This window comes from Calonectris borealis, chromosome 15 (assembly GCF_964195595.1).
Source record: "Calonectris borealis chromosome 15, bCalBor7.hap1.2, whole genome shotgun sequence".
Taxonomy (NCBI): domain Eukaryota; kingdom Metazoa; phylum Chordata; class Aves; order Procellariiformes; family Procellariidae; genus Calonectris; species Calonectris borealis.
This window is the reverse complement of record NC_134326.1, coordinates 10,742,171-10,885,641: the sequence shown is the minus strand read 5'-3', so window position 1 is coordinate 10,885,641 and position 143,471 is coordinate 10,742,171. Positions and strand designations below refer to the sequence as shown.

Below are 143,471 nucleotides of genomic sequence, written 5' to 3'. Positions count from 1 at the left end.
GTTACACGTATCAGCAGTGGCTGTTGTGTGTGTTTCTTAGGGCACAGCATGGAGCCCACATAGTTACAAAGAGGGAATGGAGGATCCTGGCTTCATGCAGACCCAGAGGTACCAGTGATGGAGGGAATCCAGTTGGACCCTGGAGCTGCAGCTGAAGCTGAGTGCTAGCAGTTGGAAAAATATCACTTCATTTCCAAAAGCAGGTCTGGTCAGAAATCCTCCCTGCAGCAGTCAGTTTTGAGCCTCATGTTTACTCGAGATGTTTACAGGCATTTTCCAAAGGAGAAACTGCACAAAGGCACTGTCACTCGAAACCCCCAAAACACAAAATGTAGATCCAGATGTGGAAGGTGAGCAAACCTGAAGGTGGAACTGCTCAGATCCTGCTTTTATGCTCAGTCTGATATTGCCATAGGTATTTTAAAAATTCAGATGATGAGCTCCTTGTGGCGTCCACCTCTGCCAAGACTGAGGTTTGAAAGGGTCACAGGGCCAGATTTTCAGCTGCCGAAGCTCTAATAATGTCAGAGGAACTGGGCTGACACTGCAAGTGAAAAATGCACTCCCAACATTTCACTGGGCTCCACTTCCCTTCTGCTATTTTCGCACACAAATAAACAAACAAACAAATCCCTGAAGTTGGCTTTAAAAGCCGAGGGAGAGAGAAGCATCAGAAAGTCTTTGCCAGGATCAAGGGAGACTTGCCCTGCCCAAAGCGCTCAGATGAAAACTTGGGGGATTCGTGCCAGAGAGCGGCCCGGGAGGTGCCCGAGGGACGCGGCTGCCGGGGGGCGGGCAAAGCCACCCTCACCTGCCGAGGGCAGGGCAGGCGCGCAGCCCTCCGGCCCGGCCCGGCCGCATCGCGGCGGGACGGACCCAACTTTTCTCGGAGCGCCGGCAGGAGCGGGGCGCGGGGCCGGGCAGCCCCTCTGCTCCCGGGGCGGGGCGGGGCGGAGGCGGGCGCTCCCCGCGGCCGCGGAGCGGCGGGGCGGGGGCAGCGCGCCCTGCGCTGCCGCCGCGCCTCGGCAGGCAGCGCCGCAGCCCCGCGGGCGGCGGGCGGAGAGCGCGGCCCCCCCGCACAGCACCGCGCCGCGCCGCACCGCGCCGGAGACCGGCCCGGGCGGCCCCGTCCTGCCCCGCCGCCGCGATGAGGAGGCGCGCCGGGAGAGCCGCGCCGTGCGCCGCGGGGCTCTGCCAGGGCGATGGTAAGGCAGCGGCGCCCGCGGGGCGGCCCGGGAGGGGCGGCGGGGGGAGGCGGAGTGCACCTTGCCCCGGCCGGGCGGTCCGGCAGAGCGGCGGCTCCGGCGGGGGCGTGCGGCGGGGGCCGGGCTGCGCTCCCGGCCGCGCCCGCAGCCCCTGCGCCTCGGCGGGCATCGCGCCCGGCCGCGCTGGGAGCCGCGGGGCCGCGCTGCGCCCTCAACCCCGAGGGGCTGACCCGAGTTGACTTCGTTTTGCTGTTTTGTTACTGTCTTCGCTCATTTTGTGCCCGTCTGTAGCGGTGCGGGGCTGCGCCTGCGGGAGACGCACGTGCCCGGGTCGGTTGTGAATGGCTGCTGTAGTAACCGGGCATCCCGGTGGAGGGGAACCTCGCTCCGCGGTTGCGTGTGGAATGCTGCGGGCATCTGAAAGTGCCTACAGCTCTGGCACAGGCTCCTGCGGTTGCTTGTGTAGCTGGAGGGGGGGTTGGTGCGTGTGTAACTGCACAGGCAGCCGGCTAGGTAGAAGGGTTTTGTACCGGTGTTCGTTACCAGCATGTGCGCCTGCCAGCTTCGATGCCACTGCGTCTGTTCACTCGTGGTATTCAGCAAACTGCTGGAATTGTCAGTAGTGATCCGCAGGAAGGCAAGAAACATTACTGCGGCTGGGACAGAGCAGGAGCCCGGTGTGCAGAGAAAGTTACCTGGCAGAGAGGCTCGTCAGGCTCTGCAGGAGTGGGAAACTTTGCTTAAGTGAAGGTGCTGAAGGAAGGTGTTTTCCAGGAATGGAGCTATGGGGATTCAGAAAGCTCCGTGCTCTGACAGTCATGTCCCAGGGTCTATAGTGCAAAGCTTTCCCCGTCACATCCGAGCTATCCAAGCTCTGTATCCGTTCCAAGCTCGTGTTGCTGAGGTTAAGCATTTTGTCGCTGCTGAACTTACTCCGAAGCCGAGGAAAGTTAGTGGGAGTCCTGCTCACGTCTAAGTGCGTTGATTCAGGTACTGGGAGTGGAGCCAGTCTGTGGATCTGACGCCAGGAGAGACAGAGCTGTGTCTGTGAGTGAAAAACTAGTGTCATTTCCTCATACTCCCGAGGCATCTTTCCTAGCTCCAAAACAAACTTCCCCCCTGGAAACTTCATAGAAGGGTGAGTAATTAAAACATTACACAGCTGCAAGTTTCTGCTGCTTCAGGGCAGCGAGGAAGGAGCTAGGTCCTGCTTTGCCAGCTTTAAGCTCCCAGACAGCAGTGGCAGTTGGCCTGGACTGTGCTTTGAAGTGTGTGATGTCATTATGACTTCATTTCTTTTTAAAAATAAAATACTTTTCATTTAATGGGAATATTGCCCTGTGTTTCTTGAAGGAGAGTAATTTTCTCTCTCCCGTGTTACAGCAGTTGACTATTTTTGCTTGGGATAGCAAAGGCAAGGTAGAGTTTTTTAGGAGATTACTTGGATTTTGTCATTGTAGCAGGAATGATGGATAGCCCGGCTGAGGTCAGTCTCCAGGGAAGGCAGCTCGGGATGTTGCAGCAGTCTGTGCAGTACCACTCTTTGGGGGAAGACCAGCGGTGTGGGAGCCGCAGGTGCGCCCACCCCTGCTCCCAGGCAGGGGGGACCCGGCTCCCCATGGCGTTCCCACCAGGAGGGGGAACTCCTGTGGTGTGCAAGGAGCAGCAGCAGCTTTCCTCTCCTATAAAAAGATCTTCACTGCTTCCTTTCTCCTCTCCCAGCCTGACCTCGGCACTGTCAGTACTGTCCAGTAATGCCGTTGAAAAACAAACATATGAGTGAACCTGTGTGTTTGCTTAAATAACAAGTACTTACACCCTAAGGTATGTTTATCTTATGTCCTTAAACAGTCCCCTACTGGGGATAGACATAAATAGTTTTATTTCCCCAGGACTTTGTAAACACTGACTTAAAAGTAAGAGGAGCAAGTGCACTGACTGCGCTTGTTGGCTCATTAAAGCCCTCTAGGAAGTCTCCAAACCATACATGCAGCTCCTCTGCGCCAACTGTGTTCCTGTGAGTGCCATCAGTGGTTCTCCCCTACCTTCTCCTCCCCCTCCTCTGGAGCCAGCTGGCATGCCTGGTTTTCCATGTGTTCCACGTTTGCTCTCCTTTTCCAAGTAATCCCTACCTCCAAGAAATCTGAGGCAGGACAAAAAGCAAGGTACTCCTCCAGGTAAGGGTGCCTGCCAGCATGGGTCTAAGTCCTTTGGGTGAAAATTCTCTCTTTGGACCTGGTGGAAGGGGTTGCCAGATGAATGCAAGGGAGATACAGCTTGACAAGGGACAGAGAACTGCAGGCAGCGTGTGGTGAGAGGAACGCAGCAGAGGAGATGGGAATTCCCCACCTCTCCTTTGAGGACACCTCAGGTCTCTCCTGCTTTCCACACTCCTCTGCTCCTGGGTTGGAGACAGCAGGAGGCAGTGCCCAGGGGGATGTGGAGGACAAGGGAGAATCCAGATCCTGGTGCCATGGTGCACTGGGATGGAGGAAGGAGCTGAGCACCTTGTGGTGAGGACCACGGTGTCTTCTGTGGGAACTGACCACGCTTCCTACTGTCTCCCACGCTGTAGGAGCAGCAAGCGAAGGTATGGAGTGTATGCCAAGGAGGTGCGAGGAGGCAACATATTGCCTCGCGCATCCAACTGTCACTCTACACAATATGGAAATATTCATTGTGGGATTGTGTTTGAAACCAAAGCTGTCATTTGAGTGAAAAGCAGGAGAGTGCCCTCCTTCCAACGCTTGCTGGTGTACAGGGGCGGAGAAGCGGGGTAGGATTGCCCCATGCTGGGTTGGTTCACAGATGCAGATGCCCAGCTTGTATAAATGGAAGTAATCTCAGTAATTTCATTGAGGAGCCACACTGATTTAAGCTGCCTGGGGATCTAGCACAAGGACTGCAGTGCACGTTGGTATAAATACTGGGAATTCTGTGGCTAAACATCTGGGGTGACAGTGTGCCACGTCGTTAGAACCTCCTGTGTCAGGGCATGACGATCACTAAGCTCCCGAGGGTTAAAGAAAATCTTCCCTCATGGGAAGACTACTAATTAATTATCCACTTACGGCTTCCTTAGCCCATTTGCTGAAAAAGACAGTGACGAGTGCCAAGTTAGAGACCGTCCTCTGTTCTGATGTTGTCATTCCTGTGCTTCATTCCTCGGGTAGTCTCAAAAAAATTTCCAAGTCTAAGAAGACCAGTACACCAAATTAAATGGTACAGACCTTTCTTTGGAAACCTGGTGGATTGCTCTAGGAAGCAGTTTTTCACTCTGAACACTGACTATAAGGATGCTGAAGAGCAGGGGGACCCTTTCTGCTTGCCCTGCACTGACCCCTAAAATTTTCGCCCTACTGGGCTCAGCTGGTGATGGCAACTTCTGCCTTCAGGCCTGCACTTGTGGCCTACGCTTGCCCTCAGCTGTCTTACCATCTCACTCCTCCTCTGCGCTGATGTAGGAAGAAGAACGTGTGGCATCATTTCTCGCCGTGCATGAATGACGTCTAGGGTGGGAAAGCAGGGCCGTTCCTTCAGGTCTCAGAGGACTGAACACCAGCGTATTTTCTGCTCCTGCCTCCTGCGTGTGCGTAGGAGTAAAGCCATAGGAAAGGTGAAATGCGCATTTAGCTTAGGGCCAGCTGCAGCTCTGAGGTTGCTGCTGTGTGGGCACATGCGACCGCTGGTATGCGCTGGGCAGGCTGCGTTTAGTTGCGAAGAACCTCGTTGTGGTGCAATTTATGGGGAAGAGGGGGAAAGCGCCTCGTGGCTTTCACGTTTAATCTCCTTGCACTTCTGTTTCCTGGGGTTCCCTCTTCTCCTTGGTGCGTTTTGTTGCGAGGCTGCCTTTTTACTGAAAAAGCTGGCGGTTGTCAGCATGATCTAACCTTTGCCTCAGCTGGTGCAGAGCGTGGATTACCTCCCACAGGAGCCTTAATGTGTGGGGCAGGAGATGGGAGAGGGATGAGCCGTATGCTTGTTCGCTCGGCTAACGTGAAACCGAAACCAGTATTTTCAAAGCAGCTGACTTTAATCTGGTCTTGTTGTGTAATTCCATTAGACTTATTTTTATTAGAACAAATAATCTAATTCGGGCCCCTCCTCAACCCTAATGCGTTCGAGTGGCTGCAGACACATGGGTTACAGTGAGAGACAGCCAGCAACGCATGGCGGAAAGCAAATTACTCTGTAAGAAGATAAATTGAACTTCGACAATTTTATGTGATTAGGGGAACAATTAGAGAAAGTAGCTAGAGGTGCACTCGCCCAGAGGTTCGTGCGCTGTGGAGATGGGTGGTGGGGTGGCAGCTGCTCTCCAGGGCGAGAGTCATCCCCGAGCACAGGGCACGTGTGCCAGGGTGCAGCGACAGCCCACCCAGGTCCTGTCTCCAGGCTGGGATGGGAAGATAATGGTGAAAAGCCGCTTGCTGACCTTCTGCGCTGGTGATGCTGGGGTGTTTTTCCCATGTCCTGATGCAGACAGGAGGGTTTGCTTATTCACAGATGATCTGGGTTTTACAGAGCCATGACTTGGTTTTGTCTGGTGCGGCAGGGATTGGATCTGGACCTGTTGCACAAAGTCGAGCAGGGAGAGCATTTTCTTCTGGGTTCTCCCCTTTGCTCCTGAGATCCCTGGATCTGTATTTCACAGAGCCGAGACAGGAGTTCAGTGCCCTGCCTTCAGTATATCTCATCCCCACCTACGCCACCCTGCCCTCATCTCCTCCGTCTGTAAAGGTACGCACACCCACAGTATTGTTTAAAGTCAGTGAGCTCTGCGTAGGCTCAACACCTCCGAAAATCAGGCCTGCGTGGTCCCACTCACGCACCCATTCCTGGCTGCATCCCCACGCTCCCTCTGCCTCCCTCCTAACTCGGTGTCTTCTGATCTCTGGCTGGGCGAGAGTCGCTGCAAAGCTGAAGTCGCGGTCGGTGGCTACTGTTCAGCGTTTGCGTTGCAGCGGCACAGCTTACCGCCGCAAGCACCAGAGCTGCCGTTGGCTGCGGCAGAGCCGCTGGGTAAGGACTTCATCCCGGCTTAGACCAGGCGAAGCAAAGGGCCGGTGTGGGGTGGCAGCGGGGCACTTGCTCAGCCGTCGGCTGGGGCTCCGTTTGCTCAGAATCACATTGCTGTGAGGCTCGTTGTTTTCTTTGACTTTTTTTCCCCCCCTTTAAGTTTGAGATGGCACAGACAAGTTCTGCCCGTATTATAGTTCCCATGGAGACAGATTTGATGCCGTACATTAAAGGGGGGTGAGGCACAGCCAGCCCTCGCCTGGGCCAGCAGTTCCCCCCGTTCATTTGCACAGCACCTCTCCCAGCGGGAACCCAGGCTCAGGGTCCTTGTCAGGCTCTCTGTCTTCAGAAACAAAACCCTAAACCATGTCCTCCTCTCTCATTCTTTGTGCGTGGGGCACAGCGGGAGTGTCTGACCGCCATTGGGCTCTGGCACCCCTGGGGACACCTACACTGTGGCTAGTCCTGCCTGAAGGTTTCCACCTTTATGCTTGAAAGTCCTTGGAATGAGTAAACTTTATTATCCCTTTCAGCATCTGAGCAGCCTCTCTCATAGCATCCATGAAAAGCTCACAATACTGTCTTCAAATGCAGTGGGGTTAATTGGGACTGATGGATGGCAACAAATGAATCCATCTATTTTATGGAGTACCATGGCTGCTTTAACATTAGGAAGGTCGCAGATGCCACCATTAAAGCCTTTCTCAGAGGTCTCCCTGAGAGGATCTGAAGGATGCAGCTGAACATTGGGATCCAACAAATGAACTCTTCCATGCATGAGTCCTTACTCATCAGGCAAGGAGGTGTCCTGAGGTGTCCTGCCTCTAGTGGGGCACCTCAGCTGAGCAAGAGTGTGTACGACTGGGCCCTTGTAGTGAAGTGATTGGCAAGGTGAGATCCAGGCTGGTTTCATATGGACCAGAAAAGTTGGAGGAGAATGTTTGTGGCAATCTGCTGAAGTGCTGGCCTCTTTTATGGTGCGCCATGGCTGCTTTAACATTAGTGAAGTCAAAGCTGCCACCATTAAAGCCCTTCTCAGAGGTCTGCCTGAGAGGCCTTGAAGGATGCAGCTGATTTTAGGTAAGTCAAAGCAATGGAACATGCTTCCTTTCTACGGGCCCTCCACGGGCATGTTACAAAAACATGTTTTCCCTAACAGAAAAACTACCAAGCAAAATTTTTATCATTCAGCAGAGAAGGGAAAAAGGAAATAAAATAAAAACCCAACACCAGTGAACATTGTACCCAGAAAAATAAGGGAAGGTAATAGCAATGAATATAAATTAGAAATTAGAACATGTAGGTGTCTGATAAGGGAGGCTAAAGGAATCAGTGAAATAGTAATGAGCAGGAGGGTTAAAGATGAAGAGAAGGCACCTTCCAAGAACATTAGGCATCACAGAACGCTACGTACAGCGTAACTCCTTCTCTGGGTTCAAATGGTAGAGTCATAACAGGAAAAGAGAGCGTTAGGTTAAACTCCAGCATATGGGTTATTCTCCAGATCACCCTTCTGCCTGGCAAGAAATACAATCCGCTGTTGCTATCACCAGACTTCCAGGTGAGAAAAAGTATTGGCCAGGTAGTCAAGGAGCATAAATTGTCATTATAATACCTTGGTCTTAACCTAGTGCATTTTTTGCTCTGTACACTTTACTGAAGACAGCAATGCCGTTATTTCATTCTTTTAGAAAGGATGCTGAGCGAAAAGGGGACTTCTCTAAATCAGTGTTGGTGATTAGCAGCAGGACCAGGTGTAAACCCCTGTTCCGCAGAGCCCCAGCCGCTTGCCTGGGGTCCAGCCGTGTCCGTGGCACAGTGATACCCTCTGTGTTACTGTGCCACTGCACTGATTTATGCCCCTTATGAAAGGGGGCTCGTCCTCGGAAAAACAGATTCCAAAGTTGAAAATCTTGCCCACCCTGAAGCTGACAGTAATATTATCACTAATTTAATCTGTGGATTTTTAAAGCCAGAAAAAGACTTATCTGATCATCTTGTCCGCTCTCCTCCCTACAAAAGAGAGACACAAACAAAAGAAAAACCGTAGCTAAGGAAATGTCTTAATGATTAATTCCAAAATATCAGATGGGGAATAATAAAAAAGAAATAAACCAGTTGTTTTCTTTAATAATAATAGAAGACAAAAAAAATGCCAAACCCTGTTTGAATCCTCACTTGGCTGTGAGGATTTCCTAACAGCCCATATAACAGTGTCTGGAAGGACAGAATGAAAGGAAATGATTTCAGGCCGTGGTTTGACCCCTTCTGTGCCTTCTTGGGGCAAGCTCCAGGCTGTTCCTGGGAGTTTTGTTCTGTGAGAAGACACATGGTCTTCTTCTGGTTGGTGCAGCGCCATGTGGAGCGTGTACGGGGAGAGAAGAGAGTCAGGGCTCGCTGCTGGAGACCAGACCTGGCGTGCTGCGTTGTGCCGCGCTTTATGAGCACGGCTGTCGGAGTGGACCGGGCACCTGGGGAAGTGAGGTCCTGTTCACTGGGCAGAGGATGAACAGGGACCCGCAGGAAGAAGAACAGGGGACGCTGGCACCGCGGCATCCCCGGGGGTGGGCAGGGCGCTGGGAGAAGCTGCGTTTCTGGCGTGGGTGAGCTCCCAGAGAGGAGCCAGCCTCCAGAGCCGCCCTCCGGGGTGGTGATGCCCTCCTCCCCGCCAGCTGGGCAGCTCCTTTCCTTCGCTGCCTTCCCCGTCCCTGGTGCACTTTGTGCCATTGTTCATGTGGGGCTGAGCTGACTTTTAAACCAAATTTAGTACAAATGTGCATATGCTAAGCGTTAGAAACCAAAAGGTCCTGACGGACAATTAAAGAAAAACGTGTCTGTATTGAATGGATTCCAGGACTTACTCTGAAGCCAGTGTTTTCTGCGATGAAACCAGGAGAGTTAACTCATTGCCATGGGGATGCTGTCCGCTGGAGACACGACCTGCTTGATGTCTTAGGAGGGTATTGCAGGTCTGTCCTGCTTAACCTAGGCAGCCTAGGCAAATAACTGCTATCCTGCTACTGCCAGCGAGAAGAAATAGAACTTTGATTCTTCAGCTTCTTGCTTGAAATGTGGCAGGAAGAGCACAGCAGCTCCCCAAGCGTGGTGGGTGCTGCTGGTCCTGCAGGACAGCACTCTGCACGCCCACCCTGACAGCCGGCAAAGGTGGAGCAGCCAGGTTCATCTCACAGTGCTGTGTTATGCCATAAAGTCCCAGAGCACGCATGGGAAACAGAAAGTTTTCTTGGCTTCCACAGGCTGCATAAATCAGTAAATACTCTGATGTGCACAGCCTTCGTGCCTGGAGGGGCAGAAGAGGGAGGAAGTCGGAGGCTGGACGGGGCAGGTAGCAGGTGACTGAATATTTGGGGCTTGTAGAGCCCTCCTTAATTTTAGGAGACTTCTAGAAAAAGAAATGTTTTCTGGAAAAAGAAGAGGGTTTTTTTGAGAAGGGAAAATACAGTTGACACACTGTGGGACACTTGTAAGGTACAAGAGACTCTTTTGGGCTGGATTTGTTTGTGATATATCTCACCCACCCCTCTGCCCTCACTCCGGGGAGGGTGGGTGAGCATTTGGTAAAATTGAAACAGGACCACGGAGACGCACTGTGCAAGCACGTAAGAGCCAGTTGCCTGAAGCCAGTTGCTGCTGGTGGAAGAGGGAAGGGAAGTTCCCTTTCCCTCCTGCTCTTTGCCTTCATCCTCTTTCCATTCTGGAGTTATCCATGTTCTTGGATCTGACTTTGAGGTCACGTTGCACATGGACCTGCTCTCAGAGGCACAGGCAATTTGGCATCTGCAGCTTCGAAAGTCTTTCAATAGGAGCCAGGCTAAATAATCCACCCTGTCTTTTACCATAGGGGCATGTCAGAAAAGTGCAAAGTAAGCATCTCGTTGCTGGTATGAGTTTAAGAGCCTTACTGGTCAGGGGAAAATCACAGGAACTGATTAAAAACTAATTGCAAAGATGCCTTTTATGAGTGCATGATTTTCTGTGCACTCTGCCTGGCTACATTATCTCATTGTTTGGATCCCTTCTATTATAACTCATGAAAGAAAACAACCAGCCCTATCTGCACTTCTGTTTGCATTTAATAAAATAAAGCAAGCGTTATTTGCACAATGATGATTAACAAATAACCAGGAAAGTAGGAAATCAGAGGAAGAAGAGAATTTCCTTTCTTCTGCCCATTCAGTTCAGGATTTCCCTGATCCACTGAGCAACCATTACCACTGAAGGAAGTAACTGCTAAAAGAGAGGAGAAAGATGGGCTCTTCATGAGGCGCCATGGTGTGCGAGACCTGTGGGACACAGTCTGTCGTGAAGTCAGGGCAAAGTGAGTGCAAATATCTGTGAAGACCTGTGTGCAAGGTAAATTATTAGCTCACAGAAGAAGAGCCTGTCAGGCAGCCAGCACTGAGCTTTGGCTCTCTCCTTTCTTGTCCCCATCCCTCTCCTTTCTTGTACCCACCAGCATCACAGAGCCTTGACTAAACTCCCCTTAATAGGGGTGCGTGTTGTGCTGTGGAGGAAACCAAGTGAAGCAATTTGCCCAGGGCAGCCAAGAATACCTAGGGCAGAGCACAGACTCCAGTTCTGTCTTTCCATACCTAAAGCTAGTCACCGACCCCTGAGACCCTCCTGTGTCCATGGCTGTGATTGTCCTCAGTCTTCCAGGGCCCTTCCCTGGGCAGCTGCTGGAACGCCCTTCCTAAATGCCGTGCGTGCACTAGGCCAGTTTCTCTTTGCATCCTCCTTGTGTATATTAAAGTGCTCCAACGGGGAATATCTCCTTCCTCCACGGCTCCCCAGAGCATCAACTCTTGTCCAGCTCTCTCTTAAACTGTATCGGCCTACGATGGGTATGAGGTTGTCAGTTCAGTTTTAGGTCAGGCACTACGGGGGCTGCAGAAGGAGGAACGTGGGCGCTGGTCACGGGGGATTTTGCAATTCAATGCAACAGGCGTCTTGCATGTGGTGTTTTTGGGGTCATAACCTTGTGCTTTCCTGAGGTGTCTAGTTTTGATTTATACGGGCACATTAGAAACACTGACATTGGCATTTGAGTTGTTTTTGCTTGGAATTGTTCATAGCTTCTTCAACAGTGACTTTAAAGTTTTTATTCTGAAATTATCACAGTAGGGGGCCCACAGTGATGTTTCACAATCCCATGACAATGGGATGCCAATAAACTGCCGTTAAATTCCCCGTAGTATCATTGTTTGGTGTATAAAAGCTGGTTGGTAAATACACATTACATGAAAAAAGTCTCCTACTCAGCAAATTGTGCTTCCAGTGAATTACATGGGCCGGAGCAGGGGGACCGAGGCGATGGGGTCTCCACTGCTCAAGTGGTGGGAGCAAAGCTTGTGTCCTTTCTTGTGAGTCCAGAGAGGTGTTTGAGCGCGTGAATCTGCTCAGGGAGGATTTCGGGATGGACCCTGTGCCACTGCTCCTGCCATCCCGTGTACACGGGGCGGTGGCAGCTGCTTCTCAGCAGCACGAGTTCCCTCCTACCCCCTCTTGCGGGGTGCCCCCATGTGCATGGTGACCCCCATGTCCAGGGTTGGGACCCCAGGGTTTACTGTGCTCAGCCAGGACATTGTCCTGGTTTTGCTTTAAAGCTGACAAGGTTGCAAGGACCAAAAAGGCACTTGAGCTGCCTTTAAGAGAGGAAAGGATCTTGGACTAATGGAGATAAGGCAGGGATAAGCGGATACCGGAGATGAGCGTGCTCCCTGGTATCATTCGTACTTCGCCAGAGTGCTGGACATCACAATAACTAGGAGAGGTGATAAATGAAATAACTCTGATAGCAAATACTGACAGGGAAATGCCAGTGGAAGAGCAACTGCTGCACCTCGGTGCCAGGAGATGGAGACTCTATTAATACTGGAAAAGATTAGATAGAAACAAGGGTGTTGCATGTGGATTTTGTTTTGGGCTATTATCCTTCAAGATAGTAAATGAAGGAAAATAACGTTTGGCAAATAAATTGGATTTCAGCTCTTACACCAGCCCTCAGGCAGTGCCTTGAGATTTTCCCAGAAGACCCATCGCAGGAAGTTTTCAGCCTGGTTTATAAACCGCAGAGGTGACGGACAAATCTCAAGTGTCTTCAGGTCTGGTCAGGGATGGCTTCTTATTGCAGTCTAAGCAGGAGGCTGGGTAAATAGGGAAAGAGTTCAACTTAACCATGATGTAACAGAAATGTATTCTGCGTTGAAAAAGGTTTGGTTACTTCTGCCCAGGGAAACCCAACGCCTTCCGTTTTCAGGTATTGCTCGGGAATCACATTTTCCTGTCTTTAAAACCTAATCTTTGGTGAACACTGCAGAAACTAATAGACGGACCACCTTACAAAGTGGTCCATCCCAATCCCAGCTTTCCAATGCTTTGTCATTTTATCGTTCAGTTTTGCCATGTGCAACAGTCTACCTCAGGCCTTTGTTGAACACCAGCTATTTACAGCCGTCGCCACAGATTTTTGCCTTGCTGCGACGGTGCTGTTGCCCAGGACTGACTGCTTGATCTCCTCTCCCCCTACCCTTCTGTTCACACCAGCCTCGCTCTTCAGTGTCTCACATCTGTTATTGGGGAGGAAGCCGCCGGCAATAGCAGTACGCGGCTATGACTATGATAACAGCGGGTGTCCCAGAGGCACAGTCAGTCCCGCGCAAAGGCGGATTTACGGCAGTGCAGACGTGGGTCTGGACTGCTCTGGGTCTCCCTTTGCGAGTTCTTCCTGGGCTGAAGTGCTGAAGGCAGAAGGTAAAGGAGCGCTGGTTTGCTGGGGTTTTCTGGAACAAGTGCAGGCATTGCTGAGTAGTTGTAGGAAAGGGCAAAAATTAAAAGGTGGGGAGGAGGTTGCGCAGAGCGTGGGCTGCGTATGGATGTGCAGAAAGCTCTGAAACTCCTGGAGGGAGGGACATAGCAGAGGAGATCTTCAGCATGGTCTGCGAAGGGGAAGCTGTTCTTCTTGAACACAGCAGCTTTCTTAGCATCTCTCGCACTTCCTAAATTATCTCAGGGAAAATGTCCTCGTCAAAAGAGGGTTCTGAACACGTTTTTTGCCTAGCAGTGCTGAAAGCATTGTGAGGTGGAGGATGAGAGGTGGCCAGGGTACTGGCCTGAACCAGTATGGCCTGAACCAGATAGTGCCGAGTTTAGCTTCTCTGCTCAGTCTCGGGGGTTTGGACAAGGTTGCCAGCTTTGTCTTCAAGGAAGAGTCTTCAACTTCACTTTAACCCCATTTGGGGGAAGAGCTTTTAATTCTAGGACAGGCTGTAGGGTTGTCTTCTCCAAAGGAGAGCACTGGGGACCCAGCTGGCATCTCGTGGGTTTCCAGGTTTAGGACGAGAGGAAATGGCCTGACGTTGCGCCAAGGGAGGTTTAGGCTGGACATTAGGAGAAATTTCTTTACTGAAAGAGTGGTCAGGCCTTGGAACAGGCTGCCCAGGGAAGTGGTTGAGTCCCCATCCCTGGAAGTATTTAAAAGACGTGTAGATGAGGCGCTTAGGGACATGGTTTAGTGGGCATGGTGGTGTTGGGTTGAGGGTTGCACTCGATGATCTTAACCGCTCCATGGTCTTTTCCAACCTTAATGATTCTATGATTCCTCCCACTTGCAGCGCAGGTTGGGTGTCAGGGCGTGTTCAGTAATCACTGAACATCACCTGCCTGCAAGCAGGGACGGTGAAATTTCTTGGTGAGGAGCGAAACAGGCCCTGAAGGCTAATTTATATTTCAGGTTACTTTGTAGTTCTTGGGTAAATTGGATAATTGCACGTTTTACATTTGATGTAACGTAGTCCCAGACTTTCCCTGTCTTCCACCTACACTCAGTGGCCCCCCGGGGAGGACTGTGGAGCCCTTGCCTTGGTGGGGGGTTGCTGTGGAGGGTGAGGGGGCACAGCCCACCTACTCCTGTCTTGCTTTGCTAATCCCTGTGCGCACTGCCGGAGCCAGCACCGCCCCCGGGTTCACTTGGCCAGGCAGAAGGGCAAGGGAAGGGCTTGGGGCAGGTGAAGGGCTACCAGTAGCCACGCATTCCTGCTGCATGACACTTTGCAGATGAGAAGGACTGTGGTCTGCGAGCACGCTCCATTGTTTGTTATTAGCAAGAATGATAACGGTGGCAGCAGATTGATTGCCTCTCTTTGGCTCATCCGTGTTTATCCGCATCCCGAGAACTCCCTGCCTTCCCCTCTCGGCATCGCTGCCTGACAGATGAGCTGTGAGGTATTCTGGGATGTTTGGCTCTGCAGTGTTTCCCAGTCAATTCCTCTCTCTTCCACAGCCACATCCCTGTTCTGTAGCAAACATCTGATCCTTCACTACTCTTCAGGTCCCTGGACATTTATTATTACAGCTTTTGTTTATTTAAAAACAAACACACAAAAAAATTAGCAACGAGAGCCCAGATCAAGGATCCAAAAATAGGGAACCCAAGAGAGACTGAAAGCTCTAATCTTGGCACATGGAAACATTTTTAGGTGATGAGACTTTAAAAAGCCCGTCTAAAAGCAGCAGAAAAGCACCCCAAAGACGTCTGCAAAGAAAAATGGCAAACACAGCGCACACTGATTATCATCCTTCACTGAAGCTCAAACCCCAGGCAAAAATAGCGTCAGGCACGGGACGCCGCGCAGCGTAGCGAGCACTGCATCGAGCAGCCAGCGCAGCGAGACGGCGCGGGGCAGACCTGCCCGGCTCCCCCCCGACTGCGCCGGGGAAAGCGTCCCTGGGGGGGCTGTACAGTGACCCCGAGACGGCAGCCGGGGCCGGACGCGAGGCACTCCCGGGACTGACGGCAGTCGCTGCAGCGTGGCCGAGCGAGGATGCTGAGAGGGAAGATGGGAAGATGCGTTTCATCTCCTCGGAGAGCTGCGGCAGAGGGAGAGGCACGCAGGAGGCTTTCTGCAGCTCTCCCTCCCCTTGTCGCAGCCTGCACATGCAGAGGTCTGCCCTGGCTGCTGGCCTGCCAGCCACAGGAGGTGGTTTTCCTCCGGGAGTTCGTGTCCAGCCCATTTTAGGTGGACCTTCGTGCCCCCATGAAGCACCCGCCGACCTCCGTGTCCCGGGGAGACCTCCCAGCTCGGCAAAGGGAGGAGGGTGTGCACCGCGCGGTGGTGGAGCTCATGGAGGAAGCTGCTTTTAAAGGAGATTTTCTTCTTCCCTTTAAATAGAGAAATAAGAGGTTGGTGGGCAATACCAAAAAGGATTTATAATTTAAACCCGACAGAATTTGTAGGGATTGCTGTGGAGCACGGAGCAACACTAGTTCCCTCCTTTTATGGCAGCAAAATGGATTATCCACGTCACTTGTGGAGACTTTGTGGGGAAAGGTCTTCATCCCTTCAGCTTTCCTCTGGCCGTCCCTCTACAAGAACATTACTTAGATGGTAAAAACCGAGCTGGAGTTTAAATTCCTTTGCCCCCCTGCACTTTTTAAACAACGAGTGAATTAGGATTTCTCTGCTACTTGGCTAAGGGAAGGCAGGGGCTCCTCATCAGCTGCGCTGCGCTGTTGTTAATAGGGGAGGCACTGCCAGACTATCTGGAGCCTCTTCTCTTGTAAACTTCTCTCCTCGTCCATCTGGCCTTTGCGAGCCATGCTAAGCCATAACAGAAGCCGTTAGCGGTGCTCAGAGCGGTTGAGGGAAGAGCGTGGTCTGGGGAACACTGTCTTCCAAATTCGACAGTAAGCAGCTGTATGTGAAGTTACGTCTTAACGTAGTTGTGTGTGGTAAAGCTGTGCTCCCACGTGAGGACAAATTCAGGCTGACGACAGCGAGTGCCCCGTCAGAAACACAAAGTACCAAGTTGTTGCATGCCCTCTCTCAGTCATCTAAGTTTGTCAAAACACTCTTAAATGGAGGAGATTTTGTCCCGGCAGGCTATGTGCTGGATCAGGTATTGTGTGTTCTCCAGCCAGCGCAGCGCTGGGGATGGAGTACAAGGCTGGCGTAAACGTGGTGTCATGTGCTTGGCCACGTAAGGAGGATGAGATCATGGGCTCCTGTCTCAACGCTGAGATGCCATTTTCACTGTCGGGAGTGCACACATCTCGTATGAATGAACATGAAGCCACAGTCATATGTCCAGGCTTAATTATAAATACAGACAGTTTTCCTAAACAGATTTTAAGATCGCACTGCGTCAGGGTTTCTGCTGAGCTTTCCCTAGCATGTGGCAGGCTTCCCTCTGGGGAATCAACCGTGTCTGCAGAAATCTGCCACTTCCACTGGCACGTTGGACGTGAGATGCCTCTGCAGTGTAGCCCACTCCACTTGATTTCAGTCATGAACCAAGAAAATTTGCAGGAAGTCACTATGAGCACGTAGCTCTTGGTGACACATTTTCATACCCCAGGTGGCAGAGGTGCACGTGTCTCATGTCAGGAACTGGGTGCAGAGAGTCTGCTTCCTATCAGCCACTGGTGGAGCTCAACCTTATCCCAGCCGAGTGCCCGCATCTCCTGACCGAGAGCTTATGAAGATGGATCGAGTGCCAAACTCCGCAATCGCTCTCCTGAGACTTTCTCTAGGACTTATGCTGTATTCATCACAGAGTAACTGCTGGGGAAGGATCTTCACATGAAGATTGATGGACCTGATGACGATGAGCTGTGCTTAGGCAGGAATCGCTGGCTGCACAAGAAGTGGATGGAGAATGATCGCTTAGGAAGGTATTACGTGGGAAAGGATATGAAGGTCATACACAGAAATCAGGGAATCAACAAATCCCACCAACTAATGCTGAAGAAGAGCAAAGACAGAGGCAGCACTCCTACAGAGGAATGTGATGTGTAAGGCAGGGGCCCTTCCTCTCCCCACTCTTTTCAGGTTTGGAAATCGCACTTCAGGAAAGGTACGGGAGAGATCAGGGAGAGCTCTCAGAGCTCAGCAGGAGAGAAGAGCCGAGCTGGGCAGGCTGGGCTCTGTGCCGGTGTCAGCGCGGCCGGGGCGGATCCGTGGTACTGCTCTTCAGATGCCGGAGTGTCTGCAGAAAGGAGAGGAATAAACAGATCTCAGTGTCTGTTGGGGATAGGAAAAGAAGTCACAGCAATAAAATGCAGCAAGAAAGATTTAGGATAGACCCTAGAATAATCCCTACGTGTACTCCCCCTGGGAGACTGCATGGAATCTCCATCCCCAAATGTCATCTACAGCAGGTTAAAATATAGTTGGGTCTGATTAAACAGCTCCTCAGGGTCTCTCCCAGCCCTTTTTCTCCATCTGATTTTTCTCTCCATGGCCTAAGAATCTGTTTCACAGTCTGTCTGAAGAGAAATATGGAGCTGAAACAACTAAATGACAGACCTAGCAGATTTTCTTGGTGGTGTTTTTTTTTTTTAAGTGACAAATGGAAACTTCCTGTGGAAAAGTCTGGTTTCAGTGTAATCTGTTTTTTTGTGAAAAAGCCAAGATCACAAAGAAAACTCAATCTGCTGCCACTGTTTACTTACTGGATCTGCTGACTTGATGGTGGTCAGAGGTTTTATTGGATCTGCTAAGTTGGTGCTGACGAAGGATTTTGATGCTGTTTTCCCTTAGGATGTTCTTCCTTTGGATCAAAAGCATGGTTAAATATAATAAACCAAAGATACAGATAACAGGGGAGGAGATTGTCTCAGTTCAGTGTTTCCTGCTTCCCTGTACACAGGCGCTTTATGCTTGTTGCCATGGGTGTTTTTAAAGGGTGCATTGTAACCACAGGTACTCCTGCCCTCTTCCTGAGTGCATCCAGGACGCGTATCCAAATACCTCCTGGTGCTTATTCAGCATACGTTTCCTAGCAGCCTCCTCCTCCCTCTGAACCCGCACCTACCCGGGAGGTAGAGAAACAAAGACAGACTTAGTGCATGACAAGGGTTAATCTTATTTGTGCCTCTTCTTTTCACGGTGGGCTTTGGCAAAGCCGTTCTTCATTCTGCCCTCCGCCGGCTCCTGTCCCAAGGCAGGTGGAACCCTGGCTCCCGCGGCGAGCCGGCGGCTGGGGAGAGCTGGGGCTGCAGGAGCTGCATTGCACATGAGGCTGGTGCAGGGAAAAGCTGGGGAGCAGAGCCTGGGCACTATGTGTTCCGCCAAGATAAATGCCATGATAAATGACTTTCCACGTCTCTCTCTCCCTGTAAGATGGATTTTTTTTTTTTTAATGTTCACCATCATTCAATAAATAGGGGGCTTTTATAAGAACACGTCTCTAATTTCTATCATTAGCCACATATGCGCAGGTGCAAGGTTTTGGTAGTCACCAATCACACCACTTACTGCTTATTGTAATGTCCCAACACTTTCCTTCCTCCCTCACCGTCCCAAAGCAATTAGCAGGAAATTCAGCTGCTGCCTGAATGGACGCATTTTCAGCAATCTTCCTTAATTCTTTATTTACTGTAAAATAAGCAGGAAAAAAATGCAAAATCAGTTCCTCTCCCGAGGATAGATTAGTTCTCTCATCACATCTCAGACTCTCTCTCCCCTGCCCCTTCCCCAACTGTATCCCAATTTCTGATAAGCTGTGATGAAAAACAGGCAGGAAAACACCTGATTGCTGCCCAGGAATTCCTCGAGTGAACACGTTTCAGAGGTAACTAGCGCGACAAAAGCTGAGCTGCTCTCAGTCAGCACTTGGAGCTGATAGCATCCCTTCCTGCATTAGACAGTGACTTGTACTGAGTGAGCTGAAACTTCACTTCTGGATCATTCATAGCAGGACCTGATGTGATTTCCTGCCATGGAAAGAGAAAATTAAATGCCCGACCTATTGCTTTTAATAAGGAAGGTTTTTAGCAATGGGGATGGGATACGGTGAAGCAGTAGAGGGACTGGCTGAGGCAGGGGGAAGCAGCAGACTGATGGAGAGGGCGAAGCGAGCTGGTGTCTGCTCTATCGACTGGTATTTCCCTCTTTAAACAGAGCCTTGAACATCACTGCTTCAGGAATAAAGTAGTCTCCGCTGTAAGCACAGACATCAAAACCTGGCCTCACAGAACGGGGATCTCGGGGATCTCACTGACAATTCCTCTTGGGGCTCCGCACAGTCGAACAAACAGTTCACAGGTCTGTGCCGTCGCGGCGTTACGCCTGAGGGAGCACCTTCCCCTGCTTTCAGAAAACAAAGAGGGGATGGGGAGGAAGAGGTCTCTGTTCCTGAAAAGCTTTAAGCCAGCTCTGGACAACTGAAAGGCTCGGAGGGCTCTCCCCTTCCCGGCTTTCAGCCTGCCCTCCTTCACTCCTCAGCCGGAGCCCAGGCTGGAGCAGGAGCAGGAGCAGGAGGAGGAGGAGGAGGAGCAGGAGCAGGAGCAGGAGCAGGAGCAGGGCTGCAGCAGAGCAGGGCTGCAGGCCGGCACCACGGGCTTCCCAGGGGCTCTGGGGGAAAACTGGGACCATGCTTGTAATTCAGAAAGGCACCTCTGGCTGTCTCTGCTGAACAGAGGAGAGCATCAGCTCAAAATGTCTTCTCTCTGTTGGACTCTGAGGTATATAGAAATTCAATAAAAAAGCTATGAAAGCATGATGCACTGCCTGGGGTACAGCCCACCGGTGCTTCAGCCCATAACTGGAGTCTTCCTCACCTCCTTCCCCCTTTCCTTGCTCATTTTAGATTTTCCTTTGGACATGAAGAAGGCCAGGTCCTTATTCCCAAGGCAGGGAGCAGGGGAAGAGTTGTTTTTCTGAACGAAATATGCAATTTGGAGTTGAGCGGCTCTGGTTTATCCTCCTAACTCTGTCCCAGCCTCCATCTCTGAAACACGTACACTCCTGCCCACCCTTCTCCTGGCTGTTTGGCCAGCCCGGCAGAATTTGGTAACAAAATGAACTGTCCACTGACAGTTAGGGGTTGCTGTTATCACTTACAGCTGACTAAAACCCTGCCAAGAGAATACTACCTTTGTTATAGAAATGCAAATAGGTAGGCATTTTGATTAGCTGTTCTCTTATCACTGGTTGCTGTTTAACAGGGTTGTCTTGGCTACAGCTTGGTCTTTTTTCTGACCTGTGTAACAGGTCCAGGCGGGACCTCCTGAAGAGGGTGTTATTCCCCAGGCGTGTTCCTAACCTTCCACCACATCAACAGTTTGTGTTCTCGTAATTGGAGTAGATGAGAGAATTGTATGAAAAAAGATGTAAATGGGTTAAAAAAAAGACATTCCAGAATGCCGAAGCTCAGACCATTTGTGCCTTTGAAAACCTTTGTTCTGCAGCTGTAAAATAGCCATATCGCATTATTGCTGGACAACTTATCAGTGTATGAATGTTTTATGGGTCTTATGTCCTATGTCTCGTGGTCCCCATGTAAAGACTGGGGGACTAATTACCTAAAGCTTGTTACCTGTACGGCTTTTGCCTGTGACCAAGAGCCACACGTACATCCGAAGAGAGTGCAGAAATGAAATTGGTTTGGGGAAGTTAGTTCAAATGGTGCCGACACATTTGGCATCTCCAAGGTCAAGGGTAGGAAGCATGCGGGCTAAGGTCCAAAATCCCAATGAGACACGTGCACAGATCGTGATATTCATAAATCTGTGATCCATGTGGCTCCTAGTCACATGCAAAAGCCCTACCCTTAACAAGCTGCACTGCAAGCGATGTAGTAACCTTGATAATCCATTGTAATAAGTTTTAACAAATCCTACAAAAATGCTTTTGTGCATCAGTCGGGATGTTAGAAAAGATCTCAGGGAGGTCAGGTGCGCAGAAAGGTTTATTACAGAAGATCTGATCAGTTATAAATCCACATTTAACTTTAACAGCAAACTGCAGACAGTGTGACCTTCCCTGTCCCTTCCCAGCCTCTGCTGTAGACCATACGCTCTTCCGTCTTTTTGGTTATTATTTGTCTTTTATCACAGTGGTTTTAAATCGTACTGTGTCTGTAGGAGCTTCCTGAGCTAGACGAGAGCAGTGTGACTGTTTAAAGGCAGCTCCGCCGTGCAGCGAAGCGTCGGGAGCTGCGGTCTGCTGTGGGGTGGGCAGGAGATAGGTGGTGGGGAGGGCAGGCAGCTTCCTCTGAGAGGGCAAAGGGCTAACGGCTGCGCTGGAGAGGTGTCCCTAATGCAGCTGAGAACAACATTCCTGTCTTTTCCTTGTCCTGAAAGTCAGTAAAGAACAATTTTGGTAATACAATAAACTGAAGCAGCTGATTCAGTTCTCTGTAACTTAAGGGGGATGTTATTCATGAGCATCTTCCAAAAATCTGGAAGTGTCATGCATTAGTATGAACGGATTATGCATCTGAAAAAATAATTTGGGAAAGAAAGTATTTATTCATTCTGTCTAGTTTACCTGCATACCTTTACTGTTTTACTATTTATTTATTTTCTGGAAATCAAAAAAAAAAAGTTTGAGGCAACCAGCTTAGTTACTGTTAAACTGTTTTAAACTCCTGAGCACTAGTGGCTTGTTAGGATTCGTGGATTCTTTTGTCTTTACTCCTTCGATGCTGCTGAGCACAGGGAACAGACACAACCTGACCTGGGAAACTGATGAATGAGCAGTGATGAATATCAATGGTAAAGTGAATATATGGTGCTTTGTATTCACATAAACCTTTTGTGATGAATACATAATATTAACAGCCACAATTATGATAAAAATCAATAAATTCATACCAGCACTCAAAGATGTGTGAGCTACAATTAGTTTCTAAGGGATTTACAGAGAGGTTATGGCCATAGTACTGTTAGCTGGATCTCTTGTGCTGGGAGAAATCATATTTAATTCTAATGAAGGAAATACTAGAATTAATTGATGTAGCGGGAGAATCAACTCTATAGTTAAGATTTTAATCTTTTTTCCCTAGAGGAATAATTTCTTGAAAAGGCAAGTTAGGATCCATTGAAAAAGTGCAGTATTGCTGGAGCCAAGAGATTTTAGGGTAAAATAAACACAAAGCAGAAAAGTAGGTGACGATAAATATATGTGTATGGAAGGATCTTAAAGGATTGCTGAAAGCCAACAGCTCGTGCGCTGCTCAGGGACAGAGGTGGTGGGAGAAGATTCCAGAGAAGCATAAATCAGACTTTCCTTGGATCCATCTGGAGAAAATTACAAGTCTCATCCTGAAGACTTTTCCCAGAAATGACAAATAGGAAGGAAAAAAAGACCAAAATGGCAAATTATTAGTTTTGAGTGACCGTGCAGGCTTGCTTGGCTTGGAAGTCATTTTTACAGATGGTCATTTTGTCTGTGTTTCCCATTGAGAGACCAAAAACTTGTGTCATGGACATACAACAAGCCTTACATGACCTTCTCCTCCGTTTTTGACTTTGTATTGTAGGGAAGAGGTGGCAGTTTTTGAACTGGTCTCTAATAGTAAGATGTGAGATAAGCGAGAGCTCGGTCGTTGGAGGACTGCCATCTCCCGCTGCACTTGGCAAATCCTCTGTAGAGGACATCTATTTCTTGACCCTCATTCAACCCTTCTGCAAGGTCTGGTGTTTCATATTCTCTAGCAGGGACCAAGCCAACTTGTGGAAGCTGATGGCAGTGTTTCCACCAGCTTGGCTGGGGAGGGAGTGTGGCTGTTCTTGCTGACTTTGCAATGAAAGGTAGAACCCAAGGAGAAACTATCTTTTGAACTTAGGCTCTGGGAAACAGCTAGTGAGCCCCAAGAAGGGTCTGGTCACATGCTGCAAACAAGCAGTCCAAGGGTGAAACTTAGCATCAGGATTTACCAGCTTTTCAGGTGTAGCTGTACCAGAACACAAAACCAGAACAGCAGGAGAGATTCAGCAAGCTTTTTAGCTATGAAATATAAAACTAAACCATATTTGATAATCTATCCTTGAAGGAATTGTTCATGAAGGCAATCTCCTTGAGGCTTGTTATCTAATCTCATCTCTTCCAAATGCAGTGTGATTCCTTCCACCGCGGCACAGCATTACCACTGAGAGCTCATTAGCCCGCATCTGTGATGGAACTACTGGAAGTATGGTGGACTTCCAGAAGATGATGTAACAAAGAAGGGAAGGATTAAACTTTTGTTTACAGAAGGGAAGGATTAAACTTTTTCCCTTTACACATGCTGGTGGGAGGAAACACCTTTCTTCCACATTTTTTGGTTTCTCCATCCATGAGTTTTGGCAGGTCTTTAGGGCACAGGAAGCTGAGGACACTGCCAAGTGCTTATGAACTTAATTCATCATGCTGCCACTCACACTCGTGTCCACCAGGCTCCAGGTGTGTAGGAATGCGTGTGTAGAAGCACACTCATGGTACCTCTGAACTGAGACCACCAAATACAGTTAGCGTAGACTGCTGAGGCGTTCTCCTGACAGGAATGGTACTTCTAGCTCCATGGTCTGCTGCCCTCTTTGGACTGATGGTGAGAGACTTGGTCTTACCTGAAGCTCACCTGAAGCTCAGGTGAAGTTCTAAGCTGCCATAGCTTTTAAGTTCAAGTGTTTTCTTCTTTTCTTCGTGTTTTTGTTTCCCATAAGATTTCCCAAGGAACACAAGAAAAGTTGGAAGAGGTTTATACTTTTCTCCCCTCCTGGTTTTGGACAAATACAACTCCATTGCTTAGTGTAGTGATTTACTTTTGCTTAAACAGGAAATAAATCTTAGTTACAAGCCTGCTAGGCAGCTGTTTTAGAGCAATTCTCCTCCAAAAAAAAATGTTGCTGTCCAGAAGATAGAAGTTAAATTATATTTAATAACAGAAGTTTACAAAGTCTTATAAAAGCTTCTCAGAGTTAGACAAGTGTTAGTAGCCATAACCGTTCCAAAGCGCAAGTCCATTTGCTCACAGACCGAATAAACATTTTAACAGTTATAACCATCAAGAGCTGTGCTGGTATTTAGTTTGTTTATAGTCGTTCGATCAGATGGTATTGAATTTGGAAAGACCTTGCTTGGTGCAGCAGGGTAAGTTATGGCCACCACGTGGCTGGAGGGCGTGAGCTGGATGGCAATCAGACAGCAAACCAAGAGCTATAAATTGCAGCTGGACAGCGCGCAAGGGCTCTGGTAGTTTATTCTGGCATCCCATGCTCTAACACCGGGTGGCAATTTAACACAGAGATTCACTGCTGCACCTCTGCATTGCAGGAGAGAAAGGTTCTGATCTTTTTTATTTTGGGTCAGTGACAGACCCATGTGCAACCTTCCAAGTTTAAAATTTTGGGGGACAAAAACTACCTTCAAGCTTCAAGTATCTGTCAGTTGGGTCAATGGAGGTGAAGCTCTGGGCAGCTCACCGGATGGAGGACAGCGAGACCAGAGAGCCCCGGAGAGGGAGGCTGTGGCTCCCACGGCAGCGCTGCCGAGGCCAGGCAGAGCCAGCCGCAGGCTGCGGTAGCCGCCAGGCTCCTGCCGGCACGGCTCTGCTGCCGCTCGCGTGGCACAGCCCTGACACGGGAACCGCATCTGAACTGCCCAAGAGCCAAATGTGAAACTCAGCTGACCTGGAGGGTGCTAATGAAACTATTCTGCAGCCGTGGCATCCCATTTTCCATGGCTGATTATCTTCATCAGAAGAGAGTAAGGCCCAGCAGGTGACTTAAAGGCACTCCAAAATCTGGAGGCCTGTTTCATACTCATGAAAGGAGAGGACATTACCTGTTGGTAATGCAGATGTTGTGCAGGCTCAGAGTAGGGAAAAGCTGATTTCTAACCCCAGCTCTACTATTAGTTTGGTTTTGTAGTCCTGGTCATGGCCTTTAACCTCCCTGTGTCTGGGTCTCCCACAGTCCACATGAATGCAGTACTGTTAACTTCCTTCACTTGCTAATTGTGCGGAGAAGTTCCTGTCTGTAATCCTGAAATTTGTTTAAAATCGTCTTTATGATTGTCGTTACGCTTTGTGTGGTGCTGGAGATGGGAGAGGGTGTAATCCCTTCTTCCCACTTAGACTAGAAAAACTTAGTTATGAGACAGGCAGGATGGGGAGGACAGGCTGGAGAGGAGCTGTACCTGGTTTGCCTCTGCAGCTCTTCAGGAGAGCATTGCTTTTGTTTATACTTTTGAAGCTATTCTTACTTTTCATCATTTCTGTAAACACTGCAGTTTCTTCTCAGATAATTTATCCAGACACATGAAAAAAAGCATGGTGTTGGCTGGCTCAGGTGCCCCACAGCCTCCTCCACGTAGACCCCCTTGGTAGCTCTCCCCGTAACAGAAACCCAGAGGCCAAAATCAGAGCCTTCAATTCTGCTCCACGCAAGCAGCAAAACGTGATTAAGGAGCAGTAGCTATATGGGAACTCTAAGATTAAGGTCCCTGCCTGGGCCACTTTCATGGAGGACTTGCAGGTTGCCCTAAGAGCCCTTCTCAGGCCTGATGGATTCACTGTCTGGCCTGTTTGGTTTCTGGTGCTCCAAGGATGCCAAGGCTGCATTAAACACTGTCCCATCCCTAACAGGTTTTGATTCAAATGGATAAAAAAGCTGGAAGGGGAAATAGGCACCGATGCATAAATTACTTTCCTAAGGGTGCAGGAGACCCACGAGATAGATATATTGTGATAAACCTGTCCTTGTAATAGCAGGCGATGGAGGGAGGAGGAGGACTTCTGAAGGAATTGTCCATCTGGTGACCTAACCACCTTTTGCCAGCAGCAGTTCTTGGCTGTGCATAAGGAGGGTGCACATGCAAACCCCCCATTTTCATTCTTTCCCTGTGGCTCTTCCTCTGGTGTCCCAGCTCTGCTTGCACCCATGTCCTAAAGAAGTCCTGGCAGGGACTCTAGATTTCCCATCAACATCATGTGAATCAAGCCCTCACTGACTTTCCCTTCCAGCCCTGGGAAACACGTCCAGGGAGTGTGGATAGAAATGCCTCTCACGCAATTATCTGGGTTTTTTTCCACAACAGTGAAGTTTCTTTCCTAGTATCCAGGCTGTGTTGTGGACCCTTAAATACTGCAGCTTTGGATGGAAGGAGTCTGGCAGACACATCTGGAACTTGTTTTCCCACAAGAACATTTATTTTTGGCTAATTTAGTACTTCGCAACTTCTTAGGACAAGTAGGTTTTTTTATTTACTTTATGATGGGCTGTGTAAGTATGAGTAAAAGTTGGTTGTTTCACTAGCAGTGAAGAAAATATAAAAAAGATCCTTTGGCAAACACCCACACAGAAGTTTTTAAAAGCAGTCTCAAAATACTAAACTGCATCTGTAGGCTGCAGCTACTCCTCCACCACCGTGTATCCCTGTACTCCATAAAGGGAGTACAAAATGACAGGAAATCACAATAGCAGCTTTTAAAGCCACTTTTTGTGTTTTTATAAATAGCTACCCGATTTGCAGAGCAGTGCTCTATTGTCCCCATGCATTGCTATACTTGCTGCACTGCCATGTATGAGCCTGGAAACAAGAAGGAGGAAATTATACAGGCTGGAGCACCCTACAGATGTGCTGGGCGAGGTGTGAATTGCCCTCAGCATCTTCTTAAGGGAAGCTTGCCAACTTTTGCTTTCCTGTTCCTATGGCACAATTCAGAGCCTCTGCAGTTGTTCAGAGCTGGTCACACTTAGACCCCAGCTGATGCATATTCAATACAATAAAGGTTTGGCGTAAGTTCTGAGACCATGAAAGAACGAAGCTTAAACAGTTGGGTGAAAGTAAGGGAATATTAGTGAAAAATGACAAAAGGTAGCTTGTAAATTAAGAGGATTTACAACCTCCATGGCCAGCTGAAGCTCTTTCCCTGCATCAGACTTCTGCCTCAAAATGAATCCACGAAGGACGTGTTGTATATCATATTTTTCAGAGACAAAAGCTGAGAAATTTGAGGTCTTTCTTAAGCTGGTTTATCTGGTTGTGACCAAACGTTTTTCTTGTTTAAAACTACAGAATTTCAAAATAAAGACCTTCATCGATGCTGCTTGTGCCCTGATGCCAAACTCCCTTTCAGTATCACAGACCATCCTGGCATATATCCCTGCAGTCTGAGCATGTTGCAGCCTCCAAGCTAATTTAGCACAGGAGGAACACGCCATGAGTCCCGGTGAGCTCAAGAATAAGGAATATCTCATTCCCAATAACTGTGGAGGGTGTATGATTGAATACCTATGTTTATCCTGGATGATTTTAGATGTAGATTAATTTTAGATTAAGAAGTATGAATGGTAAACTTTGCTGACAACATGCAGATTCTTTCCTATATTTTCCATTTGTGGACCATTCATTGCAATTTTTTGGTTGCTGATATTGCAGCTATTTTTGTTAAGTTTCATGGGACATACGAGTCGCATACTGTTAATTCCTTTGCCCAGTTGGGTTATCTGAGTGACTAAACCAGGTTTTCATTGCTAGTCCTTGCCATTGCAGATTCAGAACTTAATAATAAGTAGTGCACAATATTCAGTTAAAAATCTGCTGTTCCCATGAGCTTTCTTACCAGTTCATTTATTTGCTAGAATATTTACAGTGGTGGCTATAACTGCCAGAAAGTCAGAGATTCTTTGTACTTGGGAATAAAAAGTGGGAATTTCAAATCTTCTCATGAGCAACATGAGAATTGCAAAATGCTTTCAAAATGATTTTTAGAAGTTTCTTTTTGAAAATTTCAGAATGAAATGCAGTGTGGCAGTCATCCCTGCTTGGGCAGTGAAGGGGTGGGAGATTGGGCATCAAGAAGCAGTGGCCAAGTGGAGCCAGGATTTTAAGGACTCCTGGCAGCGGTAGGTTCAGAGGGGCTGAATATGAGCTGGACCTTCCAGCCTCCGCAGGAGACGGTCTGGAAAGGCTGCGATCCTTCAATCTGAGCAGGTCACCAGGGAAGGCAGCTGGAAAGCCAGGCTGGACCTGCCAGCTGGATTTGATCAACCGTCTTCCCAAAACGCGAATGGTGGGATGAAACATCTGGTGTTCAATGATATTGCTGCATTGCCTCGAAAACATCGTGTTCAGAAACACCCAGCCTGCTCCCAGACCTCTGGGGCGCCTGGGATCCCCAGAACCTCCTTGTCAGTCCATACTTCCAGCTCTGAGGACCTCAGCTTTGGTTTGTTGGCCAAGGCGGTGGCTGTCACATTTGCTCAGCACTCCTGTCCATCACTCGCTATTAACGTGTTGGGCAGGGCTCCCCACCCGCGGGGTCTGACTGGGGCAGCTGGTGTCACCGGGGACTGTTTACAGCTTTGAGTCGAGGCTGAATGGGAAATCAGCTCTGTAAACACTGCCAGAGGAGAGTGGATGTTATTTATTTAGTGCGATAATGCAACAGCAGCGGGTTAGTCAAACAGTGATTAGCAACGGGTCATGCTATAATTAGGGGGTCTGTTGCAGTTGGCTACCACTTACTGAATGCCACCAGTAAGTCATCAAGTATCTGGGGTAAGTAGGGGATTCGTTTGGGAAGCAAGTGCTTTCAGGCACAGTTAGGACTGTTTGGGAACATGCAGATCTTTTTCTTTGCCTCCCTTTATCCTAGCAATTAACGTACACAAGGCTCTGAAGTGGCACTTGCTTCTCTCTTAGTTGCGTGAAATCTTGAACAAAAGCTCCAAACAGCTCTCTTGAGTGATTAAATCTCATCTGAAAGAGCTTGAAATCTCAGGGGGTACAAAGGAGTAATTCTTTTCTCTCCTCTTACAGAAGGGGGGAAAGGAAAGTTCTGCTCCTCAAGCACAGGTTTATATTTTACATATGTCTTTTTTTTTTCCCTTCTTGCTGTTTTAAGAATCAAGTTTCCACAATTCTATTGTCTGAACATCAGAAGTTTCTCTTGCTTAGACAGGCAGTGAGATTCTGGCGCCTCATATGTGAAAGGAAAGAAAATACCTCAATCAGTTAACTGCGTTCACGAGTTTTTGCTGAATCTTCCTTCCACTGAATGATTTGCTGTGTTTAAAGAATGAAGGACTGAAATCAGTGACTAGAGACGGCAAATAACTACTAGGTAAATGCCACGCACATCAGTCTGGATACATTTCTCCATCTTCACACCCTTGGATGCTCCTGCAATGCCTTCACATTGCAATTTCATCTTTTCAGTCATAGCTTTCCCCTCCATTAGCCCGGCTGTCCCAAGCAGCTCCCGTTTCTGCTCTCCGTTCGTCAGATCGGCTCACAGATTTTGCCTTGCCATTATCTGCAGAGATTTGCCTCCCGGTAGGAGTGTGTTTGGCGTGCTGCGCAGCTTGACTGCGGCAGTCGTAATCAGTACAAGTCAAATATATGCATCTTCTTGCTTGTCTGAATTTGCCTGGTTTCAACTTCCAGCCCCCAGAATGTCTTCTGCCGCCGAGATTGTCCTCTCACCAGTGTCCTGTTTCTTGAGTACGTACTTGCAGGACATACTCAAGTCCTTCTTCAGCCTCCCCTGGGATAAACTAAATAGATTACTCTCCAGAAGCATCCTATGGTAAAAACATCTCTTCCTGTCCTTTCATAAGGCTCGTGGCTTTTCTCCCATGTATGTCCAGCTTTCCAACATCTTTCTTATATGTCAACATCAGCATGGAGTAAGGTACCATAGCAGCCTCATACCTGCTTTCTCATTTCAAGATCCTCCTGAGAATTTGCCTCTAACAACAAATGGCAGTAGGCACTTGCATTGAGCTGATGATGAGCAGGGACCTCATTTCCTTTTCAGACTCATCTCTTTCCAAGGCCAAATTGTCCTTGTCCTGTAAATACTGCCTTTATTTTGGCTTCCAAATATGTTGCCTCACCTTGGCTATACTCAGATGCATGTTGTTTTCTTACAAAATGTATCCAGGCAATCTAGATTGCTCTGTATCAGTATGCTGCCTGTTAAATTTATCAATCCCCCTGATTTTGGTCACCAGCAAACTCTTAAGTGATGATTTCAAGGGGTTCTTTCTTGACATGGGTAAAAAACTGAGTAGCAGAAAACTTATAACAGATTCCCAGGGGACCATGCTAAAACCAGAATTGTTAGGCAGCTTTTGCATGTACATTTGGGACCTCTCACTATCCTGGGTTTAACTCTGCTCAAGAGTCCTGTACAGAGTTGGTATTGTCCTTGCTTCTTTATCAAAACTTCATGTAATACCAAATCAAATGCTTTTCTGAAATCAGAGAATACAGCAACTTATTATTGTTGTTGATTATCACTGAAAATATCAAGATGGTAAATTTCTTCTCCTCTAATCCACACTGATTTGCCAAATTCTCTTCCCCATCTTTAATTCTCGATGAATTGTATTCTTTATGAGCCATTTTATTATTGTGCTGGAGAACAATCTTGGATTGATAGGCTTATAATTACCTAGATTATCCACTTTATTCTTTAAAAATATTGGTACATTTTTTTGTTAACTCTGATTGTCCAAGTTTGCTGGAAATCAAGATCAACCATGTGTAAAGTTCCTTACCTAGCTCTCTAAAAAGTCTTTTTAAAGAAAAAGATGCCATTATCTGGACTTGCTAATTCTGAAGTGTCTAGCATTAGTAACTGCTGTTTAACATTTTGTTTAATATCTGCGGGGATAGAAAAGTTTATCACCACATAATACAGCTCCCAAAAATAGAACAGAAATATTTATTGGCAGTCTCTGCTTTTCCTGAATCTTGGTCAACAACTCTACCATTTTGCAGCTGATCAGCCTAACTTTTTAATATTTCTTTTCTTCCCAATATGCTCAAAATCAACCTCTTCTGCAGCCTACAGATTTGTCTACAGCTGTAGCTGCTTTCTGACCATTCCCAAGCTTTTACTATATATCCACAGCTACCAGCTTCCCCTTTCTTCTCATTACAGTGTTTTTTGAAAACACTACACAGCTGTGACATCCGACCCGAGCCTCCCTGCGGGGTTGTTGGCGTGGAGGCTTCTCTGGGCTGCAGGTCTGTGACCTGCTGGTTATCGCTCCTTCTGTTTACACCCTTCCTTCTGCTTTAGCTCACTGTTTTCAGCTGTGTTAAAAATATTGGATATTGTCTAAACTCTTCAGTGCACACGTCTGTCTCTTCATATATTCCTGCGTTGGCTTTTTTTCTGTTTGCTTCTCAGAAACATAAAGAGCTGCCACAATCACCATTTCTTAGTCCGGTAAACATCTCCTCTTAGTAGCACCATGATGTCCCATGTAGAAGCGTTGGCCAAATGCACTCACGTTCATCCTTTCTTCTACATGACACATCAGGGTGAAGGAATAACCCACAGAGCCGGCTCTGTAGAGCCGATGCCTGGTCCAGGGTAACTGTCTGCTGCTTCAGCACATCTCATCCTCAGTGGGGTGCACATCCAAGGGTCCCTCCAGTATCACCAGAAATGAGGGATGAAGCCTTCTGCATTCAAGTCCTGCCAAATTTTCAGTTCTTTCTTTCCTTTGGGGATCTGCTGATTCCCTGCAGAGCTGAAGTAAGCAGGGGCATTAGGAAGCCTGCACTTCACTAGCAGCGCAAAGCGGGACGCCGTTACCACGCTTCCCCCGGGAGGGAAGCAGTGGCATGGGGTACATCGCAGAGAGCCTGACAGAAACCAGCCTGAGGACATTTTTCAGGGAGTAGCAGCCTGAAATGAGCAGAATTTGAAAAATGCACTTGTTCAAAGTATGTGCGCTGGTAGAAATAACTGTTCTCTGTGAGACCATTGAAAATGAGCCACAGGACATCTCATAGCTGCCAGGTGTCTGGTGCCAGACACAATTAGTGTCTGGACAGCTTGTTTTACCTGGAGAGTCTGGCTGATGAGAACTCACAGCCCACCTAAAGCACGTCCTGTCATTCTTTCTTTGGAAATAACCATTTGAAAGCAGCTTGCCCTATGAGCTCATTTATCCTTTTCTCCCTTCCCATCAGGAGTGCCATAAGGCTCGCAGCTTTAGCCCACCAAAAAATGACCTTCAGGGTCAACCCTCAAGGTCTCATAGCTCCAGGTTTATTTTGGTTTCTTTACTTTTAATGACCTGAGAAGGATTCAGTAATTTGGTAATTTCTTTTAAAAGAAGTTGCAAACGTTAACAGCATCTTGGAAGGTGTTCAGTTCAGCATAGCTTGGCAGGGAGAGACACCTCCTCCACATCCATACTTCCTAAAGAGGGGAGCACCAGACCCAACTTCTGCACAAGCCCTGCCAACACAGCTTTTGACCCCACACTGCCCTTCATAGCCCGGCAGGCCTGGGCCTGACTTACAAATATCTGCTCTGTGATGGGATCACCTATTGCTTCCACCTGGGATGATGAGCTGGTAAAGCCTGCAGCTGGGACACAGGCTCTTGTTTGAGTCCCCCTCCCCGGACTGCTGCTAGCAGTGCAAGGGTATGGCACGACTGCCAGCACAGCCTGGTTAGATATTGAGCCCACAGTGATTGTTTTAACTGCTTTCTCTCAAGAAGAACTGCGTACTCCAGTTGTTCCCCTCTGACCACCACCAGAGAAGGTCACTGCTTTATTGCTGCAGTGTGTAAGTACCTACAATCATCTCAAAGTAGTTCTGTTACTGCTATGAAACGTTTGGAGCAAACTCTTCTGTAGGTAACATCAGAGCCTGTGTGCTGAGAATGTATTATAGCACATTCCCTTTTGCATCATCTCCATCTTTTAAAAAAGTAATTAATTAATTAACCTTTTGACTTTCCCTGATGGCATCAGCTTCTTAACCACAAAAGATGATGGCTGTGCACTTCATATGTTTTGTACAGATCTGGAGAATCACATGGTCTCTTGGGGACTGTGATTATTTTAGCTTGCTAACTAACTAATTTTTTGAAGTGAGCCAGAGGCAGATCAGGTTTAAGATGAACATATTCAGCAAGTTTTCTCTCCAGAAGCTGTCATCCATTAATGGAGTGTAAAGAAATGGCAGCAGAGGCATGAGTCAGTTGGGTTGGTTACATATATCTGCAGCTCAGAGCTCTGGAGATTTTGTCTCCTTCATTTTCTAAAATGTCCTGTGGAGTCATGGCATTTCCACTCCAGCACAGGGGCAGCAGAAACCTCCTGGCTCTGGTCTGCCTGTGGCAATCAAGAAAGTTGATGAGAAAGTGTAAATGTGATGCAATGAGTTAAACCATGTGGGATCAGTGTCCTCGCTCCGAGAGATGTGTCCGTTGGCAACAGCTTCACACTTGCATTAAGTTTGTCTTAACCCCCCATGTGTAAAGAGTTTTGGGGGGTTTTGTTTGCGTTTTTTAGCAAGGCCAGTGCTCAAGTCAGAGCAGGTCTGTTGGCACCCTTGGGCAGGAGGGGTGGGTCTCTGCCTCTAGGCTTTCATGCTGTGGGTTATAAATTTCCAGCTAAGCCGCTGTGAGATGTCCTCTGCTGCAAAGGTATTCAGACAGATGCACCCCAAAACTTCCCATCAATAGTCAGTTTGCTCAGACAGAAGTAACAGGGAATCTTTAACGCTTGAGATTTAAAGCTTCACTTAAACCCTTTGCACAGCTGAAATCACAGAAGATGTAATTCAGCACAACCCTACTGATTTCTTAGTCATAGTTTCACAGGAGTAATTACAACAAACAAAGATACCTAGGCCAGGAAATACTCTTGTTTCTGCTGAAGTCCAGGGGTTGCAGAACCATAAACACATCGACTGGTGTGTCTCGGCACTGGGCTTCAAAGCAGGAGGTTATTTCCTGCTTGCATTTCACAGGCTACAAAACCATCTCATGGCAGCAATAAAAATAAAGCAGAGGAATTTTATTCCAATGCAATAAAGTTATAGCCATATATGACCTCCAGATGTGGAGCGGAACATGTCCACCACGCAATGACCCATGCAGGAAATCGGGCAGGATTGAAGATATTGCAAAAGCCGAGTTACACTCGAGTCCCTCTCGTTGTGCTACGCGTGAATCACGGTGCCCGCAGTGCAGTGGCAGCCTCGGAGGGCTCCTCTCTGCAGAGCACGATGAGGAATCTTCCCTGGCTTGCTCATCCGCTTTGACTCACGGTTCCCCTTCTTGGCCTGGGTGACGCAGTGCTACCCAAGTGGGTTTGCAGGCAGGACGGGAACAAAAACGAGGAACAAAACCAGGTGAAAAATGCTTCCCTGCACAGCTGGCAAAGCAAAGAATAGTATCATGTATTGAAACGCAGTAGCGGGGAGTGACTCCAGGCTCCCCCGGTGACATTTCAGCGCTCGGTGGCAGGGGGGAGATGGCTCCTTTCACTGCTCTTTCCCTCGGCTCTCTCAAGGTGGCAACTGCCGGCGTGTACTCATTAGCAGAGCTCAGAGCAGCGCAGCAGTGTATCTCTGCGATAAGATGAATGCCCATGGTACTGTGCGTTTTCCACGGATCATTTTTGGTTTGCTTTGGAGCAGGTAGCTTTTTAAACAAGAGGCTGGAGCCTTTGGCTGCGGTAAACCAGAGGATTGCCATTGAGTGACACGGTCACTGCCCATCGCTGCCTGCGATGTTCTCGTTGGCGTATGAGCTAACCCCTGCCACGAGACCACTTGTCTCTAAAGTTCATTTGCAGTAGGAGAGCACTATACTGGCTAGTAATTTATTAAAGAAGTGGTAAAAGCAAGGATCTCAGGTAAAGCGTAGAGCTGCTTTCAACTGCGGCGAGCACCAGGTCACCGTGGGAGTGCAGCGTCTGGGGGCAGAGCTGGGTTAGTGACGGTGCTGGGCGTCCTGTAGCTCAGCCAGCGAGCTGCGAGTTACCTTCAGTACCATCACACCACGTCAAAGCTGAAGGATTTCCGTAATTCCTAGCATTTATAGTCTACGTTTCTCTGCTGTGTAAACAAAGTACGTTTATTTGACTGCAGGCACAGAAAGCACAACTGGTGCCTTTCTGGGGCAGCGGTTTCCATACCTGGGTCTGTGCTGGTGTGAGAACAAGAGTAGCTGGGAAGTGTGTTTTCTAGGGAGGGAAAATTTACGGTGAATTATGGGGAGTTTGCGCAGGAAGGAAACATGGGAGCCCTGTACAGTTCCCCATTGAACACACGAATGATTTCTAGTCCTTTGCGGTGACGAGGAGCACTAGCATTGTGGCTTGTCCTTATAAACACAAACCCATTTGTGACAGTGTCATGGAAATCAGCCCATCTGTGCTTCCACCCACACTTCTGATGCGCTCGCTGAAATCAGCCACCCTTCTTGCCTTCATTCGTTGATTGATATCTCTTACTGTATCTTCGTCTTTTTGAGAGACCCACGGTCTCACGCAGGATGTTTCTCTTCGCTTCCTATATTGAGGGTTTGATACTGCAGTCAAAGACTTGGAGTGTGCTGATTTCCAACTGATAGTAATGGCTAAAGGTGAGAGCAGCGAGCTGTGAAATTTCATACTCCTACTGTCATAGTAAATAACCCGTCCGGTTTTATAGCTGCTTTCTCTCCTCAGACCTCTTATACAAATGTAGCACGGTATAGACAAGGATCTCGTACAGATGCCTCTGCACTGGAACAAAGTCACCCTTGAACAGCCCATAGGAACTTCACTGCTGTAAATATTTGGTCCAAGAGAACAGGCAGGCAGAATTGCTTCCACGTGCCCTTTCCAAGGGAACAGCCTTTATATTCTGCTCTCTGTTAGTATCTTTTGGTACTCAAACGCGGAATTTAAACTTTCATTTTTCAAGGTGCAGAATACCTTGGTGTGAGGTGGAAAAGGCAGAGCGGTTACAGCTGAGAGGCCGTGAAGGCCAGATGGACATGAAGAAAAGCCCGCCTGTCTGCAAAGAGGCGAGCACAAGGTGCTGCTTCCGCCGTGACCCGCGGATGCGACTCCCGCATCCCTCGGGAGCACGAGCCCATTAAACTCAGCGCCTGTGCTTTGGGTTGTCAACCAGAGGCTCTCTCCGTGAGTTTAGAGCTGTTTTCAAAAATAACCCTTCAGTGAAAAGACATTTCTTGGTCTTTTTCTATCTAAAGCTGGACTCCATTTTCTTTTTCAGGTGACGTGTTGTGTTTATCTTTTTATTTTTCTCCGTTTAAGCAAGTCCTGCATTTTAACCTGCTGGAATGACATTCGATTAAAATCAGTCTAGCAATCTGTCTCTGCTGACAACTGCGGGACTTCTTATCAGCTTTGTGCTTCGTGGGGAGAAAAGAGACAGCAGTGACAGAGAAGGCAAGAAGTGCTGTGGGAGGGGGCAGTGCCTTTATCAGAAATGGGTGGTGGAAATGGAGCTATTTTATCTGCGAGTGAACAAGTTGGATCACTCTGGTATTTCCTACTCCTCAAGTGTTGTCATGGGCAGGATATTGGGTTTTGGATTGCTCTGCAGTGATGAGCAAGAAATTATCTTTGGGTTGAGGTGATTGTCACTCCACAGCATCAGTTTAATGTGGTCTGGGGAGATCTTGTCCAGTTAGCCTCTGCTAACAACTTCTCTTTCTCTGATAATGATGAAGATGGAGCTACGCTAAAAATCACAACCCCAAATGTGAAATGTGGTGGGAATCGAGCAACAGCTTTTTTATTCAATCACAGCTTTAATTTGGCAGATGTTCAGTACAGAAAGTGAGGAGCCCCTTGAAATCACAGATTCAGACAGTAGTAGTAGTCTTTATTTATGTTAGAGTGATTCCTCGGGCCTCCGTCAGGAATCACAAGTGCTGGATGAAAGCTAAATGACTCCCTGTACTTCCAAGAACTTATACTCTGAGGTGTGGAGGACAGCAATTTCTAGGGGAAGGCTAAACAGGCTTTCCAAACATCTGCGACATCTTTTTTTACCAGTCCCCTGCTCTGTGTTGCCCAATAACAACGGGTGTCTGCAGGACATCTGCACTGAAGTCAGAGGCTGCATCAAGTCATCGTCGCTGCACACCACGCTCCGCTCTAAAAAGACAGAGCTGGCAAAGGATGGGGGAAAAGGGCATTTTTTTTACCTTACATTTATAAAGAGAAGAGTGAAGGCGATGAACTGCAGTGATAAGTCCAATTCTACACAGAGAGCATGAGACACTCAGAAACTGAATTTAGGGGTTTTCTATATCCCCCTCCCTCCTCTGTGGTGCAGTAGAGCAGAAGGAACAGTGCGATATTCATCTGCAGGTAAAATGAAATGGGCTTTTCAGACTGCTCAGTCCACCCTAGATGCGGCTTCATTTAAGGTGTCACAAATGGTGAAGCAGCACAACCCAGCACTGCAGGAAATGGGGGTGTCAGTTTTTCAGAATGACTCAACTCTTCTGTTGTCATCGGCTCAGCAGTGACAGCAAGTGGAACTAGATGGGGCTTGAGTGGGATGGAAATAAATTGGGTGAGGAATGTGACAGTGTCTCAGCTAACCAGTGCCTTGCAAGGAAAATGTCTTGCAAGACTGGCATGGCTATTACTGGCGTCTGATGGGACATTCTCGTCTCTACCGGGCAGACCAAGGCCACCACATAGGGCAGGCGAGTGTGTGGTCACTTAAGAGACAGGATTAGCTGTTGACCACCAGCTAAATCTTTATGGTCTCTGAGAAATGAATTCTTTTTTAATACCTTAAAGCCACTGAGTAAAGTTTCCCCAAGAGTCCCTACAGCTTGTTGGGAAGAGACGTCGGTTTATCCATCTCCTCGTTTGGTTTTCCCTTTCCTACCCCCCACCACTGTGGAGTGAGGAGGAGAAGGGGCAGAGGGAGGGGAGCATCTGCTAAGGTGACTTGGTGGTTGTCAGGTGAAGGAGTGGGGCGTAAGCATGCAGCTGATCTCATCTTGACAGATGGATGGTTTCTGATTTCCCTGAATGCCATCAGTGCAGCCTTGCCGAGGCTTATTACTGGATTGCCTTTCCCAAGTCAGAGCCAGTCTCCTGTGCAGTGATGACTAGGACTAGTCATACACATATGGTGTATCTGTCTTGCTCTTGGTGGCAGTGATTAGTGGAGAATAAAATAAGACGAGGAGTTCTTGCCTCACAAGGGAAGTCTATGGAGCTGTCATGTCAAGCCTGCTGGAGATGCTGTGCCTGTATTTTTTTCCATTTAAAAAATGTTGTGCTTTGCTGAAGTGAAAATACTGCCAAGAGTACTGACTTCAGCTAAGTTTCTCTGGGCGAACAGTTCTTTGCAAAGGCCTTTTTTTTTTGATTTGGTTGCTGGGGTTTTTTTGTTTGTGTTTTTTTTTTTTTTTTAAGAGTTCCATGTTTGATTTTTTTTTTTATTTTATTCTAATATAGAAAGTTTCAGTTATTGTAGAGGTCTCCGTGACAGCATGATGGTACAGATGTTGTGTAACTTCAGTGCACATTAAAATTATGAAATTTTGCAGAAAAATAAAGCAAACAAGGTGATCCCAAACTGGAATTTTGACATACAAAATCACTGAAGAGTTTTTCTTCCATTTTGCAGGAGTTATCAAAATTAATTTTGTGCTGACACCTGAAAGAGTGAAACCATTTCACTTCTCTTCACTGCCTGAATTTAGCACCTCATGGTAACCAAAGTCCTTAGGTAGATTACTGTGGTGAGCTTTTCATCGCAGTCCCTGGTACCAAATCTGAAGAGAACACATACGAGAAGACTCACTTTGAGACGTATCGGGAGTGCGGAGGCTCAGCCTGACTCTGCCGTCTGGCCAGCAGAGCGGACCCGTGTCTGGGCAGGAGCCTGTGCTAGAAGCTGGGAACCAGATTTTTACGAGAAACCAGACCCGGAGCCCCACTCGGGTTCCCTGGCAGGTTGTGAGTGGGGCTGCTCTCAGCAAGCCCAGGATGGAAAGGCTCTGGAGCCCAGGAGAGGAAGACCGTGGGTCTGCAGGACCGCTGCCCTCCGCCCATGCTGTAGAGCAGGGGCTGCTCATGAGCTGTTGGAAGCTGGACGTTCACGTGCAGGAAAACACGACCTGGCTGCGGTGATGTGCATGGCTGTCATCACCGCACGGTGTAACGTGTGCCTGTAATCACCGTCACGCACAATGGCAGAGAAGCTCTTTTCTGGTGAAGGAAATATATATATATATATGATGGGCTGGATGGTATAAGGGGTGAGTTCGGAGGTCAGTGTTATCTTTCTGAGGCAGAGAACAGCTTCCTAACCGAGTATGAGTAATCACTTTAATAACAAAGAATAGCACCAGGCCGTCTGTGTGAGCCAGATATATTTACAGAATAACTCGTGGAGATTTTTTTATTACCTGGTATTGACGTAATTTTTTTTCTTTGTTGGGATTCCAATGACTATAAGTCTAACCACTGCGGTGTCGTGGGGAGAGGCAAAAGGGAAAGAAGATCCAATTTTAAAATCCATTACGGAAAGGATGACAAAAGCTAAACAATGGCATTGGTTTAGTGTCCTTTCATTATATGTTCATTATATGCTTCATCATGTGGGGAAAGACGAAAGTCCTAAGAGCCCTTAAAACACCGCAGGTCTCCCGTACCGTGGTGGGAGGTTTCTGCTCCTGGAGGGCTGTGGAGTGTGACGCTTTAAATGCATTGCCCGTTCAGACCCAAATGTTGCTTGTTTCTATATTTGTGGGGAAAAAGATAACATGTTTGTGAGGAAAAAAAAATGTTCTCAGGGCTGCAGAGCTTGGGAATATGTAAAGAATTATAAGAAAAAATAAATTGTATGTGAGGTGCAATATAAGACTGTCACACAGTGTTTTGCTTGTTTTAAAAAGTTCCCCAAGGTACCTCATAAACCCTGATACTGGAGGGAGCATGGGGGACTGGGATACTGCAGATAGGTGACATTTTTTCTGTCTTCTCTTATTCCTACCCTCCGCTCTTGCTGGCTCCCACACACGCACGTTTCCCGTGTAATTCAGAACTGTAACAGGCATGAAGTGCAGCGAAGCAGTTTCATAACTTCCCACTGAAGCAGTAAGTGCTAAAGCCGCTCTTCTGCGTAGCAAGGAACAATTTCCCCTGAATCAGTGTCAACAAAATTTGACCAGATTTTCCTTGTGGCGTTATCTGTGCTACCTCAACGCTAAGATCAGTTCAGTGTCTGTATCTTGTGTCCAGGGGCTGCTGGTGCCCTGCCCCGAATCCTCGTGGTGTGAGGTTCGCTCGGCCGCTTCGTGCCTCCATGGTAAACTGAGATGACAGCTTGGTTTTGAAGGACGCTGTGGGGCAGAATTAACCAGTGCTCACAGACTGTGCTGGCAGGCAGAGGAGTGGGTCAAGATCTCTTGTGTTTTGACTGCAGTTTAGTCTTCTCTTTGGTTCACATTTATCCTTTTTGAAATGGGAGGACAAGGAAGAATGGGTTCCTGTCTCCATTGAAACAAAGCACCGTATCAGACCTATTCTGATGTATTTGCGACTGAATTAATTGAAATTAATTTAACCTATATGCCAAACACATGAATGATTTGAAGCGGTTACTTAAACCTCTTTGGAGATGAAAGAATTAGGTTTCTTTTTGTCTGTTTGAGCTCAGAGACTATTGGTTGTATTTTTACATCCCCAAGACCATCTTCCAGGATATTCTTCCTGCATCTTTGACAGGCAGCTGTCCCAGCAGCTTGCGAGACATTTAGTTCTATGGAAGAACTCCAGAGCAGGAACACAGGAGAACCCTTTTTCCCCCCAAATTAAAGTTGGAGGTCAGGTCTTACGGACGCAGAGGTGACTTGATCGGAAACTCTAGACCTCTCACCCTTATATTTGCAAAATACGGCAGTAGTCTTTAAGTCACCAGATTCCGGAGTGCCCTTAGAAACACCAGTTACAGGCTTAAGCTGTAAATAGCGGCCAAATTCTGAAGGTTTCCACCCTCAGATAAAAACACCCTTTTGACTCGAGTAAGTTTTGCTTGCAAAACTATGTATAGTCTATACCTACTGAAGTACTAATTCTAGTAAACACTGAACCAGGCCTGGATAGTGGGTGTTCGATTGCAGTGCAAACCTGGCATCGTATCTAGGAAGTCTGAGTCAGTATTATTACAATCTTTTCTTTGAAGCCAGGTAACCACAATGGCATTACTTGCATTTGAGTTATTATTAATAGCGCCGTGGTGTGGCATTATCCTTGGCTCTCTAGAGACGTACCACAAAGGGCAATCAACAGTCTGAAGTGCTCAGAAACTTACCCTATTTTTTCCACTGGATTAAGAGCAGCAAATACACAAACTCTTTATTAAGATGGTGCATTCATTTCTTTGGAGTCATGATGGAATTTTGATAGAATCAAAAATCCCATTAATATTTATATCACTTAGTGTTACTGGGAGTAAGTACATTTATTTTAACTTGAGCTGCAAATCTTTTAGTTCTTTGTAATTACAGTACTGCTATTAAGTATTCATAAGGCTGTACAATATAGTGTCACAGGAAACCTATTTTAATTTAGTGGTAAGTCAATGTTTTAATTTTGTGTAAAAACAGAAACTAATTTACCAAGCATTCTCGCTTGTGTTTTCCCAGCCAGGTTTTGCAAGCCTTCTTCAGTTGATTGTATTTAGACTACTTTTTTGTAACTTTGGAAGTTACCGTGAAAATTCTTAGGTCCAGTGCAGCTTACATGTGTGCATGCTGTCGCATGTAACTTTGAACGTGAGCGTAGGCTGGCAGAGGTCAGTTGTATCACGGTGCTCAGCTCCTCGGTGTCACCAGAATTGCAACGCAACATATTTGCATAAACTTCATAAAAAGTTGGTCTTGGAGAAGAAGTCTCAAGAATGGTACCTGTATTAGTAATTTATGTTGCTTGCATTTATTTCTAGAAATAAGACTATTTCAGTTGTGAGAGTCTTTGACAAAATATACAGGCGGATTTCTTTGAGGTCGTTGGGGGTTTCGCTTGCAGAAGGACAGGGCAGATTGACCCGTGGTATTTTTGTGCGTGTCCCTTCCCACACCAGCACCCAGAGCTCACTGGGTACAGCATGGTATGCTGTGTGTACTGGTATAATGCTTTGGGTTCGTGTCTTTTGAAATTATTTCCCTACTAACTCATTTGTGGTAATTAGAGGGAAGGAGCTGTTACCGTCTGAGGAGGCACTACACAGAATGGGGTTTTTCAACAAGTGAGGCACGGTGTCTGCAGAGGGCTGTGGCAGATGGAGTCTTAGGTGTGATCTGTATCCTATGCATTGTTTCTTACGACTTCTGCCTGTGCAGCTTCTCCTCACCCCTATGGAAACTGAATATTTGGCCAGAAGAGCCTTTTCTCTGTGCCAGTGTAGCAGCCCTTGCAGTATTTTACTACCTTGCTGCAGTTGAAACATCCTCTGGGAATCTAAATCCGAGAAGTCCCCGGGAGAAGTGATGATCATGGAGTGGATTAAAGGTTGATCTTAGCTTCCAGGTGAAGACCTGACTTCGCTCATAAAAGGGGGGATTTTTTTTGTTATTTTCAGTAGAGCCAGTGTTCCCCTGGGCCCTTGAAGCGCCCTGTTAGCCCTAGGTTATGCCTGAATGGGTGGTGTATACACAGCCACAAAGGGTTATCACTTCAGCTTGATTTCGTGCCTCCAGGCATGCACCTTAGTGTTGTGAGATACAAATACGTCGGGTAGATTACAGAAAATTGTGTTATGTCAGCTCTACGCAATGGTGTGACTTCATTTTGACACATCTACATAACTTCTGTTTTCAAAAGAAGCCAGGCCAGGGGGGCAAAATGCAGCGTTATGGGTGTCTTCACTGGGGTAAATGTGCATCTGTGAGAGATCCTGTAACTTATAACTGTCCTTTCTAACTCTCTCCACTGCAGGACGAGGTCTCTTCTATGGACATTGAACTCCCAGCTACCTATGCTTATTGCCTGTGATGGAAGAACTCGATGTTAATGTGAGGTAGGATAACCTACGTGGCTCCCCTGTACCGCGCCTCGTCCAGCTGGTGAGCTGCGGGGGGCAGTGGCCGGACGGTGTGTTTGGAAAGCTGCAGGACGGTATTTTCTGTTTGCCTGTAGATGAAGGTCTCTGCTCATGCAGCAATGTCTGGTTTGGGGTTTCCTGGAGTTCTGTGAGGATGTAGTGTCACCCTGTTATTTGTGTAAATGGCAGATGTGGCGTAGCCAAGTCAAGGACTTCCTTGCAGTAGGATGGATGGGGCCCCATCAAAGACCGGGCACAAGCCCATCTGTGCCTGCTGAAAGTCTGATCCTAGGGGGTTTTTTTGGTGCAATGGTCTAAAAACTTACAACCTCACCTCTGCTGCCTTATACTGGGGCAAGCAAAAAAATGACATCTCTGAAGTCATTTCAAACCCCTGGGCACACTACTGGTATTAGTGAAAGACAAATTTCGGTATGGATCATTTTGATCCTGGAAGTGTGATGCCAACAGAAATTGTTCAAAAAGGCTGGAGATCCTGTTTGCAGCTGTCCCCGGGACACAGGGCTGGCATCGGCTCTGCCATTCTCCCTCTGGTGTGATCTGCAGGATCTTTCTGTAGGACTAGGATTTGTCCCTTTTGTTTCTTGGCCTTTTGACTGCCCAGGCTGCTGCTGATGCTGAACTGTGTAGGGAGCTGAACTGAGACCCACCAAACCCACTTCACACAAGGACATCAAACTTCTGACCAAACCCATGTTGCTGGCCCAGACACAGGAGGAAGCAATATTCCAGTTGCAATGACAGATGTATGTTTCCACAAAGAGTTTACTTAAAATCCACTCAGGGATTATCTTTTTGATGTCTCAAGTTTTTATTTTGGGGAGTAATCCTTCACCCTTCCCCTGCCTGGACACTCAAGTGGCAAATACGTGGGGAAATGTCTTGGAGAAAATTGCTCTGATAGAGACAGATCGAATGTATGTACTCCGGTCTTCCAGGAAACCTTTCCCTAAGGAGTTACGGAACAGAGATCAGGAGGAAACGCAGTACAGAAGGGAGGGGAACGGGGTCTTACACCTCAAAGGGGATCCTGCCGTGCCACCCTGTCCTCGCAGCTTTCTAGCTCTTGGGCTTTCAGGTTGGGATGTGCCTCTGTGCAAGCCACAACCCACTCTCTCTAGTTGCATGCACAGAACAAGATAACACATTTTCAAAGACAATTTCTGTTCTTAATGAGCCTCCTCAAAGTGCTGTACTATCAGAGAGAACATCTCTGGTCTTCTTTCACCTACTCAAGTGTTGGGAAAATCACCAGCTGCTCCACGTTGCTGCTTTAATGCACACTTAGCAGCTCGCATTTATAACCCGGTAATCAATGCTGAGGGGTAATGTGTTTTGCTTAATGAAATTTGTCTTGCCTTTTTAATACCAGAAGTGTAGTTAAATGCGTAGGCTGCTGCTGTTTCTCTGAAAAGGGGATTAAGGTGCTGACACCAGGCAATTTTCCCTACAATCTTTTCCTTCCTCTAAAGACGCTAGGAAAAAATCCTCTGTTTCTCACGATGGTGAAAAAAATTCCCCATTGTACATTTGATCATTCATAGAAGGAAAGTCTGTCAGTTCATAAACACCAGGGGGCACAGAGAAACTGGCTCAGCAAGTGCCTGGACCACAAGTGCCTGGCACAGGGAGGCTATACCAGGAGGGAAGTATGACGTTATATTTACCTTACCCATATATTTTTTTCAGTAATGTGCTATTTGCCACTGGTGGAGACAGACACTGAGTAAGTCTGACCAAACATGGATGTTTTGAAGTGATCTACTGGAGTTTTGTAATTCAGTATTTGTAGGAACCAACAGACTGTTATCTGTTTCTTTCTATTTTTGAATTTTACTATAATTCCAATCACTCCTAATCCTGGTCCAAAAGAAACCCAGTCAAAACCCCACCCTTCCCCCAACCCCCAAAACCCAAACCCAAATAAAATTGATTCCTATCAGAATTAGGCTTTCTCTTCCTACTTGTGATACTTCCCGATATGTGATGTAGCCTGAACGCAATGAGAAGTGCTTGGGAGGAGGGGGTTTGGGCAGAGCTGGGGGGTCTCCTTCGGTCGGCTTGCTGCGGAAAATGCCCTGGGGAAAGGTTTTTTGGAAAGAGTCCCTCAAGAGACCGCTTTCTCCTGGAGACTGGTTAGTGCGGCCGGCTGGTGTGGTCTGACCCTGGCAGGGCAGTGGAAGGATCTCTGAGGGGGAAATTCTCGTTGGGTGAATTATTTCATCCGACTGCCCATTTAGATGTTAAAAGAGGCAACACAAGGTATTCCTGGGGATCTGATGAATGAAAATCCATGGGAATTTGAAAGCTCTCCTGAATCAATATTGATTCACCGTTCCCCAGCTGTTTTGATCAAACACTGTGGTCAGATCTCACTTCGCCATACTTCAGGAATGATTTTATTCTTTTGTTCCTAGGGGCTCTTTCTGAGCTGGACTAAGGCAGTCCTGTGTGTGATTGGTTGCATAAACAGACTTTGTGGTAGGCACATAGTTTTATTTTGACTCCACACTTGTCCAAACCATGAATTTTTTGTTTTGAGAGCTTTGCTTTTGTCAGCTACCAGTAAGTAGCTAATGTTCCTCCTTTATCTGCCCTGATTTCAGTTTTTTTGCTGAGATGTGAAATACTGAATGTTTTCTGTCGAAGCTGGGGGCTTCCACGTGTTGTTTTCCAGAGCTGCACGTGGTGAGCCTGAGAGGTGGGAGCACTTGGGTCCCCCCTCCCCATCCCTGCGGGGCTCAGGGATGCTCCAGTGGGAAGCACGAGAAGAGGAGCCAAGCTTGGGGAAATGAGAGATGCTTTGACAACGTGGGGACAACAGCAGGATGGGAGGAGAGAGGGTCAGGTTGACTTTGTTTAGAGCTGAGCCCTGTGGAAACAGCATGTCGCTCTTCGGCTCAGAGCCACAAGTGCCGCAGTTGTCCTGCTCCAGCCAGCTGGGATGGCTGTGGGCGCAGGGCTCCTGCCCTCGACAGGTTTTGGTGGGGTGCCCCAGAGGGTGCCAAGTGATGAGCGGCTTTACATCTCTGTAGCTACCTGAAGCACTGCAGGCAGATTCAACTGTACAACTGTTTTATTTCTGTGGAAAAATTTGGTTATGAATTTTACAAATGCTGCAGTGCGAGGTTAGAGAGACATTCCTGGAAATTTTAGACAGTCTGCTTTGGGACTAGTATTAATCACGGCCGAGGGGGGTGGCAGACCTCATTTTCTCTAATTCTAGAGTAGAAAAATAAATGACCTCGCAAGTATTTCCGATTTATATTTTATAGAATTTTTTAATTTCATGTGACTTGGTGATTATTATTGAACCCATTTATTATAGGCAGTAGGTTAATGAGATACTGTCAAGGGTTTTGGAATGAAAACTCAAACCCTTGAATTGGTTAGAGTATGGGAAAAAAAAAAGCCGTTCCCTTTATTCTCTTCATTTCCAACAACTTTATAAAAATATTAGTTGGGCACACCACACACAAGAGTACAGCGGTCCGTCCCGCTGACCCGCCCTAGCACCGCGGGCACGTGTGACCCGTAGCCTGTTTGCTGCTGGTGCCCCCAGCCAAAGGGCCGGAGCTCCTGCAGGTGCCTTCACTGCTGCCCCCAGGGGCACAAACCTCTTCCTCCACCTGAAGGTTGTGACGAACCACTTTGAATCTTCTGTCTGGAGCCAGAGCTGGCGCAAGGGTTTTGGCAAGCAGGCTGCTGCCCTGCCCGCTCATGCCCATGGTTCTTGTAAATTTGTGCAAACCTTCAAAACACGTTTGCACTTCAGTTTTTCTGGTTTTTGGTGCATTAGACAATTTCACTTTCATACAAACACAATGATTTTGACAGCCTCGGAGAAAATGGAAAAAGGCTGAACCTCTTTGGGCACAAAAAGAAAATAAGCACAGAGGTGGCTTTGCTGCAGTTTGTTTTACTGTGCCTACGCTTGCATTTCGGTGCCGAGCAGCAGTAAGGTGAATTCCCTGGTCATCCCCACACGTGGTGTATCAGTTCAGATCACACAGCACTTAGCAAGGGGACTTGTGAACTACATTCCTCTTGGAAGACATTAAACCAGCAGCTCTGCACCACGCGCTCTGCAGTCCGCAATGAGGACTAAAGGTTTTGAAGCATGGGCTCAAACCATGCAGCTTCCACATTCAGGCATGGTGGGGACGTGCAGGCAGGGAGACTAGGCTAAATCTAATCCAAAATATCCCCCCACGTCCTGCATAGAGTGGAGATGCAGGGGCCACAGTACCAACTGCTTTGATCTGCTCCTGTTGTGCCAAATTACCAGCTAAAATAGACATAGTTTGTCTGTACAGAAGTCACCTGGGAGTCCATGGACTCTTGTTTTTCTGTGTACAAACCAGGCAATTGGCTCTTACAGGGTGCGGGTAGGTACATAATAACTCTGCCCATGAAAACTGAGAGAGGAGGTTCCATGTACCAAGAACGGCACCTGCAGACCTCGCTGAGCAATCCAGAGGGGCCCCAACAGGGAGGACTCTGCTTCTCTTGGGCACTTGCCAGTGTAGGCTGCAAACGTGCCGTGCACAGAGAGTGAGCAATGGCCTTATTAAAGACTATTAAAGCCTTCCTAGACCTTTGGTAAGACTTTCATTATCTCACTACAGGGCATTCCCCGTAGCCAGGAATGAAGTAAAGCTTCCCGTCGGCATGCCAGTCCCTCTCTCGTAGCAGCTAAATCTGACTCCTTTACATTGCTGGGAGCACAGGTGACTCAAATCTACGCCAGTTCTGAATGGCGTGGTTGGCCATTCTTGTGCATTTTCCCTTCTTTGAAGTCCGGCGCTCATCGTTCATTCATTCATCCCATTGCTATGGGTGCTGCCTGGCCAGCCCAGCATTTCTAGCTCCTGGGCTGCCTCAATTTTAGCTTACCAGGCACCACAGAGGACTCTTCGTGATGCAGCTCTGCAAATCTCCCACCACCCTCGAGCTGCAGGGTGCTCAAATGCTTTACTCAGTTAACTGCTCGGAGCTGCTCTGCTGGCACAGTTTGAAAACCATTGGCTCAAGCTTTCTGAAAGAGCTTTTGGCACAGGCAGGCTCTGGGCTGGTTTACAACAGTGCAACAGGTTGGGAAGTTGCAGTTACTAACGAGAGGCAATCTGAACATTTCTCAAAAGCTGCAAACTGATTTTCATGTGCTGGCTGATGTAGGGCAAGCACCCTACTATTGCATGCTAAATATTGACCGCACAATTGTGTTTCAGGCAGCTTTTTAAATATTTCTGTTAGCATTTTAACCCCAAAGGCTGTGCTGTGGGCTTTGAGAACTAGGTTGTTTTCCAGTTCTCACAGCAAACTCTTCGTAGGTCCTTGGGCAAATCTTCAAGACTGATTGATTCTCCCCACTGTGACAACTGGAGTCCCATAGAAGCTCCAGCACTAGCAGCCCGTGTTGCTCTTCAGGTCCGTAGCTGGGAGGGGAGAAGTGGAGGAGCAGCTGCCTGGCATTTACAGCCAGGACCAAGCGAGCAGAGCCGTGGTTCTGCTGGCCGGAGCTCTTCTCACCTCTTGGGCAACAAGGAGAAACCTCTGCTATTTGAATGGGTGCCTCTGAGTGTGGTCAGAGCTGCTCTGTGTACTTCACACTGTACAAAGGTTTCTTGCTTCCTCAGGTGTTGGGGAGAGGCCATTATGCTCTTGAGAAATACGCTTTTAAAAAAAAATCACGAGAACGTTTAGTGCAAGTAAATAGCTTTTATATAAGCCTTTTTCTTGTAGCAGTTGGTGAAGGCAGACTCCCTTTGCTAAATCAACTATGGAGAAACAATGTATTATTTTAGTTTGTCACAACAGTAATTGCTTTTTATTTTTAAGCTAAGCCCCCAAAACAGCTGAATTTTAGATTGATGTTAATTGCTTCCAAACTTGGCTTTATCAGCTTTAGTTTTCTCAGTTTGTTGCTGAAGATATTTTTGTTGCTTGAAGTATTCTGAAAAACGCAGAGCCCTCCAGCAGTACTGTGTGGGGTTCATTAATCTTCTCTTGGCTTTGAGAAATGAGAAGCAAGGTGAGGGAACAAGGAATCAAATTGGTTGAATTAGTTGTGTTTGTTTGGAAGCAAAGAAAATATTCCATTTTTTAACACAGCTGCTGTTCCCAAAGTCCTCATACAGAGGCATAGTGAACATTATTTCTGACAACAGACCTTCTTGTTGATATGCCCTCTTGAGTCAAGTTGTATGTTTGAGTGAGTCCCAAATCTGCAGCCTTGCTGTGATGGCCCAAGAGGCTCCTTTCATCATGGACCCCAAGAAGCGATGCCATTGATGGCTGGCTCTAAGACGGGTTCGTTACCTAAAGCTGGTACGCTGGCAGGATGGCTGAATGCGGAAAGAGGCAGAGAAGGTCTTAGGTCTCCTCTCCCCATCCAAACCCGGGGAGAAGCAGGAGCAATAGTCAGTGGTGGGAGAGAGAGGGACCCAAAGAGCTCCATCCCTGAAGCCCCAGAAGTAGCGAAGGGATGTCCCAGGAGAGGAGTGGGTGCGTGCCCTCGGTCCCTGTGCTCCCCTCGCTCAGGACACTGGCAGCCAGCAGCGAGGACTGAGCAGTGGGGCAGGACAGGCAGAAAACTGGCTGAAAGCAGAGGTGGCCGTTTGGGCAAGGGGGAGGCTGTGCTGAGTGGTTGGAACAAAATAAGCATCTGATTTAATGACCCAAAGCGTAGAAAACGGAAGAGGTTTAGGAAGGAGCTTGTGTGCTCCGAGTGCCCTCCCAGTGGGGATTCACAGAAAGCAAAGCGCTTAAGATTCCTCCAGCAGGTTGCAATATAAGTGTTTATTCTTAGATATACACAAGCTTTTTTTCAAAACCTCTCCAGCTTCTACACTTTGAGTCATTAAATCATTGTTTATCTCAACTTCTTTGGTCACATTTCTGTTCAGGTGAGAAATACCAGGCTAAAATGTCATTTAACAGGCCAGAATCAGCCTAGAGCACGCTTCTTCTCCTAGTCCCCTTTCTAAGGGAAGATCAACTCTAATCCTCCTGTAATACCTGCAGCATCCATCCAAGAAAGGTACTTGCTCGTGCTTTTCTGTGGAGACAGACATACTGATTGAGAAGATTTTCTGCAGAGCCCTGTCTTCTCCGCCTGCGTCCCCCAGGCAGGAACGGTGCAGCGATCAGAGGAGCACGTAGACGGGAGCTGAGTGTTTTCATCCCTTGGTACACAAGTGATATAACGTCCTGTTCTGCTTGCTGAGCTGATGTGGATGAGTGCATTTTCTCCTGAGGATAATGGCAGGCAGAACACATGGTGCCAGAAAAGAGCGAAGTAAAACCCTACAGATCCCTTATGAGGCAAAACTTAACAGTATTGATTTACATCAGCTGTAGATACGACTATATATAAGCTGTGCTGTTGAACAAAATGAACCATTTTATAAGTAGCCGTTTGAAAGATGGCCGGTTGCTGGCTTTGGAGGGGTTAGCCTCTGTGTGCCTGGGGGTGCTGGGGTGGTCGGGCACAGCAGGGGCCCCTGGGAAGGAGCCCACAAGCCGGGAGCACTAAACTGCATGGGGCACTACTGAATCTGCAGCCATAGCCTTCGCAGAGCATTTCCCATCTGCCGACACCGGGTGCAAGAAGAGGGGCGAAGCAGGAGGGCACAGGGAAGCAAGGCATGGTGTACAGGTTCACCTTCATATTTTTGTGCTACCAACCAAAAACCCTCGGTAGCCAAAAAAGCCCTGCAAAAGAAGTTCTCTCTGCAGAATGCTCCCTGCAGCCCAGGCACCGCTCAGCAGGAGCAATGGCTGTTATCAGCCTGGGTACTTTTCATATTGTTCAACTTTTTTCTCAGTTTCTAGGGAAACACTTTATAGCACTATATTTATCAGAACGTCTTTCCAAACACCTCCGCCAACACTTAATTAATGGAATTTTTAAGCCTGGCTCCAGCTTCTGCAAATTAATAGTGTGCTCCCTGACGGCAGCTGTGGAGCAAGTGAGACATATATACTCTCTGAAATAAGTTAGAGGGTGCAGAGGCAGAGGGGCAGCACCACCATTTGTCTGCGTGCGCTGAGCCCCCCAGGAAGGTAAGGCTGTCATGCACTTCTGCGATGTTTCACTCTGCTTTTATTAGTGTGCCCTGAGGAATCTGTGCAGACGAAAATGCCCTTGACAAAGAGCTGGGCCATAAAAATTAACTTTTTGATGTCTTTCGGCACACCCTTTCTTTAGCTTCAGTGCCTCTGCACAGAGTGGCAGCTAGTGAAGATTTGGAAGAGGCTGTGGAAGGCTGTTAAAATAGTCCCAAAGCCTGGGATATCCTGGGGCAGACCTGGCTCTAGGGCTTGGCAAAAATGGGCAGCTGCCCTAGAAAGCAGCAGATTGCCCAGAGCAGGAGAATGGGCTGGACCTTGTGGCCAGCTTTTGCCCACGCCGGCTGCCTGGAAGGGCAAGGCTGGCAGCTGCGGAGCCAGGGGCTTCCCAGGACACCCTCCTTGACTTTTCAAGGCTGACCCTCAGCATTAGGCTGGCAAAATTCAATTCAATTGTCAGATTGACAGAGCTGTGTTCCCTTATAGAGCAGACATGATGATGTGTCTCAAAACCAAAGGGTATTGGCTGTAGGTGGAAATCTAATGGCTTTTGCTCTCCTCTCAGTGAGTTAAAATTGCTTTTGGAGAAGTGCAGAAAGACAGTCCCGAGGTCTTGGGTAGACACCTCTTCTGGGAATGCTGTCTTGGGAATAGGGCTGCGATGCTGACAGCTGCCGTGAGCTGTTACCTACTCCAGATCCTGCCGCAATAGTGTGCGCGGCTGCAGAACGAGCCATTCACTGCTTGGGAAAGAGCATTTCTACTACCTCAGATATGAAGGATGCTGCAGCAAAACATTTTGTGCTAGTTGCTTGGCCACGTGTCTAGGACCTGCTATCAGGTAGTATAAATGACTGTTGATAGACTATTACCCTGGAGCAGAGTGCATCTACGATGCAGATAAGAAATGTGCTCCTCTTCTTACCTAGTTCAGTCTTCCACTATTTATTTTACCCTTTCTGTACTGGCAATGAATTATCAATGATGTGACTCCCTGGTCTGGCAAACAGTCAGAGGTCTGAACCTCAGTCGCTGGCTGAACTTACTGTCTGGCCCCATCTGTTCACCGAGGACTTGCCACCACGTGTCCTCTGAGCAGCAGCCTCTGCCTCCCAAAGTCAGAACGTGAAGTAAAAGCCGTTGTCTGAACGTAAGCTTTGCCATCTGACGGACAGGAACCCTGTGGAGATGAAGCTTTCAGGGAGTTCTTGGCTGTTTGGGGGTGAACCCATTGTAGGGCAAGTTATTAAAAAAAAAAGGGGGGGGGGGGCAGAAAGAAAAACCCCAGCTTGAGGCATACTGAAAAATGTAGCAGACCATGGGAGTGCCATTAGTGCTGTGAACTGCTGGCTCACGTTTGCAAAAGGACTTGCAAAGAGGCAGTTTCAGCTCTTGTGCGTGTATCCCTCAATACCAACCAAGTCACTGGAAGCCAAACTACTCTACTTTTAAGCACGTGCATAGGAGGTGGAGAGGTGAAGAGTCTGCCTGTTGCAGGTGACTTTTTGTAGTTGATGCAGTTTCTGCCTGCTATTGAATTGCTGAAAGTTTAGTATAGCCTTATGCAACTCAAATCCTTCCCAAGATATGATGCCTGGACTGCAGGGAGAATTCAATCTCACGCTTGCCAGATGCCCTTCTATTTCTCACATTTCAGGAACAGTAAATCTGGAAACTTTAAAAAAAAAAAAAAAAAAAGCAAACGCACGCATCCTTGCAGAAAAAAGCATTAGAAACAGAATATCAATATTGGAGAGGACTGCTGGGGGCAGAAGCTGGGTTTCTGGCTCTGTGCTGGTATACCTGTGATAAATGGACCAGCAGCTGACCTTTCAACTGCACGTTGGCATTGCCGTAAGCTCAGAGAGGAGTGAAGGAGAAAGAAAAGGGCTCTGCTTGCTGCTAGTGAGGGGTGGGATGAGCAGGGTGCTGTTAAATATTTGGCCATCCATCTGTTGATGGGTCCGAGTGAAGGAGAGGGAGAGAATCGAGCAGGGCCTTTCCCTTCCCAGGGCACATGAGCTCATGTCTACATGAAAGCAGAAGAAACATGTCATGGCTGTTTTGGGGTCGTATCTGTCTTCTGTCACCCCTCCCTGGGTTGGGGCCTTATCTCATAGCTCATCTCTAACTGTGGCTCTGCGAACAGGCACAGAGTATTTCTACCTAGCAGTAGGCACAGACATGCTCCTTGCTTTTCCAATGCCCTCAAAGCTTTAATGCACCCAGTATCTGCTTGTTCATTCCCTATGTGACTTCCCCAGCCCAAGCGCTGTCCCTGTGGGAATATCGGGTCACTGCTCCAGCAGGGTACCAGGCAGAGGTAAAAGCAGACTCCAGTGGTTATAGTGCTGGGCAAGAGCATGTCCTGATGACTCTGAGTTCTTTTAAAAGAAGTCAGTTCCAGATGTCAAATGTGCGTGATATCAGTTTACTTCACTTAGTCCCCAGTTCCTTAGCCTAATCTGGAAAATCACCCAAGCTCCCAGTTGGCTCCTAGAGCTCAGATGATTTTTTTTTTTCCCATCTCTGTATCTCCAGAGTTATATCTGTTGGCATTTAAGTTCTGTTCGACTTTGCCTTAAAGGCCAGGACCTGAAACTACAAAGTCTACTTGTTTCCAAAGCCTCCTTTCCACATAGACCACAGGGCTGTGGTGATGGGCCAGCTCATTGCTCACTGTCAGTAGGCTAGTCTGGAGACCTGTCCAGGGCTTCCTCATCTCACGAACTTCCTGAGAGCTCTGAGGACTTATCTGAGAACAGGCTATTGTCTACTCACCAGGGAGTGTAATAGGAGAATAAATAAATCCAACAAAAGAAGGACCTGGTTCATGTTAATTTAGTCAAGAAGCTCTCAGGACTGAGAGCGGAGTGGTGAGGGAGCTGCCCCTGAGCTGTGACATGTTCCTGAGCAGGCTCAGCCGGGGGCTCGGCTGCTTGGAGGACTAGGGCAAGTAGAGGATGTCACGGGAGTCCAGACAGATTTTGAGTTTACTCTGTGGAAAGGAGATGGTGGGAGACACGGGCTGTTCCCTTTGCAGCCTCTGCCAGAGAAGCTTCTGTGGGGCCTGGGCATCAAGATACGAACCTCCTCTTCGCTGGTAGACATCCCTGGAAAATTAATAGACTGCCTTACTTCTTTGGGAATTAAACTGCTAATGCTAGAGTGGAAGAATGCATGGGTTTTTTTCTCCATTCCCAAGCAGCTGGAATAGATTTGGTCCCATTACTGCCATTATTCGCAATTTCCATTTTTATGGGCCATAATGGGGATGTGATTCTGAGGCAGAGCTGGCAGCTACGATGAAACATGGGGGTTTTATTTCTTGCAATTCAGCTGCTGTTCAGTATGCTTTCCTGAGCCCAGCAGATCTGGATCTAGTCCAGTGCAGGCACCTAGTGTTTTTGTGTTGCTTATACTTTTCCCTGCAAGCCACGCTCAAAGCCCTTGTTGATGCTGTCTCCTCGCAGCAACATGAGGATCTGTTGAATTACTCTTGGTGACCCACTGTAAACGAGAAGTTTTCACTGGAGCTCAAAGCTGTAAACTGATTCAGCTAACAGTGTCCCTCACCTGAAATCCCTGTTGAAGTTAGTAACAAAGTTTAAATGGCCAGAAAATAACTCACAAAACAAACTAGCTTTCTGTACTCATCCTCAGTTAAAATGCACTGCACCAGCTTTCCAGAAATGTCATTAATTAAGGTTTCCACTGCTTTGTGATTGGCAGGTGCTATTGTATTTCTGGCAGCCTTGCAGACCCCTAAGCAGAGCATTTAAGCCCAATGGGAAGATGCTGGATGAGCAGCCTGGCTGCTCAGCCCTGCCAGGGATCTGCTGACCCCAGGCTGGGAGCCAGTTTCCCTGCTCTGATGTGGAACAAATTACCCACAAAAACAAATGGTTGTTGTAGTCTATTGTCTTTTTTTTGAGCCTTGGGCCTCTCCGCTTGGTCGGTCCCTTCTCTGACACCTGGAAAGAGCATTGCGTTGGCAGTGTCGTTTTCTAGGTGGATCTAAGATGCTGGGTGCAGGCACCTTACCTCTTTCTTCTTCGCTTGTCTCAAAACTTTACAGACAGGGCCACATGGTACAGCTGACATGCCCGGCCTTTCTTCCTCCGTAGGCTTTTAAACCCTCAAACTGACCCTGTGTTTCTGCTCTATTTTATCAAATTTCAGCTCTCCAGGCCTTTGCTTGTTTCCAAGTATGTCTGGGCAGTAGGTTTGATGTCCAATAGGGCTCTTAGTTTGTCATCCATTTTGCTATGCAGCTTCATGGCTTATGTTCTAGTCTGAAGAACGTACCTGAGGGTGCGAACCCTTGAACCAGGACACCATAGGCAGCATCACTGCGGTGCCGCTGGCTTTACCTCTCAGTTTTCTCCTTGAGCTTTTCTTTTCTTCTTTTTTCCCCTCTGTCGTGGTTTAACCTGGCAGCAGCCAAATACCACGCAGCCGCTCGCTCACCCCCCCGCCGGGTGGAATGGGGGAGAGAATCAGAAGGGTAAAAGTGAGAAAAACTCGTGGGTTGAGATAAAGACAGTTTAATAGGGAAAGCAAAAGCCGCGCATGCAAGCAAAGCGAAACAAGGAATTCATTCACTGCTTCCCATCGGCAGGCAGGTGTTCAGCCATCGCCAGGAAAGCAGGGCTCCATCACGCGTAACGGTTACTTGGGAAGACACACGCCATCACTCCGAACGCCCCCCCTCCTTCTTCTTCACCCAGCCTTATATGCTGAGCATGACGTCATATGGTATGGAATAGCCCATTGGCCAGCTGGGCCAGCCGTCCTGGCCATGCTCCCTCCCAGCCCCCTGCACATCTGGCAGGGCATGGGAAGATGAAAAGTCCTTGACTAGCATAAACATTACCTAGCAACAACCAAAACATCAGCGTGTCATCAACATTATTCTCACACTACATCCAAAACACAGCACTATACCAGTTAATAGGAAGAAAATCAACTCCATCCCAGCCAAAACCAGGACACCCTCACAGCTCTCGGACTAGTTTCCTTAGTCAGTGGCAGGGAAAATTATAGACCTGTGGTACCCAGCGTATCAGGGTGTAATTTATTTGCAAGTGGTCAGTTATCAAACTGAAACAGACTTTTGAAATCAGCCTGCACTGAGATCGCTGGGAGAGGCAGCAGCTAGCTCCCAGTCGTGGAGCAAACGTGAAGTTCACAGAACCTGTGAGTGGAGAGTCCATACCTGATGCCACAAAGAAACCTCTAGGTTATTTCACTCCTTTGTGGGGAAGAGGTCTCTCCCTTCGCATTGCTCTCTTCTCCAGGAACGGCTGTTTCTAGGAATCTTTGTCAAGGGCTTCTGCAGATGAGCGTGGTGAGACATTCCTCCTGTTAGCCAAAGGAAATCCCAACTGAACAAACACTTCCAGAGCCTCTTAGGCTGGCCTCGGGGAAATGTGCTGGTAGTGACTCCTGGGTGGGATCTGGGTTGCATCTCAGTTGAGTGTCTGCATTTACCATCTACAAAGCGGTCCCAGCTGTTTGCTTTTCCTCTCTCCTGCTGCTTGCCCAGGTTGACATCCTCTCTTGTTTATTTGAAGTGAGAAGTGTGATGAGGCTTTTGTGGAGTATTCAGAACATGCACTTATCTGGGGATGTAGAAGGAGGTTTAAATAAAACAAGAAATTTAAGTGCTCTCTTCTTGAATCAAAGACTCTGGTCTTCATGATAAAGCTCAAATTGAGGTAGCAGAGTTGGAAATGCATGACATCTCAAAGATGACTTTTATCTTGCTTGACTGATGTCTTTTGTGTCAGGGTACAGCGAACTGGTTGGGCAGTTCAGAAATTGTGGCACTGGAGAAGGGACTAAGGAGACACACCGTTCCCTGGGGACACGAGGCAATCACTCAGGCCAATACTTCAAGGGGCACACACCTTGAGCTCCACCATGATGAGCTCCACCATGCTGTGCCTTAAAAAGACTTGTTGGGACATACAGTCCTACGTTGTCTTCAAATAAGAAGTGAAAGTACCTCCTGCTATTGTCTGGTAATGAATGAGCTGGGAGCTGGTTTTGTGTGGCTCAGAGCCACACGGGGTGTCGGGGGGGGGGTCTCAAATAAAATGTATTCCAGAAATCAATGTATTATCTTGTCAGTGCCACGTCTTCCATTAGCAGGGGTAACAACAAGAAACTCTTTCGTTCCTCTAGATTCTTGAAACTGGAAAACTATCTCGGAAATGTCAGAAGTTAGAGAGCCAATAGCTGTATTTGTCTTTTATTGTCCAAGGGGTAAACCTTGTTTTTTCCAGCTCACTCCTGTGCCAGAGGAGGTTTTGTCACAGCTCTGCATCAAGTTACTCCCTGTTTCTAAACTACTGAGATGAAGCTTGAGATAGCTGTACGTGTGTGTGTAATGGTGATGTTGCTTATGTCTCCGTGAAGTAAAATTCTTTTGTACAATAACTGAATTACAAACATTCTTGTTCGAAAGTACATACTAGACTGCCTTCAACGTTTATAGAACATGGAAGTGAAACGAATGACAATTAATGGGAATGCTGCCGGGAAATCAGATCTCCTGAGCATGGCTATGTTGTATTTGTCATTTGAACATACAGCCTGCTCTGTTTAAGACTTCCATCTGACATGAGATAGGCAACAGCCACTTACCTGGAAAATAGAGGATAATCACATTGTTAATATGGAATATATACCAAGTCACGTTTATTTTTGTGCTTCTTTCATCATCTTCTGTTCTTCATTAAAATGACACGTAGTTTGGTAGATGCAGTGGGCTTACTTCTGAGGAGCACTTCTAATTAGGAACTGATCAAGACATTCCTGTTTAAAGGCACGTTTGATCTTTGGTTTTATTCAGCATTTACAAAGGAGAAGTGATTGTTACATCATCTCTGCTGCACTTTGTAGTGTGTCTAAATTCCTACCTATGTCTAAGCCAGAGATTTGGTTTTTTCATCGTTGTAGATTATTTGGTAACCTCATTAAAATAAGTAGACTGTGCATACCCGAAAAGTATTGTTATGTTTATGTGGAAATAAAAGGGGAATATTCAGCATGTGAAGGGGGCATTAGGAGTAAAATTTAAAGACTTGAAAGTATATTATAAGGAACAAAACATAGTGCCAGGGTCCTGCAAACTCCAGGTAGATGTGTAAGATTGCGATTTGTGATCGCACAGGGCTTTGCACAAGAGCTCTCCTGCGGTAATTGTTAGTGGATCCCAAACAAAGTAATTGCAGCAGCTGCCCTTCCTCCATGTGAATACCATGATCTTAATCTAATGCTAATTTCATAAGTTAATTTTAGCTTATATTTTAGGTGACAGTCTAATGGTTTTTAAGGATTGTACTTACGTGCATCAGCCCTGCAGCAATACCCGTCCACACGTGGGTGTACATAATGTAACACCTGATCTGCTGCCTGGGAAAGAGCAGAGCCAGGGTTTCGTCCTCCACTGGATGAAAAGTAGAGACGGACGAGGCTGCTGGACTCCCGCCTAACTTCCCTGCCAGGGGGGAGGCCCTAAGGCTTAGGCAGCGCCCGGAGCCTCACTGGGTCCGGGTTTGTTTCCTACCGCTGTCGCACATTTCCCGTGTAACTGCGCACACTGTTGTCTCTCTCCTGAGGTCTCCGACCTTCACCTGTACGACGGTCATGGTGGATCGCATTGTTCAGGATCAGTTTTCAGCCCCAGGTCCGATTTCCGTCCAGAAAAGGCAGGAACTTCTGCTGGTGTAGGCTAGGGAAATTGCATGGACCAGCAGAAAGCTCGTTTTTTTGGGGTTCGTTACTTGGAGCCCCTCGTGCCTTGCCTGTCAGCCCAAATCTGGGCGCTCTCAAAGCCTGAGGTGCGTGCAGAGCCGGAGCCGTTGCTCTGGCCCCGACGTCTCCTGAGGTCCGGCAGCGTCTGGCAGCTCCAGCACGCACCCGCTCCCAAATGGGAGCGCGCTCCTAGCACGTACTGATTGACTGCGCAGCCCACACCTGGCAATTTTTAAAACATTTAAATAGCCTGTCTTCTTTGCTTCATCTTGACAATTGATTTTAATCAGTATTATCAGCTGCTTAAAACACTTACTTCTCTGAAGCACTATAGCATTCAGCCTCCAGGAGATACGTGGAGCGGACGTGCAGGATCAGTGATGTTACCAGTAGTTTTGTTCAGGAGGAGGTGGGCTGGGGTCCTCATTTCATCGTTCATGGTCCTGCTTGAGCTGCTGCTGTTTGCAATAGTGTGGTGCGTTTTTAGCCGAGCGGGGCTAAAACTCAGTGGAAGCAAGTCAGCTTGCAGAATGTTTCTGAGGTTCCAACCAGCATAAAAGGAGAAAACCTCATCCCTTCCCACCCGCCCCACCGCTGCAATTTATTTGGTTTTTTAAAAAAAAAAAAGCACTCAAATAAACTAATCATATGACTGAGTTATTTTGATACGTGGAATACTGTTTATTTCTGGCTTGTCAATACTTTAATTAATTTCAATCTGTTTCTGAAACAGAAGTTAAGTACATAATTGATTTGAATCTGTTAGAAGTTGTCCTGCCATCTGCGCAGTCTGAAGCGAAGCAGCACAGGCAGTGCAGCATTTGAAGACATTAAAAGAAATGCTGTGATTCTGGATTAATGATGACTTCTGATTAATATTTTTAGGTGGCAGTAGAAAAGAATATGGTAACAGCTGGAAATCCATAGATCAAATAATATCTTTCCTATTGTCATGTTTCTATACTGAGACACGCATTGTTAGGTTTACTCATAAAATAGCATATCTTGATTTTTAAGTGTTTAACACTCAGCCTCTGATTTTATGCCTAGGAATAATCAGGGGAGTAGAAAGGAGGAAAGGCAAATGACAGCTTATTTGTAGTTAAAGACTTACATGAAATATCATGTCAGCTGGAGTTACAGCGAGAAAAGCCACGGCTTGGTTGAAAACAAAGCAGACCGACTCCTCCACGTATTCCCCATACACTTTGAGGCCATTGTTAAATCAAGAAGAGAGCTCTTTTCTAGGCTACCCTGGTAAAACTCACTGCTCTGAGCTTTTAATCTTCTTCAGTGAGAATTACACACGTCCTTTGTTATGAAGTGCTCGCTACGGTCCCTGGCGACCTCCAGGAGATGCTCCAGGTTACCTCTGCAAGCAGAGTTATTCCTCTCCGGTTTGGAAATGGGCCATCCAGCCTCCTTTTTATCAGCTGCCCTCTGCCCCCAAAAGAAGAGTGTTATTTATTCAACCCTCACTCCCTTTTCCATCTCTCTCACTCCCACAGGAGCGTCTGTGTAGTGCCCAAGGTGCTCTCAGCACTGAGCTAATTATTAGTGATTTTTTTCCCCCTGCAGTGGCAGGGAGGTCAGGGTGTGACATATGTAACGAAAACCGGAGGAACGATGTGTGTGTTCTTACCAACATGACTGATCTGTGCGGTTTAATTGCTGCATAAAATATGCAAAAGCCCTTGAGGTCATTTAGAAAAGTTGGGGTGTTTACAGGAAAGTAGAAATCAAGCTTGAAAAAATAATTACACTTTTTTTCCCTCACATTAATGACTATACAGAAGAGCCTTTTAAATGTGTCCATATATGGGTTTTAAGCATTCATTCCACATCAGTATTTCACCTTTTTCCTTAAGTGATTTCTATATTCCTACTAACCAACAATCATTTTGTCTGAATCTCGTTTCCTCATAATAGCAAACCCATCAATCTCTGCTTTATTAAACAGGGAAGCATGCTTGGAAGCCAGAGCACTCAGATTTGATCAAAGATGTTATGCGAACCATTGATTTTAATTTACAGCAATATCCACTTCTTCCATTATTAACAGCTTTGAATTACTGAGACTGAATAATTAACAAATATTCCTACTCGATGATAGATTATTCAAAAGGCAGATGTACAGAAACATAGCCCAGATGAACATCCTTCCTGCACCCCCAGTGATGCATATCCCTATTTAATGTTCCCCAGGGGAGCAATACAACACGGCATGAGAGAAATACTCTTTGGAGAGATCTCCCAAACGCTTCTGAAACTATTATCACAGCAAATGCTCTGTAGGCAAGTGTGCCAGTGTGTGTTTTTGACCAGCTGGTCTCCGTTCAGAGCCCTGGTCCGTGGCCAGGCAAGTCAAATGGTGCAGACCAGGATGCCACCACCTTCAGGGCAGGGTTGCCTGTGTACACCGGGTGGGAAATGTGGGCTTAAAACATTGCCCTGCTTCCTGGCTGACGCTGAAGCATCCCTCAGTCTTCAAGCAGGGCAACATCTGGTGAAATGTGGCTCAGCGCTGGCCTCCTTTGGCATTTCCAGAGATTGTTTTGATGAATAAAACTCAAAATCTCTGTGCACCGAAGAAGAGCTGTGGTGGGGAATTCTCTTTAGTGTCTACACTTGCGCAGCTCCCTGCAGCTGAGGAGGCTGGAGGGGGTGGAGGTCTCTGTCCTGGGCAATAAGCTTGTTCCCTCAGGAAGGCGTCTGGGAGCACAGAGCAGATCTAAGTCTTCACCTGCTATTATGGTCTCTGTCCTTCTTCATGAGTCAAAATAAGAGGAAAATATCCGGGATTCTTACACAAGGAGATGGCCAATACCTGCCTTGCAAGGACAAATCTCCCTTCCACCCAAAGCCACATCCCTGCACTCCGGGCGTCATTGCTTAGGAAAAGCCAGCTGAAATTCAGTGTCGATCTTCTGCCCCGAAGTACCAAACTTGGCCAGTTATAACTTCCGAGCTGTAACTTCCTTGCAGCTGTCAGAGTTTTATCTTCAATGCAGAAGATCCTGCTGCTGAGGAGGAGCATAGAGGTGTCTCCAGCTATTTCTATCCTAGCTGCATGGTGAAAATCATCATTTCTCTCCACCTCCAGAGCCCTTTCCTCTGGCATCCCTCAAGCTCCCTCCTCCCTCCGTCCTGCAGAACCTCCCGTGCCCCCACCGAGGGGAGCGGTGTGCTCTGAGCCAGCAGCCGCGGCACCCGCCTGCCCCTGCCGCGCTGCCTCGCCCGGCGGTGCGGCACGTGGGTGCTGTCGCCGGCGGGGAGGGAGCAGCGCCTTGACGGAAGGGCTGCGGTGCTCCCGAGGAGCCGAGGCGATGTGAAGAGCCTGCTCTGGTGCCTGGGGACAGGGGCATCCTTTCGGTGGCAACAGCAGGCAGCCTTGACGTTTGTCGGGGTCTCCTGTACAGGCACAGCAGCTTTGCAGCGGGAGGTGAGCGGCCAGCTAAGTTCACCCATGCACTTACTACGTGTTGTCTTTATTATTGTGAAACGTTTATGTCCAGGTGTAAACCCGTTAGGATCAGAGCAGCTCATTCAAGGAACAGTTCAAATCAAAATGCTTCACTCCTCCTCTCTGCCTCCCTCCGGGGACGAGGCCCCGGGGTATCCCGACACCAAGTGCCTTTCGCTGGGCAGCGCAGCGTCCTCGCTGCAGGGAGGGGACAGGGAGCTCTCAGCAGGCAGCCTCAAAACCCAGGGGCTTCCCCCAAAAAAGAGCCAGCAGGCTCGGTCACCAGCCCCCCTCCCAAGGCACTGCATGGTGGAGTGAGAAGCCCCGTCCATGGCCCATGGCCAGCTCACCCCCCCGCAGGGCTCGGGGACGGGGGGGGTGTCTCTCCCCCTCTGTGCAGGCTGCAGAGTGCAGATGCAAGGTGCTCAGATGACGCAGTGATGAGAATTGTTTGGGAGCAGCAGAAGGACGGGCAAAGCTAGATAAGACAAAATATAAATCTAACTCTCTGCTTGGCTCCGTACAAACTAAGCCATCATCATGCTCTTTACCACCGTTCCATCACGTCTGTGCTGCCATGCTCACTTGGGAGGAAAAGGAACATCTTTTGTATGGTGCTATTCACTGTGGTTTGACATTTTGTTTCACAGATGCAGCCACAGAGCGATGTCAGCCTATTGTGAAGGCTTATTTAGACAGGTACAATTACAGCTCGGCAGTGAAGGTGCCTTTGATCCCGGCATCCCCATTGTTCCTGAGGCTTTTCATCCCACCCGGTACCCAGCTAGAAGGCCTGTGGCTGAGACCCGCCTTTGAAGTTGTTTCTTTTCCATTTCCCTTTAATTTTCGTGGTGTCTTCTTCTGCTGATGAACATTATTAATGAAGGTGCTGGCATTCGGTTGTGCTCAAAATAGTGATGTTGGCAAGTGTCTGACCTTGCCCAGCTGTGCAGCACCCATCTGCAGGAGGAGGGCAGCGCTGGCCCAGGGCGGTCTGCGCGGCTCCGGCAGAGGGGAATCGCCTTGTGCATCCCTGTGCGTGGTGCCCACAGGGAAGGACCCGCTCCCGGCTGCTCACCCTTTTCCAAAGCACCTTACTGCAGCGCAGGTTCAGTGTCAGCAGCTCCCAGCTTCCCGCCTCCCAAAATCTTCAACACAGGACTTTGCTACTGGGGAAATGAGGTCTTTCAGATCAGAAGTACATCGAGATGGATGGGAGAGGGGTAGAGTGATTTCTAGATGCGGGGAGGGAGTGACATCCTTTTCTAGGAGCAGCCGTGTGGCCAGTGACCAGTTCTGTAGGGTGGCTTGGGATTTTAGTGTTAAAATAAGGAATTAGATGCCAATTGCCTTTAGATTTGAGGAAGGAGTCTGTGTATGCAATTTGGGGTGGTCACTGGTGATCGAGAAGCACAGAAACTGATGCCATTTGTTTGATTTTGCATTTAGCATTTGCATTTAGTTACTACGAGACCAAGGAGGAAAGCTGCCTGGAGATAGCGTTCACCATGTACTGAGAGTTCAAAAGACAGGCCAGAGAGGGGGAAGGCAAAGGAATCCACCGAGAGCTATTAAACACAAGCCCACTGTGACACAGACCTTTGTGGCATGAGAGAGCATGGGAGGGAGCACTGCTGTGTGCGTGTAGGCATTTCATCTCCTACAGGCCACTGTCAGAGGCAGGACGATGGATGAGGCAGATGCTTTTGATCAATAGGGATTTTCTTCTGTCAGGTGGGAGGAAGTATGACTGAACTAATGTAGGCAAATTGTAGGCAACAATTGCAGTGTAATTGCAAGAACTGCAGACACGAAACCCACTCGTTGCAAGAGTTGTCCAAGAACTAATGACCCAAGGCGTCAGGAAGCAACGCTCTCCAATAAAAACTGGGAAAGCCACATTTAGTTCAGACAGAGCCTTGTCAACATTTCTGAATGCACCAAAGGATTTGCCCAGAGCTACCAGTTTCTTGGCACCTTAATTGCCCTCACTGAAGTTGTGCTAAGTTCGGTAGATAACTCTTTCTAATTAAGTGCAAACTCTTTCAGATGCTGAATAAAAACACATCTTGACTTTGCCTTTCTCCTATCTTAGCATCCATAATTGGCTTGCACAAAAATGAGCATCTTGCTGGATGCGAACCCGTGGCTCCATCTGACCCCTTCAGCGTAACACCAGAGACCTTCTGCCATTAAGCAGGAGTGGATTTACTGACAGCACTGAAAACCCGCAGGGCAAAAGAAGCAGTCATGCCTTTGCCTTTGCCTCTGGGCTGGGATCATTCACTCCAACACAAGACAAAACCCGCTTCCTTAGCAGGTACCCTTCGCCCTGAGGGGTACGCCCGTACCCCTCTCCTGGTACACTGGTACCCCAACAACCCACCTCCAGAAGGACATGTACCTGGCAGTGCTTTTTTGCCTGAAAACCTTGTAGAGAGGTGGCATACACCCAACTGTCCACTCTATGTCGCATTTATTAATCTCTCAGTTCTAACACAGGAGATTATCTGGAATGAAAAGCTACCTGTGCTCTCACAGGTGAGAAAGCACTGCCTGGCATATGGACATACACTTATGAAGCCAGATAAGCAGTTGCCTTGGACCTCTTTCTTATTATAGCCATATAATTGCTCTTGGTTTTGAGCCTGCGTGTATCTGCCCAGTGCTGTGTTTCTCTATGGAACTAGTGTGAGGCCGGGGCATCTCCTTTCCTCTTCTTTATTTGCTCATAAACACCCTCACCAGTCTGGCTGAACCTATACCCAGTGATGTATTTCCTTGTCAAACATTGAAAATCAAGGAATTCCTAAGATAATGTTCGTACTCAATATGAAGAGTCCAGCTTCAGCAGGCTGCCCGCTGACCCACTGGTGCGTCTGGCAGTGGGCAAAAAAGTCGTACTCGAAGTGGCATCGCTTTTAGGGACAAAAATGGAGATTGTGTTAAGTGGATGTTCTGCAGTGCAGGCTCAGGGTGAAGGCAGTGGCTAGAAGCTTATTAAAATGGCACAGGTGGTGGCGGCAGGACCTCAGCAGTCTCTAATCTTTTTTAGCTTTGTCAAAATCAGGAGAATTCAGTGAGATAAAGTGTAAAAGTCTGGAATGTATTTAGTAAATAAAAAGTGACCCCAGAGCAAGTCGAAGTAAAACAGAATAACAGCTCAATTTTTCAATTACCTGAACAATCTCACAACATTAATCCTGGGTGCCGAATATCAGCTCCATACACGGTAAAGAAATTTCCCTGCTGAATTAGCGTCAAGTGCTGCTCTTAATGCCAGTTTATTTCTAGCCACGCTTGATAACATGAACAAACACCCGTTCTCACCCGTGTAATGTAATAGGGAAAGTTACACAAGCAAGCGAAGGTTTAGGATGCATTTTGTTCTGGATACATAATTAGAAATAGATTTAAAGGAAAAGTGGCTCAGAATCTTGTAATAAAACCAATTTTATGAGGAATTGAACGGTATTTATTGCATGCTGTGTATTCCCTTCCTGCTTTGCAGGCTCCGAAAAAAACCCCAACAACTTTTTTTGAAACATTTAACAAGATATTTGTAGAAATGCAGACATAAAATATGTCCAACGTGTTATCCTTCCTTCTTCTTTTCTTTCTCTTCATTAACTGAAAGAAATTATTGATGTCAGGGTAGGGGGAAGTTGGGCACTTCCTTTTAAAAAAAATTTATTTTCTTTTCCCTAATTCAGGAAAAGTTGCCAAGTGAAAAAGAAAAAAAAAATATGCCAGACTGCCTCTTGTTCTGTGGCACAGAGTGAAGGGGAGAGAGAAGGAGGGAAAAGATTATGTAGCAGATTTCAAAATTTGAGATGTAAAATGCTCATCTTGAGGAAAACCTTGGGAAAAAATCGAAAAACAAAAGGAAAGAAAACCAAAATACTTCTGCGTAGAAAATAACATTATTTATTGAGGTGAAAAGTAAATGAAAACATTTTCATCCAGAGGCTCTGAATTGGAAGGGACTTTCAGAAGCCAGGCACAGTGCACTCAGCTCTCTGCCGTACCTCGGCTTACCCACCCCTGGGAGACGTGGCCGGCCGCGGGCGTTGCGGGTATCCTCCGCCGGTAGCCTTTCTGCTGACGAACACAAGCCTCGCAGCTTTCCCCATAAATACTCTGTGGATGCTCTTTGTGAAACGGTGCTGAGGCCTTGGTGGGAAGGCTGCCTCGCTGCAGCGGGCGTGGGGATGCTGCTCTCACGCTTGCCAAAACGACTGCTTGTGCCTGGCACCTCGGTGCTGCCCGGGCGATCCCCTCCCGGCGCCGCTGCAGCTTCTTTTCTTTTCTTTTCTTTTTTTGTGTGCTCCCCAGTTCAAGTGAGGGCTTCGGCGTAGCGGAGAAGATCGTGCTGCTCACCTTCATCTCCGCCGTTATACTGATGGCCATCCTGGGGAACCTGCTGGTGATGGTGGCCGTGTGCCGGGACAGGCAGCTCAGGTGAGCCCACCCAGCCGGCCGCCGCCTGCCCTTCTGCGGGCAGGCACAGGGGAAAACCCCTGCCTAAAAAGCCCTGTGCCTGCAGCCGAGGGCGTAAACCGCCGCAGTGCAGGATGTCTCTCACCATGCGTGGCACCGCGGCGGTGTCAGACTCTTGCGCTGGCCTCTGTGCACCCCCACTCGGATTTACACCGTGGCGGTGGGATCCTTTCCGTATCCATCCGCTACATTTTTAGCACTTTCGATGTCAAAAAACCAGATAAATCAGTGAAAAACAGAGCGAAGCAGCAATTCCTTGGAGAAGCAGGTTGGCCTTTACCCCTTTTCCATCTCAAATTTCCTAACACGCCCATCAGAGAGCCGTGCAGTTCTGTTGCAGTCGCAGTTGTGCTGCACTGCCGCAGTTTGGCAAATGCTGCCAGCGATTCGGGGGGTCAGAGGCAAAACTCCTGTCTCGAGGCTTGCTGCTCCCCCTGGGAGTTGTCAGACCAGCCTCAGGAGCAGAGAGAGGCATTCAACAGCCTCTATTCATATTCCGCGTGGGATTTTTAATGGATGTAATTCTATTTTATTGTTATGATTTAAAAAGTACTCTTCAAGTTAAAATTACAGCTTCAGTCTAGATTCTTCTCAGTGCTTTCTGGAAGGATTTTCTCAATTTACAAGTTAAAACAAAATCCCCCTCCTCCACCCCAAACTCTCCAATGCAAGCCGTGAGGCTGAGCCACACGCAGAGGCCTGTGAGCATCTATTTGCCTCTTCTGTGTGAGCAGAAAGGCGTTCATGCAGAGGACACAGTGGGTGCGTAGCTGTAGAAACCAGGAACGAGCTAGAGGTGACCATGTAAAGTGAGGAGTACGTCAGAGAGGACCTTTCAGCGTGATGGGGCACACTGGACCCCATCACGAGCTGAAATCTCTGTCCACATGTAGAGGATGCTGCACTGAAACTATTCCACCCTAATTTTGTGCTCCCTCTTGCAGGAAAATCAAGACCAACTACTTCATTGTTTCCCTCGCCTTTGCGGACCTGCTGGTGTCAGTGCTGGTGATGCCCTTTGGAGCCATTGAGTTGGTTCAGGACAACTGGATCTATGGAGAGATGTTCTGCCTGGTCCGAACGTCCCTCGATGTCCTGCTCACCACGGCATCAATCCTGCACCTCTGCTGTATCTCGCTGGACAGGTATGAGCAGAAGAGCATAAAGAATAATTGTAGTTGCTTTAAGTTTCCTCGGTGTGGTTGCTCGTCAGCAGTAGCCAAAGCGCAAATATGAACCCGCTGGGAGCCGTAGAGCAATGAATCTCTCTCAGTCGCTGATTTTGGAGGGAGCTCTCTGAATCCTCATCAGTGGAGAAGAACTTTGAAAGGAATGAGATTTATATCGATAGAGCAAGCCAGGTTCTCAGCTGCTTTGCGGCACAGCACTGTTTGCATTACTGATCAGACGTGGCACAGTTCCTTCTTTAAAGTAAGGGGAAGACACCTGGAGGGTCTATCCGCAGGAAAGCCCTGCAGCCGTCGCAGACGGAGGTGCATGGGTTGTTTCAGCAGGGACGTTGCTCTGCGTTGCAATATCAGGTGTCGCTCGCAGCCAGGGGCTGCAGGGGAGGCTTGGCTGGTGCAAGGCGTGATGTGTCGTGCTGAGCCCCCTCTTCCCAGGGGCTGAAGCACTAAATTACCTGCCTTTCTCTCTCTTGTCAAAAAAATATTTGACATATCTTTCAAATGCCATCAGAACTGCTCTTCCTGCTGCTAGCAGCCATGCAGGGAGATGAAAACCAATATTACTAAATGACACGTTTTGACACATATTCCTAGATTATATGGAGAAAGAGCAAAAAGAGCAACCCGCCCCATATTTTATGGACTGTTTTTCTAAGGCATCCATTTGCACATCTCCACTAGTGACTGCTAACACGGAGGCAAATAAAGCTGGTGAAAAGGGTGCATGGGGCTTTGTGGGACATCCTAAAAACTTTCTTTTCTTTCAAACTTTTCTTGCAAAATTAAAATGAAGCCAAAATCCTAAATAATTTATGGCAAACAATTCTGTTTTACTGCTGTTTGCAGTTTTTCAGGGTAAATGGCAGAACTTTCTGTATAGAGTAGCAAGAATTTTTCACGGGATAAATACTTAGAAGAAAACATTTTGACCGGCTATTCTAATAAGCAATATTTAGAGCTTTCATTTGAGTTCTGTGCAGAGATTTCAATACTGTTAAAAATACTATTACTTAGTATTACTAATACGGCCAAAATAACCATAATCATTCTCGTCATCATGACAATTGATATTTAAATAGCACCTCTCATCCAAAGAGTCTGTACCCAGCCAGACTTCAAAAGATACTTGATTAACTTCTCCACTGATGGGCAGCGCTCCTTTTTTGTGGGAGATGCACACGCAGTATTGTACCCGGAGAGAAGCTGGAGTGCCACAGCTACAGCGCCTTTCCTAATCTGGCAGTTTAGAAGGCTGGAACACAAATAGGAAGCTCATTATCTCAAAAACGTTGACCAGTTGCCGCTTTGAGCCAATTACCAGCAAAGCAGATGTTAGGCACTGCGCTCTGGATGTGGCCTCGTTATATGAAATGTTGGGGTTTGATTCTCCGGGCTCTTAATTAAACGTAGCGGGTCGTGTAGAGAAGGGGACAGGAAGGGAGAATATTGTTTCCCCCCTCCCCTTCACCCGCTGCTCTCTGACACCCGCAGGGGACGGGAACCCCCGCGTGGGGTGCACAGGAGGGAACTCCCCCCTTTCTGCTGCCTGTGCCACCCTTTGCCATGTCATGAGCTCTTGCTCCTGCCGTCTGTCCCCGCCGGTCCCCGTGCTCCTGGGACAGCCTCGCCTGGGGATGGCGAAGGGGCTGGGGGCAGCCTTGGGACTATGGCTGTCAAAATGCGTGGCTCAGAGTTAATTTTTTAGGGATACAGAACAGAGGTCACAGTTTTGTACAGGAAGATTTTCTTTATGTAAACAGACCTGAGGCAGAGTTTGCAAACACCCAGCTCAGTAGAAGGAACTGGAAATGGAAAAAAAAAACCCAAACAAAACCCCCCTAAACCGAGAGGGATTAGATTATTCTGTACTAAATGAAACATTCAGAGCAAAGCGTGGGAGGAGAGGACTAGAGCTCTGCTCTTCATTCTACGCTCTTTCATTCTCTGGCCCGGGGAGTCTTGAATTTTCTCTGCCAGATGCAGAGCTGCCGTAGCAAAGGGTGAGCATCGCTGCCTGCGGTAACGCATAGATGGTTCCCCTTGGTGCGGACAGAGGGAGATGAGGAGCTGAGTCTGGGGACCCCCGCTCCATCCCCCCATCCCAAGCCAATGCTTTAATCACTAAATACTACACCGAAGAGGAGAACGGCTGTCTTGAAAGAAAGCAGGAGCTGTAGCCGTGTTTTGGAGGAGACTAATTCTCTAAGCTTGTGTTCTGAGAAGGTTTTGGGAAGGTGCAGCACCCCCTGCGCTGGGGTCTGAGGGTGACGGGCACTGCGCTTGAATGAGTCCCATCTCAGCATACCTCCATTTAAGTGGCTTGGCCTTCTGTGGTAAAATTATCCTGCTTTTAAAGATTTCTGCGTACTGACCGTGTATTTGAACCTGTTGCTTGTCCAGAACCATTATTCCTATTTCTTCAGGATTACAAAGATTCTTTAAAGTAGAAGGAAAGATAGACACACACACACAGAGGCTAAAAAAACCCAACATCCACCAATCTTGATGCCAAACTGATCGAAAAAAAGTGTTTATGGCTCTGAATTTGAAGGAGCTGGAGATCACCTGAAGTGTCACAGCAAAAATTTATTTTCAGAAAATGCCTGTAAACTTCTTCCTCGTGAATGCACTGACAGAGAGAAATCCCCCCGTATTTGTCATCCCCCCAGTGTTGGCCATGTTAGACTAAACAGCAGTCACAGGGCTTGAAAAGAAGCCGAGGGTGAATTCGTTGCCGAGTGACGGGTGTGCTGAAAACCTCTGCAAGTTCAGGGGTGAGGAGCAGAGCTGCACTGTCCGGGATACAGCGGCAATTTTTGACAGCTGACAAACCTGAAATTGCCAGTTGTCAGAGAATTATTTCAGGACACACAAATGCTCTTTCTCTTTCGCATGTGATGACCATGCATGTGCTGTTCTTTGCTCTCAGGCAGAGCAAGGGGAAGAGAAAAGGTTCTCCAGGCTGGTGGCTGGATGCAGCCTGACGTGGGATAATTATCGCAGCCTTTATCGTTTGCTTGGTGCTTTCATGCCGAAGAATGACGCCTTTGCAGACTAGCTGCAGAGCTGATCTAAATTTTAGGTAATTCTCTGGTTTTTTGTGTTTTTCTTGTTTCTCTTCTCAAAATGGCTTTATTGAGTGCTTGTTAGAGCAATGACCACCACGCACACCACCATTAGCGGAGCACTAACAGCAACATCCCCGAGACAGGCTGCTCCTCTCCAAAGGCACTTGAATTTGCCATAGAAACTTTTCTCTATCGTCTAATCTCTGCAGGGCATATATAGCTCTCCCATTCAGTCTTGCTGTAGAATTTAATCTTGGATGCTATTTTGACTCCGTGGGTAATCATTTGGAGCTTTGCCACTGACATGAAAAAGCCAGGATTTCTTCTTAGACGTTTCAAAAGGTGTATTTCTTCTCCCAGTACAAGAAGGCACAATTATGTCTGTGTTTGCTGACAGTGAGTGTCAGCTGAAAGAGAAAGCCCAAGATCTCTGTCTCATGTGAAGAGGAGAATCCCAAGTCAACTGCGTGGCTTTCATCACTTTCTGTTTGATCAGACACCTGAGTATGAATCTGATTGAGTCCCAAGACTACGGGCTTCTGGGTTCTCCCAAGAGCAAATGTCAAGTTCAGACTACCCGCCATGGTGCTTGAGACAGACCAAGGTGCCTCCTGTAGCACTGGACTAGCTCTCCTGAGCTGCTGCAAATGAAAATATTATGGAGGTGGGTCAGTCCCTCGTCATCTTCCTCTCTTAAAGCTGTATTTCTTCCTCTGATGGATTGACTGACTGATTAACGTGATTTTCAAAATACAGCTTAGTAGGACAACTTAGTTGTACCGGTAGAGTACAGTAGCCATCGCTGAAGTTGTTTAACATCCACCTGGACATCATCCTTGAGCACAGAAACAGTCCTAGCCTGATCAGGAATTTCTGTGCTAACTCACGAGCTCTTTCGTGTCCCAAACAGTCTACTAAAAAGACTTTCTTTCTTCCTGAATTACCACTGTATATGTTATTTTACATTTCTGTAGTGCTTGCTCGCTGGCATGGTCTGGCAGTCTGATTAGGTAAATCAGAAAACGTTGTATAAAAGAATTGCTTTCCACCACACAAGCAGCAGACCCTGATGCCTGTAGATCCAAACCCCAATACTCCTTACCTGTCAATACTGTCAGGTCTAAACGTTAACAAAGAGCTAGGACATTACATTTTTTTCCTATTGGGCCTGTTTAATAAACCATTTTCTGATTGAAATGAAACATGAGGTCTTTCTGTCCATCTCTCAGAGGAGGCATTTGGGTGGAAGAAGACAGGGAGAATGTAGACATTTTGATTTTGGCCCTTACCACATCCCTAAGGACGTGCCATGGTCTCTTCCTTGCTGCATTGTGGGGCATGTTATGCTTGTGCCATGTCCTGCTGCAGGTCACCTGGAGCTGGTGACAGTCCCACTTCCCTCCTCTGTCCTTTTCGCAGAGATTAATTCACTTTTGCTGCCATGAAGTTGCTGCTGTTCCAAACCTCCTCCAGGCAGGACAACAGGGATTTTCAACACAGCCTGGGTGGAGTGGTGGATACAGAGTAATAGATCCATTTTCCATACCAAAGGAAGACTAACCCCCACCTTTTAGATCTGCCTTTTTCTCCTTCCCGATGTGCCAGCCCCTTGCTGTGACTGTCCTGGGAGCATCACTTCCAGGGGTGTTTTGGTCTGTGATCATCCTGAGAAGGGCAAGGAGAAAATTTCGACCTCACTTCACATCTGTGCTAGAGATGAAAAGTGAAAATAGCCAGACTTCAGTCACATTTCAATAGATACGAGTACAAAAATTTTCTAAATTCTAGCTATTTCTTGAGCACTTTGCCAATTTTCAAAATCCTCTTCCTTTTGCAGACTGAACTCAAAAAGTTGTGCTGTTCCTGGTGCCTATTAGTTAAAATGCGGGTACCTGACAGCGCAGCCTAATAGAGATTAATGACTTGGCAGAGCAACCATCCTCTAACCCAAATGAGCAGTGTGCCTGACACGTGCTGTTCACAGCAAGGATTTAACAGGCTAGCAAAGCCTCCTCATTTCCAACTGCAGCACCAAATTTTCCTTTTGGGACTTGGACTACAGGCTTTCAAAGCATATCTTGTGCAAACATTAATTGAGATTTGAAAAGACTTCCAGACAGTTTATTTTTTGCGGTATTCTGCAGTCATCTCCAAGCAACTCTCAGGTCAGCTCGAAATACTCACCCTGGTAGGAGTAAGAGCACAATGCCTTTCTTTTCCTCTCTTGTCTGCAAAGCCTCAGACCTAGGCTTTAAAGGTTGCTGGCAGAAACTTGAATTTCTGTGACAATTTTTGGTTGTTTTGGGGTTGTTTTTTTCCACAGTGAGAACTGACTCCCAAACAGTGTGAAGAGGACAGAATAGATGAGGAGATAGTGGTGGATGGCCCTGAGAAGATCAGAGCAGGTAGATGAATCCTGGGTTTCTGTGCAGGGGGGGATCGTGGATCGATGGGGCCCATCGTGGAGCTGTTCTCCATCACCGCTGCTTCACCCGTCCTGGCAGCTGGGTTGGAGGAGCACTGACAGCACTGCTTCCTTCACAGTCTTTTATTTAATTTTTGCTAGCTGTTTACCTTCTGTTCATTCAGACTTTATGGGAGTATGCTTCTTCTAGCTGGTGTTTTTTCTGTGATTCATATATTTCCTGCCTTCTGCTTTATTTCGGGGCATACAACTGTGGGTTTTTTTAAAGAAACTGGGTGGTCAATCTAATCCTCAGGACTCAGTTTGGAAAGTCATTCTGTTCAACATTCTCAGAAAGTGTTGCTTGAAAAGACTTTTATCTGATAGTATCTTGTATCTATTTCCATTACTGCCTCTGAAAAAAAGAAAAGCATTCAGGCTTTAATTCTCAAAGGCATTTGAGAAAATCTGGAGAAGTCACCACAGGATAAACTGATCTTACTGGTTAGACACAGGGAGCAAAGTACTGCAGAGACTTAGAGACATTCTCAGTCTCATCTGAAAAAGTGTTTTTCCAACGTATCAGAGGTACCTCAGGGCTCACTGAATCCAAATTTTGCTGTCACTGGGTTATGCTTTTTCATCATCTCTTTGGTATTCCAATCTAAAAGAAAGATTTAGCCTTGAATTATTTATTTATTGCATGTTTTATGCATATCTATCCATTCTTTGTGCCTATGCAATAAAATTAATTGCACTGCATATAAATAGACCAAGCGGCTATGATAAGAGTCTCCAAGTACAGTTAACCTGTCAGGAAAGGCAATTTTCTTCTCCAATATTTGCAGTACAATTTGCAATACAATTACTTCTCAAAGTCTTGGGGCAAAAAAAAAACCCAACAGAGAAACAAACAGGTCCTAAATGTCTGTTTTCTTGGGCTTAGATGCACATCTGGCACCTCTGCTCTTCACGCAGCCAGAGCATCCTGCACCCTCTCTCCGCATCCTCCAGCTCTCCTGGCTGCATCCCAGCCCGTGAAGCTTTCCTCCAAGTCTACGTCTCAGCTGGGCACTAGGTACACTGTTTGCCTGGCGTGTTCGAAACATTTGCAGATTGGCTATGTAACGTGCAACAAAACAGACCCGACTCTCCGTTTGTATATCCAACGCTAATCTTACTGGAATTCAAACATACCACATAATCACTGTTAAATAAAGGCTAAAGCAAAGCAGATGTATCAAGAGTGTTGGAGCACCAGAGTGACAGATGCTCGTTGCACCATTTACAAACATTAATTAACATTAATGTACTGTTCAGACATCAAATTAGCACAATCCCTTGAGAGAGATGATGTTTTAGAGATTCCCAAACCCCGGTGCTCTGCAGTGGCAGTCCGTCTGCAGAAGCAGCCCTCTCCCTGCGCGGGGTGGGAGGGTGCGCGGGTGCGAGCGCCCGCGCGGGGGGCACGGCAGTGGCTCGGTTCGGGTGGTCGCCGGCCCTGCCCGCCCTGCCTGCTGCCCCTGTTCTGGAGCCTCACGTCGCTCTCAGCGCTGGTGTCCGTCGAGGCGCGGGGGGGATCGACTGCCTCACCAAAGGATGCTTTGGTGGGGCTCGAGACCGGGAGCGTGATGTCTTTTTCTCAAGGACAGGGAGAAAGCAGCTGTGCCCAGCTGTGCTCTGCAAAACATCTGCTGGCTGGCCAGGGGCGGGGGGAGGTTATTAGTGGGAAGACTTACTAGGTTTTAAATATCTATCGGTAAGTAATGATTAGGCAGTCAGCAATCTGATTATATGACACCAATTCCAGCTGTAGTTTTGCACCAGCCCATAAATCCCCCGTGCCCTTTTCAGCTGGAAGGCGTCTGATCTCGTCCGGCTCCCAGGTGCTTAGGTGGAGGAGCAGAGAGGCAGCAGGGGAAGGCGCTGAGCAAGGGCACGTGGAGACCGTCCACGAGGGCTGCGAGACACGCCACGCCACTGCGGAGTTATCCCTGTCGGTGCTCGGCTCGGCAAGAAAACTAACATGAGATTTGCAGAATTCAGGTCCGAGAGCATTAAGAAAAATAACCGAGCAGATGGTCATGGCACAGCCTGAGGGATGCACTGTCCTTTATTAATCTTTACAAACCCTCTAGAAATATGGTAATTCATTTTGCCACTGTTGCTGCCAATAACCCTCCACACACACCGACCCGCACGGGGACCATGAAGGAGTCCTCTATCTCCGTTTGGCAACATACGTTTGTTTGTATTACTAGCTAAATTTATCCAGTTCCAATTAACTGTTCTCTTTAGCATTTTTCTCAGTGTAATTATCTCAACACCAGCAGGCCGTTGTTTTTCTAATTCTAAGAATTTAATTTTGTTAGATATAATCATTTTAGGACATTTTTTTTTCTGGACCAGCGATGCATAACTTTATTTTATTTGGCACAGTCGGAGACCATAGCTTATTTGCTCAGTGGGAAAAAGAAAAAGAGAAAGAGCTATTCTCCCAAAAAAAAAGTTAAAATCTGGTTATGTGGAGGCCGGAATCCGGTTTCACTGAAATATCAGCAAAGCCAGTAGCGCTGTTTTAATTTCACACAGGCACAAATAAATTGAGATCCTGGCTCCTTAGACTTCTTTGCTTGGTCAGGGTTCAGCGGAAGGCTCTGGCCCAGTCTGGATTAACTGGGGGAGAGGAGGAGTGTGCAAAACCACGCTCAGATGGGGGTTTTGTGGAGCGCCCCAGCATAGAGCTCCAAAAAGACAAAGAAGGGGGTTTTCCAAACTAGCCAAATCCTTATATGTAACTTGTGTCCCGCGAGGAGAAGAAGCTTCTGAAATAAATGTCCTTGTTGCCCGCAAGGGTTTTCCATCAATGCAGTCCAGTATCTTCAGCGCCTGAGCTGGCTGCCTGGGGGCAGCCGGGGCCCCCCGGAGCCCCTCTGCCCGGCTCAGCCTCCCCCGGGTGTCGGGTTAAGAGCAGAGTCCCCTGTGGTGGCAGCCAGTGGACTCTGGCTCTCTCCTGTTGCGTTTCTTTGGCCTCTCTTTCCTCAGGAAATCAGATGGGAATCATTCCTACTTTGGTGTTTAAGGCATGGTGCAGCAGAGGCACAGAGCCTGGGTGGGCATGGTTGTTGCACCCCAACTTTGGGAGAGAGCTAATAGCACCCACAGTTTTCCCACCCTCTTGGCTTTTTTTTTCTAGATTCTTTAAGGGGTAAAAAAATTATTCCGTATTAGTATTCAGTAAATTTTCCTCAGCTCATTTTGGCCCCAGTGATGATAAAACATATGGTATGTATATAATTTTATACATGCACATGACAACAAATGGTTTTCAATGTGGGCCACCCACACAACCAGTCTGTTTAGTAAAGCTGGGTCTGTATTTGTCTGTCTGTGATATCTAAGGAGCTTCTTTCAGGGTAGTGTCTACATACCCGTAGCTCAAATAAAGTTGTATTGCAAACCAGGGGGATACTTTAATTTTTCTCCAAGGGCAAGGAATTATCTAATGCAGCTAAGTAATTATAATTATATTTCTGTAATGCCCAGAAGGCAAGGGAAGAGCAGCGGTGGAGTTAGAGCATCACTGATCCTGAGGCAGGAGCCGTGGACCCCAGGACTGCTCTCTGGATGTGCCTAGGGCAGCTTTTACACCACCATGAGCTTGAGGAGGTGCTTGGATGTCCAACCTGATGGGTGGCCAGATGCACTGGCTGCTGTACCACTGCTTGCTTCTCTTTAACCACAGAAACTAGTGTATGTTAACGTTACTGGCCCAGCTGGTTATCTAGATTCTTGGACCCTTGATTTCAGTCTTGACCACAGATCCCGGTCACAGCTGGAGTCTCTTCGTGTTGGTGTTGATGAGTATGCAGATAGCCACTACCACAAATAGCCGTCCTTGCCATGGACCACAGCTACGTTATGTTGCTGTCAGCCCTAGGTCACCAGAGTGTTGAAATGCAATGCTGTTTCTCAGTCCCTCCGCTTTCCTTTCTCATCTCCAAGAACCTAGAAGCTGTAAACTTCTAATAAGTACAGGTGTCATCACTTAAAAGTTGATGTGCTTTTCAAGAATGGTTTCTTGTTCTTTTTTTTTCCTGGAGAAAAGGCAGGGTGTGATACAAGGAGTGTGCATACATGTGTGTGCATGTATGCATAGGATTTTTCATGCGGGCAAAATGGCAATGGCAAATACCCATGATTTACAACATTAAATTTCCATGAAAGCCTTGGACCAGCACAGCAGATTCAGCATTCAGTCGTACAAGGCAAGAATATAACTGAGGTTCATTTTCTGTCTATTTTCTCTTTGACTTCACAGCTTTCCTCTTATCTGCCATCTCCTGTCTTCACATATACACAAGTTTAACATTAGGCAAGCTGTCCGTGATCCTGCTGCTGCGGAATGTGATATTATGTCTTCTTTACCCAAAGTGCTGAAGGCTGTTAGGTACAAATGTGTTGCTGATGTACAGTTCATCAGGCATTTATATCTGCTTTCTGGTTTTACGCGTAGCACCGACTGTGAAGAGGAGCTGGCCGGCAGGCGAAGCGCAAGTCCTGTCAGGAAAGGATAAAACGTTTTGCTGTTCCAGCTCGTGGGCAGTGTGTATATGAGGCTCCTCCGTGTGACTGTGGCAGCTGCTGCTGGTGATGAATGTAGGAATATGGAGGAAAAATTGCCCCACAGACTGGGGCACTGAATCACTGAACCTTTAGTGTTTTTTATAGCTTTCGTGAACATAATAGAGGTGCACCCGCATCCCCTCAGAGATGCTGGGAGAGTGTTTGTAGCACATGAGGTCCACTTCTGGGAATTGACCCACTTGGCACTCGTCAGTCCCCCCCTCATCCATATGACTGGAACTTCCACTGGAAGACCAGGGAGCATCACATTCCTGTTCCTCAAGACAGAGTCCAGCCACTGCAGCATTTCTCAGAGCCACCAAGTGACGCTGGGCAGGTCACAAATCCTCGGTAGCCAGACATATCTGCAGTGGCCGTAAGAGCTATGGATTTGTTCTTTTGAGACATCTGTAAAATGTTAGCACATGATTCATTCATGTGGCAAATGTCTGATATGGGAAAGGAAAAGTATTATAATAACCTTTGCTTTATGGAGCTACTTGGAAGATCTACAGCTCCAGGAAGGTATTCTTGTATTTCCCCCTCAGCGAAGAATGTCATAACAGAGGCGGAGGAGAGGACGTGTTTCGTATCATCTGCTCTGCTGTAGGTAATGGGGAAGTTAACATTTTCAAGGAACTGCAGAAACATGGGTCTTGGCTGATCATAGTAAGAATTAATATTTAATTAAACTTGGACATGGTATTAATCATGTGTATGTATTACATTTTATATTCATCCATCACACTGTCATACCGGTACATAATAGATATTCTTTATGAGCACAGGAAAACAGCTCTAGCTTGAAAGGAAACAGAAATGTAGAATAAGAAAATGCCTTTATTTCAGCTTTTGACTAAAACTATTGATAATCTTAGAGATATAATTACTTTTCTCTCAGTGAATAAATAGCTGCTAAAATGCCCCAACCATCACATACATCAAATCACCAGCTACTACAAAAATTGGTGTGACTTCAATGACTTCTGTTAACATACAGAGATTTCTATTATCTGACTCTCTGGGCCATTGAATGGAAATCTTGCTGAGCTATGGAAAAGTGGACGGTGTGCTTTTCTGCCTCCCTCGCCATCAGCAAAATTGTCACCCACGCTCTGATTGCGGAACCTTGTTACCGATAACGGTGTAGGGCAGGAGGAACCCAGCTCGACTTTCTGAACACAAGGGAAGTCACGGTAGCAGCAGTTAGCAAAATATATATATATAATCTTTTGACATGTAAGTGGAGGAAAATTGCTGCTGAATCACTGGGAGGGAAGAAATATGAGAGCTTAAGATGTCATTTTTACAGGCATAATTTTTACTCTAATGGCCTTTAATAGCATGTACAAGTCAGTGTAATGCTGTCAGCTGCAGCAGAGATAGAAGTACAGAAATGCAATAACTCAAACTGCTTGGAAGACTTGTTTTCCTGCTGTAGTTAATTAGCAATGTATCGTGGTTTTCCTTTTCTGTTTTCTTATTCAACTTGTGAAATGGTAGCTGCTGTCTTGGCTGTTCTTTCCCATTTATTTATTGAATCTCTTCTTTTGCCCTTTCTGCAAATAAATGTAGTCTCTTGTGACTTGCAGTAACTTGCCGTCAGGCATGTCGCAGGAATCCTTTGCTGTCCAGCACTGGGTAGCCCTTTCCAGTAGGTGTCTCTCAGATAGTAAACAACTAAATATGCCAGATATATCTCCCTTGTGTTTAGAGTCAGAAGAGCAGCTGCACGTAATGCCAAGAGAAGCACCATCTGTCCTAATAAGCAGTCAAAATCATTACTGAAAATACCTGTTTGAATTCAAAGGTCAGTTTATATCCTGGGGGAAGGAAATCTGGAGAGCAGGGGGAAATCCAAACGCAATAAGCTCCAGCAACACAGGACAAGGTTACACAACACGTTGTGGCTGTCACGAGGAGGGTAGCTATCCCAGAACAAAGGGAGTATTTATTCTATCCTCTAAAATCATTAAGATATTGAAATCTGACCATGATGGTCTTCCTTGTCTGATAGACTCAGAAAAAAGTAGGTTGGAAAGGATCTCTGGAGGTCTCTGATCCAACCCTCCTCTCAAATCAGGGCCAAGCTCAAACTTAAATCCGTCTTCCTTCACTCGGGGGCCTTACCCAGTTGAGTTTTGCGCATCTTCGAGGCTGGATACCTTTGCTTGTTCAACTCGTGATCCCATAAAGGCAAGCTCCAAAACTAAGTAAATCCTGTTCCTGTACATTATTCAGCTTCTCCTTCTCCCTCGTGGGAGGGAGGGACGTGAGGGCTGTGTTAGTGGGGGCAGGAATCAGACCCACTGACTGCCACGGCTGTTGGCATGAGCTCCACGAGAGGAACATTTCAGCCAGTGCTCTACAAGAACAGCTACTGTCAAATATGCCATTTCTTTGAAAGTGAAACTTTTCAGAGGAACAGGCTGATTTTCATGCATACACGAAACCAGAAGAGAATGTTGAAATGATCAAATTGAAATAGGTGAATGCTTGTTTCAACATTTTTCCCCTGTGACATTTTGAATCTTGTTTCAAAGAGACTTCTAAAAAATGTTTTCTTTTGACACTTTGATATTATTTCAACCCTTTGTGTGGAATATATAATCTGATTTTATCAAAATAAAGCAATTCAGTTGAGTCCACATGACTTTTAAAAAAAAGTTGTAAGAAAATTTGGAAATTCTTAGATTTTTGTGCCTGTTTAGCACAAAACATTTGGTTCCCACTCAAATCTTGATGAAATAAATTGTGCACCTCAAGGACATCTCTCTACTACATACACATAAACTGTGCGTATGTGTGCATTCACGTATGTCTTATCTTAATGTGCCGCAGGCATCTCAGCGGTCCAGCTTTAGCGTGGGTTGCTTATTTAATACCTCAAATTAATGGTTCTACTGACCTCATAAAATTGACTTTTATAGGCATTCAGCAGTGAGGCTCTCTCTACGTACACATTATGCCTTGATGTGAGGCTTGACTCAAAAAAATCTCTGACAGAGGTCATTCCTTCCCTTTATAAATAGTTTTTGAAACTGTGGCCACGCCTTCAATGCAGTGCTCATATCCTATGGGGCACCATATTGCATAATTTCTGTGCTTACCAAATCTGGAAACTACATCTACTTAGATGATCATTATTAATTCACTAAGAAAATAGATTCATCAGGCACATAGCTGAATTATATATTTCATTATTTAGAAGAGCTGAGAATTCATGGGCACTTCTTGTGTCTCTGGACCCCAGTTCCCTGTCGCAGCAGTGGGGACATCAGTCCTGGCCTGTCTCTACAACGTGTGCTGAAATCCAAAACTCTGAAGATTGAAAACATTTCACCGGGAACCTGAGGCAGACTGTCAGGTCAGGACCACCAAAAAGCTGCACTAGGATTATATGGTTACTGATCTGCTACGGGCCTATATTAATTTCAGAGCAAAGAGATTTCCCATTTTAGGTTTGATACACCTTCCTGGTGTAGAAGTCTGCTAGCAGGCAGGTAGCACAGGGACCGAACAGAGAGAAGAGTTGATTTTCTATCTCTTTGAGAAGACATTTTTAGTTCATAGCTAGTTGTTATTTTAAGAGTCGGGACCTCTTGTACTATGAATATGTTGGATGGATCAGGAGGAGAAAGGAGAGCGCAGGGTACGTCCCCTTGGCGGTGAAAAGCCTAGAAGCCCCGTGCAGACACTTGCCCCGTCCTTGTGGCAGAAGGTTAAAGCCCAGCCAGACAAGAGGCTGATTCCTGGGAGGTAGAAAGGGAGCTTGGTTATGGAGAAACACACTTCATTTTACTGACATTTTCACAGCTTTGAAACACTTAGTTAATTTGCAATAACAGCTTTTGCAATCTTGTCAAAATAAATGTCCATTGCAGTTAGGAAAACCCCAACGTTTACTCAGTTGTGGCTAAGTGGAAGGACGGTGGACTCATTCATCGTGGTAAGGAGGGTGCAGAGCGCTTTGTGACTACGTGCAGGGGGAGAGGAGGGCTGAATATGAAGTCACTCCCTTGCTCTGCGACCTCAGACAAACCACAGCATTAATCTGTGCCTCATTTTCCCTAGCTGGAAAACAGAAAATACTGGCTTTCCCCTGCAAGGCACTATGAAACCTTATTTACTCATGCTGTGAAAATATCCTGAGCTCCTTGTGTGAGAGGCGGTCAATGGAAATAGGCTATTGACTCATTTTTTTCTCTGTTTTGAAAGGCAGGAGAAACAAGCTGGAGAAAATGTGTCACAGTTTTATTTTTTGAAGACCTGGAAGTCTCCTTTGATGGCGGTTGTTCTCTCACTTGTCTCCTTGCAGGTACTATGCTATCTGCTGCCAGCCTCTGGTTTACAGGAACAAGATGACTCCATTGCGCATCGCTGTAATGCTTGGAGGGTGCTGGGTAATCCCGACATTTATTTCTTTCCTCCCTATCATGCAAGGTTGGAATAGCATTGGCATCATTGATCTGGTGAGTAGCTAAGGAGGTACACCAGCCTGGTATCAAATATATTCGGTGCTGTATATTCTTCTTTAAAAAGCAATATTCAGAGAAAAGAAGGCAAGAGAGGCTGAAGGAGAAACTTCTTGCCATCGATGCACAGGGGCTGCTGAATTTCTGGAGGGTGTCTTTAAGGGGGTTTGAAATGAATCTGTCCTGGAAGGACTGTCACAAAGACAGTGGTGGCTCTGGGAGAGGATTTTACCTGCGTCTATTAATCAGTTCAGTGAGCAGCCCTCTGAAAACACACCAAGCCCCAGCTGGCTCCCAACGGGCACCTCGGGAGTCCTTGGTTCCCCTCGGCCTCTGCAGCTCTCGGGGAGTGCTGGCCACCGCCAGCTGAGCCCGAGGGTCCTTCCTTGCTGTGCTAGCGGTTTGGAGAACCAGGGAACCCAGACTTCCCCAGAAGGGATGGTGCTTTGGGCCAGTCCCATCAATATCCCCTGTCTTGGTGTGAGCCTTGAAGGTGGGGGAGGAGATGAAGTTCCCCCGTGCAAGTCATTTCAGCAGGAGTCAGTTTTCCCCACCGCAGTCTGGCTTCACTTGCAGGATCCCATTTGCAGGGCAAGGAGTTAAGAGCTGCAAATCTGCTCTCCTTCCAATCCGGAGACGCAGGAATTAAAAAATGGCAAACTATGAAAACACCTCATTTAGAAGAGCTGATTTAAAGAGATGTGGCATCTTCTATGCCAAGTCTCAGTCAAGGAGACACGAATACTTTTTGGCTCGTGGAGAATAACAGATGCAAGCTGCCGAGCCTCTAGACAGGGCGATAAAGCCAAAATTGCTTCCAGACAAGCACCTTTAGGACATGCAGCTGGTAGAAAAGGGAGATGCATTTTATTTATTTAACAAACCATGTCAGGTGTCTGATTTATTCCACTGATTTTTTGTCCCCACCTTTTCAGAAAAGACGCAACACCCAGCTGTCTGCACCAGACTTTCTAAACACCAGTGCAAGCCTTGCCCTTCCTTGTAGCTTGCTGGGGTTCACCGTGCAGATTTCAGCAGTTGAGAGGTAGTGCAGGGTTCAAACACCACCTAGTGAAAATCCTTCATAGTTTATTTTAGAGGTAAACTTCCTTAGTTGCCCAATTTATAAATAATTAAATAAATTATTTAAATGAATAAATTTAAATAAATAATTTAAATAATTTAATAAACAATTTTGATAGCATAGTTTTAAATAGGAGACAGGGTTATTCTCTTGTTGGAATAAACACCAGAAATTATGGGCCTGATGGACCTGCAGTGACATTGTTTTGTAGCAAGAATAGCCTCAGAGAAATCCTGTCTGTCCCAGTTATGTCCCCTGCTCCCCAAACCCACGTGCAAGACCCCTTTCTTCATCTGCTGTCTCTCTTTCCATCACAAGTCATTGACCAGCTCTCAGCCTACGGACTCAACCTGCAGACTTCTCCTGCCCGGGCTGCTGCCCACAGCCCCTGTGCCTGGCAGGCTCAGCGTCACCCCCAGCCTGGAGCTGCCCCCCAGATGCTGCAGCCTGGTCCCTTCCCTGTCCATCTGGTCCTTCTCTAATACCCTGTGGGACTCGACACCCAGTCCACCCTTGGTGTAAACCAAGGTGAACAGAGCAGTGAGCACTGCAGAAAAGCACGGCACGAAGTGAGGTCATTCCCCTTCGCTGTGGCTGAACCGGGGGGTTAGGGGGATTTTCACCGGTGGGGTTGAGGCATGCTCTAGGGTGCCGGAGCTGCCGCGGGGGCTGCCCCGGCAGACTGGGGGCCAGCGGGGCCGGAGAGCCCGTGGTGTGAGCACCAGCAGGAGGGGCTGCATGGGTAAGGCAGGATGGGAGAGGGGAGGGAGGAGAGAGAATTGGAAGGCGGTGGTGAGGTCTCCTGGCAAACAGGCGGCTGGTGTGGGAGGAGCAGTGCTCAACTTCTTTCCTTCTTTGTCCTTGTCCTTCTCCCCCTGCCCCAGATTCAGCAAAGGCAGTTCAACAAGGCTTCCAACTCCACTTACTGCATATTCATGGTCAACAAGCCATACGCCATTACCTGCTCCGTGGTGGCCTTCTACATTCCCTTCCTCCTGATGGTGCTGGCCTACTACCGCATCTACGTCACGGCCCGGGAGCACGCCCGCCAGATCCAGGTGCTGCAGCGCGCGGGGGCCCCCGCCGACGGCCGGCAGCACCACCCGGACCAGCACAGCACGCACCGCATGAAGACTGAGACCAAAGCTGCCAAGACCCTGTGCATCATCATGGGGTGCTTCTGCCTGTGCTGGGCCCCCTTCTTTATCACAAACATAGTGGACCCTTTCATAAACTACACGGTGCCGGGGAAGCTGTGGACGGCTTTCCTGTGGCTGGGCTACATCAATTCAGGGTTGAACCCTTTCCTCTACGCCTTCCTGAACAAGTCTTTCAGACGTGCCTTCCTCATTATCCTGTGCTGTGGTGATGAGCGATACCGAAGGCCTTCCATCCTGGGGCAGACGGTCCCCTGTTCCACCACCACAATAAATGGATCGACTCACGTGCTAAGGTGAGTGTTTCTCGGATGCTGCAAAACGCCTGGAGTCTCTAGAAAGAGTACTTCTCTAGAGTTTTCGTGAAGGATTGGTTTCGCTTTGCATTTGAAATATCTGATGGATTAACTGTTTAAAAAGGGAGGGGGCAAGAGAAGCGTCCAGAAATCCTTAGGGTGCTCAAAAAACCCTGAGTTTGTAGATAACAGATAAGTGTTGGCATGCGCAGTTTCTCCAGAGGTGCGTTCAGGAAAGAGTTGGGAGAATGCAGAAGTCCTGTATGCCTTTTGGCAAGCCCTGCTGTTTGGTCTGAGGGGAACAACTTGACCCCACAGGGAGCACCTTGAGGGAGGCTGCTTACTCCGTCTTCTCTAGCAAAGGGATCATGACCCCCATTGCCCCTTCTCAGGTTTGTAGCCCCACCAGCCACGGCTGCATCTTCTGAACTAATGAAGGGCAAAGGATGAACTTCCCCAAACACCTTCACCCTGCTGGGGCACTTCAGTGGCCCTCTGGGAGGGGGGATACTTGCCACTGTGTTTTAGCAGCTCAGAAAATGCTGGGGTGTCTGCCTTTTGCTGTAACCCAGTCAAAGCCTGTCCCTGTGCAAGGCGGCGGCACCCAGCTCTGCGGGAGCCCTGGGAGCAGCGTGCCTCACATGGGCTGCAGGACATAGTCCTGCTGGTTGACAGCTTGGGGTCCCAGTGAATTTGAACCCCACACCTCACCCTTCACTGAGTACCACGATGTGTTCATTGTAAAAGAGAGCGTGTGGGCTGCGCACTGTGGGGGTACAGAGGGGTTTGGAGGGCTCTGCGGTATGAGGCACCCTCTGCTGTCTTCTCACTGAGCAGAGGGGTGGGAGGCAGAGCACGGGAGGAAGGCAGGGAATAACAATTATCGCCCATAATATCAGAACAAACTGCAATATCTGAAAAAAACCATAGGTGTTTCTATGCAACTGTCTAGAGGAGATGTGGTTCTTTCGGTAGATGGATTCATGGCTCTTCACATGCAGATGAGGACTTGGTAACCGTATTTGTGTTCAGAGCTGAACCCATCTGGAGACTAAATCAGACACTGAGCACTTCCCAGTGGAGTCTGATCTGCTGGTTTGCCCCAGGGTCCCTCTGCAATGATCTCTGAAGTTTTGGAAAGAGTCCGGAGCCGTATAATGGATGGGAGACAGGGCAGGGCTTGTCACAACCTTGAGACAGACCTCTCAAGCTTTTTAAGTCATGAAAGACATTACAGCTTCTGCTGATTAAAAACTGTTTGGGAGCTATGGTCCCGAGCCTCTGTCTGTGATGGATGCGTGCCACGCTCAGCCTGTATTTCTATCGGAGCCGTGCTCCCGGGGGCAAGCTGGATGCTCCTCTGCTGCGGTTAGGAGGATTGAGAGAGCAGCCCTTGTTGGACGCGTCGCGCCGTCCCGCAGCGAGCGAGCCGGTACCTCTGGCTGGGGAGCTGCAGGGGCGAACGCTGGAAGGGCGTCCCTGCGCGGGGAGAAGGGGAGGGAGGGCTCGCTCCCGTCCCTGGGTAACCGTGCTGTCACTACGGGGCCACCCCAGCGGCCTGAACACAAAGAAAGAGAGAGTGGCATCTATTTTGGCCAGTAAGCGCAGCAACAAGATACCTTTTGTTAAGTATACAGGGCAGAGAGACGACAGGGAGCCTCCCTTGGGTGTGGGTCTGAGATGTGGAGGGCAGGGAGCACGTCAGCCCAGAAGGTGAATTGCTTCAGTCCGTGCTGACGTTTGACCTCCAAGTGTTGCAGATGGCAATGTCGGTGCCTCCTCATGTCTCCAAGTTGTCTCGCTGCTTTTGCACTAAGTAATCTCGCTGTGAGACCTCATCATCCTGCCTGTGCCCTGTGGACAGGCAGGCTCAGGCCAGCACTGCCCTGGGGACGCTGGGCGGTGGAGATGGGCTCCCGAGAGCGCGAGCGGCCAGGGAGGCTCTGCACGCCACCAGGAGGGCTGCGCTGCTGGGGGTTTCCTTCATGCTGTGCTGAGTGTCCCTGAGCTGACAAACTCCTCATTTTGAGACTCTTTTTAAACATATCGATGTCTCTGCGAAGGCCAAAGCAAATGTGAAGAGTCACCTCCCCTCCAAAGCTAGGGGTGGCCATGGTCTCGGCCACCCCGGCCAACTGGGGAGGCTCTGGTGGCCTGCAGTGAATGGTGGATCCCACCATGGAGCTGAGATCTGGCTTTCCTCATTTCCAGCTTCTCCCTGCCACTTGTACCACTCTGCTCCCACGTACAAGTTATCCACGGGAATGTATCAATGTCAATCTAGATGTGACAACCATTGCAAAAGGCCCCATAAGAACCAAAGCTGCACAGGGCATCTTGTCCACTTCCAGCTTTTGAGTACTTTTATGGATAAAGAGCCCGTTGCCTCTCTTCAACATGCTACAGGCGCAAGTCAGATTATCTCCTGCCTTTCCATATCGCTCCAGCTCTGCAGAAGGCACTTGCTTCCTGCTGCCGCATCCCCTCCTCCCTCCGCGTGCCGGAGGGATGTGGCTCTGCACATCAGCACTTCAGAGAGCAATTATTTTCTGTTTTCCTCAGCTTTGTAACGGATGAGAAAAGCGTGACTTCTTTCCCTGGTGCACTGATGATGACAGAGGTGTGGGGATTAAAGGAAAACTGACTGACTGTAGGCTTTGGACAGTTAACCTCACTTGAGGAATTTGTATTTCTTCAGTGCTTCTCTCTTAAATGCAAAAAAGTTTGGACGCAGCATGAATGGAACATAAATTCAGTGAGGCAGGTTCTCTCAAGGTATAACATACATTTGCTTTACTAGCATGGAAATACAAGGGTTTTGTGCCCAGCAGCTGTAATATTGAAACCTTCCTATGTGGGTTGGCTTCATACCAACCCAACTGAGAAGCTGCGTCGGGGCTGGACCTGGTTCACACACTTCTTTTCCAACCTCAAAGTTGTTTCTTCCCAACCAAGAGCTTCTGCAAATGGGGAAGTTGTGCAAGTGGGATTTTACAGCTGCTTTTTGTACCCTGGCAGGGAGAGCAGTGAAGAGCAGGGCAGACCTTGTGCTGAATCTAGGGCAGAGTTCCTCCCCCAAAAAACGCAGAGATTTGCAATTTTGTATTAAGCTGACGTGAGTCATTTAGCCTCAAAGGGAGTCAGGAGTGGTTGACAGTAGGACGGGGATTTCTAACCCCTCTCTACTTCCAATCTTGAGAATATCTGAACTTTCCTTCAGCTCTACCTGTCCAAACCGTTCTGTCCTTGCTCACAATCATCTCACCGGTGCGTTTGCAAGTGCAAAGAATACGTTTGTCATGGTTAAAATTCAGGCTCCTGCTCTTGGATGCGTCTGACCTGTGCGAATGCCTTGCAGGGAGGGAAGGCATTTCTTCTTTTTTTCTTCTGATAATTTTAGTGTCAAAATGTTCTGACATTCCCATTTTGGGATTTTTCACATTTATATTAGGCATGGGAAAAAAAGAAGAAGGAGGAGCAGAGTGCAATAAAACACGGCAGTGAGAAGAGGCAGACGCCTTCACCACACACAGACTGAGAGACCACTTGGGAGACAGTTCTCATTCTTTTTTTTTTTTTAATTTATTTTTCAAGTGATCTGTGAAGACTGTGGTGCTCTGGGTGACCCAGGCAGGGAGAGACTTTTACAGCACACCTGGGGCCAGGTGCAAGCACAGTGGCCATGGGGCGAGGGAGCAGACTGCACATGCTCGACCATGATATGAGGGTGACCACAGCTTTCTTAATCCCCTGGCAACCACCCCACTTTATCCCTAAATCATGAACCAGAAGATGGGGAAAGGATTTCTTGTGACCCATTTTGTTCTTGAACGCTCCATCAGCTGGTGTGAGAGACACCCATCCCTTGGGCGGGGTAAGACATGGCGCAAAACCTGTTTTTTGAAGATGTCATGAACAGCCAGGAGATAGGATTTGGTTAGAGCTGGATCTATGTGTACGATGGGAAAGAGTATTAGAATTAAATATTCAGCTTTGAAAGAAAATTTTGATCTGCCTGTTTTCCAAGTTTGCTTTCTGGAAGTATAAGAATTGCCAGAACCATTTTTTTTTACCCCTGGATATTCACCTATTTCAATTCTGATGTGTACCATCAACTGGAAAATTCAGGCAGGACACATGCAAATGGTGAATTGAAATCTGCAGGTGTGCCTACAATCCGAAATTCATGCCCTATTAATTTTTCCATGGCTGAGATTGCAACTCACACGTCATATACAAAGGTTTGTTTCTCTGGTTGCAGCACAAAGTGTGTAATTCATTATAAATATTTGTAATTTGTAGTTCTAATAACCTATGGTTTGGAATATCATTCATCGAAAGGACTTGAGAATTATTCTGAATAATGAGTGGATAGGAGAATTTACAATGAGCACTCACCTAACGTATGGCAAAAATTAATACAATAATTAACTGCAATAGATATGGGTTTCTGGATGGCTGTAGCATATGTTCAGGAGTTCTGTGCACCACGAGACTGAAAATAAAATGCCATATTCATCTGAAAAATGCTGTCTTCCCCTTTAAACATATTGCTTGCATATCTTTGGTCATGCATAGATATTTAATCAACACAAACCAACAAACTCATGCCTTCATGAATCATTAAACTCTTGTACTGCACAAGAGGATGGGAACCCAGATCAGCATTGCCTGAATTCTTGGATAAAACAAGTTCTGAAATTTTGCCACAGCAAAGAAGATGACTTTGGGTAAAATATAATTGAGCAATGATCAGAGTAGACAAACTCTGGAATGTTTGGGTCAAGGAGGTCACTTTGGTCTATTCCCCATTTCCTCTCAGAAGTGCCCTGTTCAGCACAGTGTATTAGTCTCTTCAGGGAAAGCTATAGCGAGTGGTTTATTTACTCATTTTCCACCATAGAGAGGTCTTCTCAGACAGGGCTGATGCCAATTTTATTTCTCCAAAGTAAAACACATCCTGATTTTCCCTTTAGAAAAGCCAAGAGAAACAAAGTGAAAAAAAAGAAGCATGCAGCTTGAGGGGCTGGAAGTTCATCGTCTTCATAAATACAAAATTAAATAAATAACCCAATCAGCCAACACTCGTGTCAGCACTCTGAAGGTGCACAAAACGCTGGGAGAAGTGTGCAGTAAATCATTGCGTGCAGCCGGCACTCAACGCCAGAGCTCTGCTGTGGAGCCTTGCTGGTCCCTGTAGGGAACATGAGTGATTGTGCCAGTAAATCTCCTGAACGGCAGTGAGCCCCGGTGCTTCCTTGCCGCTGTTGGAACAGGCAACGCAGCAACTCGGGTCTCCAGGTTTTAGAAGTTTAGCAGCTCCACGGCTTACAGATCTGTTGGAGTAAAAAAAAAACCACCCTGGTTGTAGGGAAGAGAAGGTCAGAGCTGCCGTGGGGTGAAAGAAGAGATGTGTGCCTATCGGCGACGCTTCCCCAAGAGGAGTGCACAGGGGTGGTCCTGCCCCACGGCTCAGTCCCCTACACATCCCTCCCACGGAGCGGCCCCAGCTCTGAGCTGGAAGCCCTTCCCGGCACATGCCCCGTGAAACGTCTGCTGTAATTTGAGGGGAGACCCGTGGCGGCACCAGTGGTGCCTGCACAGTGAGGGGAGCTCCACGGGTGCCCCGTGCACCCACTGCCCCCGCTCCGTGCAGCCAGACCCTCCTGCTGCGGGGGTTTGACGTGTGGGATTGGCAGGAGGGTCAGGGCTTGAGGGGGAATTTGCACCTGGGTTTAGCTTTGTGTTGCCACTTCCAGTCTGTAAAGGCAAAGGTAGGAGCTCTTCCTTTCTCCTTGCCTTTTCCTGGCCAGGAGCAGAGGAGACTTCGGGCTGGAGGCAACTACGTACATGGGCTGATGGGATGGGCTGATGGCATTGCATTACTTTATGCAGCTTTAAAACAGTGAATAAGTTAAAGAGACTTTCCCCCTCTGTTTCCGAGGTAGCTTTTCACAAAGACGAGCAGCCATCCTGAAACCCTCCTGGCTTTGCCAGGCTGGCAGCTCAGAGCCCCATCTCCGCTTGCTCCTGGGGGTCTCCCTGACACCCCGACGTAGAGGACTCGGAGACCCCCGACATGGAGGACCCCCCTGCCTGAGCAGCAGCCAGGAACAAATACACGTCGGGATGCCCAGATGCCCACTGCTGTGGCATCAAAGCAATTTGCATCTTTTCAAAGATGATTTTGAATGACCATGCCTTTTCGACAGCTTTAATTTGACAAGGTCATTAACTCGTTCAGTGCTCAGTCACCTCCTCACAGGTCAAATCCCGGCTGGCCAGGTGTCCCTGTCCCACCACACACCGTCCCCTTCTCCTGCAGAGTCGCCTGCAGGGGAAGGGGCACATTTGGTGGCCTTGCTGTTAGAAATGCTCTGGCTGTTTCCGAGCTCCCGGGCTCAGAAGTGGCTTCACAAGGTGGGCTGAGGAGTGCTCTGGTTTCCCTGTGCACCCAGGCTGAATCGCAGAGCGGGTTCAGTGCTGGCGTGGGTCATTTCCCTTGCGTTCATAGGACGTGGATGGAGCGGCAGTCCCGTCGGGTCTGCGACGGTGGGATTTTGTGGGCGGCAGTTGTGGCTTGACTCAGAAAACACAGAGGTTAGTTACTCAGAGCTGCTTTCTGATGAAACTGGCAGGTCTCTCTCAAGGATCTGGCTTTACAAGTAAAAAATCTCTCCTGTTCTGCCTCCTCCTGTTTCTCTTCTCTCTCATCCTTCCTTAGGCACTAAGGCAGCCGCAGAGACCGCATTGCTTCCCGAGGCAGCGTAACACACTTGCTGCCAGGGGTCGGCAAGCCCCGGCGGCTCCCGCCGCTCCTCGCAGCAGCAGCCATGGGCTGGCGCCCGCAGTGGGGCTTCCCCCCAGCCCGGCCGAGCCTCCCGCCGGCAGCCCGGCCAGCACAGCCTCCCCGTCCTCCGCTCAGTCCCTGCTCTCCAGCTCTCCCTTGGCGTTTGGCAAGCCGAAAGCTCGCCCAGCACGGGCACTTCGTCGGTGAAGGTGCATTTAGCCTCAGACGGGGAAGACGCGTGCCTTTGTTACCGCATTTTCCCGTGGCTGCTGGCACTGGCAGAGGTTTTTTGGAGAAAGGAGGGACCGCGGCAGCAAGCGTGGCGGGACAGGTCGGGCACGGCTAGGACAATATCTCAGCCCTCCCTGCTGAAATCCCTAGAAACCATTTCAGTAGCAGCAGAGAGGAATCTGAGCCCAGGTCTGCTGCTGCTACATGATGCTAAATATTTGTCTCCCCTGTGTTTTCTGTCTTTCTCTCTCACACATGTGCACGGATTCGCAGAAACGACTAATTATGTAAACCAGAGGGAAATTATTTCTGGAAAGGAGATTTTACAGGCTGTGTTTTCAGGGGGGTGTTACACCTGCTCTGTTTGTGATGTTGGAAAGAGTACGGTGCACCAGGGCTGCAGTGAGAACCTGGAATTCAGCTCCAGGTGCAGCAGCAATGGCCAGGCTGGGCAAGGAAGGGCTTCAGTGCTGCTTTATTTAAAAAAAAAAAAAAACACAACAAATGAAAGAAAATGAGATATTTCAGTACATGCACAACTTTGCTTGGACAAACTCGCAAAAGGCTCTGATCTTCGACTGGCCCAGAGGTGAAAGATTAAGGTTTGGCTTCAAACTCGGGGTCTCCTGACAGCCCTCAGCTTCAAAGCCAGCTATTTGCATTCCTCATTCACTCTGCTGGGCTGCTTGGAGGCTCCACCAAATTAGTTGAAAGAGTAAAATCCAGTATTTATTGGTTCTTCCAGAGTTTCTGAAAGGTTTTTTTTGTTTTTGCTCTGAAGGAGAAATAGGCAAGCAGCAGGTAGGCACCTGGGTGCACAAAACTCCCAAACAGACCCAGCAAGGGAACAAAAAACATCAATAACAAAGATGCTATTTTAGCTTGGTTTGACCAAATTTGAAATTGATGTGGAGGTGAATCTTCACTGTGACTCAGTTTTTAAACACAAAAGATGCAGGTCTTTGATTTAAAATGGATTTTTTATTTGCTTTAGCACTAACTACAACATGAATACCCTTTCTAAAAGTTTTTTTTTCCCCTTTACACAAACTGAACAGATTTTTCTGTAGATGTTCTGTGATTTTTTTCTTATCACTAAAATATCATTTGGAAAAGTATTCCAGTGGCAGAGTACTACTGCCCAAAGCTATACAGTTATGTAGAGCAAAATCAGGCCATTAGGGTTAAAATTTCTGACTGGCAGGAACTGCCTGGGAATTTTAATGGTCCTGCAAGACGGATCAGAGCTTTGACATATGTTATCATCTTCTTCACTACAAGGTCATTAGCCCCAAGGCGGATCATTCCGACTTGGTCTGCTCTTTCCTTCATTGCCTCATTGCTCGCTGCTTCACGCTGGATTTCCATAGGTCATTTTGGAGGCACAGTGTAAGCAGCGTATGTTTTGCTGTGCTTGTGAAACTCGGAGCAATTACAAGCTGCTAAGGTTTAGGACGTGTGTTGTAATTTCTCCGGCAGTCGCCTTATTAATGGGACCAATAGGCAAGAACTTCACCCCTTTGTGAATGTGCTGATAAAGCTCATTCCCATTAAGTTCTTTTTAGGAAGTTTCTGAGCAAGCTTGAGAAACACAAGAAGTGATGACATCCCCCTGACATCTCTATCCCTTGCAAATTTTGCTTTTTTATGTAATTCTTCTTTTTGACAGGAGTTTAGCGGAAACTCCCCGTTGAGAGACACAATTTTTGTTTACAGAGAAGCTGATGAAATACTGCTAGGGTGCAGCTAATATCTTTGTATATGTGGGCTGGGATTTTGATTTTTGTCCTTGTTAGCAGGGATTTATTTTGGTTCATCTTAGCAAATAGATGCAAACATTATGTTTGCATGCAAACCGCCATGCTCCTGTCATTAAATTGCTCTGCTCAGCAGGCCTGCGGGCAGCCACCCTCAGCTGCCTGTACCCTGCAGGCACGTTATCGCCTTGCGCTGTGGTGGCTGGAGGACCTGAAGGAACGTCCTCTTCTGCGCCTGGGAGGGCTCTGTCCTTAGGGACCCTCCAGTGCAAGAGGCACAAGAGAAGCTAATGAAATTTTTCATTTAATAGACATAAATCTGTTGGTGGAGTTGACTTTAAATTGCAGTAGTGTCATTTTTCGTCCGCTGCAGGTGCTCGGATGAGCCACGCTGACACCCATGGGTGCTGTCTGGCAGCCCTCTTCACCAGTCTTGTACACTTTCCCCGTTACAAGTCTGCAGACACAGCATCAGGCATGGCCAAAAGCATCCCCCATACAGCATGAGCACTGCTGGAAGGGTATCGAGCTGGTGGTCCCGTGGGTCACTCTGGAGGCTGCTCTTCCCACTGTGGTACAGAGCCATGCCGAGGAGAGAAATCTTGTGAGAGCTCTCTATCCCAAGGCGTGAAATATTATATCGACCAAAACAATTTAAAAATGGTGACTTCAGTGGTGACAAAGAGTCTTTCCTTCATTTTCGCACAGCCCCAGGGCTGAGTCCTCTGGGCAATGCAACCAGAGATTGCTCAAGAAGTGTTTTCCACTCTGATAGTTTCAGTTCCCCGTGCCGGCAGGAACGGCACCGCGCGGCTCCGTACCGCAGCCCGAGCACGGCTGGCTTGTTTCGTCTAGCAAAAGGGGGATCTGATTGCTGTCTGTAAATACATCAGGGGGGTAAAGACTGGGAAGGCAGAAGAGTTATTTAAACTAAGGAATAATGCTGTCACAAGAACAAATGGATATAAAGTGGCCAGGAATAAATTTAAGCATGGAATTAGATGAAAGTTTCCAGCCATCGTGGCAGTGATGGTTTGAAATAACCTCTTAGTAAGACTAGTGGGGGAAAACATCTCATTTTTAACAAGCTGAAGCTTGATGAATTTACAAAAATCATCTCATTATATGGTATGACTGTGGCAGCAGGAAACTGCCTCAGGACCCCATAAAGCCCCACTTTGGCCTTAATTCTGACCCTTGTGGAAACCAGAAGCAGAGCTGAACTGCTTCGGGTCTTGTCGATACCTGACCACACTGCCTTTCTCCCCGATCCTGCTGATTTTGCATCCATCAGGGAACATTGAGAGAAGCAGAAATTGTCCCCACTTCCCAAAAGACCTCACAGGCCAGGTTCCCATGCTTCCTACCTCACCTTTCCCCTCTGGGCAGCGGCTGCAGCGCAACATTTCCCGCTAGCTGGCAAGTCGGCTTTTCAAGATCATAACCCAAGATCATAACCCAAGGTCATAACCCAAGATCAGCAGCTTGGTATCCTGAGGTTGCCTCTGTCTCATTCCCAGGATCTGGGTTTGGCACAAAATGGCACCCAAAGATAAATGGGAAGGAAGAACAATGTCCTTAGGTGATAGTGTTCGGACTGTTTGATATAGATTGTGATACAAAAAATCTGAAAAGACAGGGTAATGTCCATACCACTGGTAAACATGAGATTATGAAAAGTAGATCTCAGTTCTCCAAACTAATTTTATGAGGTTGCGATTTGCAAGAAGTGTGACAGGTTTGACTTGGTACTACATCAGCACGGCATGTAGTAACTAGATCATCCCCATAGTCTGTAAATCATAATAAAATTACCATCTTCTAGCAGGTGTATTGTAGTCAGGATTCTTAAGGAACAGGTCTTGGCCATAAGCTGTTTACTTTTAATCTCCTCTCTGGAGAAAAACAAATAATTGCTAATAACATATGCAGATATAGTACAAGACTAGAGCACTAACAGCAATAAGAGCAAGCAGCACAGGGCTACTCTGCGCTCGGAATTACTTGGTTAACGGAGCACAAGGAAAGTGTTTCCACAGAGTTACAGAAGCATGGTCTTCATGGCTGTGCCTCTTGGCATGCTGAACGCAACCTCAGACCACTAATCTAATAAACAGCCGGTGCGAAACTGGCTTCGATGCTGAACATCAGCTCCCACGTGACACCGAGCCTGAAGGGGGACGGTGCCGCTCCCGCAGACGCGGAGCCAGCGCTGCCGCCTGCCCAGCCCCGGCAGGGCTGGCAGTGGGGCACCGCGCTCCGGAAGGAGGCTGGAAAAAATCAAGTGTCATTAAAGGTTTCAAAAAGAGGCTGTAACAAAATAGTCCTGGCGCATGAACGATTTCTCGTGTACTGGAGAAGGTGGAGAGGTCAGTGTCTGTTTGGGCACAGAAGTCTGATGCACAGATGTGTAGCGAGGGAAAGACCGGGAAGTTTAAAGTGCGCAAACTTGCTTTAGAAACACAGCGTTCATTTTTAACAGTGAAAATCGTAAGCCCTGACAACAGATTATTATATGCAGTTTTCTCAGTAGAAATTTAAGTAGTAGAAATTTAAGATTGCAGATTGGCTTTCTTTGTAATAACCTCTCTAGTTCAAGACGAGGTATTGAACACAAAGCAAGAGTGAGTGCAGGGAAGACCTGCAGCCTGGTTTGTTCAGGACATACGGGGTGATGACAAGGGGCTCTGCTGGTTGAGTGACCTGGTCTCCAGGACAGCGATGTCCTCAGCCCGTTTGCTTTCAATCCATTGCTTTGTTGTTCTAGCACTGAGGGCACCCAGCCGGGAGCAAGTTCACCGTGTCGCTGGGTGCCACACAATTTCAGAGGGGAAGGCAGCCCGCACGCCCGGCAGCCATGCCGAGGACAAGCGAGGGACGGGTGGTGGCGGCGGGGAGCAGAGGGGCACCGCGCGGCACTGAGCTGCCAGGCTGGGCCTAGGCTGGCCCTAAGCCGATCAGCGCTCAGCAGCGTGTGGCTCTGTGAGTAGCCAGGGTATTTTATTGCAGCCTGGTGGGGTGATGAGGGCAAGAGAGGAGAAACAACTTCCACCTCTGTCCCTGAAGTATTAGCAGGGGCAGCACAAGTGTGTTGGTTTGCGTTCGGTTCAGCACAAGGGCTCTCAGTGACCTTGAAATAACCTCCGTTACTTCTCTAAATGCATTTCTTTTGTGCCTTTGCTCTTATTTCCCAGTTTCTTCTTCAGAGTGGGTATGTGATGGCGTGTACAGTACATACAGAGGTCTCATCGCATGCTGCCATTTAAAGCTAGACTGGACAAAGTAGTTAAAAATAGTACAGGGGGACAATCTTGTACCAGGGAAAAGGCTCAGACTGGGGAATTCGAGTGTAGCACTTACTAGGTCTTCCCCTTTGCTAATGTTGTTAATCTTAGTTAAGAGATAATTTGGTTTTCACTGAAATTTCATTAGCTGCAAACCTGAAAAGGTATTCTGTAAAAATATAGGAGATCATTAAACTCAATAACAACTAAAAAAAGAGTTTTGTAATTTCTTGGAGGAGCTTTCTTGTAATTTTTTATGAAGCTTTGCCAATATTTACAATCAAACTTATGTTCCAACTTCCCTGGCATGATTTACAACTTGGCATCAGTCTTCTCCACAGAAACAGCCTTCTAGTGTAACATTCACAAATACCGTGGCTGGGAGTTGTGAAGGATCACGAGCAGGACGCAGCGAGCTATAAATATCAGGAGGTAGGTGATAGCTCAGACAGGAGATACGGGCTGAGTCAGGAAGCGCAGGGTGAGATTATGCACACTGCTGTGCAGGACGCAAGAGCAGAGAAGCCCTCGGGTCTGGGAATTCAGATGCTCCACAACAGCAGAAGTTATTGCCATAAAAATAGAGAGTTGCACGCATGGCAAAGGGCCTGGCCGTGTGCTGTTCTGTGCAGCATCAAACAACCTACAAACTAAAAGATGGGACATTATCATCTGCGCAACCGTCTTGTCCCTCCTTTCCCCTCTCCCTCATCTGAAGAAAACTGTGTATTTCTGTATCTCCCGACTTCTACAAGTAGGTGAACGCACAGGCACCCCGTGGCAGCTGGTGGCACACAGAGCTCCTCCGGGCAGCTGATGTGCTGCCCACAGAGGCTGAATCCACCCTGGGCAAAAGCATTTGCAATGGCCAGGGCGTAAATCCAGCATGGCAGTGCACTCGGGGGCGTGCGGAGGGCAAAGCCGGGCTGGTGGGAAGCTGCAGTCAGGGCTCCTTCCCTTCCCGTCACTGTCCGGCCGCTTCCCCATGCCGGTAGCCTGTGCCCATCTTCCACTGATGTTCCCCTCACCGAGCCCTGGGCCGCCCGGCCTTCTCACCTCTCCTCCACAGCTTGCTTCGCTCTGTTGAGGTGCGAGGGTTAAAAAGGAAAACTGGGGAGAAAGGGTAGAGAGCCAGGGCCAGGGCCACAGCCCGGCTGCTGGCTTCAGCCAGCGAAAAATAAACACGCGCCCGCAGCTGTGCATAAATGGGAGCCGGTGCCAGCGGAGGGTTTGGCCCCTTTTCCTGAACAGTGACACAGACGCATCCCCAGGCTTCTTCTGTAATACCGTAACGTCACCCCGAGGGGAAGGGAGCTGAGAGCTGCCGGGCCATTGGCACGGCGTTGCCTTTGGGCTCCGCGGCACAAACACCCCCGGGCGGGCAGCGCCGCGACGCGGGTACCAGCCGCTTCCCACGTCATTTAAAATCCAAACATCAGAAAAAAGGATCCCAAAGGCCAAGAGCTGCAAAAGAGGAAGGGAGACTCCAGCACAGCCTGGAAAATAAAGAGCAGGATTTGCACCATTAATTGAAGCCAGAAAAGCTGTGTGGGGGTGGGAGCTTATGGCAAGACGTGGTAGTCGGGAGCCTCTCTGAAGCTGCGCTCACTAAGGTACAGCCCCTGCTCTGCCCCGTCGTGGTTTTGGGAAGGCAAAGCATGTCTGTGCTTACAGCAACCACCAGCACTACCGCATACGGTGTACCTCCAGCTTGCGTGGGGGCGGACTTAGTTTTTATTGTGGGTGTTTTTTAAAGTTATTGCCGAAGCCTTTCTTTGTATTTGTAAATGCGATAGGCTTTTTATTGAGGTTGGGTTATCCCCAGGGTAGGAAGTCGAGACACTAATTTCTTTTCTCTCAGCTGTCATCTGTGAAGTCTGGGGTAAGGTTCCTCCTCCCACCCCTTCCCTGCTTTTTCTTTCCTAGGGTTCTGTGCTAAATTTAAAAGCTGAACAGTTTTAAGATTTTTTTTCTTTTGACACTTCAAAATTCTTCTGCAGAAAGGTTGAAGTCTAGGGCAAGGGTGTGGGGTGACCTTGGCTCCCCTCCCCTGCTCAGCATCACACCGGCTCCCTGGCACGATGAAGCGCTGCCGGCATCACGGAGGGCTGTGCGGGCAGCGCGTGTGCGCATCCCCCCTTCCCTGGTCCTCGCTGACCGCAGCCCAGTCCCACCTGCCCCGCGAAACCCGCCGCCAAAGCAGACTGCCTGTCCCAGTACAAACCAGCTCCCACGGGGACTCCTGCCCTCGGGTAAGCTGACGCTGGCGTCTGCGCTGCACCCTGTGTCGGAGGAGGGTGGTGCCTTCCCTCACCCAGAAAACACTTGGCTTGCCAATAATCAGGACACTGCTGAAGCCTGGTACACAGCTCAAAAAATGCCTCACCAGAGGAAACTGAGACCTTTTGATAAGAGAAAAGCTTCTTGTAATTGTACTGAGTGAAATCAAGATATTTATTTTGTTTCCTACGGAGGAAAGAGGGGATTAGGGTTTTAAAATACCACAGTTTCCTTCAATTTTAGTAAGGTGATCTCTTTCAATATGTCTGGATATTGGAAAAAGAGATTAGAACCAAGATAAACCCCTTTTTGTTATTTGGCCTAATACAAGATTCAAGATCAGAACTTCTCTTCTGCATCGGTTTGTTTCTGGTAGGGAAGCCAAGGCACTGAAGGGCACCTTGAGCTTGGAAGCGACTGAAATATCAACTCATTTTTGTCTATTTTTAATTGCATGACTTGTGCTTTGGGTAATGAAGGCAATTGATGTATTCTGGTGGGGCAGGATCCCGGTTAAGGCTTTCTTTCTGGTCTGAGATTTACGTTTGCTGTTCGTTGCCCTGGTTCATATCTCCCCAGGGAATGCCTGACCCCTGGTTCAGCAGCTCCCCATTTGTGGCATGACCCATATAATTTGGAGGTTTCTGGGAGAGCCCTTTCTGCAGGAAACAGTGGGGATTTTGTACTCCATGGGCCATCCAGGGAAGCTGGGCTCAGTCCAGTAGCTCCAGGAGCTGCCTGCCCATGCCATCCCGTGCCCTGCTCCATCTTTCTATATATCCCAGCAAAGCCTACATAACCAAACCCCTGGCTCAGCCCCGTTACTCTCTTAATCTGTTTATTGTTTATGGAAAATAACTTGGTTTACAGAAGTTTGCGGCGATGCAGCTGGCGGTAGCCCCTCCAGTGCTGTCGGAGGACGGTGCTGGAAGGACGGGTGCCATGAGGAAATGCAGGAGAGGGGAAGGGGACGGCCAGTCCTGCTGCAGGTCAACATTTCTTCTTTGTGCAATTATTGTTGGGTTTCACTTCACTGTCTCTCTGATTCAAATGGAAACTTTAAGTAACTTACATTAATTGTTGTCTTTTCCAATTAAACCCTTCTGGTCTTTGACATGCATGACTGTTTCTTATTTCTCTCTGCTTTGCGCAGCCAGTTTGCATAATGAACAGCATGTCCCCAGCATTTTGCAATCGCTGGCCTGGAACAGGAACACGATTTCCACATGGAGCCCTGGGGAGCTCTGACAGCTCTCCCAAGGGCTTCAGAAACGCCTCCCTCGCTGCAAAGCCTCGGCACCTACTGTCGTTCTCCCATCTGCTTCCCTCCTGTCCAGCATCTGCAGCTTTCCTCAAAGTTTCTTTTCCTCTCTCCTGCAAAAGATAGTGCGAGGGAACAGCAAGGGAGTGCCCGACAAAAACAGGAAGGTCATCCGTCTGGTGGGACTCACTCACTAACGATGGGCTAGATTTCCACACATTTGCTTTTTCATCCTTCTAGGTCTCCTGACAGTAAAAGCAAGCAGCTCCTGTTCTGCACAAAGTGATTTGAATGGTAATATTAATTGGTTTGGAGGCCTTGATGAAAAAGCAGGACATTATCTGTTGGGAAAAGCTCTGATCTGATTTCACTCGAGTCCTTACCGATACAGAGGACTGCCTAATTTAATCCCAGCTCCGCTTCCTGAATCAACGATACGATGCTAGGTATTTATTCAGGTTTATACACCTAAAGCAGAAAGCTTCTGCTGAAAAATGAATTCTCTCTCGTGTAATGATATTTAGCCGAGCTTCTCAACAGCAACATGTCCTGTGCTGGGAACACAGGACAGGCTGAAGAGCTGGTGCTGGGATCGGTGTGAGGAGGTGGACAAAGATGAGTGCAGATTTTCTGCCTTCGGGCTGTAATTAGGAGTCCTTTGCCCACTGCACCGGGAGCTGGGACCCGTTGCCCAGAGAGGAGCACTGCTGGACACAGCACTGTGCTCCCTGCAGCGGGACTGCTTGACATCTCCTCCTGTTATGTGGCAAGACCCAGACCTATTGAAAACATATCCCTTAAATAATTGAATGTAACTTAAACCATTACATTTAGGTAAATACCTACATCCCTCATAATACATACCGACATACTGAGTCTGATTCCAAGTCCTTTGGGACTCTCTCCATTCATTCCAGAGGGCCAAAACAGGGTTTAAAACTAATTTTGGTACGTGAATAAATTCTATTATGGATATCCACCTACTTCCCTTCTGTTTCAACCGCATGGCTCCCAAATGAGACCTTTGCACAGCCGTGCTGAATGTGTTGGGCTGTTTCCCTCCTCTCCAGAGATTAATACGCTTTATCAGTCAAAGGGTTTTTAGACAATGCATATCAGCATTTGCAAAGAGCTCCACATGCCTTAGGGCTAGAAATGCTATATAAATCTAAGCAATTATTGTTATATTCTATTATTAATTGTGGCAGCAGACATCTCTCAAACTCAGGGCTAATTGTTTAAGTGCATTTTATTTTTAGGTTAACTTCTTTTTTCTTTTTCATTTTTAAATAACTCTCTTCCTTTCTGATGGCCGTAGGAGAATTTATTTAAGCATTATGTGCACCGCCTCTTTCTCTGTAAACTCACACTGTGGAAAAGCTTCCCCGTTGCTGTAGTTAAAACTGCTTCTAAAGTCTTTGGTGTACCTGTGGGAGAGAAGAGCCCTGTTATTCGCAAGACATTTTGGCCAGCTCTTTGATATCTCCAGGAAGATGTCAAGGACTTTCACTACATCTGCTGTGATTTGATTGCCTTTTACCATTTTGCCACTTTTTGGACCCTTAACCGTTGCCTGTATTTCCGATTGCTGGGCGGCTGCTAGCGCCAGCCTGCCTGGTTCACGTGCTTCATCACATTCAGGTACCTGCTTAGCCTGCTGTGAGCCTGTCTGCAGTGCTCATCCACCTGTGACTTCAGTTCTTAGTCAGCTGTAAGCGTCTTTCCATCTTAAACTGCATATTTCAAATCAGTAAATTGACCATTTTGAGGTTTTTGGTTTTATTTATTTGGCAGAGCAAAGATTATAGTTGCTGCTAACATCTGCTGCTCAGTATGCATTTGAATAAATGACCTGACCTGTGAATTGATACAGATGTGGTTTTGTTTTGGTTTTGTCACCAGTAAAGATGCAATATCTCTTTATGTATGCCTTTGGGAGTACATAATGTCTTGCAAATACTACATCAACCATTACATACAGGCTATTTCTGCATTAGCGAATGATTTCCAGTCCTTACTTCTGCATTACTCTTTCTGCTCTTTGGCTATCACAGGCTACTTCAGCATTGCTATCATCCATCACAGAAGACAGCATTTTTAAAATTCAAGTGCCTACATTTAGGAGGCTGTTTTGGAACTCACCTTTGTTGTTGTTGCTATGTTTTGCTTTATGGTTGCATCTTTATCAGTGAGATTTATACCTGGCGTATGATGCCTACGTTGATCACAACACTATCAATGGAGAATTTTTCTGGATTCTCCCTTTGATCCTATGTCTTCGTTTAATCCTGATTAAGTTATATGATTTCTCTTGCTTAAAGAGCTCATTGAACCACACATGTTGCCTTTCTCTTGCTGCTGACAAAGGGTAGTCCTCTCCTTTGAGATGTACAAGCTTCTTAATATCTGAAGTCTTTTTCTTACATTGCAGGGATACACCTGCATGTATTTTCTTACTACTGATGTCAAACCATCTGAAATTCTGTAATCTGAAGACTAGTTTCACTATGAACCTTTGTATTTTGCCGATGTTATAATCAGAAGAGTAGTCATACCTTAACATGCAAGATAGTAACTCCTGGCTGGGGGAGCCTGTGACTGGCAGGTCAGAGTCCCAAGTCTGTTTTCAAATTTCCAGAGACAAAGCAGATTCCCCACCCTCTGTAGGGAACACTTTCATGATTTCTAATGGCTTTCACTATTAGGTGTTTTTTAAGTTCTGTTTCTTCTTTAAAAATAAGTCTTTCTTTAATTTCTCCTGTTACATCCAGTTAATTCATTTACTGAAAATTCCTCTCTTGATGTTCGTATCCTTGGCATCTTATACCCAAAGCCTACCTAAGTAGTTAGTACAAAGCAAATTAACCACCCTCTATTTTACAAATTCATATTTGAATTTTACCTATAAACACTACTGCAAATTCATAACCTATGAACTTCCAAGAGGTCACTGAAGCATAGAAAACGTTACCAGCCCGCTCCACGTCAAGTGTCATTCATGGCACGGCGAGATGCCAGAAGAAGGGAAGAGTGGCTGTAGTCTCTGTGCAGCTAGGGTGAGCTTCTCTAGTAATGTCTGCTGTTTTGTATGAATTTAACTTCTTACGGAGCAGAGGCAACAGGTGAGCAGGACAGCATAACAGATCCGAGCGTGAAGGGTATTTGAAGGGTATTACGAGGTGCCGATCTACACCAAAAGCTCAGAGCTTTCCTGAGCAATGCCGGGAGGTTGTAACTGTGCCTGGCAGGAGCCTGCTGCAGGGCTCCAGACCACCAGCAAAGAAGTTTGAGGGTGGACTGGTTTGTTTGGATTAGAAGAAATATCATCTTCTGGAAGCTTAAGAGGTCTCTGCTGGTATTCCTGAGGTCGATGGTAACTGATAAATCCACAGCGGGACTCAGCCATCACTGTCTGTGGAGAAATGTGCGTTTTTTTTCTGAAAGATCATTCTGAGGGAGTGATAGCATGTAAACATCTGGTCATAACGAGGCAGGCGACTTCCTCCATAGATGTCATATACTTGGATCAAAGTGAGCTTCAGCATTTTCTATGTAAAATGTTTATAAATTAACTCTCAAGCACAGAGGCATTCTGACCCTGGAGGAGAAATGCGCAGGCACTGTCAGATGCAGAGCTGGCTGAAACTGCCTCAATCTCCTACTTCCACTGCACAAAATGTGGGGATTTTTGAGAGGACAGCTCTGACAGTTTTCCTTTCTTCCTGCAGAATGAAAGTTTATCCTATTAATAGAGTGAGGAGTTAACTAGCAGATAGAGTCACTGATATTTTTCTTCTTTTTCTTTCATCGGGAGGAAGACATGTTAGCTCTAGCAGAACTCAGTTTAGCTTCGTGTGCTTCCACATGCAGCAGAGTCAGGAACTCCTACCATGGAGTCTTCAGCTGGGTTTTCTTTAAATTTAATTCCAGAAAACAGACACATTACAGGCACAGGTTTTGAAATGAGTTTTGCACAACAGAGGAATCCTTAGGATACGGCTGAGCTGTGTTAGTTTTCCTTGCTTGAACAGTACTGTGCTGGGAATGAGGAACGTTGCTGTGGTCCATCCTGCAGTCTACCTTTCCTCTGATGCTGCTTTCCCTCACAGAAGTCAAAATAACCATTTTGCTTTGTTAAATCTTTCTTGGCAGTGACTGAGCCAGTAGTTTCAAAGTCAGTCATGTCCCTTAAGGGATTCTGTCTGACACTTGTTAAGTGTCATTGTCACTAACAGTCTTTGAAGAGATGTTTTTGCAGATTTAACAGAAGGGATGTTAATTAGGCTGTTGATTTGTGTTATTCCGTAGGCCCATCAAACACAGCACAGCACTTCAGCAGCTGAAGAGACACACGGTACTAAAGAGCATTTAGCTTTATCTATAGAGTGCTATTTATTACCTGGGAAGAATGTCAAGTATAAGCCAGTATTTGTTAGATGTTGTGGCAGCAGCCATCGCTGCCCACATCAACCTCCTTAAATAACGACATCGAATGCACCCGCGCAGTGGGAATGCACTCTGAGACTCATGCAGGCAGTTGGACCACCTGCAAATGCTGCCTCCTTTATGAATCCAAGTGCAGCTGGATGCATTTGCTTTCAAGATCAGTAACTTTGTTCTAGTCCACAAAGATGCTCTTCCAGGTCAGTTGTTGATCCTCTTGAAGCTAATGAGAGTTTTGTAAGCGAGTTTATTCAACCTCAGGATTCAGCGTTGCAAAGGATCGCTGACCCACTGGTCACTAACCTGGGCATTACCCTGCCTATACCTGAAAACAGGCAGCTACTCGCATGACCCATAGCATCAGGCAGGCATTGGCATGGCTTTTGCAAGGGCAGCAGCCTGCATTTTGCACTCTCCTGGAAGAAGGAGGCAGGCCAAAATAGCTTGGGAAACACCACTGTAAAAGAATAACCCTTTCTGGACTGCTTTCCAAATCATCCAACACAAATGTGTGAATGTTAGACTGAATTTAGCTTATCTTCACATACGCCCACTTGTATGAAGGGAAAAACGAAAAGGTAGTTCACATCCCCTTACATCACATCATATTTTTTCTCCATTTTTGTGCTTTGCTTTCGTATTACATCACACGTCATATAATGTGACATCCTCGTGGGAGCATGTCCGCTCTGCAATCCTTACCTCTCTCAAAATGAAGTATAGCAATTCCTTCAGCCTCTTAGCAGCGCTTTTTCCAGCACTGAAGTGAAGCCACCTCTGGAAACACAAGTAACAGCTGTTTAAGTGCAAACCACAGTAATACACTATTTTTTTTAAGAAGTGAAGGAAACACGATATGGATTTGTCACTTTGGAAGGAACGGAAGGATGCAGCATTGCTACATGAAATGCAGCACAGCCAAACAGGCAAACTTGAGTATTTGTACCAAAGAAAAGAAAAATCAAGAAACTGGTAGTATCTTATGTTAATGTTATGTACAAATAATTTTATCATAGATCTGTAAGCTGCCTGGTAGTGCATAGAAGCAGTAACAGTTTACATTAATGTATTGAAGGCACATATAATTTATTCAGTGAGATTCATGCCCTGTGGTGCTTTTTTGACAAGTTTTTATAGCACCGTAGTTAGTATTTATTAGCAGCGAAAGCACTTTATAACACTTTGATACAATATTTGAGAGAAGAACTGCACAAAGCAACTACTTCCTAGGCGAGAAAGCAATTACGAAATGACACTTCAAGAAGTGTTACCAAGAGATCTTCAAAGAGCTCGGTTTCATATCATCGACAACACAGCAGCCGGCAATCGCGCAGTGCTGTCAGCGCAGAGGATGGCAACATCACCAGCAGGAGCGTCGCATCCACCTCCCCTGCAAGGAGATGCACCTTCTGCAGCGCCTCGGCATCCCTGCAGCTCCCTCGTTAGGCACAGCCCCGTTCAGCTTCTGTGATCGTATGGGAGCGAAGAGGACAGGATGCAAGAGAGGAGTCCATAAAAAAACAGCTCAAAGAACTTAGGGAAGTGATGCACTTCAGTTACACACCATTTCTTTGTTTTTGAAAGAATCTTTGTTCTTAATACGTTTTAAAACAAGCCCATAAAAATCCTTTAAAATAAGCTGTAGGCTAAATTAATTTCCTTAAAAATCTCTTTCCCCTATGCACAGGTTCACATGGGTTTGCCGTGGAAGATTTGGCTGTAAAACTGTGTATGCTTACCTTGGGCTTCTTATTGTCAGCTTAATTAATGGTTGAGCAGTACGGGCTGTCGTGCTCCTCTGGAGCTGTCCTGCCTCGCCTGCGCATCTTGTTTGAAGTCAAGACACACACAGAGAGAGTTTTAGAAGAAAATATTTCAGAGCACCCCAGACTAAACAAAAAGGCTTTGATTTTTCAGCAGTTCTTCTCCCTTTGGCTTCCAGTACAGACCTGGGTGCTGAGTGTTTTGGAGGCAATTAGATCCTCAGTCATCGGCAAAATCCATACATGCCTTTAAGTAAAAAATACATATATTGGGAAGCAGCAGAGAGGTAGTTGGACAGAGATTGGTCTTCGGAATATTGCTCAGAAACATCAGACATAGGTTAATTATACTCTCATGACATAAGGAAAGTTGTCTAATTCAGATGAATTTTTAGGTGCCTGAAATTTGGTTTCTTCACCAACCCAAATTCTCAGCTGTTGTTGCCACAGTTTTTGTCAGGCTGTGACACAGATAACAAGCTCAGAGAGCCATCCCTTGTGGTTAAATTAGCCTCACAAAGCTTTCATGCCCAAACAGGATAATCTTCAGCTGTTAATTTTGTTGTCACTGCCATATACTGCAGCCCCTTAAGCCAATTCTGTGGCTTTTAGGGGAGAAAAAACAGGCAGCTCAAGCAATATCCAAGTGTTTGGGTGTCAGAAACACATCTCTTCTCTGGAGACAGGCAGAGGTCCGAGATAGCCGTGAGCCTGCAGATACCTGGGGTGGGTAGTCCCACCGCCTACGCTGGGACATGCCTCTTGCCCCAGAGAAATCAGGGAAGGCAAGCTCCTCCAGAAGGCAATTCAGGGTAGCAAAACGCCAGAAGCTGGGCTCTGTGGCTTACTCCACCTCTGCAATCAAGTGCGTCACACAGGTGTATTGCGAAGCCTTCCCTCCGACCCCCATTTTAAGTCAGCAGAAGGAGAATAAACCCCTGATCTAAACATCATGCAACTCCCAGTATGATGCTCTCAAAATACTCGATAGACAGATGCAGGGTATTGTTCGGCTGAAAGGAAAAGGCTCTCACCGTCAACAAAAAGCAAGAAAATGCAGAAAATAAGCCAGGTCTGTTAACTGTTTGTGCAAATCTTTTCCTTCTTCTCACAATTGGCACCAATGTGTAATTCTTTTCTTCAGCACTCAGTGGAGCTGCTAAGTCACTTGTGTTTTGCACTAACCTCCACGTCCTCCACAGCTTGTGAAACTTTCTTCAAAACTGCAAAGTACCTCGTGTTTCCTGATTGTTCTGTCCTTTTCTGTTTGGCAAATAGTTTCTACTGCACACACCTCTTTCCATATATGCTGCTTTATTTATCATTGTAGTTTTATTTTTTGTAATTGTTGCAGAATAAGGTCTAGATCTGCTACATCTCAGAGGAATAAGGCCTACAGCTGATGCTTACATTTTTTAATAAGTTTGGGATAAAAAACCCATCTTCTCATCTCATGACTTTCTGCTCAGGTTCTTGGAAGTGTGCCTATAATGACCGGAATATATGGGTGGAGATAATCCCCCGCAAGGCTGGAAAGGCAAACATAGGTAGTCTTCATTCCACTACAGCTAGACTTCAGCTACCTGCTTCTCTGAATTCCCCAAAACTCCCTTTTTGGGCAGGTATTGGAGGATCGGAGTCCCCTTTTCTGATCCCCATGAGTTGTTTGTAAGTGGGGGTCTATCGGGAAGGGACAGGTCTGCGGAGGATGAGGTTTGTGTGTAACCGAAGCTGAACACAAATCTGGCAGCTCAGCGCATCCATGGGTCAGGAGGGCAAAAGGTTCTCTCCTGTCCATGAATGAAGAAATAAAAGGAATATCAAGTAGACATAAAGAAGTGACCTCTTTATTTGACATGTGTGGTCACAGGCTGTGCTGCAGCCTGTTCTGATGTGCCCAGATCAGGAACATGAAAAAAAAAAATCAGAAAATTCAGGGGGAGCGAAGCACAAAGTAACTGAAGTATTTGAAAGCCTGCCTTACAGTGAGAAATTCACGGATGATCTCTTATTTGGTGCCTAAAGGGGAAGCTGGTCTTTAATCAAAGCTTCCAGAAGACAATCAAAGACAATCTTGAGTATAAAAGGCAGTGAAAAGAGGATCCTGTGATTGAAAGCTGGAACTAGAACATTTGTACCAAAAATAAGGCACAAATTTCTAACAGTGAGGGTAGTTATTCAATAGAGAAAATTACCAACTGCAGCATAGCTTTTCTTTTACTTATACCTTAAGAAATTAAAGATTCCCCCCCAAGGATACAACTGGTTGAAACATCTAGCAAGGTCGTGTGCTATACATAGGCCATAGGGTGTTTTTTATGCCTAGGGGAGCCCAGGTGAGGAGAAAATGACATCAAAATCCACAACAGGGACTAAGGTCTGCCTGTAAATCTCCAGGCACCTTGCCAGTGGGGGAAAAAACCAAACAAATCCATCAAATCCAAGGAAATCCCCATTTATGAAAAGGTCTAAGAAGCTCTCAACTTCTTCGCATCGGAACTGCTGTTGTTTATATAGGAAATTTTTCTTCTCCATTTGCACTTTATCAGGCTCTTGTCGGCTGGTCAGGAGAAAAATGCAAGACTAGGAACAGGAGTTGCAGCTTTAAGTGCATTAAGAGGCACTGGTAATTCTCTGTTACGCTTCAGAGCATTGGTGAGAGACCAGTAGCACCTTGTTCACAGCCAACAGCAGTATATTTTTAAAGTTAGTACTGGGGGCTGGCTAGCAGCCAGGTATAGTTATAACTTTACTAAAAGTTAAATGTAACTGCCGTGTTCCTGCACTGCAGTCTGACAAAATCAAGGAGCAAAACTATTACTCCCCCGTCTGTACTTAAAAAAGCAGACCGACATTTCCAGCACACTAGAGCTGTCAAAAGGCTCAAGGATCACCAGCCAGGGATCTATGGCAGGTCCGCATTGCCTCCATAAATCAAATTTCTTAGCAGTGAACAGGTCAGTTATCATGGGTAGAAATTAAGTGACCTAGTTACTACTCCCTAGACTTTTGTTTAGGAGATACAGGTGGCTTCCTCAAAAGGGGATCCTCAATCGGACCAAATGGGCTGGTGCTACTCATGAAATTAGCAGGAGGAAGACAGTATGTAGCTACCAAATCCCCTCCCCAAGCAATACTGAAGAGCTTTTGGAAGATGGGCTCAGCAGAGTGTTCCTGCCTGAAATCGTATCAGAGAGACAGGAAAAAGATATCCTTGAAAAGCTGAAGGAGTCCCAAAATGGTTTACGAAAAAAAGAACCCTACCTGATGGCTCATACAGTTCTAACCCAGTTGCCACCACTACTGTAAAAAAAACAGGTTTCCCCTTCAGTGGAGGTTTGGGGATGTAGCTCTAACTTTGACACTGTTGGAATATAACTTCTTGGTGTTTAATGTCGGGCTAGCTGGAAAGCTTTTTCCTATTAACTATCTCTGTGTTTTTCCCTTTCTCCCCTTACTGCCTCACTGTGTCTTCTTTCCTCCTTTCTGCACTAAAAGTGGCTGTTCCTCTGTCTCCAAGCTCCTCCTGCTCTTCTGCAGTAGACCAGCTCCTGTCTAACCATGAACATGCTCTGTAAGTCCTTTCTTTTATTACTGCAGCTCTGTGCGTGCGTCTGTTCAGTATTTATTGTAACACAATTTAAAGCCTCATTTGATGTATAGCTTAAGATTTGTAGGGTAGAGGCAGAAACCCCAGCTGAGTGGGGATGTTTCACCCCAGGACGTTGAGGGTGGCTCCTGGCTGCAGGACGCTGCGGACAGCACGCAGCAGGAACGCTGCCTGGTGGCGGTGGTTGTTCTCACTCAAAGGACTGTGTTACAGTAGTGCCCGGTCTCACCAGTAGGTACCACACAAAGGAGTAGAACAAGACACAGGGGACAGTAACAAGCTGGGATTAATTTCACATTAGAGCTGCATTACAGACCGTGCTCAGGACAGAAGAGCTCTCTGTGGCCCTTGGCTGGACCAAGCCTGACCCATGCATAAAGCATACAGGACTTTTAATAATTCCTAGAGTTTAGATACAGCCATGAGAGGTTCTCATAGGGATGTGGAAAACTCCAGTAACTCCAATACCTGTCTTGAGTCAGTCAAACCTTCTGACAGCTCTGAGGCTTCCTCTTCCCTCGGATGGTGTGTAGGGTTCCAGCTGGGTTCCTGCCACGGTGGGACAAGCATCATGGGAATGCTCCAGGGCCCGGGCACTTCTGGACACGCAGCTCAAATTAGCTCAACATTAAAAAGAAAAAGGAAACAAGTGTGAAATTGGCTTCCTGCTCAAGATGTTTCTGGAAAGAAGGTAGGGAAAAGGAGCAGAGCTCATTTCGCGACCAAGAAAATCCTGGTTGTCACGATGACAATCTCCTTACCTTGAAACTGGGATGACAAGTCACAAGAACTTGACCAGCCTTTTCATCTTCCACGAGGAGATACACAGAATGCCTCTGGCCCTTCAGCGTCACACACCCACAACTGCTCCAGCATCTCAATGTCACCGATCCCTTCACCTGCTCTCCAGACCATGCCCTCTGCATCCAGCCGATGAAGCCACAGATCCTGGGGAGGTTGCACCTCCCAGTACCACAAAACCTCCAATTATCCCAACAGATTTGTGGCAGGCAGGAGGTTTCTCTCCTTTTTCTCTTCAATGCTTTTGTTTATTCCTCATTAGGACACTCAGACATTGAAGAGAGGCAGCAGATTTCAACAGTTGCTTTAAGACAGCAGAGTTCAAAGTGGAGAACGCAGTTTCTGTTTCTACCATCTGTAACTTTCCGTAGCCATGTTCCCTGGATAGGACACAGCATATGCGGAGTCAGAGCTGTGATCAGGCCACAATCTGCTCCCTGTATCGGTGCTCAACCTGCTTTTGAAGTTTTGCACTGCAGAACTCCCAACCACTGACGGAGAACTGGCACCATCCCTTCAAAGGCTGTAAGAAATAAAGGACATCCCTCAGCAACAAGGGGTTGCCAAAATGCCCTTTTGAAAGTAGCCAGTGGAAGCTGAATAAGCTGCTAATTTAAAGTAGACTAACACGAAGTAGGGACCTCAGGCACAGAGAGAGCATCCCTGGCTAAAAAGGACGGGAACGCTGAGCATTTCTCAGAGAGCACATTACAAGAAAAGAATAAAAACCTCAATAACTTCCAGCATCCCCCAGTTCCTGGCCATCACTGAAATTTGAAGGATTAGGAGGAAACTCTGGGGTGTTCAGAGCTGGTTGGACTATCCCCTGGGTACACTTGCGGGTACAAAAGCACCCATGAAGCGGAGCTCCTCAAAGGAGAGATCTCACCCTTTGCAGTGCCCAGGGCAGGAGAGCAGCCTCCCAGCCATGGCTGCCAGCATCACCCCACACCACTTCATCCCCGATGGACGCTGCTCCTGCACCGCAGAGGCTGTAAGAAGCAGCTCTGGTTTTCAGCAGTATTCAGGTCCTTCCCCAGCCCTGCAGCCACTTACAGCTAGACAGGCAGAGAGGAGGGGGAGCACCGCGTCTCGCCTGGGAGAGAGGAGAGACAAAGGGAAGCACTTGGAAGAGCCCAGGTACAAACCCCATAACTCCCAACCCGGAGAGATTTCCTCAGCTGAAGTAACTGTCAGCGAGAACAGGATTAGCAGAGCAGTCACTGCCCCTCAGAGCTATCTCTTACAGTACCTTTCCCTCACCTTTTCAATGCTCTCCAGGATAACTGAGCACTAACAGAACTCCTTCAGTCACCACACCCACTCCAGCACCCAGAAGTGCTGCTCTCCCACCTTTGCTCTTTTATTTCCTCCTCTCCTCTCTCATTAGCGCTTGGTGCTAATGAGGCTCGTTAGGCTTCCTGCTGCCCTACCCATCTCCCTGCTCTGCAGGGACAGCTGTCTCTGGTAACCCTCTCCTGGCCAGACTGGACACAAGCACCCTGCAGCCACATTTCACCTATGGAAAAGACACTATTCCACAGCATTGAAGGACACTGTAAACAGGCAGTACCTCAGTTCAGGGAGAGCTCCGTTGCCTACGAGCTCTCTGCGGATTATAATTTTGCAATTTATTCCTTTATCTAAGCCACTGCCTAGGACCAGCTGGCTGTCGTCTTCAACTCATTTTTGCACGTCTATTAATAAGCATGCACAGAGTGCAAGTGCAGTCTCAGGCCATCAGACCCTTTCACCATGTCCTGTCACCTTCTGGAAGGCCCCTGGGCTCCTTCATGGGTGGGACACGAGCTGTGCTGGGCAACAAGAGCAAGGTGGGGTGAGAGAAGTGCCTCACTCTGCTGGTTGGACTCCTTTCAGATGGTTTTTTGGAATGAGGTGCACAGGGCAGGTCGTCCTGGTTCTTCTCAGTTGCTAATGTGCTACTTGCTATTGCCCTGTTTAAGCAGTCATTGGCTTAGGAGATGGCACCCACCTCGTCTTCCTTTTCCTAAGCAGGGGCATTAGCCACAGAAGTTAAAAAATCATCCTGCACTGCGTGCGCATTTAAATACTTGTGCAGAATGGAAAAACTCCAACAGAAAACACGAGCAGGAATCAGTACCCAAAAGCAGTTACTAGTCTGGAGGTGGTGGGTTGCTGTAGGATGGGGGAGAAGCGAGTTTGACTCTCTCTGGGAAAAAAGAGACCTGAAGGCTGCACTCCAAATCCCTTTCTGCTCCCTACGCTGCTGTCGCACTGCCAGCCTGCCTGCGCCGAGGGGATGGGCTGGAAAGCTGGGACTCACTCAGCCCTAGGGTAGGAGGCTCCTGCAGTTTTTGCATGAGGCAGGTTCATAGCTCTTCTGGGTTTTTCGCGTTTAGGGATCTAAGAGACTTTACTGGGCGCTCATAATTAGATGGGGGTTGAGCACAAAGGTCTGAATTTCAGACGTAGACGTCTAACGTGTCTGTTATTCCTTCAGTTCTTTGTGTCAGGTGTTTGTGAAATGTCCTCATGTGAGTTTTTGTCTGCTTTCCTCCCTCTGGCAATTTCTCCACTGTCATTTCCCATCATATGGCCACATGCTCTGATGCTCACGCAAACATCGCTCGGCATGTCCATCACTTAACTGTAATCCATCTTGGTTGCAGTTCTTCCAAAAAGCTCAACTGAAGAGAGCAAGCGAAAGGTGATCTACAGTCGCCAGCTCTGTGTGCTGCTACCTCTGCTTTACGGTGAAATAATTAACTCTGCCTGGAACAATCCAAGCTAACTGAGGTGCTGCCAAATCCTGTGACCCACTAACACTTGAACATAATGCCTCTCCACTTGCTCTGCTAGTCACAGAGAGGAAAGTCTTGATTTTCCATAGTATCTATGCTAAATAGTTGCAAAACCTTACCAGTCTGGTCTGGTAGAATTTTACACTTTCCTGGTCCAAGTGAAAAATACCTCCCTAGAGGTCAGGTCAACAGCGAAAGTAGCTCAGTTTCAGAAAGCAACAAGGAGCAAGGACAAAAAAAGCAGAAGCCAGTTCATGCTTGTGTAAATCAGCCCAGCCCATTGCCTCTTACACTGCTCTACCTGACTAGCAGCCATCGGGGATCTGACCCCATGGCTTGGCAGGCTCCTTCACAGGATGGACTCCTGCTATGCTGCTTGTGAGATGTGCAGAGCTGTATTTCACAATCTGACGTTGATAAGACCAGTCCTTATTTATCACAGTCTTTAAAGTCACCACTATTTTGATGAGGGTCTGCAAAAAACCCCATGCAGGCTGCCAAGGCAATCTCTGAACGACATGATTCGTTCGGAAGTGAATTTAGCTGTTCCAAAACATGGAATTGTGATGAAGTGAGAAGCCCTGGCAGGCTGCAATGATAGAGTTAGTTAAGAACAGTACTTTGGTTGGGGCTGCCTCCCCATTTAATGTGGATGCTCCATTTCTTTTGTTAAGGAGGTGGGTGACTCTGCCTCGGTGTCACTGGTGAAAGATCATGAGAGGTTCACTTTGTGAATGAGAGCAGAGAGCTGGAGCATCGGGGGAGAATAACCTGAACTACAATGTTTTGGTACAAGTAATTGCTGTTAAAAAAAAACCTGGCTAGCTCCTTTGGCCGGGAAGCTACACTTTATGGGGTCCCCAAACGGAACTCCACAGGGATGGTCAAAGGGAGAAGTTTTCCAACAGATTCATTAAGCCATTGCTGAGCTTTGATGGTTACCTATAGAGCCAGAGCAACACAAACACACTCCTACGTTCCTGGTTCCTTAAACAATTCTTTACAAAGTTTTGACAGCATACGTTTCCTGAAATACTAAAGAAAGCAGATCCATAGCCCCCAAAAAATTGTAGTCAAAAAGGAGGATTGACTGTGCTTCTGAACAATGATTTCATAAAACAATACAACACCTTGCTTAAATATATTCCCTTCATGGGCCAAGTAAATGCAAAGTATTGCCAAGTCTTTAAAATCAAATTGCCACTTAGAAAATCCATGCTCAAACCTATGCAGATGTTTTCTCTGAGATAGTGTTGTCCTTTAGAGCCCTTTATATTATAATGTGAATAGAAAATTAAGTTGTTTATATTTCTATAAGATAAACGGAATCCCTAAATGCTATTTTAGCCCTTGAATTAACCTCGCTCTACAAACCTGAGTTACTCGTGATGCCATCCTGAATTGTCAAACTGAAGCTAACAAATGTACGCGGTAGGGATGCTCTGCGTAGGCGAGGATGCAGAGCTTAGGGAGGGCCAGCAGCTACTGCTAACGAGACGCATGAGAGGCAGCGGGGTCCCCCAGTCAGTCCCCAAGGCTGACGCAGGACGTGCCTCAGAGCTGTGCTGGAGCTGGCCTGTCCCTCCCAGCTGGCCTGAAAGCCAAAGTCAATACCCAGAAGCCTGTCCCAACCAGCGAGCGCCTTTGCTTTCTTTCTCGCAGCCGTGGCACAGGCAGCCCTGCCAGAGCATGGCAGCAGTCTTCTGGCCAACCCCATGAGCCACTGTCACCCCCACAGGTTACATCAGCTCTGGGCCAGTTTAGCATGGGCTAGAGACAGAACTGGGATGATAAAACTGCTTCTTGTTCTTCTGCTTCTCTTTTTGTCCTTGTTTATGTCCCCCGGTTGATTTTGTCACAGTTGTTATTGATGAGATACTCAGTGAGGCTGCAGAAAAGTTATTTGAGATCCTGCTGGGGTTTTTTTGAGGCTTAAAAGCACCGAGAGGAAAGCTGTCGGTGCCTGTCGTAGGAACACAGCTGATTCAAATGCTTCAGACATCAGAAAAACTATTTTCAACTTGTAACACAAACCTTTTCCCACAATCATCCTTGGCGACTGCAGGTAGGACGCCACTGCCAAGGAGAAGGAAAAGCTCCTTTTTGTCTTTCTTCCTACTTTAACAATGTATTAGTGTGATAAGGATAATCTCTGGTGGGAGTTATGGCTGTAGTTTTACAACAGTTGTCTTGGAAGGATGTTTCAGCAACACAAATGAGGGGCTGCACAATTTTCCAAAGCATAAATCTTTCAGTTTTGAAGACTGCTGTCAAAGAGCAAATGGAAATACCCAGCCTAGAACTGGCTTCCAGCTGGAAAGGGCAATAATAATAATCAGTGCTTCATTGCAAGCAGCGCACTGGGATTAATTGGAAAATGGATATCTGGCAATTTGCTCGGTAGGTGCAGCCTGCGCATCGTGCCCTGTGAATGCCACGCACTGGTTCTCCAGGAGAAATTGGCGTCCAATGTTGTGCAGCATTTACTGACTAGTCCGGGAGGGGAGCGCAGGACGCTGCCACTGCAACATCTCGACTTTAATCGAAAGTGAAGGAAAGAAAATGTGCCAGTTTATGGGGGGAATCAGGAAAGAGAGGAAGGCTTTCCCTTTTTTTCCTGTTAAACCACAGGGTAAAAGAGGAAACTGGCACATGCGTGTGTGCGTGTGCCACTATATTCCACTTGCACCACCGCAACAGCCTCCCCAGCATTTGCAGGGAAGAGCGTGCGGGGGGCCGGTGCTTCCCCCGGCTGCCAACTGTAGCAACAGCAGCAGAAGACCGTGCAGCCAGCACCTCCCTGTCTTTTCCTCCAGACAACCACAACGGGAACTTCAAGGGTGCTTTTCTTTAAGACGGCAGGGATTTCTCAACCGAAATCGCACCTCCGCTCTCATTTATTTCAACTGACGGCCGGGGCGTTGTGCTGTGTTTTAGCAGGACACTTGAGCACGTAGAAGAGCAGGGCACGGGACGGCTCCTGCTGCAGAGTCGCGTCCGGGGGATGAGAGCCGCTGCACCATGGTGCAGATGGCAGCGCCATTTTCAGAGCTATAAACAGTATCATTGTCATAGCTCTTTGAATGGTACTGCCATATGTACCGGAAAACCAGCATTTATGCTTGTAAGGGCTTTGGGCCAGCTGGATTTTCTTCCCATTTGGATGAAGCCGATTCCTGAAGTATGAATGAAAGCTGCATGCTGCTTTGGAGTAATGCCCCCTCAGTACTTATTTTTGAGTCTCCAAGGATCATCACGTTCTCATCAGCCTCCTAACCCGCAAAGTGTCCTGCACGTGGAGAGACTGCTGATGCATCTAAACTTCCCTGCTCGGTTCAAGAAGAAGCAGAAAGTTCATGGAAATTTTGATAGCAAACGAGTCAGGCTCTGCATGTTTTTCCTTAGCAAGTATTGTACTTTCATGGTAAAGTGTATTTGACTGAGTGTCTGTGTCTGGGTGGGTGGGTGGGTGGGTGGAGGGAAAGCGCTCGTCTTAAACAATCAATCTTCAGGGGTCGCATACCTCGCCTGGTTGCCAGTGCAGCTCACGTTGTGCTCCCCTCCGTTTGTGTTGCTGAAGGAATAACAGCCATGTGCAGCAGGGTGAGAAAAGCATGTCGGCAAAGGGTGCCACAGTCAAGTTGACGAGCAGAGCAGAGCCCAGCGGTGCGGCAGCGCCAGGGCCACGCCGCCCCGGGCTCTCGGGGGCTACAGTCTGCGCGGGGGAGTCCCCTGCCTTTGCTCGGCTTTGTCCTTGCCGCAAGAGTTTTGCTGTAATGTTCAACTTTTTGCTGCCACAGCTTCTTTTTGGCAAAGAAAAGGGGGAGGCCAGCAGCTCTGGGCTTTGTTGAGAAAAGGAACTAGTACGGCCCTGTAAAGGTACGCAGGCAGGTGGTAGGGAAGGAAATGTCCTGTTTGCCGTGAAGCCATCGCAAACACTGAGGTGCTTTTCCCGGAGCAGAGGTCCTGCGTTCGCTGGTTCTGCTCTGGGACGAGTTCGTGCTGGTGGACCAGACTTCCCTGGGCAGCCGGTCCCTTGAGAGGTGGCTCAGGCCACAGCACAGGGTAGCTGGGGTGCAGAGGGAGTAAATGTTTATGGAGCAAGAGCGAAACTGTGAACTGTCCTGGGCTGTGGCCAAGCCTTTCAGCTGACAAATGCCAGATATCTCTGTTTAACATTAGTCTGGTTCCTGCTTCAGAAGAGCCTACAGAGATCTGGGAGCCACAGAACCAGGCAATGTGTTTCTGATTCTGTGCATATAATATCAGCAATAGATTACGATGACTAACGAGTCCAGGCATTTGTGACAAACATGGAGTTTACTTGGCCACCCGTTTAGAGACATATTCTAAGAACTAATTAATTCTTTCAGTTTCTGGATTAAACTATTGTGCAAAACATCCCATCAAACAGAGAACATTATATGGTATGTTACTGTAATTAAATAAAGAGATAACTGAGCTCGAGAGATGCTCGCAACACTTAATTAAGATTAATTAAGCAACATGATTTACAGCTGGAGAAGATGAAACTGAGCAATTCAAAACTGGCTAGACGAAGCGGCTGTGACATGCTGAATTCATGAAGGCACATACCGGCAACGTGTTGTTCAGTAACACTGCTATGGCAGCCTCACCAACCAAGTTTATTTAATGAGGTTGTGTTTAGCCCCTGGAACCCACCCATTTTTTTGGCCAAACACAGGCATGCCGTTAAACAGCTAGGAGTTAAGACCTTGGCGGCTGGAGGCTTGGTAGCGCAGCTAAAGCACTGCCAAAATATACAAAAGATTTCCTTTACAAGCCCTCTCTGAGACAGCAGCTAGATTACTGCGTTCTTAATTTCTCTGATCTTTTACTCTGATAGCAACACAGTTTATCTGTGTAACAGAATTATCACACTCCAGGCACGCCAGCTGTATGAAATGGTTGGGAGAAATTAGCATTTCTTAGCCTATTCAGAATGAAAGGATAATTCCAGTAATCGGTGTCATCAGTTCTTACTTCAGGAGAGAAATCCTAAGTTGTCTCTCCCCATAAATAGATAGCAAGAAAATTAGTTGTTCTGGGTCAAATTAAAAAAAAAAGTAAAAGTAAGCTAGAGATTTTTTTTTTACAAAACTGGGGAATCCCTGCCTAGAAATCCCCCTTTGACCTATTACAGTGTCACAGCTTTTGTGCCCCAGCTGTGATGTTCTCTTGCTCAGGGCATGGTCGTGTCCCAGGCAGAAATCTGCAGCTATTCTTGGGTCTCCTGATAGATTGTTTTTTCTCAGCTTCTGATTTTGCAAACCTAATGCCTATATAATAGATGATCTCAATAGATAGTCTCTCTCCATATTTTATTTCTCAGCCATGACAGCCTCATTTTTTAAAAATAGCTGTTTCGTTAAGCCATGCATCCTCCTAAATAGTCTGAGGTCTCAGTACTGCAATGTCCTCGTTTTGTGTCCTCATGGCGTGTTCACAGCCAGTTTGGGAATTCCTACCAGAGTTAAGTGGCAGTATATTACTAACTTTTGTAGCTGAAACCGTGTTTTTCAGGCTGTTGTTAATCACTGTGAGATCTTGCTTAGTGCTTTTCAATCACTCAAAAGCTGTGAAGCTCAGCAAGAAAAAACACTCTTTGCACCAATATAGTCAGCTGAAATTACTTCCATGTTGGTAACTGAATTGCTTTTTTGGATGGTATATGAGGTGACAAGTCTATCTGGAGCCACCAGATCTGTGGTCCTGTTTGAAAGTAATTTCCTGACTGCATTAGAACACAGGGACAGTACAATTGCCATCTCCGCTTGCTAAATAAGGCTTATTTTTCAGGTAACCCATCCTAGACTCCTCTGATACACTATTAGGGAAAACACCGAGAGATTTGGCTGCAAGCTCAGTGTGGAGGTCATGATGTGTAAACCCATTCGATGGGCCTGCAATAGCAAGTGGTCTGGGGGTGAAGTGAGGAGGCGAGATGGTCGTTCCATGAATGACCTTCGTGATGGAAAAAATTGCTTATCATTTTAGGGTGTCTGATCCTAAAAATCTTGTGTTTCCCTGACATAATTGGTGTGATTGTGCACTGAAAACTGAGAGTTTTGTGACTATCTGTCTCCTTCTAATCCTTCCCATGACCATGCAGGTAATTGCTGAGGCGTCCTGGCTGCTCCATGGCTTCCAGAGAAAGCGAGAAAGTCGAGGTTGGCTGCTTTGGCAGGAGAGGCTGCCACCTTGGGCCACTGTCTTCAGCATCCCAAGTCCTTCAGTATTCTGGCTTTCCATGTTGGTGAATTGTAAGGGAGAGGCAGCAGTGAGCTCCTGAGGCTCTTTTACTTGTTGTTTTACCCTTACTTTGCCATGGGGTGCTCAGCTGGGAGGTTTTAAGCCAGCTTACCTATCGGCGAACTTAAGGGTCAACAAGACATATGTCATGAAAATAGGTGTACCGAACTCTGTGACAGGTATATTCAGCTCTTGTCATGCTGTCTCTCAACAACTTCCAAGCCCCAAGGTCCCTTCTCTCTTGTCAGTTTAATTGCATTTATTTATTTTTGTTTAGAGAATACTAGAACATAGAGAGGGATAGGCTAGGTCCTTCTTTAGATCGGCATTAGCGTGCGTAACTCTCTGTTCTGTATTTTGTTAGTGCCTCCCAAACAGTACATGTTCCTTTATTTTCTTGCTCCGCAGAGTAATAATTAGTTTTTATTTTCTCTTTGTTAATCCTATGTTCAAATCTAACCAAAATATTTCCTTCCCCCTCTCTCACACTGCAATCACTTCTAGTGTCATGTCTCCCTTTCACCTTTCACAAGGTGAAAAGAATAGAATAGAAAAGAATAGAGTAGAATAGAAGAGAAGAGAATAGCATAGCATAACATAGAATAGAATAGAATATTTTCCCTTCCAAGTGAAAATATAATATTCTATTCTATTTTATTTTTTTAGTGTGAGCAGCAGGAGTAAAAACTCAGAGCTCTCAGGGTCACATCTAGCTTCGAAACAGGAACATTTAACCAGGAGCTCAGTGGTGATATTCTCAATATCACAGGGGATGTTTGGAAACTTTTAATTTCATTGCTATGTATGGTTGAAATCACACTTCTCAAATGCGCTCATTTGCCAAGGGCGTGACAATGGCCTCCCCAGATGACACTGTTCTCAGATATTAGTTGTAAGATAGCACAGCTGTGGATGGAAACCAGTGCCACGATTTAGACACCCAAAGGTAAATATTTGGATTTGCTCACTTATAAATAACAAGTGATTACTAGCACAAGTGAAGGGCTTAGAGGTGCAGTGTGTAAAAACCATATGCTTTGACCAAATCAGAGATCTTTGCTCTAGAATAAATAATTTCACTTTTAAAAATAATTAGTACTGTCAGACCGTTCTTAGAAGTGCAAGGAAAGGGTTTAGGATGAGCATTGATAAAATAATAAAGAACAAATGTCTGCAAAGTCCAGCACACCTCTTATTATTTCTCTTGTAAAAGTAATACCCCTTCACATTTTTATAGAAACAGAGATGAGTTTACATAAAAAGAGGGCAAAACCTTGTTGTATTTTATACATGTAGCAAGTATCATGCTAATCATGCAAGTGTGTGATCTTTTGCTAAATTATTGGGCAAAGTGCATCTTAGATTGCCTCAATGTAACACAAGAATTGTAGGTACAAACCTGGGTTTATTTCGTAAGAGGAAGGACCGGTGATTGTTGTAGTTGAGCCAAAACTTAAGTCAGTTACATTTGAAACTTGCTGGCTAAAATGCAATTTTCTGTTCCATTTGCTACATGTATCATTGCTTTGCTTTTCCTCGAGAAGGGGAACAACCATAAATCTGAGCAACATTTATTTACCAAAGCAGAGGCTAAGGCAGAGATTTATAGACTATGTCGACTCCTCTGAAGGAGAAAATACAGAGGCCCAGGAGCAACCAATGATGGGGATATCACAACCTTCAGAAGTTTGAACTTACTTGTTTGCTTCTGCACTTTAAATTTGAAGGCAATATATAAAGCAATGGACGGGTAGGGTCTGCCGGTTTTGTGAGCCCTGAAAGGTACTCGTATCTGTAGAAGGACTAAAAGAAAACACAAAATAGCAAAAGCAGCCTAGTGTTAGCAGCAGGTATATGCAAATAAAGTATTTACACACACAGGTACAAACACGAGGACACGCAGACAGAGGGTGGTACCCTACCAGCTTATGCCAAGGCTCAAAAAAGCTGCAGTACGGTGGGTTCAGTGGTGCATCTGAATTACTGTATATAATTACAGCATAGGACTGTGGTGCTCTGGGCATCAGGTCCGTAGGTTGAAGGGCTGGGGCCACCAGTGAGAGATTCATTATGTGAGGGGGGAAAGAAATCGCCTCTGTGGTTAGCCTGGCTTAGGAAAAACAGCTCTGCCTGAAGGAATCAACCTTCAAGGCAGCACGTGCAGGTATTCTCGCTGCGGCAGCAAACAGCACAAAAAGGCACAATCTCATCTCTCAAAAAAAGTTTAAGTCCTTATCTGAATGTTCCCAGCATGTTTTCCTAGCTGTGTTTGACTGCCAGAGCAGCATTTTCTCTTTGAATATCCTCCTTCAGTCTGGGAAGCCCTCCGGCAGCAACAGCCTCTGAGCTGCCGTTAGTTAGGAAGATGGGGCAGAGCTCAGCCAGGTAAGCAGATGCCTTCAGCGAAAATGCTGCAAGGACATGGTCAAGGTCCCACCCTGTAAAGCAAACCTGACCAATACAATCTTGTTGGCTCAGGCTTAAGGACCTAAACCAGCACAAACTGAGGAAAAACACAGATGGGGTTTTGCTTACTTTATGTCTGGTTTTGGTTTTATATTTTAAACGTTCTTTGTTTAAATAAGGTACTGATATTTCTGGTGCTGGATAGACCATAAAGAAATTCCTTAAGTAAGCTAATAGCAATTCTCATGTAGAACGAAGTTTCACTTGTGGATTGAAGGGAGATTTGCACCCGAGGCTTGCTGGGACATCCCCTCTTCTTCGCAGGCCCCCGCGTGGGTTCTTGTGCTTTCCGAGCTACTTGTGCTGTGGCGAGTGGTTGTGCCTGTGCTAAGAAGTGATGAGACTTTGAAAAAGCTGATCTTGCAGAAGAGAATTTGCCACAAGATTTGGTGACTTTGGGCTTATCTGTCCCATCTGAAGCAAATCAATCTCTTGATTCCAAATCTGTATGATATTTAAAACATACAGTGACTATTGCCACAGCACAAATGTCAAGTATATTTATGATCCGTCTTGACAGTTAGTGTTCAGATTTAGGTACCACATACTGTTGTGGTTGTTCTCTGTCGTTTGCAGGTGTAACTATGATATGTGACTGGAATGCCAATGGAAATATATATTCCACAGACCCATTCCAACAAACTCCAGAGCTTCACATATGCTTAAAGGACTCAAACTCGGCTGAGTCAGTCCAAAGACTCAATATTCATGAAATATTTTTGGATTGTTTTCTGCCAGCATTTCACTTTACGTCAAGTAGAATAAATGACTAGTTTCACCTGAAGCTTAATTTCCCCACCTTGTATTTCTGCAAGGAAACTGAAAACTTAATTGTGTCAGCAGGGGAAGGAGTATGACTTTTATCAGCGATGATTGTGTGCGTTTCTCCCAGCTGATTGCCAGATATTTTGATTGCACTAGTTACCTCCTCCTATGATTAAAATCAATACATTGATCAATACAGCTCTTAAGTGTCATGTTCCAGTCTACATCTGTGTAACAGAGGATCTCGAAAGGGATTGCCTCGGGCTCTTTTTACTTTATGAAACCCACCAAAGAATAAATATCTGCTTTGATTATGCTCCCCAGTTTCTTGTATTCCCCTCACTTTCCCAAAAATTAGAAACTGTTTGCAGCTATGCTCTTTCCTCTTCAGATTTTTGCCTCTCCTGACATTTGGAGAAGTGTCCTTGGACATGGTGTATTCAGATGTTCAGACTGAGCTTGACATTTTTCTTTTGGACATCTTCAGAAGAGATGAGGTTTTGCTTGTTATGATGCTCAGATGAGAAATTTTTTTCCTTAGGTCCTTCTTGCACACAGAAGTTCAGAGGGTCCCTGGGCCTGGAGGGGAGCCGTAGCTGGCATCATTCGTACGAGATCCTCACTAGCAGATGTCCAGGAACTACTCCTGTGAGACTGGAAAGGCTGAAGTCAGATAACAGGCTATCATCACAGGATGTTTGGGGATATAGCTAATAGAAAGCGGGGACTTAGCAACCTCTGATTCATATTGAAACGAAGAAGCTGTCAAAGGCACCTCCTGTCCTCCCCAGCACACTCCTGAAGACGATCTAACCTAGCTGTGAAATAGCTCTTGGCAGGGAAGGCGGATGAGCAAATGAAGCATCATCCTTCCTGAAGAACAACAGGGGAATGAAAACACAGCCACCAAGCAATATGTACTTATTGGCTTATTTTGGTATCGGTTTTAACCAAGCTAAAAATGAGGAGCAACTGTCTATGAAAGTGATGCAGGGAATTAGTGTTTGCAAGTGGGGCGTACATAGGAGGATGGAGTAGGATGGGGAGCATCTGTAGGATGAGGAGGGTCTGCTGCTGCCCTTAGTGCACTGAGGGAAAACGTGCATTTATCAAACCAAGGCTGTACGGAAGAGAATATGGAGATTTTACTCAAATTAAGCACCCACTTCCAATGTCACCATCTATGGTATGACATTTAAACCTAATAAAATGCTTACAAAATAAGACTAGTTATGAGCACAGCTCAAAAGTTTGCCATGTTAATATTTTTATAATATGATGTATAAAGTTTTACGAATTCATACCCAGTGAGCTGTAAGAAAGAAGCAGGCTAAGGTCAGGAGTGTGCTAGTTAATGCATATGACAGAAATATTAATTGAAAAATCTTGAGGAAGAAGGAAAGAGGAGTGGCAACTCCCATTCAACACAACATGGTGAAACATGGTGTTTGCTATCTGACCTGTCCTTCCCGGGGGCGGGATGGATAGCTGGGAAACGGCAGCAGCTACTGTAGCCAAAGAAACCTTATCTTAAGTTAGTAAGACTTATTACAACTTAACCTAAAACAAAGTATATACTAGTTGAGATGTTAAAGATGTTTATTATTAATTTTGATCTTAATACTGGGTTTTGTTATTTAATTTTTGTGTTGTTGTTCCATTCCCAGAAACTATAATTTTCAGATCTTATCATTAGGTGTCTTAAGATATGTACAGCTTCACAACACCACTTTCAGGATGTCCAGAAGTTACCAGGGTACAAAACCATAGACATTGCATGGGCACGTGTGTGAACGGGCCCTACAAAAGGCAGGAAAGGATGATACCTACCCTGGTGACCAGAAAACTTACCGGCAGGCTGTAGAGTAGGAGGGAACATGCGTGAGCCCCAGATGCTGTGAGGGAGTTTGTGATAGTTTGCTATTCAGAAAGGAACTTAAACTGGTGACTGACATTAACAATGTGCATATGCTAGACTTTTGTTATAAAACACATAATTCTTTATAGAAAGTCTTGTTTTGACACAAAAAAGTTCTGCTGTTGCACACACAAAGTAGACACACAAAATGATGAAGAATCTTTTGCTAGAAGATTTCAACAAACGGCAATTGCCATTTTTCCCTGGATATTTCACTGCAGAAAAGCCACCCATTTCCCAGATAGCTGCAATTCTAACACTGTGGCAGATGTTTGAATCCTGACAAAAAAAAGTCAGTCTTGGGGCTCATGGCTGCTGGGCTGCAATACATTTGGAAATCGTGGTGTCTCCATTCCACAAGGAAACAGCTCCAAGTGTTTTTTTTTCATTATTTCATTCCACAGCTTTGACGAATGGCTTGTGTTTTTTCCCTAGCAGATGAAAGATCTAATTATGCCAGTTGCGAGATCTCCATTTATAAAAAAACATTCATTATCTTCCATTTGAATATTCTTAATTGATCCTGCTTGTACGTCAGTTATTGAAACACCTTACTTAAAAAACAGAAGCCTATTATGAGCTATCCTATCTGTGGGTAGTTATAAACAGCTCTTAACATGGTGCTATGTATTTCTAACATAAGCGAGCACTTCCAAGTACTCTCCTAATTATCAGATTTGGGCCTTTTATGAATGTTGCATTAATTATGGTGCAAAAATGAACTGTAGGCCAAAATCTGCAGGTAATTAGAGCATATAAGGTAGTGCCAAACTTAACATTAATGAGAGAGAAACGGAAATACAGAGTTAATGTGAGAAAAAGGGGAAAGTGCCTGTCTTCTGCAGCATGGCATTGAGTGGCCTCACTCATTTGCTTCCTTGTTTACCCTGGTGTTTATAATTAGCAAATGGATTTAAATCACTGAAAACAAATAGCTCCTTCATTGATTTTAAAGTTAGCTTAGTTTCTGTCCTTTGGTGCCCGAGTTCCTGTTTCTTATGTGGAAACATGAACTATTATAACATTAACAAGTTGCAAATCTGTGATGGAAGAAGTCAACATCTCTGGACTGACTCCATCATCTTGGTTGCTGTGTGATCCCACGTTTTTCATCACGAGTCATTGTCACATTTATAATATCATAATATCCAAAGTCCAAGGCCTTTTGCTAAAGTTGAGCAGAACGTCCTGCAGTGGAAAATAGGGAAACTTATAAACATCATCCAGGTCAAGCAGCTGAAAGACGGAAGCATAAGGAAGCTGGGAAAAGAGAAAACTCCCAGCTGGGAGATAGGACAAGCATAATTAAGATGACTGTCAGCAAAGCCAGTCAATGATGACATCTATTAGCACATGAAGTAATCTCTTGGGGGAACCACTGTAGAAACACCCTCTGGATAACCAAAATTGAGCTGGATAAAGTAATGGCAAGTGGTACAGCCCTGTATCAGCAGAGATGGCATGGGGTAGCTGGTAATCTCTGTCACATCTCTTATGCCGCCACTGGACTTGTTAGAACGAGGGAAAAGTACCTTTCAGCCCAAGGTGCCTGGGGACCTTCCTGGTGATCCTTCTTCATCCCCTGGTTCACTCTGACATGAGATCCAAGGCTGCTTCTCCAGACCTTGTCTCAGCAGCTCTAAACAAAAAGCAAAGCAGGCTTATTTTTAAACTATTGCACCATATGCTGATATTTTGCAGTAGTCAAGTTCAGCAATCAAGGTGAGGGGGTCTTAACCCCCCCGGCAGGGCCAGGAGGGGCATTAGCTACCGTCATCTTTCTGTTTGAGATCCACAGCGTGGCTCAGCACCCGGAGCTGTGGGGGAGAGAGCTGGGGGTGCCAGCGCCCCAGCAGGTCTCCATGAACGGGGCGGTGGGGAGCAGAGAGGCGGCACCCCTCGCACACCCCGAGTCGGGTGTTTTTCTGCGTAGGGGTGCCTGTGATTCTCATCCTTGCTCCCAGGAAGAGGTGAGGTACAAACTGCTAATCTTTCTAGCGAGGGGCGAGTGAGATGCGTTTGGGATGTGCTGGAGAAGCGTGGCAGCTATTGTTCTGACAGGATCAAACTGCTAATGGTATAACAAGGCTGATTATTTTTAAAGTGAGTTTTGCTGTTCGAAGGCTGCCACCTTTGACAGCTCTGGAAGGCACAGGCACCTGCTTGAGCATGAACGGGAGCACAGGGGCAACAGCAACGAGAGTTGATCAGCTCCCCGGGAAAGAGGAACTTCATTCTCAGCTGAGCATTGTTGCTTGGGTCAGGCTGACAGCAGAGAACAACTTTGACAACAGTGATGGCGTGGTTTGGCTATGTGGTTATTCGGTTTATTTAAGGTCCAGCTGAGCCCTGTTGGCTCATGTCCGAAAAGCCACCGAGCCGTCAGCAGCTCAGTGATTCTGGCTCGTGGAGGAGATCTGGTAACCATCTCCCAAAGTATGAACTTTCTCAGTGGTGACCTGTTCAGCTGCTTGCTACTGAAGGTTTGGTTTCATAAGACAAGAGCTAGGAAATGGGCAGACAAAAAGATACACAAGCTCAAACACAGTCACAAACGTATATGCTCAAGGGATCACGTACTGTATTTCTCCCCTCTTCCAGGCCCCACTCAGAGATTGTTTGCTGTTCTTACTTAAAAAGTTATTAAAAATCTCAGGCATATCTTAGCAACATCCATGTTCCAATTAATAACTGGCCAACAGTGACAAAAACATCAGATGGACATTCAGGGCAATCTCCAGTGGAGGCAATGGAAAATAAACCTGTTTCACGTGGGTGAGGGCCAACAGGCACGGTGCCTGGCCAGGCTCAGCCGTTCCCTTGCCTGAAATTATGTCAGGTAAAACTGAGATGCTGAAGTTTAAAACAGGCCAGCAGTATTACACGGTCAGCAGAAGAGAAGACGGCTGCCGGCGGGTGCTGCTCTGCGCGAGGGCAGCGTCCCGTCCGAGCCAGCTCAGCAGCACGACCCAGCGCCGCAGAGCTGCAGCGTGACCGCTGCAGCGCGGGGAGGCTTCAGCCTTTTCGTAAGCTTTCCTAAAAGAACCAGAGGAAAAGTGGAATCTCATTATTGTGACTGTGCAACGAGAAACAGGAGGTCCAAACCAAACTCAGCCATCTCCCTGTTTCTATTTCGCCGGCCTGAGGGCATCGTTACAGTCAGTGACCCAGAGGCAGGATATTCCCAGCCTCTGAGGGTGCGAAGGATTTAGTGGAGGAAAGAAGTTCTTCAATAAATAAAACGCCTTTCCTACAGCTGTAGGTTGTTCTGTCCTGGAAAGCATTTCTGACATTTTAAAATTGAAACAAACTATTTTTAAGTAAGTGATTAATTGCTGCTGTTGAAGCACCACAGCCCTGAACCAAACTATGATTTAGTTGTACCAGACACTATTCGTATCTGAAATGACACAATGTTTGTTCCAAAGAGGCTCAAATCTAAAGACAAGGCATACAAAGGAAGTATTCTTGCCTCTATTTTATCCACAATGAAAGAAGGCTCAGAGAAGTGGCATGGTTTGCCCACAATCGAACAGGAATTGTTGGAAAAGCCACCTCTGCAGTCCTGAGGTGTCCTGAGTCCCTGGTAATCTTCCGTCAACAATTTCTTAAAATAGCTCATTGAAGAACGTAGCTGATCTTTGTTCTTATTAGCACTTGTTTAGCATTTGTCTATTTGCTTAGCATTAATTATCTGTAGTCATGTTCCTGTTTTTACCTTTTGATGTCTATCAAGAATGTAATTATCATCTTAAGAGGTTATTATTCAAGACAACAGTGAGACTTCATAACATCATGCAAAACGTTTTAGCCAGTACCCAGAGATAATGACATACAAAAATGTGTTCCTTCAGCCCTGTTTTTTATTGAATTTGACTCTTTGCTTCTTGGCTGATCTATGTGAAATGCCTTGGCTGACTCAGGCCAGGCTCCTAATTAGTTATCTTCATTTATCAGTCTCTATCCAATCTACCTCCCGTGCCAGGGGAAGGGCTGTGTTCAGCACTCTGCCAGAGAGACCAGTGTGATCCTCCTCCAGGCATGGAACAAGGGTCTTCTGAGCAGAGTGGGCTGGGATTAGCTGTTGAAGTTAAAGTAGCTTCAATGGGTTCTTATAATTTTTCTTAGACCACATTCATTAATAGAGCCTGGCAATAAAAAGAATAAAAAAAGGAAGACGTAATGAGCACTTGCAGCTCCAGGGAAACAAGCTGATTGGGTCAAATTCAGCAAATGTTTTCATCAGGAGAAAACAAAAAGGAAACAAGATGCTGAAGTGTTTTGACATTTTATTTCAAAATCATATTTCAGTTTATTATTTGCCTGCTCTTTTAGAAGGAGTTAAACAGCCTCCTTGAAAAAGATATGCTTCTACTGTAAACCCAAACACAACATAAACATAAATGAACCGGAGGGATTTTGGTCTTGTTTTGCCAGAAGAAAATATGAAACATTTCTATTGTACATCAGCCTAAAGCAGCAGTCCTGTGTGTCGGTGCGGTTACATATCCACCAGGCATTACCTGCACGCCTCCGCTTTTGCAGAAGAGGACACCCCTCGCGTAGCTACGGGGACTTTCCTGGTGCTGTACGGGAATGCCCTGGCCCACGCCTGGCTGAGATGGTCTGGGAACATCTCCTGGAGCTGCCGGTCATTAGAGCTGGCTCGTCAGAGTGAGAGAACAGGCCAGCTTCAGCTGAGGAAAACATCCTTCAGGAATGATGGAACAAAGGAAGAAGAAAGGAGAGAAACAAACATATCGATAGATGCTTTCTTTGTTTTCTGTGACTTGTCAGATACAAAGAAAGTAATTTTTTTTCTTCCAGCGGTATGTTTCTCTCACTCGAGGATTTTGTTTACTTGGAGAACTGTCTGCTAATTTTAAATCTGAGGAGGCATGTAGAAGTCTTACAAAATGTACCGAAGGCTGGATTATGTGGGCTGGAGACAGCTGTTTTTAAAACCTCTAACTGAAATTTAGTAAAGAATGATGAGTGCTTAATTCCAGCTCACAAGGTCTGAACAGCATTATTTGATTTAAAGATAATTAAAATATTCAGCATAACTGCTCAAGAGTGGAAAAAAATAAACACTTGTCATGAGATAGAGACAAATTTGTATTTACATTTGACTACAAAAGACACTAAAATCAACATTGCTATCATATCCATATAAATAATTTAGCAATCCAAATGTTTTCCTGATATCTGGATTTTCACCATTCAGCTGCAATGGGAAAATTGAACTTTTGATGACATTTCTGTGGATTTTACCCATGTTTTCCCAAAGGATTGCATCGTCTCTAAGGAAGAATGGTCCACTGAATTTGCTCCTCTTTATTTAAAAAAAAAAAAATCGTAAGACTAAGACAGACTTCAAATTTGGCTAGGACATTTTAAGAATTTAGGAATATTTTCTCTTTGGTGCTGGTGCTGCTTGAGACATCAGGTCCACGGACTAGGTGGGTTTTACGCACAGATAAATGATGATCCCTCCCCAAGATTGGAATAAAAGACACTGAAGGCAAAGGAAGGTCCCTGCTGTAAGGCTCGTTGCAGAGGATGGGTTTCATTTTCTTTGCCACATCACTGTGCTTTCCTGGTGCTGGCTGCAAAGGGACAGAGAGATACTGGCCGTGTCTGGCCAGCCGTTTCTCCACCAGAGCTCCAAAAGGCGATTTAGCAAATCATCTGCCCCAGCCCCTCTACTCAGCTAATCATACCGTGTCTTTATGGGCTCTGCAGGCTGTCAGCTTGCAATGAAGAGAAATAGTCACAGGAGGAGGGGATGGAGACGCCCGTCTGCCATCCAGACTAACCCAGCTCCCAAGCAGAAGCAGCAGCCAGCCATAATGACGGCTTCCCCATCCCCATGCCTGGGTTCGTCTGGTTTGAAATCCAGCTTCCTCCAGCCCGCTTGGGTGGGAGCCCTGCGCTTGAAAGCGCACGAGAGACAAACATTAAGTGTATCTCCACAGAGTTACAGGAATGCATCTGGTACTTGGGGAGCAGTTCTCATTGTGTTTTCTGAGTTCATGCACTCTTTTTACATTCATTGGTTTCCCATACCTTTAGAAGAGGAATTCTCTCTGAATTGGCTTCTGTTGGACAAAGCAGATCACAGGCAGTCACGTGCAGGTGCATGAAAGACCTCCCTCCAGTAACTCACCTTTGGTAACGCGCTGGTCTCCTCTGGGTTGCAGGTCAGTCGGATGCAGCACAAGGACGATACACAATAAGCTTAAACCTCACTGCTAGGAAATCTTGCAAGTATCTTGCTCATCTCAGAAACAGGAAGAAATGAAAAACCCACAGAGAAACAACAGGATCTATTAATCCTAGAAATATTAGATATATTGCTAGTTTTGCAGCATTGAATATGAAATCGATTTACATTGTTCTGCAATGTTGATACATAGCAACAAAAAGACAGAACAAGCTTGTAATTTCTGGCTCCATTTTGCCCCAGGAATCATGTTGAGTAGGTAGGGGATATTCTTCTTATTCTGCTACAATGATTTTCTACTGATGGCCAAATGTGGAAGTTCACTTTAGTGGCTGGGAGCGTGAGTCATTCAGCCCAGAGATTACGGAGTTACTAGAAAGCCCTTCATTTTGTGGAGTCTATGAACCTGGTAATTGTGAGAGAGGGACAATTCTGCACTGGCCTTTTGGAAATTAAATATGCGGCTGTATTGAAATGAAATGTTTCATGAAAATACACTTAATTTGGATTATGTGTATTCATTTTTTTTTTCAACAGAAAATGGGAATGAAACAACATACTTTGTTCGCATTTCATTTTGACATTTTGTGTATTTCAGATTAAAAAAATGTTTTTTGCCGCTTTCAAAATGAAAAATGTCACAGATTAAAATAGCAAATTCCAGAAATTCTTGGATTTTATGTGTACACTCTTCTCAACTTTCTGACCGTTTCCCAAGATTTCCCAGTTTTCCAAAATGTCAAAAAAGCATCTTTTCAGGGAGACAATAGCATTGTCATCTTCACCCTTGAGGGCACTCCAACGCCACCAGCTCTTTCCTGCTGTTCTGAAAAACATGCTCAAAGTTTATTCCTGGCCCACTGGGATTCAGGATGGTCTGTGTGATCTTTCTTGGGTGCTTCCATTGCAGACATGGCTAAATAATGATGCCAAGCAGAAACCATACTGCACTTAACGACATCTCTATCATCTACAGGCAATCATTTACTGTGGGTTAGTGACTGCCATAAAATACAGAATTAAAAGGCTGTTTTCTACCTGCTCCTGAAACAGGAATAAAGTAAGCAGATGCGTTACTGTCTGGAATAACTAACAAACAGTCATCTTAAGCTGTTCTCTCTTTCCCTCTCTTTTATAGTGCATTTATGAATTATGTTGTTTGCATTTATAATTATGGGACTGAACAGATGGTAGAAGGCTTATTTCAGAATGATGTGTTCGTTAAAATAACCTAGTCTGGCCTGCCAAGTGATTGTTAACTGTAATCCCAATTTGATATTGAAGAGGGTTATTTATTCTTTCTCTGTAAATCCACCTGAAAGAAATGGAGCTTTGAGAAACGGACACTATATTGAGTGTGAAGCTATAATAGTGGTGCTGCATATATTCCAGATGGGAAACCACTGAAGAGTTTTGCAGCTGTGAGAGAAAGAAAAATGCAGAGAAAAATAAATTGTGGACCACCACAATTTTCAAATCTAAGAAAAGTTTCAGTTCTTTATTCAATTTGGAAGCTCAGTTCCACTTAAAACGTGGCTCCAGCCAGCTTCTACCTATGCGCAAACTCTTTCTATGGTCTACCGTCTTAGGTAGTTGAGTTCAACAATGGTAGATTCCATTATTAAAAATGGGGCTCTCTGCTCAAGCAAAGCATAAATCTTCAGAGTTTATCACATCTTACATAGTAACATCTTGTCTTTCTCTAGTCCCAACAAGTGTTTACTGGGTGCTTCTGCAAATAACAAGAGGTTTCGTGATGTAACTGGGAGCGATCGTCACCTATTTGCCTTCCTTCTTGGAAATCTTATTGTTCCAGCCTCATTTTACCAGCTTCATCACCTTGCAAGGCGTGTGATGGATCTGGAGACAATTCTTTGCACTTCAACTCTTTTGCAGTATTTCATTTCTGAGATCTCCTGCCCCACTATTTTCACATCAAGACTTCAGGATCTGGTCCAAACACAGATGAAAGCAGAGGCACAGTGTCAAGGCTTCTTTGTTGAGATTGAAGGAGTCTCTATTCCTCCAGTTCTGGCCATTACCCAGGTTCTGATTCCTGGCCCTCACACCTCCTTGTGTGTATGTCCTACCCAGGCTACCTCAGGATGCCACTTGGGGCAGATCTTCCTCGCTCAGTGGGCAGTCTGAGGCTGTGCTGCCGGTGGGCTGCTCAGAAACGGTTTACAGCTCTCCTATAGCTGAAAGCTTTGCTCTTCTGCACCAAAGCGATTGGCATCACTTGTACCCCTCAGCTGCGGCACAACCATGGGGTCATCAGAATTTTGCAGGCAAAACTCAGAGGAAATAGTGGAGAATGAGATGCAAAGGTGCAGGACTCCTGTCTACCTGTCTGAGCCCACTGGGACCAGAACCAAAGGTAGGAGGAATGGGAGAGCAGTGGAAAAGTTGATGGTGTTCACTAAGAATAACCAGAAATATTCGTGTTTTCTGGGTTGCCTCTGCAACCATTGTCACAACCTTCAAAGATGGAAATTGGCTGTACAAAAGCTGTTACTGAGAAGTTTTCTGGGGTCCTGGAGGGAGTTTCTAGTTGCATATGAAAGAAGAAATGTATTTTGAAACGTTTCATTTGGAGTGTTGGCAATCAACAACTGGAAAAAGGAGAAAATGAAAGAGGCAGATGAGTGCTCACACATACAGAATTGCCAGTATCACAGTGGTTAGATCAGTCACCTTGATAAAAGGCAGAAAAAGGCCTTGAACATGAATTGGAGTCCGCTCTTCTTTTCTTTTTTTTTTTTTTTCTTTTCTGTCTCATGAGAAGTTGCAGACTTGCTCCAGATCAGAAATGGGGAAAATATTTGAAACTGTGAAAGCTTTTGGAGAATGGGAAAAGCATTTTCTAGACCACTCTGATTTTAGCTTGAAACTCATTATTTTTGACCTAGCAAGTCAGTCTTTATAATTGCATGTTTCTCAGGTGCTCTGACCCCCCTTAAACATCCACTCCAACCTATTAAATCTCCTAGTTGTAAACTAAATTAGTCTGTACATTTTTTCAGGGCATGCATTGTCTTCAACAGGAGCTTGCCAGAGCTCAGCAGAACAGATTTCTGCTTTAGTTTAGACTGCAGTCTGCTACTGTCAGGAAAACAGGAATAGATTTAGACTTTCCAGAGTTTTGGTTTTGTTGAAATTTAATGTTTGGTTTAATTTGAAATCTTTCATTTGGAATGCAAACAGTTGACCAAAAAAAAAAAGTTAAAATAAAAATAGTAATGAAGTACATTTCCCAAAAACAACAACAAATTGCAATGCCTTTAAATGAAAAATTTCATGTCATTTTTACAGAATTATTGCTTTTTAATTTTTTCTTAAAAAAACAAATTCATAGAAACTGGCACAAACTCAGGAAAACTTTCAGTGCCACAAAACTTGCAGATTTATTTCTTTTCTTATTATTTCAAATTTTTAAGAATGTCACAGTTAAAACTTGCTCCTTGCCTGACTCTGCCGAGTTCCCTCCATCAGTCCAGTAGGGAGGCATTAATGAACCACTGCACCAAACCCCCAGTCCCAGCACAGGGATGTCCGAGGACCACAGTTTTGTTTCAGGTAGGGGTAATTTTCCTGAATTGTGTGTGGGGCCAGTATCAAACAATTTAATGTGAACAGCTAAGAACGGCACTTATTTCAAAGAATTTGATACAAGGTTTTTATCTTTTATTCTTGCATTACCAGGGGGTATTTAGAAACTCCAGCAGTAACTATTCTGGATAGTTATCAAAAAGATTTGCAAATACAATGAAACTTGGGGCTTACCAGTTTTTTGTATAGTTCGTGTCTAAACTTCCCCAGACTTTGTGGCCACTTCTGTACCCAGCTGAGACCCGAGCCATCCCGGCAGTGCCAGTAGCAGACGTATATACCATAAATGCAGCCATCCACCTACTCCTGCAGCAACATTGACCTCTCGGTATCTGAATGTGTGCACAAAATCTCTTCTCTACCTGGTGACAATGTGTCCTTCATTTTCCAGGCAGAGGGGGAGTGGATTTAGGTGGCAAAAGTCCCGGGGAGCAGGGAGTTAACAGCTCCCGGTACCCCACACAAAAAAGTGCGCCCTTCCCCACCCAGTCCAGGGACAGCTGAAAACCTCACCTCAGTCTCCAGTGAATGCCAGGACAACAGGAACCACCTCCTGCCAGTTCAAAAATGGAAGCAATTAATAATGCGAGCAGGCGTATTTGGAACGGATTACTAAACAGAGAGCAAAGGCAGCTGCGCACCCACCGCGGGTGTAGGATGGCTGTGGGTTCTCCATTCATCTGCCTTCAGCCCAGCTGAAAGCTTTGCCACGCTTGGGCGGCTGTGGGCATTTATTTTATTCTTTTTTTTTTTCCTGTTGTTATTATTATGATCTTCTAAGTAAAATTATTTCTCCTGCCAGGGTTAAAGGGACAGAGGCTGCTGAGGGAACACTGGGCCAAGTGTTTGTTCAGAGGCTTTGGAGACGCTGCCACAGAAGCCCGTTAGCCGCAGGCGATTCAGCTGTGGCGGGGAAGGGGCTCTCTGCTCTCTGTTACGGATGAGCACCACCTGCTAACCCGGTCCAACCCTGCCCCTGCGAGGGGCCCCTTGCCCCTTACCTGCCTGCACGCTGATGACCTCGAGGCTGCAGGGAGCTTAGGGAAGAAGGATGGACACGGGCCTTCAGAGCAAGGGCTGCGGTTAAAAACCAGGGGAGTAATTCACGGGTGACACAGCTGCAGAGCTGCAAGCTGGGCGTCCCAGGCGCTTCTGCAGAGGAGCCGTGGGTACGTGTGACCAGCGTAGGCAGCTTTACACAGGTGCTGCAGGCATGAAGGGTTGGTAGGAGGCATTTTTGGGAAAGAGCAGATACCTTCCAATTCCTGTCCATTCCTTGCTGTCCGAAGGGCCCCAGGCACCGTCTCCAGACAGAGGCTTCCTTCTGGAAACTGGACGGGTGGCTGCGAGCTCTGACGGAGCGGTGGCACACACACCGTCGGGATATTGCCTCCCCTCCTCCTGGGTCAGGCTCTGCCGAGGAAATGGATGCAGTTAGCTTTTGCGTTTGGAGCCAGGAGCCCTGCCCCAAAGTTGCACTGCTTTCTGCTTTTCAGCAAGACAGGCACGATCCCAGGGGACAGAGCTGGATGCCAGGGGTTTGCTCATCAGGAGAGGGCTAAGCAGGCTCCATGAAAATGGTGACTGTTTTTCATTACGGTTGGGGAAGCCAAAGACCAGCAATTTTTTGGCTTTGCTTCCTTAATAAATTGTACAGGTTAGTGTGGGGGATAGTTCTGCAGGGAATGAACGTGGGAAGATTACAAACAGCCACTGCATCCCCTTAGTGTTTTCTCCCCGGCTCTTGCCGAGTTCCCAGAATAATGGTGGAGCTCCTTGTTCTGTTCTGGTCGTGGGCCTATGGAGGGTAAAACCACACAGCTCCCCTCTGCTGTGCTGAGAGCTAACCCAACCAGTTAATTAAAGAGTCCATTGGACTGTCAGAAACAGCAGGAGATGCAGAAGCAATTATCTCCAAATTGGTCATCATCACAATTAAAGTACCATTTGGCAAGTATGTGAACAGCCTGCAGCAGGGTCCCCTTATAGGTGGTAATGCCTTTTCATTATCGGGCTTTATTACTGGGTGGTGGTGTTTATGATCTGAGTAAAGCTGTCAGGTGAAATGACAGTAACACTCGCCCCCGGTTCTGGGAGGAGAAGGATGCAGAGGGCAGAGGCAGCCTGGGATGCTATTTGTAATTGAGCTTGGTAGCGTAACATGCCAGCGTATACAAATCCCATCGAAGGAACTCATTATAGGCAGGAAAACTGAGCAACTAATTTGCTGCAGATAATTTATTTAATGCCTTTAAACCTTTTTAATTTTTTTCCTGCTCACATATTACAGCTTCCTCAGATGTATTCATTACCCAAACCTACTTGATAAGTTTCTCTTGAAACATTCAGCCCACACATGCAGGGTCCGAGCGTGGTTTTCTTCTTGCAGTCGGTAAGATAAATCCCGCGGCGCTTGGCCTCTCAGCTGGTGAGAGCTGAGGCACATTGGGTTCTGCCTTCCCAGAGGGGAGGCAAAAGAGTTTCAGGTGCAGCTGTGCTTTCCCTCTGAAAGGGGGCAAGCTTTCCCTCACTTCCCATTGATACTGATGCCTGAAAAATTAATTGTATTTTCAGAGAGCAGATCAGTTAAGACACGGTGGTGTGAAAAAGCGCAGGGCTGTTACAATCCTGTCTTTTGTCCGACGCTAAATTGGTGCCCTGTAACTGGCAGGTAGCTTTGAACTTCCATTTGAAGGGCAAAACTACAGTATGTGAAAACAATCCTGGTAACACAAGAGCCCGCCAGCGGAGGACTCCTTTAACAGTTTCCTGGAGATGTTGGTAAGATTTTTAGGAATGACGTGCCAGTACCAGAGCAAGCCATCGCCCCTGCAGCGCAGCTCTCGCACCCTGCGTACGGATGCTCTTTCCTCCTCTCCTACCGGTCCTCTTTCCTCACAGGGTAAACAGCTGGAAGTGTTGAGCTAACTGCCAGAGGCTTCAGACAGACACTTTGTGCCGCAGGAGATCCTGGGACACCTTAATGACTTCTCTTTAGCTTAACGCATCTTTGTAACAAATGGCATCACCTGCTAAATTGCTGATCTTGCACAACTGTTTTCTGACTACTGCAGAAGAAGAAGAAAGGTTTGGCTCTTTGGACATCCTGTATGAAGTCAGCTTTCAGTGCCTGTCTGTTGTGCTTCTGAGCAAGTCCTGAGTTGCTCTGAGCTGTGTCTGCCTTGTTCACAGAGCCAGGGGTCTCCTGGCTCTCATCCTCTGTATCACCGTTTGTAGCAGAGACTTCGCCATGCTGGAGGTCTCTTTGGTGGATTGCCTCACGCAACGTGCCATGTCTGACTTGGTATTTAAATTAAAATTACGTTATCACTTGTATGCTTCATGGTCATCTAATCGGAGTGTCTGTGCAGTGTTAGACGCAAAATGTCTTTTCTTGTTTCTTACATCAAGTCTGTATCTTGTTGGTAGAACTAGCACATTTTTTGAAATTTATGATCATTATTTAAAGTGATGGAGTACTAAGGGAGTATGGTCGATGGATATATCTGCACATACAGTGACCTCTATTAAGGCAACCAAGCCTGACCATGTTGAAAAAGAGCACCTAGTACATTAGAGGGTAAGCTCGTCTGGGAATATTCACCAGGGCAAATTCAGACAGGCAGTACAGTTTATACCCTGGCTTTCATTTTGAGTCCATGGCTGATCTACTGGAACTAACGGATACATCCTTTGTAGGATACATTTCAGTGGCATTGTAAGCACCTTAATTAGGAGCCTAAGTGTACTCAATGGAGAAAGAGATGCATGCAGATTAATAATGCCAAGTAAATTGATGTCATAGTATCAGTTTTTGAATATGTAGACAATGAGGAGTTCCAGACCTTTTTTCCAACGATTATTCAAACAAATCCTGAGGCTGATAGTACTTCTTTTCCCTCTGCTAACAGCAGGAGAACTGACATATTCTTCTATTTTCTTAGGCTTTTTTCTTTTTTTAATCTTAATTGGGGTGCGGATATTTCAGGTATGTCTTGGATGTTCGTTACTAAGAGAAATAATATATCTACATCTCTAAATACTCGGGAGAGGGAAGTCTTAACAGAGACCTGATTTCCCCGATATGCATTTGGACTAGGGAAAAATGTTTTTACAGTTATTTTTGCAGCTTCCTACTTCTGGACCTACTCAAAGGATGGTTTGGTTCAGCTTTAGTTAAATGGAATGGACTGCCAAGGGAAGATGCCTGGCTTGCTCTGTACCCTTCAGGGGGTTTGCAAGCAAGAATAATAAGATGTGAAATTCTAAAAGATGTGCTAAATCGGTTTTACTCCAGTTAGCCAACATTTTTGCTATCACCTCAGATCTGCTTATTCCTACTAAGCACTGCACACAGCTTAGGGAAAAGAGCTGCACGTCATTAGCAAACTAAATCAACAGCTCTGTTCAGAAAGCCATGTTGAGGTGGGCAGCAGGAAATGGGCTGGTAGATGAGGCACAGGGTAAGAGATAATGCCGAATTCCTTACAACTGAATTCTGCTTTTTCATATCTAGCCCAAATAGAAGAATATCAGAAAGGTATAAACATGACATGATACCTCCAAAGGACATAAAACCTGAACAGCACTGGTTTGATAAGACTTACTAGAACTGGCATTAACCCCAACTTTGCAATAGACAGAGCTACTTTCTTTTGTAAGTGGAAATGCCCTGAAATGTTGGTCTTGGTTTCAGCACTCACTTCCCAAGCTAGGCTCAAATGATTCTTTAAATGCTTGCATTGAAGACATTAACTGAAGTGCCTTCAGCTTAGTCCACCCAGAGGTGATCAGTTTCTTAGTTCTTTGGTCTGGTTTCCTCATTACCAGCTGCACTTTAGATACATGAAAACCAACAGGTTCTTGGTTTTCAGGGATTGTCTTGACTACATCAAACTGAAGATTTGGTTTCCTGTCATGGAGCAAAGTAGGGATTCACATTGCTTAATGTGAGATCTGGATATTTGGAAGATGTACTTCGGGGTTTTCAAGAACTCATTTTACATAAGCTTGTCCTTTTAACTAGCACTAACAAATCTTTATGTTTTTCCACTCCCAGGTACGCTGTTTTACATAACAGGCATCATCAGGAACATGAGAAGCTTCCCATCCACAATGACCCTGAATCCCAAGAGTCCTGTTTCTAGTCACGGTCCTGGAAGAGGAATGGCCCATCTGAAGGAACAGATTCCTTTCAGGATACCCAAAGGATTCATGGACAGCAGGACTTTACAAAAACTCATTCATCTGCATCGTGCTGGTGCCTCCTGCACTGACTTCATATGAATGTCCAGCTGCACGTGTGTAGGTTGATGGGGGCTTGGGAAGGTACACGAGCAGAAGGGCTGAGGAGACTTTCCTGTACCTGCAAGGACAGCTGGACTACCCGACTGCGTCAGAGCCTTACTCCAGGAGTGAGCTGACTTCTGTCAGTGTAAGGAACCATCACAGATACAAACCACCCAGTGCAGGGACTTCTGTTACTCCTTTCCAGCTGCCATCTGTGTACAAGCCACCGTCCTGTGATATCATGGTCTTAAAGATTACAAGTTCTGGCTAAAGCCCTAACGTGATGTGAGACTAAACGCCTGCTTTGTCGCGCAAGGTCCTGCCTGCCGGTGACCGGATGCTGCCAGAGAAACAGCACCAGGCGTTCTTCAGCAGAGTAAGGGGAAAACTTTGATTATAGCTCCTGGTGAAAGGTCAGCATGAGCTGCTGATTCACCCTACCCTGCGCAGCTTTCTTTGTAAATGCTTTTATTGTTTCCTAGCCAAGTTCATTGGTAAAGACTCATAGGGTGCATATAGTGCCTGACAAGCTGGAATGGGACCTACAGAGACATTTCACCGCTAACAGGAGGCCCTGCAAGCGCTGCTTCAATCCAGCCCAACTGCTAAAAGACAGTGGCCATCTTCTGCCATTCAGAGGCCAATGGACGGGATGTGGCCCTCAAACCCCAGGCAAGCTGCCAGTGCTGTCCTCATCTGAGCAAACTTTGGGCATTCTTACCAAGAAGAAAGGTTGGCCAGGAAACAGAGTCAGTCTGTAATAGATCACTAAGTGCCATCTTGAAAAATATACCATCTAAAAAACTTTTCTAGCTACGTTAGGAAGACAGACTTCTACTTACATTTTCCATCTTTATTTTTCTATTTGTTTCTGTTCTCCTTCAGTTGAGGCAAGAAGTTTCAAGACTTTCAAATATCACCATATGCACATCTCTGTTTGCACAGATCTCAGTTCTTAGCTGCTTTCTGCATGTAGATGTTGCTATGTTCCTTGTGAGCTGCTGCTTCCACCTTTGCATGGAAAGGATAGGCAAGGCTACAGACTTCGCAACTTTGGGAAAATGATTTTCATGCAGTGGGAAATATGCAGGATCAAGACTACAAGCCTCCACCCTTTTTAGATGAAGATCTAGCCCAGAGATGCCACCCTGAGCCTAGAAGATAAAATTGTACTTTGTTATATGGTGTAATCATGTACAGATATTTTTAATGTAAAAAGAAAAGGTGACATTATTTATTATTTTTTATCAGGAACGTGGTTTTTTTCATTAAAAGCTTCTAGACCCAGGAGCTTAACATTATATGTATTATTATTTAGTAATATTTCTGTTGCTATGTGACAGGTATTTACAGTAAACAAACAAACAAATCCTGCTTTGAACAAACAAAAATGTTGCTCAGTAGGAAAAAAAATTTGTGCATGATAAGAACAACTGGCTTCCTCGCCATGGTGTCTGACTTCTTTAAATGCCTCTTCCACATAAAAGTCACTGATAAAGCTTCCCATCATTTTCCTTTAGGATTCAAAAGGACACTGGGCAGAAACAGCCCTAATGAGAAGAAGCCAGACACTTACCAATGTAGAAAATTGCTAGCAGTTCGAAGGAGACAAACCACTGGTGTTTGTGGTGGTGGGTGCTGGCGGGAAGAACGTGAGCTGTTTGAAAAGGGAGGGAGAGAGAGTTTGAGCCAATTCCTGGTTCATCATGATGAACAGTTTGGCAATGACCTGTTTTTACAGGGTTGTGTTTCCAAAGAACTCATTATCAGTTCAACTCTATTGTTAACACGAAAACAGAGCAGTGGGTGAAAAAAATAGGCCATTATTGAAAGTTCGGAAAAAATCCATCCAGGGCCGCTTCAGTCCTGTGATCTATACCTCTGTGGAACTGCTCGCATGGGGTTTTGGCTGGATTTGGGTATGCAAGACTGCAGAACAGGTTATCTTGGTTTCACCTCAAGTATCAAATTTCTTAAAGAAAACCTAGAAAAGCTTTTCTCTGTCTCCATTAAAATACATCAAAATATTGGTGTAAAATTTCTCAGAGTGATATGGAACCAGCAGCATGGGGATGCTATAGTGATGGTGTTCTTTGTTTCTGCTGTTGTCCTTGAAGTGTTGTTTTCTCCTATATTTTTATGTGCTTTAGTAATATATCTCTTCTTAATTTAAAATGAACTTCTCAACACTGAATTTTACTCATGGGCAATGTTCAGAAGGCTCTATCAATGGGATCATAGTTCACTAGCCAAAATGGTCAACAGCTCTGATTGGAAAAAAGGCTTCAATTCCAAACACTGTATTTGAATGAAATACCAAACACGAAATGGCCTGTTCTGTGTCATCTCTGGCTAATTGCTCATTGGACTCAGTAAACCTGTCATGAACCACCTGGCAGCTCCTGCTTAGCAAGTCAATCATCTCAGCAATGCTTCTGTGAACCCAGCAAATGACATTGCCCTTCATCAATAATGTTAGAATTCCTACGGCAAAGACGCTGTCTCACGGAAAGGACCCGTACTTGATTTCCTTTGCTAAAGGCAGCTGCTCCTGTAGCCTCTGAGCTCCTCTTCCCATTGACCATTTTGGCTAGCGGTGTCAGAGTCTTTGCCTGTGCTGAATAATGTGTAACGCATTGGCTGTTTCTAAAAATAAAAAATCCTCCATGTACACTGCACTAAACTCCAGCTCATGCTCATTTCTTGTACTGTTTTCACTCAAAACATAAGATGCTACCAAGTAATACTTTCCACCTGCCTCGCAATATACTCCAACAGCTATAACAGCAAGGGAGAATCTGGCCCCATTGCTTTGAAAATACTGATGAGCTCTTGGGTTAAAATACAAGTTCCTAATATTTATCTACCAGAACAATCCTGCCTCCTGCACCAAGTTCTCATGCACCGGCTCTCTTTCTCCCCACACTTTTGCTTAGATTGTTACCGAGCCCTTTTTCTCCCTTACCTGTGCTGTGTCCACCTCATCTCTC

At 46.6% G+C, this 143,471-nt stretch overlaps 1 protein-coding gene and 1 long non-coding RNA gene across 2 annotated transcripts; one reads left to right on the top strand and one right to left on the bottom strand.

The window, feature by feature from the left end:
* Positions 1-42,736: 42,736 nt before the first annotated feature.
* Positions 42,737-140,395, top strand: HTR4 (5-hydroxytryptamine receptor 4). Its single transcript, XM_075164176.1, has 6 exons — positions 42,737-42,790; positions 66,471-66,596; positions 67,580-67,780; positions 82,239-82,392; positions 84,364-84,932; positions 140,252-140,395. The coding sequence occupies exons 1-6, from the start codon at positions 42,765-42,767 to the stop codon at positions 140,337-140,339; spliced, it is 1,164 nt and encodes a 387-aa protein (XP_075020277.1). The 5' UTR covers positions 42,737-42,764; the 3' UTR covers positions 140,340-140,395.
* On the bottom strand, positions 133,005-140,263 carry LOC142088651 (uncharacterized). Its single transcript, XR_012675895.1, has 3 exons — positions 135,706-140,263; positions 135,367-135,498; positions 133,005-134,195 (listed from the first exon to the last, which is right to left on the bottom strand). It is a non-coding gene; the product is annotated as an uncharacterized LOC142088651 (long non-coding RNA).
* Positions 140,396-143,471: the final 3,076 nt, after the last annotated feature.

Bases quoted from the DNA above. Each gene is read 5' to 3' on its own strand.
- HTR4 (XM_075164176.1), top strand. From the start codon at position 42,765: ATGGAAGAACTCGATGTTAATGTGAG. The intron at 82,393-84,363 runs GTGAGTAGCTAA...CCCCTGCCCCAG, and splicing joins GCATTGGCATCATTGATCTG to ATTCAGCAAAGGCAGTTCAA. The intron at 84,933-140,251 runs GTGAGTGTTTCT...TTCCACTCCCAG, and splicing joins GGATCGACTCACGTGCTAAG to GTACGCTGTTTTACATAACA.